Genomic DNA, 121,896 nt, shown 5'->3' with positions numbered 1-121,896 from the left:
GGGTTTGATCAAACAAAGACATCAAAGATGTGAAATACAACAAACAGAAAAATAGAATTCACATCTCAAACCCCTTGAAGAAAATGAGGGGGATGAACTGTCTCTGATCCGTCAAATCCCAACAAAAGCGACAAATTTGCCATCAAGTTGAAGACTGAACTGTCAATCTTACAAAAAATTCAGCTGTTTTTTCCCCCCTAAGACGTCCTTTTAAACTCGGGGATATGCACTTGCGTCAAAAGCGTCACACTACTTCCCTGTCATCACAAACAACAAGAACAGAAAAACACCTCAGCTCCTCATCTACAGAAGTAACTAAGCATGCAAAAAGTGTCGGGGTATCAAATACATAGTCAGAATACACATCTAGTAGTTTAGCAAAAAACAACGCCTCTCCAAATAAAAAATAAAAAAAGACAAGAAAGCAAAAAACGAGCCAAAAACAAGAAAATAGAGTCAAACAACCACCACAAGTTTGTTAGTCACATATGGCGCTTCGTGCTGTGTGTGATGTTAAATAGGTTCCTTTTTCTTGATATATCTTGTTAGTAATTTGTGTTTCTGTACGTATTTTTTGTAATACATTATATACATGCAGACAAGAGCGGGAACATCACACACTCAATCTTGATGCAAGCTGAAGCGATATGAAAATGGATGAAAAAGAAGAAAAAAAATAAACATACATATTCATATATAACCTGAAAACACAATTTATTGTAAAAAATAAAAAGAAGAAATAAAGTCTTCGCTTAGAGGTATCGCGTACACCTCAACTGAAGATTATTGTACACAGGACTGTGAGATGAAGGGAGAGGTACAAGCTAATAAGCTAACTAACTAGCAAGCTACTGAGCAGGACTAGCAATGAGAGCTGAGTGTGTGTGTGTGTGTGTGATAAGTGACAGGTGCCTGCATTGGGACAGGTATTTTTCGACCCCTGTTGCTGAAAACGAGGGGGGTTGGTGGGGTGGAGGCAAAGCATGCCCGCCGCTCCCCACGCTGTCCGCAGAATGTGATGAGTGTGTGTGTGATTCTCATCCATCCCCTTCAAGCCGCCTCATTCCATCGCCACGCTCCCCACAAACACCGTCTTTGAGCAATGTTTGTTGGTTTGTTTTTGCTTGTAGTTGAACTGAAATGAGGGGCATCGACGCTCTCTGTGAGTGCAGAGACGAGAGAGAGAGGGCAGGTGTGTTACGGGTTTAAGGGGCGGTCGGGGGGCCGCGCCGGTGTCGGGCTGGGGAGGCCTCTCTAGTTGAAGACTTTGGGGGGTCCGTCGGGACGTCTGGTCTGGACGATCTGCTGCTTTGGCCGCGCCGCCTCGTCCTCCTCCGTCTCGCTCTCGCACACGTGGACGACCACGCTGGGGGTGGACTCTGTCCCCGCGTGGAGCTCGTACTTTTCGCCTGGAAGAGAGGGAGAGGAGGGTTGGAAAGAGGGAGGAGAGGGGTGGAAGAAAAAAAAACTTTAAATTAAAGCAGCTACAAGGAACTTTCATTTTGTGTTTTTCTGGTGGCCCCCACTGGACAAAAGAGGTATGAGAACCAACGCCTTGTGTCCTGTACTTTTAATACGTTTCTCTTTTTTAAACATGACATGAAGCATGGTTAGGAGGTATTGTATAATTGATTTATTAACATCAGTGTTAACATTCATATGTAACTATTTTATTTCACTTTCAGTTATTAAATTATTATTATTTTTTACTTATCTGGCATAACGGCAAAGTTTTAGGGCTTTTAGGTAACTGAATGTTATTTTACATTTTACTTATTTGAATCTTTACCAAATTATCCTTCGTTTTTTGTGGCTTTTTACAAGCCCATTGTGGGATGTTTGAAAGGTGCTATGTAAATACAGTTTGACTGATTAATTGATTGATACGTGTGACCCCTTTTTGATCTAGTGGGAACTATCTTAGCAGGAACTAGGAAAGTAGGAAAGTATTTAGAGTACCACATTGCTAGGTTTGGTCTTTTTATGGATTTTACTGTCAAAAAAATATAAGATGACAACAACCTTAGCTTTTAAAGTGCTATTCTGAGGAACTTTAGTCACATTTAGTTATATCAAATTGATTTATACTTAGAATAACAATTTGATTGCGAACCTTTCAATCAATCCATCAAATTTCAGATTGAATTATACTACTTTTATTCTACTTTTACTCTACTCAAACGTTGAAGGCATTGCGTTTACTTAAAGCAGTGCAGTGAGACAGCTTGAGCAGCTCTGGTTGAAGTTTATTAATTATTTATTGTTACTATTTATAAAACCCTGAAGATATTTTTACCGCACAAAATAATCTATTGTTAGTGTCTCCACCGCACTGGAAATCAGGTCAGCACTCAGGTGGAAGGACGGGGCTTTAAGAGAAAACATAAAGCCTTTTCTTGCAGTAGCCATTTGTCCAGACGCCCAAACTGAGCGGACTCAGATTGAAAACATACACTTGCTAGATTGTATCACAGTTGCCATGGAGATGAGATCAGACAGCCGACAGTCAGGAGGAAATTGGTCTCGTAGCTTTTCACTGTGGTGCCAAACAGAAAGATGGACCATGAATAGAGTCCTGCTGTTACCGCAGAGAGTTGACAGAGGGAGTCAGCGCGCTGTGCTGCAGCCCTGCGCTAATCTGATTCTAGATGCCAGGATGTAAGGCGAAGAACAAAGCCATTTCCTGATCATCCAGTATGTGTTTGTGTGTGTGTGTGCGTGTGTGTTTGTGAGTATGTTGAAAGTTTAATCATGTTTTTGTTGAAAATAACAAAAGACAATAGTGCTGAAGAGAATACTGAGAAGCAATGATTTTTGAGCATAGCCACACACAAAAAACATGGTGAGACATTGTCGACACGACACACCTTTGTATGTGTGTTAGGTGACATTTTATAAAGGTTGCTGCAATCTAAAATCTGGACGACAAGGCAGACAGCGGCGACATTATCGCCGAGCAGAAAAACTGCTGCTGGGAAAGATCTTAAACGTCTCCAAATTTAACTGTGCTGAGCTGAGCTCCCTACACATATCATACAGCTGCTAAAACTGTAGGATGGGAACTGCAAAAAGATCGAATTGTGGTGAAGTGAATCTGATCTTCATTGTCGTACATGCATATGTTGTTAAAACTATAAATATATTGATACATATATTGATTATATATATAGTTTCAGGACTACTTTTCCGCAGTATCAATACACCAGGACCAGTTCCTCTAAATCTTCTGACTATGTTCAGATGTAAATTTACTTGCTGTGCTTAACACACAGCACACAAACCCTGCTACATTTATCTTTGAATAAAAAAATCATAAATGTTTTGCCCTCGATGTTGTATCAATTTTTCCCTGTGGTACCAAACATGATATAGAATATTGACATGTTTCAGGGTATTATATCAAAGTTAGAGTTCAAGTATCACCACAGTAATAATGCATACTTTCTTCGAGATGTCACTGCTGGAGCATGAAATCCTGTTGACAACCATTTCACATGGAAAGACCGATTTTAAAATCAATCCATGATGACATTCATGTATACAGGCATGTAATGGCTTTCTGGCATAACAATGCATCTTTGGTCCGCTAAATTAGACTTCATCCCTGAAAAACCTGAAAGGAAATGTCAATAATAAAACAGCGATGATTCAACAATGTCCACCTCAGTTCCTTTGTTAAATTGCTTCCTAGACTCATCACCTTCCATAACACCCCACTGAGGAGCGTGAAATGATTTCCTGTTTCTGTCTGAGCGACAGTTCAGAGATGACCGATCCAATTAGATTTTTTTCTTTTGCCTTCATTATGGACTGATTTCTCTGTGTTGTATCTGTGCATGTTTGTGCGCATGTCTGCGAATGTGTAAGTACACTACGCATGCTTGCTGAACTTGGTTACTGAATACTGACCAGGTCCCAGCTTGGCTACTGCACACAGCAGGTCGTAGTTGATGACGGGCGTAGCGTCTTCGCTCTGGCTCCAGCCCACGGGTGGCGAGGCAGGCGGCGAGATCAGAAACTGTTTGACGGGCTGGGGAGGGGCCAGGTACGCCTTGTCAATGTCCTCGTCGCCGTTCTGGATCTATCGGAGAGGAGATAAGAATTGAAAAAAGGCTGCGGTGCTCTGAAGAGCAGATCAAAGTTGTTGCTGTTGAAATCCTCTGCATGAATGATAGTGGACATAGCTGCAACCTAATTTCATGCCATACTGAATGTGCAAAGTGACAGAAGCCTGGATCTCTATACAGGGAGTAGATAGGTTGATGCAAAAGGTTTTTAACTTTGAAACAACAGTGCACAGCTCTACAAAGCTGGGTCATATTGGGATCATGATACTTAAAAGCAACAAAAGCACAAAGCTGTGCAGTCACAGCTTCAGCCTTTTAGGCCCAAACTGCAGGCTTCTACCCATAGAGAGATTTTGCTGTTTTGATAGCTGCCAATTGCCATAATTACAATACCTACACGTGGCATCTGTCTGAGTGGTAAAATCCTTAATCCTCTTACATCAAAGTACTGAGAAGGCCATGGCTGGTGATGTATTTGTGATAAAAGGGGCATCAATTATAAGTCGACTCGTGGTTTCCCAGGACACAGGAATCTGATGATTTGCAGGCCAATGACGTCCAGGCATCCGTGGGCTAAATTGTGTTCTCCGCTGAGTTTTTTTTTTTTTTCCTGTCTGAACTTGCTACATATTGAAATATATTCATTAAAAGGCTGTCGAAACAAAGCTTATGTGCATTATGAAACGGTGCTGAAGGTATCCGCTTTTCTTTTTTTGTGTTTGTACTAGAAACACACTTCGCTTTGTTTTTATTTCCCTTTCGACCCCAAAGGCAACAGACTGACACACAAATACACATCGCTACGCTGGGAGAGAGACATCAAAAATGTATGTGTTCATGTGTTCAATCATGTGACTGATGAGGTTTGACAGGAGGGTTGGAGGGTTGAGGAAGCAGTCAGGACGTTTGTTTTGTCCCTGTTGCTGCAGTGAATGATGCACTATAACATAACTTCCCATGTACATGTTGCTCTTCCTTAGATCGTCCGTGTCCCAGGCCCCCTGCCTGCCCTTTCCCAGACCCTTTAACTGACACTCACTTGGGCAAAGTAGAGTTTGAGCTTCTTGCCGTTGAACTCGGACTCGTGCAGCTCGATGCGAGCGCGGGCAGCAGCCTCTGGGGTGCTGAAGTTGATCCGGACTCTCCGGAAGCTTTTGAACATCTGGAAAGTCACCTGTTCATCGTAGATCCTAAACAATGCCTCGAACCTCTCCTGTGGAGGATAAAAACAGAAAAAAGGACACAAATGATGAGGGTGGAATCAAGACACTTGGTTAAAAATGGGGCTGGAGCTTGCGCTGCTATTTTGGGTGCGACCCAACATCTTTTAGCTCTATCCCACCTGCACCAAAAGACAATACAATACAGCATAGTTGTTGCAAAAAGGGATATGATATTTGAACCCTTTTGAAAACTGAGGATGTGCCTTCAACACACTGTTTCTCTTAGCTCTGCAACCTTTGATAAAATGTGGCAACCATTCCTGTCTTATCTTTTACGTGTATGTGTTTGCACATATGGGAGCGTATATACTGCATACTGTATGTATGTAGGCCTACACATAATACATGTACCGTATATGTATACTCCTCTAAACATAATGTAGACATCGATTCAGTAGCTGGTGCAGAATGTTCTGCTAATCATATTGCTTTGTATCTTATAAGAACATGTTGTTTTTCTGTCTTTGTTTATCCCTGAGGGTGTGGTAGCTCTGGGTGACTTCTTTGTAGCTGTGTTGCTTGTTTACAAAACAAAAACAACAAAAAACAAATGGAGCTCCAGCTAATATTCATTATTGACTAATCTTTGTATTAATGTCTTGATTAATACTTTATTCCCCAAAAGATAAACTGTGAAAAATGTCTTTTTTTCCAGCGACAGTCCATAACCCAAAGATACTCAATTTACACAGCTAGAACCAACACATCTTTGGCATAATTGCTTGATAAATGATTTGAGCAATTAGTTTGATTGTCAAAATTGTAAATAAACCTTTAAATTCCATAAGAAAATGTCATCTCTGGCCTATTTTCCATGTTTTGGTGAAAAGACGAGACATTTCAGGGTTAGCTGAGGTTTGTCCGTCTGAGCATCAGACGTGACTCTAACTGCTCTCCACCCATTTCATTTGCTATTGACTTAATAGGGAAATTAGATTTCCAACTTCCTGTCATTTCCCTGCAATCTCCTCTGATGCTGCCTGCCTCACAGTCCTCTTTTCTCACTTTCCATTTCTGTTTTTTCTCTCTATATAATGAGGATCCCTCCCATCCTTATGCACCGCAATTTGTCTTTAACTACCATATGATATATTCCCACACCTCTTTTGTTTCTTCATTCAGTGCTCTCCGTGGGCATCAAATTGGCCTCCTCAGCTGTGAACTCAATCAAACTGCTCAGTAGGAGGGCCAGAGGAAAAGAAAAAAGGCCGCCGGGAGTATTCGGTAGTGCTATTCTTTATCTCCTAGCCAGCCGTCTCCCAGCACAGGCAGAAACGTGACTCCGAAACCGAGTCTTCTTTCCAAGAATCAAGATGGTTGATGACTGAATGTACCAGTCTGATGAGAGGAGAGGCTGTCATAAACATTTCAACACTGATTTAACATACCATACTGTGGCCTGTTCCTTTTTCACCCACTCAGTACAGTCAGGGGCATCAATATCAACTGTTAAGCGCTCCTATAAAAAAAAGTCTATAATCGTGATATTGTGTGACAGCGTTTGTCTAAAAATATTTTCCTTCCTCTTTCTGGCGGTGGGAAACATGATCCTGAAATACTCCCACAACACTCGCCTTGTTCGGCTGACACAGCACCTCTCACCAGGACGGAAAGGGTGCGTGTTACCTGAAGGAACACAGGCAGCCTGTCAGCTGTGAGATCTGCCTCTGCACATTAGTGACAGCTTAGTGATGGCCGACACCAGGCATCTGTAAACTTCACTTCTGTCCTTCGGATGAATCCATAAGAAGACATGTATGGATGATTCTATTTGATAATATCTTCTCTGTGATCTTTGTGGTGATTAATCATGTGCACATAAGGAAAGGATCAGGTCCATCTTGCCCTGGGAGCCACATTGTATCTATCTGCTTTTGAATCATTTAGGTCTCCTCTCTTCCCTCCACTTCTTTCCCCCCTCGGTCTTTCTTCCTTCTATTAATGATGTACCACTTCTTTGTTTTTGGCCGATAGGTTTGCTCATTAGCAGAGACATGGATTCGGGTCGTTGTGACTTGAACTAGAGTCGACTCAAGTCACTGTTTTGATGACTTGCAACTTGACTTTACAGAAAATGAATGACTCGCGAGACATGATGACTTGTATGACTTGTCTGTGTTAATTTAATATTATCATGCTGTACATTACCTAATGACATATATGACTTTATAGTGCTTATAGGTGCACTATGTAGTTTTGGGGGAAAAAATTGAATCAACAAGATAATTTTATACTGTTTTACTCCACCAGCAGGAAGGCTTGTTTATTCAGTTATGGAAATACTGTATATCTGTATATCAAATAAATATTTATGAGTTTGTATTATTACCTTATTTATATTGTAAATGTTATCTTTCTGAGTTTTCTTTTCCAAAACTACATAGTTCACCTTTAAGTACACATTTATTTTACTACTGTAAAGGAAATAAAATGCAAAGATGGGACACTGTTTGTCCTAAGTGATCACAAAACTACTGTATCTCATTAAAGCCTATAGCATTATTTGTAAACATTTTACAATGATTAATTAAGGTATTGCTATATTGCAGTCCTTGCTGAATGCCTGTTTTCCTTCATTTAAGTACCAGGTGCTTTTTGCGATGGTTAGTATGAGAATAAGCTGTAAAACACAGGGTGTATTTTGGATCTCTGCGGATAATTCACATCATCATCCTGTCTGACACACGCAGAGTCGTTAATGACTGAGCAAGCTGTGAACCACAGTTATGCTGCAGTGTGGTGTACACTGTGGTAAAACAATTTGCATTTTAAAGAATAAGCAGATTAACGCTTTTACTCATAATCCGCCCTCACTCCCGTCTTGTTTCATTTCCACTTCTTCTCCCCATGTAAGTGCATCTGGACTTCCCCTGCTAAACGCCTCGGGGTAGCTGGCTAAACTTCAGAGCTGACTTCACCTCCAGGCTCTGTGATACCATTTTTAGTCAGGTTTCTAGTTCACCATACAAGGTGCATTCTAATGAAGCTGGAAAAAAAAGAGGTCAAGTCAGGAATGTGTGAATATCTTGACTCCTTTTATGCATTTTGAAGAGAATAACATACTAACTTAGCAATTAAAACGCTACGATCTCAAAAAAGCCAGAGGAGAGGGAAGAGTGTGACTCACCACGATAGAGAGACAGCCAAGTGTTAAGTGTGCTCATTTAAAATTGAGTCTCTCAGCCTCGCAGACAACAAAGTCAACTGCAGTTAAACAAATAGCTTCCTTCCTTTTAATTGTGTATAAACACCAGTAAACAGCCAGTCAAAATGTTGTATCTAAGAGGTTAAAGGGTCCACATTTCTCTTTTAATGAGTCTCTCAGAATTGAAATACAACATCCCTTTAATGGCCTTTTAAATTTGTCTTTTTCATCAGGGTTACTGGTGTTTTGTGCTCCTGTTGATGCCAGAGAAACCATGGCGTAATCCAAGCCCCGAGATCCCAAATTAATTTGAAAAGACCTTATTTATTCCTTTTTTAAAGGCAGAATCTTCACTGTAGCAGCTAAGCTAAAAGCGTTAGCACACATCCCATCTGAAGTGGGTTCACAAGCTTGAACACACGTCAAGGATGCAAATAATGTCTTTTCAAATCAATTTGGGATCTCAGGACTTCTGGAGACTTGGATCAAGCCAGACAAGCTGTATGTTTTAAAACAAGTCCCCATCTACTTCAGTTGTTTAGGAGAATGCTGCAACACTGTTTTGCTGTGAAGCTCCAAAAAATGCTTTAGAGATTACGAAACTTTCCTGAATTTCCATCGGCATGGGGGTGAGCAGATAATGACTGAATTTTAATTTTTGTGTGAACGGCTCCTTTAATTAATTTTTTGGCCACTTGGGGTCAGAGCGACAAGCTCTAAACACAACACTGACATACTTCCAGCTTAGAAATATGCCAAACATTTTAAGCAAACTGTCTTGTTAACATATCTAGCAGATACAGAGCAACATTATCATTAAACAGCTAGCTCAAAATGCTATAAAACTCCACAGAGTTCAGGGGTTTGTCACCACGAGTGAGACCGTTCACAAAAGCCAATGTATTTTTTTCACTGCTAATATAAAAGTTTTAATTACTGCAGCCTTAAGGATTTTAGAGAAAAAAAACAACAACAAAAAAAGCTTTGGTCTTTGCATGGGAGTTGAATCCCAGCCAAAACTATATTGTTATATGCGGGGAAAAAAAGGTCCACAGCATTTTAAGATTACCAGCTATTGCTTGTTTGCAAACTCTTCTGATAAATCATAATTACCTTGAGAATGACAACAAAGCATTTGTTTGGCTTCTCTGCAGAGCCCACTTATGCCCTTATTCAAACCGTGAATTTTCCATGAGCCTTAGCCAGCTACTATGACTCACATGTCATCAAACTCCATGTGGGATAACCGATAAGGTACTCAGTCTCACTCACACACACACACACACACACACACACACACACAAAGCAGGTACTTCCCTAAACTAAATTGATGTTTTGGCATGTGGGAAAGCTCCGAGATCATGTTCCATAATAGTGTTTGTTTTTAACCCCGCGCACCGATGCTGATACACCCACGGTTGATTGGCGTGTAACAAGTGAGCGTGCTCGATCACTAATTTATGTGGTCTCTATGAGCGGACATCCTGAGGGAATGAGAGGAGGAAGAGGAGGGGAAACGAGGAAGAGGAGAGGGGAGTTCGGTTACACAGGGCTGAAAAGTGGCCTGCTCATCTGCCATCGCAATGTTCCCCGCGATGACCCACTCCCTTTGTTCTGTGTGTGTGTGTGTGTGTGTGAGAGAGAGAGAGACAAGTGAGTAAGCATGTGTGTGATGTGCGCAATGTGTTCAGGATTCTTCACTGTGTTTCCAAAACTGGCTGCCATTTCTGTAGGAATCCACACACAGAGGGCAGGCCTGCATAGTAAAATAATGTGACAGGTAGCAACATTAGGAATCTAATCACAAGTGAAGGACGACCCTCGTCAGCAGACATAGACTGGCTTTAACAGCACAAAACACGCACACGCACGCACACAGTCTGATCCAGCACCTGCTACTACTGTATGTGCAATGAGCGAGAGCTGCAGGACAACAGCTGAGAGAGGAGAACAGCATGTTCTTATTTTTCATTCTCACCACGGCAGATGACAACATCTTTTCAGGAAGCTGAAACGAAAATATGATTTATCTCACGCACAGTAGCTAGGTAACAGAAAACAAGAAATCTATTTGGGGAGCAAATTTCTACACCTCACATCATCCTCATGATTCCTTCTCACGTTAAAGTCTTGTGTTTAACTCGCAGGCTTTGTTTATCTAACGAGAGAAATCTGATGAGTTTAGGGGCGGAGAGGTGTGAAGTCGCAGCTCTCAAATAGCCGACAACTCGGCTTGATTGAAACGGCAAGTGCCGTGTCAGTTATTGCTGACCGCATGTTTCTCCATGTCACCTTTACATAACAGCCAGGGTGAACCTCGACAGGTTAAATTCCCTTCCTTTCCTGTCCTGTCCTGGATTGTCCCCTTTGCCCTGCTGTTGCACAACTGAGCTAGCCGGGGGGCCCCTCGCAGCGAATTTGCAACACAAAATCTCACGTTAATTTTGACACATTTCAACAGAGAAATTATTCACGCTCCATATGTTTGTGTTACCAACGTCGGCGTACGCAAGTAAAACAGTAGTTACTGCGTGTAACTTTAGTTCTATGAGTATGTGTTTAGCCATTTAATGGCATATTATTGTAGCCGTAAAGCACATTATTTTCATTATGGTCGAACACTGATGACTGTAATGAGGGTATTGCAAAATCCATGTCGTAGCAACGGTGATAAAACTGGTATATGGCCCACACCTATTCCATATACACTCTAAAAGCTGTCATATTTCCTGCTGCAAGAGTAAAACTATCACCACAGTTTACAAAATGCTTCTGGTAGTAGAAACTGAGGGGAAAATTGGGTGAAAATGCAAATGAGCTGCTGCTGATGTGCCACAATTCTTCTAAAACTCCTTTCACACTGGACAAAATAGCTCACTAACATCTGGTTTGTGTCTTCAGTGGGAAAGGGCACAATCAGCATTCATTCCCAGGTCAAATGACTCTGCAGTAGTCAGGGGTGTTTATCAGCTGCGATAGGCACTGATGGAAACATGACACCTGGGTGGACACGCTAGTTTTTGCCCCTTTCCGACACGATGCTATGACGTGTGGTTTTGGTGTGAAAATGGCTGACAGTTGAGCTACAGTGCTTTAAATGCAAACTGTGTGTTTTTAATCAATTTTGTATTATTTTGCAGTATGAGCATTAACTATACTGTTGAGATATGAGGAGAAGGGAAATAAATCAACTTTTGAGACTAACGTGCCCTCAGGTGACACACTGCATGTCCTGAGGGGCAAAAGGAAAAATAGAGATCGAGAAAGAAGAATACATCAAACAAAAAGGCGGAACAAAAAGAGACAGAAAGCAACCCAGCACAATAAAAACCCAATGTGGAGAGATATAAAGCTTGCTAGTGAAATGCAGCCGCTGCGGCGGTGGCTGGAGGGCCATCCTTCAGCAGATTGCCTCTTGGGTAATGAGGCAGTTATGTTCCTGATGGTAATGGAAAGGCTGTCATCGCGGTGGCAACAGGACATGTCTGTGGGCATGACTCACATTCAGCGGCACAGGGAGGCAGTGAGCGCAAGAGTCGGCTAGTGGTCCTGACACACAATCATCTGAACAAAAGATCAGTCGGCTTAGGGATGAGGCAGAGGCTATTGGGCGATGTCGACACGGTTTCATCTGGGGCAGAGTCAGGCAGCAGAACAATAAACAGCAGTGATTGAAAGAACAGTACAGAGGCAAACAGGATCCAGGAGAGGAGATAAAGCTGAGGAATGATAAAGTGTTTATACAGTGCATCTACTTCACACGTCTCCCAGGTAATGAATCAGTCAAGGGGCAGAATCAGGTGGAACCCGGTGACAGATGAGTGTGACTTAAGTGTTTTCCCATCTTATGTAAAGGAAGGATTATGTTTCCTCAACGTGTAGGGATCAGTAACAATTAGCAGAGCTTCAGGTCCATCCTGTTCTGTTGGCACAGTAAACACAATGAGGAATAAACATGCAGGGGATCCAATCACCAAAAACGTCCTCACAAACACTAGACCCGGGATGCGTTCTCATCGAAAGCTCCAACATTCTGCCGACTTTTAGTTGTGTTGTTGTCAACTCACTGTGCAGTTTAGGGACTAAGATGAGGCTCAGGTGTCACCTGCTTTTTGAGAACGAACAAGTCACATCAACTCAAACACGTCCTTGGATGAGCAATGTGCCTGAAAATGCACTAAACACACAATGAGGGGAGAAATGAGGGATAGCTAAAATCTGGAAGGAAATCAGGCCATATTTCAAGGTAAAACAACATATTTGATAACATGTTGGCTAATGTTAATGAATATTACTTTTATTACATTGTGTGTTTCACTTCCAGGTTTAAATGTGCAAGATGTGCATTGATGTGTGTTGATATCTTGGAATTATTTCATGCCTTTCCTATCGTATTGTGTTACACTATCAAACGGTAATGTTAGCTAGGAAGTAGTAGTAGTACTCCCTTTCAGAATGAAAATTAATATACAAATATTTATATGTATGTATCTACTGTATACTACGGGTCAACAGATTATCTGCCCGACTGATTATTGGATCCGATATTTAGGAAAAATGCACTACTTCAGCTCTCATGCCGAATGCAATTGGTGAAGTAACTTTTTAGTTACCTACTTAAAGTTATCTAAAAAATGCAGTTAAGTAAAAAGTACAATATTTTCCTTGGAAATTGTAATGGGGTTGAAGTACAGAGTAGCACAAAATGGATATACTGCTGTTTTCTAACATTTGATAGACCACTAACCCTAACAATTAACAATTAACCATCAGGTCAAACTGTAACATTGGTTGGTCTGTGCAGAAATCTGCAGCCATTTAAATTCACAGACTGAGTCACAACGCTCTATTTTTACCCCGTTTCTCATTTAAGCTAGTACAGTATTCAAATCACATTGGCACTGGGGTACCAAAATCCGTGACTGTAATCCACCAGCTAGTTCAATTCTAAGTTGAATTACACCATTTGGCATTTTGGATCAAAATGAAAAGATTAACCGAGCCTAATTGGGACGTAAAGAAGGGTTATTGAGAGTGTTTTTTTTTTTTTTTCATCTGGCGAATCACTCATCTTTCTGTGACACGTGTGTGGCTTTAGTACAATCTAATCCAGACCCTCGTGCTTGAATGGGATTTGGGTGAAAACCAACAAACTAGGCCACGGAGCCTCGGGGTGAGTCAGTGCCAGTGTTACACTAAAAATAGATCATGTTGGAATAATTAAGAAAATTCATTTCTTTAAGTGTGTGGACCATCATTTTTAATTACCTTCCTCCCTAAAGGGCCAAACTGGAACCAGTCTAATGAGGTCGAACAAAGAGAGGCAGATTGTAGAGATAACAGACGGAGTTGGATGATAAATCTCATACCTGCATGCGTGTCTGTTCCAGCACATTTTTGCTTATCACGTTCCATATTTTTTCCATGACTGTTCCATCAAAACAGAGCCAACTTTCCACTGCAGTCATGTCTGAGTGCAGTTACAACTATCACTTGTGACAAGAAAAATGCGTCAGTTGAAAACACAGCAGGCCTTTCAGTTGTCAACAACGCTACCGACACTGTCGAAAACAAATCAAATACTCATCTGAAGCTGTCCTCATTTCCTTTTACAGGTTCCCAGACCGTTTTTAAACACAGAACCACATACATCTCACAAGCGCTTAATGTGAAACTCAACAGTTAGTTTCGGTTAGTTTCAATTGCTGTTGCTCATACCTTAACTTCTCTCAGTTTCACCATTTTGTCACCAAACAAATAGCCTATTCCCTATTGATTCACTGACGTCAGTGCAACAGATTTGGCACAGGTGCTACGGACATTGAATAAGGACGAAAGAGGAGGATGTCATGCTAATGCACAGGATTACCAAGGTGAGGATATTCAAACATTAGACAATAAACTCCTATATTTGTTGAGATGCCCTGAAAGGATGACCTAATGCTGCACTCTGTATTGAGCTGTAATAGTAGTATAACCTGTAGGAAAAGGGCGTTTTAAACCTTCTTTTGGGGCAAAGTCAACAAACTTTTAGCATTTTTTTAATCAGACTAGTGATTCTAGTGGCTCTGGCTCTCTCCTCATTCATTTAGATAGGGGACTAGTCTTGCGAGCCAGGAATAACAGCACAGGGGTGTTGTCAAGATGGCTGCTGAGTGGTGAAACTTGCCTATAAGGACTTTGGCTTTACTTCCTTAAAAAGCAAAAGGGCTTAATGTTGATCTTTCAGCGATGATGGTTCTTCCTGGTATGAGGGACAACATAACTCATTTAACCGTCTGTACTTTTGTGACTAGTTTTGATGTTATGACTGTTCATGGTTCCCATCTTTTTCAGATTTGCAATCAGTATCATTTTATGTCCCTGTTTCACAACTGCTTCCACTAAAAACCTTAAACAGCCACTACCGTCTTCAACCTTAATTGGAAGTATGTTCAGATCACTGCGTAGGGTTTGACCTAGACACACAAAAACAGCGAATGTCGTCTTGAATGTCAACACGAGTTACTGCCAAGTCATTTTTATTTTCACTCCAAAAATAGCAGCTTATGTACTGTATTTAGGTTGTCTGACATGTTATGGCTTCAGAAGACCTCCAGAGTTATTAAAAGAGTTTGGAGCAACAACGTTCTTATTCGGTGTTGAGTAATACAAATATGCTTTTGGCATGTCAGTGATGTTACACCACTGCTGGCTCTGCAGTTATCTTAGACGTCTGTAGCCACTAGGAACAACTGTAACCTACAGTTGCTTCTGATGACATAATGTGTTGCCACAAAAAAACAAAAAAACTCAATACCAAGCCGAAGTTGTTTGTGTGTGGTGACCCAACACTGGCAGGCAAACACAGCTTCTGTCAAAGCAGCCACCATTAGCAGCAAATCCTCAGTATTACAAAACAACAAAAACAACTCCTGATTAATAGCTTCGTGAGCATTGTGAGAGCTGCATAAACACCAGGGAGGCATGTGAATGGTGCAAGTGTTATTACAGTCGGATCAATAGCTCGAGCGGGGGAACGGTATCGACAAGGGGCCGACGCTGCGGCGCTACACTGCTGCTCCCTCGGGGACAGTGTGTCCACGGCAGGGAGATTGAAATCAGTTTACAGCATGAGGGGACACATTAATCCTATTACCACCAATCTGGTCGTTATGTTTTTTATTGAGGCAGGAGCTTTTCCTAGTCAGCAGCACTTAGGCCTCGTTTGAACACGCACACACACATTTCCCTTACATCACACACTTTTAACATGCAAGTATGTCCACACAGTCTCCCACACAGATTCACACACTTTAGAGGCGACGGTAATCCAAACATACACGACATTACATAAGGTGGCTAAGAGATGCTACAGCTATTACCTTAGGACACCGCAGCATATGGACTCATGAGCTCTTTGTTTATCTGTCGTTTTGCAGTCAGTGCATCACCTTGGTCAGCTACCAGCTCGAGTGATGATCAAGCATACTGGAGCAAAGTTAGGAGCATGACTGCACAGCTTCCAAAGTGTCATGTCATATTTCAGTATCCAGTGGTGGAAAGTATTGTGCTTTACTTGAGTATTTCCATTTTCTTTTACTTTAAACTTATACTCCTCGTTTACATGTCATAGGAAAACATGCTTTTTCCTGCACTGCATTTATTTCAAAGCTTTATCTCCTAGTTACTTTGCTGATTCAGATTACGCAAACAAAATGGCAGCCTGGCACCATGTCTATCTGCTTTCACATCTCAATCATAAACTAAATCAATAAACTTAGCGTTTGTCCATATTAGTTGAATCTGGGAAGACAAATATAGTCTTTCTTACTGTCCCAGTTTAAACCCCCAGTGTGGTATTAATGTTGGCACCACTGTTGCAAAGAACAGCATTGGTTTCCACTTTCCTCATTCATTTAGTCTCTAATGGAGACTTGAAAAAATGGTGCCAGGCTGCCAAATTCTGAATGCTTTAACTTAAAAATTATAGATTGTGGCATTGCTACTTTCATGAAGAAGAAAATGATGAACTTCTTCCACTGCTGCATATGGGATGAGTCTAGATCGACAGATATTGATCTAGTCTTTGTAATTGTCACAGTGTAACTGTACACAACTGTTACTTAATAGATATTAGATTACTTTTGTTTAAGCCAATAATTCTTTCTGCACTACTAGAGAAAGTTTTTTTGATCTCTTTTCAAAATGACATGACATTGTGAAAAATGCCCCTTACGACTGTCAAAACTTAAGAATATTCAATTTGCAATGATACAAAACTGATTAAGGTGAAAATGTTCATGCATTCAGGAGACTTAAACAAATGATTAAACTTGTAGTTGATTTATTTTCCATGGATTGACTAACTGACTTGTTTTCGGCACCATGTACGCACTTCAAAATGAAAACACTGCTGTGCATAACCTTAGTAAAGTTAACCTTTAGCTGCCATAACACTGCAGACACAATGGTCTTAAAGCCCTACTGTATTCTTTAAGGTCACTGGTTTGGTGTTGCTATTTTAGGCACTAAAACTGCTTTGTCTTCCTAGAGCTGTTTGTCTTGGACTGGAAATTCTATCGGAAATTCTGACAGCAAAATTATATTCGATGAGCAATAACAAAGGCAAATCATTATGTGTGACGCTGCTCCCCCATCTTCTTCCTTGGGCTTCTACATTCCATTGCAAGGCCTTTTTTCTTTTGTTTCTAATCTTATCACTTCATAGTCGTGTCGTCTTGACCACGCAGTAACCAGACACCCCACCCAGGAGACTGTCTTTTGTTCTACGTCACCCTAACGGACGCAGCGCTAACCTTTAGCTGACACTTGAGCCCCGGCACTTCTCTAAGGTTTCAGGCCAACGTGAGCTGCCCGTCTCCACCTGCCTAGTGCCCAGACTGGGGGAGCAGGCACACCTGAACCCACTGCTCAGGCCCAGGATCGCTCAACCTTGCCAAGCCGCAGATCTGGTTTCCTACCAGCACAGAACATGATACTGTCACCGTCTACATCCATCCTGTCTGTCCTGCCACTGCTCCTCTGCCTCTTGCCTTCACCTCAAAAGCTGGTAAGAGTGGATCACAACAGTGTTTTAAATGATGGGCCTGGATCATATCAAAATTCAGACCGGATTAATGTTTGATGAGTATGGAGTGAGAGGTCTGTCTGTGTCCTTTCTCTAAATAATCAAGACACTGCCGTGAAAATGGGTTACTAACTAAATTGCCAATGGTAAATAATAGCAGATAGTAAGATAGAAACACACTTAAAGGCACAATTTAAGCACATTTCTGCCACTTGGATCTCTCAGTCAAAACCAACCAGAAGGCGTGCTTGACCGTAGCTATCACCGGAGTTGTCTTCACCATTAAACAACCACCATTGCTGAAGAAAATATATCTGAAGTTAGAGCGGCAGGTGACAAAATGAACTGTTACCTTGAATAACATTAATGGTGCAACAGCAATCTCTACACAATACATGGATGTCATAACATCAAAATAATTATTTCTTCACATTCTGTTGCTAATTTAAATTTTTTAATGTTTCCAAGTAAAATTCATGCAGAAAACTTTGATGGGAACTTATGTTTAAATCACCCCAAGCATCTTTTTGCAGCATTTCAATCTCTAAAAAATACATTTTTACCGTTGGTGCATACTGGACAACATATCTGCCGATGTTGTGGTATGCTTTGACAGCCCAATATCAGCTAGTAATATTGGCAGGCTGTAGTTAACATTTGGGATGCACAACTAGACAAAATGTATAAAAAAGGCTGTTTTGTTTTTAGACATTTTAGTGCAGAAATGTTACGTACTATATCTTTAAACTGGGATCTCATGTAGAAAGTATGAGCAAGGTCTGTCATCGAGCTGAAATGATTAGGCAATTAATTGATTCGTCCATCCGCATAAAATGCTTTGGCAGACATTTTGTCATTTTTCAAGCAAAACTACCAAACATAACCTGAATCCACCTTCTCAATTTTGAGGATTTTTCTGCTTTTCCTTGTATTATGTGCTAGTACACCGAGTATCTTCAGTTTCCAGACTGTTGCTCAGACCAGAAAAGCTGATTAAAGATGTCACCTTGGGCTGTAGGAAATTGTGATGCCCATTCTCTGACATTTTGTAACCCAGATGATTAATCAAGAAAATATGCTGCAGATTAATTAAACATTGATATCCATTCATCTAACCTTTACCCTGTATAATTCAATGTAGCTGGAAACCTTTTTGGATAATTCCTCACTTTGTTGCTCAGCTGCTCAAAATAGCTGTCACAAACTAAAGGCAATGGCGACACGTTATGTAAGGTTTAACAAAAAAAGACAGTGGGAAAGAATGAAAAACATCACACACGTCAGCAGAATCACTCCAGTTTTGTTGACCTGCAAATAGCAGATTAGTCATCAAATCTCCCCTCCTTCCTCAAAACAAGCATAATTTCTGTGACGGCAACGCCTGGGAACAGACATATGACACAAGTGACGGATAAACAGACAGACAGGAGGACAAACGAACGTGACCCAGGTGGACGGAAACTTCTCTGAGGGTTCTCGGCGATGGAGTTGTGTTGTGTGTTTGCTGACAGAGGTGTTTGTTTCTATGCGAGTCCGCTGACTCACTGTTGTGGTTGGAGTGTGTGACTGTGTCAGTGTTACTACAGTCTTCAGTGTGTGGGAACGCGAACTGTAATTGAAAAATAGCTGTACTTTGTGGCTTGCAGTGCCGTCTCTGTTGCACAAGTGTCTCAACAATTAAGTGTGAATGTGTCATAATGTTAAAATCCTGTTTTCTTCCCAATTAAAACCCATTTCATTCAGTGACACACTGAAGCCAGACGGGCACTTATAGGAAAAAGAGCACCTTAAAGGTGCAGTATGTAGTTTTGTGGAAGAAATTTTAATCAGAAGAGAAGAGATTTTTTTCTGCAAACTGAATAAACAAACTGTTTTTGTTTCATGACTGAATACACTGGATAAACAAACTGACCTTAAAGGACGACACAATTTCATACTGTTTAACTTTGTTTATATGTGGCAGACCCTGCCACCTTTCTAGCCTCAAACTGTGTTCTGGGGACCTTATTTTCCTCTCAGAACAGCTTGTTTATTCAGTTATGGAAATTACGTAATCATTAATATTGTAAAAATTTAAATTCTGGGTTTGAATTTCTTCTCTAAAACTACATAATTCTCCCTTTAATCAAATTTAAATGTATGTATAAAAGAACAAATAAACAAGCAGCCATCAAACTGGTGAGTAAAGACAGAAATGAGATGAAGATGCCAGCGTCAAATCAAGCATGGGAGGTAACTGTAAAGGCTTGCGTCACGCTTTGTAATATATTCACAGCCTGCCAACAAGCTGTGACCTTCACCGTGTGTCCTGTGCTATCATCTGCTGATGCTGGTAGATTTTCCAGGTAATTACAGTGTTGTGGGGAACGTACACATACGACAGCGTCTGCCCACAGCTCTGCCCTCACTAGACCTTTCAACAACAATAGCCCTTCTGTTTGCTCCAAAATGGATACAAAGCACTCCGCTATGAAAGCCTACAGTACCACCAGCTCTGACATTATTACAACAACAACCTGCCCTGTCCACAAGCCTCTGTGTTCGGCTCATTAATGATGTAACCAGCAGGGATTGAGCCAAGGCGTGGGCAAGGCCATTTCAACCGTGTCAAAACAATGGCTCCAAAACACCACAGCACGGCATCTCCTCTAATTAAAAAAACCCCACCATTCACTGATTTTCTTCACCATTCAAGAACCACTGCTGTTGCCTAATCTTTCTGTGAAGTGAATATAAATAGCAGCAATCCACATATTAGTCTGCAATGAAACAGGGGTCTTATGATTTCTCATCTTCAGATTTGGAGATATTAATAAAAAAAAATCAGATCTTGTTGAATGATAATAAAAACAGGAGCTGACAGGGAGGTGAGCTCAATCAGAGGCCGCTCCCCCACGTGCCCTGCTTTAATCTGCCCTCTCCCCCGGCGCTCTCCATCGCTCTCCGTGTGTGTGTGCCAGAAACCAGGATTAGTGGTGTTCTTTGTGTCATTCGAAAGTCAGCCCTCTGTCTGCTCTTTTAATTGTGCATGGACCCCCTTTTTCATTGGGTGAGTCTCGGAGAGGTAGGCTGATAAGAGCTGCCTGACAGGGAGGTTTTCAGTGAAGACTGCGCTCTGATCAGATCGTCCTGTCTGGAGGCCGCCTGATCTCAGAGCACTAACTTGAAGTAAATCATTAAGAAATAATTGACACGTGTGATCATAATGTGTCATGATCGGGAGTATCAGTCAGCACAGTCAACGCCTCTGAGGTTTCACAGCATTCCCTGACAGCCCTATTTCTGTCACCTCGCGTCCCTGGGAAATCTTAAAGATGACGACAGCCATCCTGTAATTACAGGACAACTGCACAGTGACACATCGGTGTCTTTCACCTTAGCTGGTCTGCAGGGGTTTGAAAGTGTAATGAGAGTTGGCTCACAAGGGGAACGCAGACCACAGGGTGGGCACCGGCTGACATGCATGGCTTATGTTCAAACGTGCAATACATTCTTTAGTGGTATCAAATTGTACGTGCAATTCATGCCATCACAGACAAAAGGCCATTTCATATACACAGTATACAGTGTGTACAGTGTAAAGTTTGCGATATACATGGAGTTGCAAAAAGTGGTAATATATGGCTGAGCAAGGCGCTGTGGGGACGAGGGTGGGGTGACTGGGTTCTTAAAAAACCTGCAAATGCAAGGAATAGCTGAAATCAGCCTCCAGCCTCACCAGAGCACATCAGCAGTGAAGAGGAAGTGAAACAGTTGCAGAAAAAACACGATTGTGTGATTGAGAAAATGTCACAACTGCAACACTGGCTGCTCGGACTTGGTTTTAGCTCGTCTCAGACCTGCGTCTCTTTCTGCCTCTTTCCTGATGAGTCAAATCAGACAGGCAGACGAGCAGCCAGCAGGTGAGGGAATATATTCTGACATGGAATTTCCAAAGGGTTTAGTAGGTGAGCCAGGCTTTGGCGGACCATCTGTGTGGCCTTTTAAGCCCCAAACCTGGCACGCTGCGGTGCCAAAAGGTGGGCTCACTTTGAGCACATTTAAGTGCAACTGCTTTCCTGCTCTGTGACTGACAGGCGGCAGATTGAACACCTGCGCCTGCCCTCAAGACACGTCAATAAAATATGACTGTGGGGAGTGTTTAGGGTGGTCAATACTGAGTTTACCTAGACTCTTACATTACCTTCGATGCATTTATATGGTTGGATTATTCGCAGTATTTTAGCATTAATGTGATATTTGTCAAACTGATCCTTTTCATTGGATTGATATGGCTGTTTTTATATAACCCAGTTCACCTGCAGTGCTGCTGGGATGAGATAAAGAGAGGGAGAAGAGGGTCTGTCCGCCACTGCGTCTAAAAAACTGCCTCACTTATTTCCCTGCGTGTGCCTTTGCATGGACGATTCAATTCATCACACCCTTCCCATTCAACTTGCGCATTTGGGATCTTTTTCTTTCTTTCTTTTTTTGGGGGGGTCTTTTGACTGCGTCCAAATCTCGCCGTGTCTACGCATTTCTGCAATTCATCCAGCGTCAATCACTGTGCCGTGCGCGCGTCGCGGGACGTGCGTCTTGGCGAGCTGCGGCTCCCATTGATAAAATTCCTCGTCTGACAGAGAGAGAGAGAGAGAAAGAAAGAGAGAGAGAGGGCTGCATTCAACGTCACCAAGACATGCATGCACATCTACAGTTCAGCAGCATGCAGCCGGGTCCCGAGCTAAAACTGCTGCACAACCACACAACACAAGGGCATACTCAGGGTTTAGTTGCAGCGTGCGTTTTTTTTTTCCTTTCTTTTTTTTTTTGGTGAGAAGCGTACCTGCATTTTGTCTGATGTAAACACCTCGAGGTCTACTTCGCAGGCGATGATGGTCACCATCTCCAGTTTCATATTTATCGATGGCATTCCCCTTCGTGGTTGGGAAAAATAAAACAGAAATGGAGTAAAAAAAAAAAAAAAAAAACAGTAAGTCTTTCTCTTCCTCTCTGTCAGGTCCAGAAAACTTGAGGTTACGTCCAGCGGACTGTTCTGCTTTGGTTTCTCTTTCTCAGCTGGGAGAGTTGCTGCTGGACTCCTCACTGCACTGACGAGAGTGATGCTGCAGCAGCCAGCCCAAACTCTCTCTCTCTCTCTCTCTCCCTCCCTCCCTCCCTCTCCCCCTCCCTCCCTGGCTCCACATTGACGTCATCACCAGCCTCACGTTCGTCGTGTTTTACGCCACTACAGTGCCCGACGAACCGTGCACTGCAGAATTCAGTGCACCGGTTTATTCCGCTTTTTCTTGTGTATTTTTTCTTGGAATATGTATTTTTAATGTTCACCGAGCACCGACATGTGTCAGAGCCCTTTTTTGAAACACTCCTGTCAGCCAAACTGTACATGGGTACACCAGCACCAGAGTCACCCTGACTCACCCCCTGCATTCTGACGGAGAGCTCAGTTATTTACATTTGATGCCTTTGGACGATGATTGCATATTCAGTACAATGAATACAAACAATGACGTCTCATTCTTGTCTCATTAAAACCCTTCAGTAACAGTCCTGATCATGTTTCATGCTGTTCAGGCTGTTTCAGAGGTGTGGAGGCTGTTAATACAAAGTAATAATAAAACATACCTTATATAATGCATCCTAATACAATAAGTATCAGTTTAAAGAATCACCATTAAGTTAAATCAACATCCATGTGCTGTAATCATATGAAACACATAAGATTACAAGGTCGTATTTACTGGATTGCATTAAACAAGTGCACAGCTGCAACTACGGATTGTTTTTTTCTGCATTACTTTGCCAATAAGGTTTTTTTTTCTCTTAGTCAATGCATTTTTAATGCTATGAAATGTCAGAAATTAGTGAAAAATCCAAGATTTCTGTCAATCAAACAGTTCAACACACAAATATATTCAGTTTTCGATGATATGAAACAAAGAGGGCAGCAAATCTTCATTTTCAAAAGATTATCAAAAACCTTATCAGTTCGTTGATTAATCGTATCAGTCCTTTTAAGCTTTCGTCTCATCTTTGCGTTTGTTGGTGTGATGTTTTATCCCTTAGAGGAGTAGTCAAATGAAACACTAATGAGAGGAAATCACTTTTGGATTAAACTGCTCTCAACTTAAAGGATAAGTTCACCAGAAATATAAAAAATTAAGTCGTTATTCACTCACCCCAAGTATGTGGACTCGGGGTGAGTGAATAACTCTTTGGGCTGGAAAGAATCCAAATAACATTTCTGGAGCTTCACTGCAAAACAGCGCTGCATCATTCTCATAAACAACTTATGTAGATGAACAGAAATATTTTAAGGACTATGAAGACTATGACATTTTCTGCATCTTGTGGCAGAGGGGTTGCAAGTAGATGCTAGGATCCACTGCATTACGCTGTAAAGGTCTTCTTGATTCAATGCTATAATTTGCTGATAATTTCCTTGTGATCAAAGTCATATATGAGCTATGATTTGAAAAGCTGCTTTACCATAACATATCGTTTCATACAAATCATGAGCTCAAGCAACTGCCTCACTGACAGACAACTACAGCACTTCCTGTCAAGCCATAATTGCATAACCATGCCTGTCAGCTGCATGCTCCGGACTTAGTGCTGCCTTCAGTTGACGTGGTTTACGGCTTCATGGGCTTCGGAATAACAGACAAACGACGCGGTTATATGACGGCTTCTCTGAAGAGGTTGTCTCCCTACATGCTGTCAGCTGATACAGGAAATTAATGGATATCTAATTTGAGTCTGCCTTGTTGATCCTGGATAGACTCAGATACGAAAACTTTCAAAGATGTTCTTAGTGAGCTGAACTGTACTTTTAGTGCTGACTTGTTGATTGAAGATTAACTGTACCGTGGCTCTTTATCACCCACAACAAAGCAGCTGATGGAGCTGACAGCGCTGCCACAGCTCTTAATTATGATGATACAGTGCGAGTTTCCACTTCAGCTGAGGCCCAATCATTTAAAAAATTCCCACAGACATTAGGCCATTGCGTAATATCCTAACAAACCATGTCTTCTTTCCATCACTCAGATCATCTCCCCTTCTCTCTCTCAGTTTCTCTCTCTCTCGCCGTTTCATAACAATAATTGCCCAGCCGGCTGAGACAGCTAAGTCCCCCATAAGCCATTAATATTAAGGCTCTCGGCGGTAAAGGCTATTTATGTCTCTGTGTGTCAGGCATTGTCCATGCTGTGCAGACGGGGAACATGAGTGAGATATGTGAGGATGACTGTGACATTCCTCCACCAGACAGCATCAGTCAGTCAGTCTGGAACAATCCGACTCTAAATGCCAAAAACGACATGTTTCAGACACTGTAACATGTTGGCCTGAGCCTGAATACCATCGTCAGCTGCTTCATCTGCTGCGAGTGAATCTTTTTTTATTGTTTCAAGTCACGGTAGTGAGAGCAGGCGGTATGGAAGATGTTACTTGACAGGCCCCCGATATATTTTCAAAATCACCCCCACAGCTCATTAATCACAAGCTCAGAAGTGATAAAGCAGCGCGCCTGTGTCGCCTTTTCTTTTAAATCCACTCTGTTTTCTGGAATCTAATGTAGTCGAAGCTCGCCAACTGTTGTGATCATTTATTTATGCCTTGTTGGAAAATTCTCTTTTCACTTGCCCCTGTTTACAAAGCCTTGGGTCAACAGAAGATGGAAGAGATTCACTGTCTGGCTGAAGAGAATTTCTGCTTCACTGATGCTCAGTCCTCGAAGCCATCCTGCCTGTGGTAAGCCTCACATTTAGTCCGGACTAGTTTAATCTGGTCTAACAGGATCTAGTCCAGCCTATTCCACTCAAGTGTTGCTGCTGGATTCACAACCAGGAATACTTGATCCGCAGGGGGACTTCAGTTGGGATCTGTGGGACACGTGAAAAGATTGTCGAGTAGCTCAGCTAATCAGAAAAGAAGTAATCCAGGATTTAATAAAACATATATCCATATAATTTGTTTAGGAGGGAAACAAACATAAATAGATTACAAAATGGTATGGTGCTTTTTCAGCAGCTGTGAAATGCTGACTGCTCAATTTACACCTCTGTCTGAGTCAGTTCTAACACCTGAGCGCCATGTGCTGTGGTTAAAGGTGCATAAAAGCTAATTAGCAAATGAGCAGTCAAAATAGTTAGCTAACAGTAATGGACAAATTATTTAAACATCAGGGTTCTGCTACTTCAAGTGCTGTAAAAGCAGTGGATGGTTGCTTAAAGTTAATGAATAGAAAAAGATATAATAGGAAAAAAATAATGGCTAAATGGTTCAGTACTTAATAAACACATGGTTAAAAATGGCTAACCCTAACCCTCTCATTAATAACACCACTTTCACTAACGTTAGTTAGAAGACCTAATTTACCTGTTGGGCCACAGACTAGGAAAATGACAGCTTGCATTTACCCAAAGCTAGAGATTCAGAGATGCCGCTCTTGGGTAGATATCAAAGACACTAGTATAGCAACACAGTTCATGAAATAAGCACAGCAGATTTACTTTGTTTCATTGTGTATCTTTAAACTTTACAGTTAAGGCTGAAAACAAGTTTGCACATTTGTCCACAATGCATATCAGCCGCCAGTTGTCTCCCAGGAAGTAAGTGTTGTTGTTAGCACAACGTCACGGTGATTTGGTCTATAAATGACTGCAGCAAAAATAATGGATAAATGGAAATAGTTAAAAGAGGTGAGTAATCGGTTGAAAGTGCTTGCCAAAAGTAATGGATAAACAATTAAAACAACCAGCTTCTGCCAAATACAAGTGCTTGAGGTACAAGTGCAAACTGACATAAACAGTGAAAATGTAATAACATTATCCCCTTTTATACATAAGTAATAGCGTAAACAACTTTAAAATCAATCAAATGAGCATAATGGGTGGTAGCAATGCTTGAGATCATCAAAAAAAGATGGTTGGGGACCACCTTTAGTGCTAGCCACTGACATACAGACGTAAACATTAATGTTTTCGGTTATCTAAGCACTGTCGCGATGCGCTCCTCTGATCCCTTTTGTTGCTGCTGATAAGTCGGATGGATCGTTGCGGATGATGAAGCACTTTTCTTCCTCTCTGGCCTCATTCTGCAGCCCTCCTCCTCCTCATTCTCAATTCTCTTCTTCTCATTCACAATTCCCTCTGTTAGATCTCAGCCCCAAACAAGACTCCATGGAGGAAAATATAACACACTCTTTATCCATTTCAAACAAGGCGAGCGACTGCTCATTTCTTTCAAAATGCAGATGATTATGAACGCTCGAATGCTGCCACCTTGTATGACTTGTTAATAACAGCACTCGTTTCACTTTGATATCAACTATTAGTTTAAATAGGAATGTGTCACTTTTTTAAATGGTTGATATCTAGCAACCAGCACCTCCAAAGCTTTATGTAGATCTTTTAATCTAACGCTCTGCAAAATAGTGAATTAATGCATTCCACAAATCTGTAATCCAACAGCAGAAATCTAGGTTTTGCAGGGGCATGATGCACTTCATAAAAGATGAGAAGAGGAGGAGGCAGCGAGGCAGCAGAGATGCTCAAAGGGTGAGACGCTGTGCCTCGGACTCACTGACGAGCACAATTTGTATTCTGAAGTGGAGCTCTGCAGAGGAGCAGGAGGGAGGAAATCAGGGCAGTGGATCATCACGGTGGGCTCATGTACGCATGCTCACAATACACACATGTATGTTGATGCACGCCCGCACACGCCGAACACATAAATGACAGATATACGCGGCATGCAAATATAGAGTGTAGTGTATTTGTGCTGCATCACCTGTGAAGTCAAACTGAGCACACACACATTAGTAAACATTTATTCACTAGAAGAATTCACCAAAAAAGAATTCACCAAAAATAGAAATGAAAATATGACAAGTATGACAACAGTTCTCGCAGACGTATGAGTGATATCAGCTCTCTCTCTGTGTGTGTGTGTGTGTGTGTGTGTGTGTGTGTGTGTGTGTGTGTGTGTGTGTGTGTGTGTGTGTGTGTGTGTGTGACTGCAGAAGAATGGAAGGAATGAAAACAGCTCGGCCACTGCAGGCATGCAGATAGGCTGCGGCTGCACTATCCTCATGATCTTCACACACACACACACACACACACACACACACACACACACACACACACATACTCACATGCTTCGTCCCTTCACTGCCAACCTCTTGTTTCACCAGGCTACCTCGCTTGGCCCAGCCTAACCAAACCCTGGTGCCAGCGCCAATGCAGCTGCTGTAATCTAGGCCAAGCTATTTATAAAGCAAGCAGCCAAGTACAAGTGCAGGGAGCCAGGGGGAGACAGAGGGATGGGAGGATAAAAGAGTGTCTACAGGGCAGAGAGACACATCCAGAAAGTGTAGGTGAGAAAGAGCGGGGGAGAAGAGAGGAGCGCAGGGAGTCGGGATGGCGTAGAGGGAATAAAAGTAGTGAGAGGGTGAATGAAAATAGAAAGAGGGGCCTCGTCTGGTGCAGAGGAAGGCATGAATATCTGAGGATGAGCTGACACCAGCCATCAACTGTAAATGACACAAGTAGCCTCCATCAACACTCCTTCAAAGCCTGAGATTTGTTTTATCTGGTGGTTTGAATTCTGCAGACAGTCTGACAGGATGAGGGCGGGATTGTAGCTGCCGTAGCGCTCGGTGATTTGGATGTGAAAAATGTTGACGGAGAAGTTTTACACGACTTCTGGCAATCAAGCTTTAATTAATAGTGATAGACAACTCCCAGAGGCCAAATCTGACTGCAACTCTCTCCTCCTAATTAACAAAAATGAGCCTGTCATCATGGGAAATTTGTAGATGCAACTGTATGAGTGGAATGTCCAATATTCCTGTATTTGGAAAAACAAAATGTTTGAACAGTTATTTTAACTGTGTCTGTTGTCTGTGCTCTTCCAATCAGGATTTAGCAACATTTTAATCAAAATCTGATGACAGCTGTTTGTTTGTCTTGCCGGTCCTCTGTCTGTCAAATCTAATCAAAGCACACCGTCACAGTGCTGACAAAGCAGTTGAGCTGATTGGTATGAGTTTTCCTCCACATTTGAATATGAATGAATGAGTTTAGGGTTATAGAAAGTTTTCTAACTTTACATCAGGGTTAACATACTTAAGTTCCGAAGACTCGGTCAATCTGTTATCAAGTTGTCGTGAACTGAAGGAAATAGGGACAAACCAGTCAATAACATAAGTCAGCACATTGCTAATACTATGGTTCATTATCCCCTTATATCTACATGAGGGGATGATGTGCCATAGTACAGGTGATTATACATCAATATTACATTTATCCAGATGTTTATATATATTATATATATATTTCTATAAAATTTGTTGTTGACAGTCACAAAGAAACTGTATGAGGATCAGTCAAATCTCCTCAGTCATCTACAATCAGTTTAATAGGATCAGTATCAAACTGATACTAATCCACTATTAAACCAATTAATTGATTAAATTATTAAATTAAAATCATTGATGGTTTCTCAGGTTATCATAAATGAAACAACTTTATTTTTTGGTCTGTTGATCAGACGAAACATGTTTTACCTGATAAAAACTCAACTAGTGGTGGGCATTTTTCATTATTTTCTGATATTTTATGGACTAAATCATTAATGAATTAATCCTAAAAATATTCAGCAGTTTAATTAATAATGAAAACAGCTGGAGCAAGGCCTATCCGGTGTATTAGACCGGCCTGGTGTCCTGACCCCACTCCAAGCAAAGAAAAATGTAATTTTAAAGAAAATAATGACCAGAAAGACAATGGAGAAAGTCAGATGGCCATTACACAGTTGTTGAATATAATGTTTTTGAAGAGTGTGGTGGGAAACATTTTGCAGGGTATAAAAAGAATACTTTTCAATAACATGAAAATGCAAATTAGTAAATAAATAACATTATGTACAGAGGACATTTGCTAACAGCATCACAAGCACTGTCTGACCACGGGAGCTGACAGCATAGTACTATATGTATGTATTTGGTCCACAGCCTACATCTGGTGGGCCACCAGCAGCTGTTCACTGTTTTAACCCAGTCCAGGAGCTTAGGAGCTGGAGAGATGAGCTGCTGGATAGCTGTATGAGCGGCACACAGACAGAGCGACACGTGCCGATGGTTCCACTGATTGCTTCGCTTTGAAATCAGGTCAAATCTGAGGATGGGTTAGGCGGACTCTCCGACCCGCATACAGACATCGCCGCTGCTTGAATACCAGACAAAACAAAGAGGGAAAAAAAAGAAAAAGAAAACAGGCAGGGAATGACCCAAGGCGGTCTCAGAGCTTCGAAGACAACACAGCGCTCTGAGAAGAGGGTGCCATTTTCTGTAGAAGGCAAACAAAGAGGAAGAAAGAAATGTATCATCTTCACCAGAGGATAGGAACAGCTCTCTATTCTTTCACTTCAAACAGATCTAATTTAAAGCTACAGGATCCTCATGGCAACTGAGATGAGAGCAAGTGGTGATATGGTGCGATAAGATTGCAAACTTTATAAAGGATGAAGCTGGCTCATACAAAAACTAAATGAAATGCTTCATAAAGCCAAATAACATATACACCAATACCAATATACCTGTGATAGGCGAATATCGACCGACAATATCAGCCAGCGAATATATTGGACAGGCTCTAGTTTTAAATATTGCATCGAGTGAATGGAGTTAAGAGAGAAGCAGAGAGTGTGAGAAGCACCCAGAGACAGATTTTAAAAAATGAAAGGAAAGAAAATCAGTAATTCAAAGATGTAAACAGGAACAAACGACGACCAAAGCAAACCAAATTGAATCAGGAAGAGTCACATACCCAATTTTGTTTGCTTTTGCTAGCAAAGTAACGGCAGTGAAAAACAAGTGCAAAGAGAAAAATCAACAGACTGTCAATAGTCCTTTTCTCTAAATGACAACAGGCAGGAATTGATTGGGATGCCAGTCTCCCCTCTGCTCTCCTCATAAATACCTCCGAGAAGCAGCATCGCAGGAGAGCAGACTCACAACAATAAGACATCAATACAGTTCTGTAAATAAAAAGGAAAAGTAATAAGGGCTGGAGCTAGTACTGGACAGTGAAGTATACAAGTAATACTTTTAGATTAATACGACACAGACCGACTGACTCTCTGTAAAGAGAAAAACATTCCCTTTTTAAAATAAAGTACAAATTGAATATGGGCGACAGACCGATCCAAAAATAACCTGGTACATAAATCCTTGTACTATCCTCACAGTCTGATAAACTAAACTTCCTGTTTCCTGTGGTTGTATTTCAGCTCCTTAATTTTACACATTCAGTAAAAGCAATCATCTGCAGAACATCTTTCTATTTCATGGACTCATCATTGGCGTCCGTTTATACTTGGCGTCAGTCACATAAGAGATCATGTTTTGTTGTCCTGTGAGCTGCTATTCTTGAAAGCGCCCACTGGACGTTTCTTTTTTTAGACTGATTGAACCAGAAAATAATCTTGATTTAAATAGAATCACAGGAGCATGTCTTAGAACAAATGACACAGTGGCTTACAGCGCATCCTAAATCCTACAGTTTCATAATCAGCCCCTGCGTGGTGGGCGAGGGCGAGGCGAGATGAGCCGTCTCTTTTATCAAAGCAACCGTACACAAAACTATCATAATTACATATCAAAGAGGAAAAATGAATTTCCCCGAAGCTGAAATGCTGGAGACGTGGGAGTAGTGCTGAATGAGTATCAATATAGGAAAAAAAAACGATTTAATCATGATGAAGAAATGAGGAAGTTGTCTTTAAATAGATGTCTGAGGTTTAGAAGGGACAATATGACATCATCGACTTATGCAACCTGATTTGATTAGCTGTGTGAAGTGATCTTTCAACATTAAGAGGTAATAACATCACATTAATGTCACTAGGAGATCATTTTAATATTATAGTGTAATGTCTTTTGAGTACAAATACAGAAAACCCAGTGATCAGCATCCTTTAGAATACAAATAAGAGCAATATTAGAAAGTCTGTATTTTTCCTAACTAACCTGGAGTTTTTCCTTATCGAAATCATGGGACTAAGGGGAGTATGTACAGATTGTAAAATCGATTGAGGGATTGTGATCTGTGACTTGAAAACAACACTATAAGATGTCAGAAAATAGCCCCCCACTATATCTAGGAGCCCAAAATGAAGATCTCTGCTTAAAAAAGGGTGTGGATAGCCACTATTCAAAACTATTTGGCATCTCAGGTCTCCAGAAGACTTGGATTACACCAGACACACTGTATGGAGCTGTTTTATGGGTTTTTTGGTCGTCCCCTATCTACTTTAGTTGTTCAGTAGAATGCTACACCACTGCTCTGCTGTGAAGCTCCAGAAATGTTTTGCAGACTTCGAAACTTAACCCAACTTTCCATCAGCAGGAGGGCGCTACTCATAATTAGTGAATTTTCATTTTTGGGTGAACTATCGATTTAAATTAGCTGAATCCATACTATTGAATGTATTTAGATGTGACTGCCAGCGTTGGTGCATGTCCAGCCTTTCTGAAAACAGTTTGTGGGAACGTCTGTTCTTCTTTTTACCATGTGGGAGATAGTGTAGGTGTCAGACATTTCTGTCAGGTATAAGAGGTTAAATAATTAAATTTAAAAATGAATCCTTACACATATGACATGAACACGACACTAAAAAGAAGACACAGGCACACAGGTGTTCTGGCTGATTACAATGCCACTCAGGTTGAGGGTGGGTGAATTATGAATTACATGAGGGCTCTCAACTCCTCGTACTAATGAGAATAGACCTTTTACACAACAGATATTCTGTCTGACAGAGAGAAAAAGGTTGAGTTAATGCTAGCTTTCCCATAATGCAATGGTCTGGATTTTATAAATGATTAATCATAAGTGACCAAAATCTCAATTTACAGCTTACTATAGATTCAAGACGCAGCCTCTGACGTGTCATGGCAAGAAACGCTCGGTGTTACTAATAAAATGAACGATGGCTCTGTGTTTATTCAATCAAACAATCAACTATGTCAAGTGTTTTCCTGTGTTCTCCCTTTCCCTGTGCTCCCAGTGCCCTCTGTCTGTCTCCTTCTCTTTGCCATATGTTGTCAGTGTGTGTGTGTGTGTGTTTGCGTGGACTCCCGGCTCTGATTATTGAATACACCTGTCTGCAATCAGCTCCTACAGCAGTATTATCTCCAGCTCTCACCTCATCAAGGCCAAATCTTCTTGTGAGTTAGAGTTTTTATCCTTTTGTTTAACGCCTGTTTCTTTGTGCTATCAGGATCACCCACTCATCTACCAACCTGCGTACAACCTCCCAACCATCACGCCATCCCCCTACGCCATCACCGCCAGCCACAACTCCCCTCATCCTGCCCAACCCGCTGCCTCTGCACCTTATTCCCCTACCATCACTCCTCTCATCCTGTCCCTGGTTCCAAAAAAACAAACTCCTTTCTTCATCAAGGTCACCTAGAGTCTCTGTCCTGCATTTGGATCCTATCTTCGTTATAACATGCATTTTGTTGCTTTAATCATACTGAAGCTAGTAGTGATGCTGTAGTAAACTTTAATTTCATATTTTCACAGCTGCCAAGTTCTGGAAAAGACAAAAAAGTCAGGATTTTTATGATATCAGAATTTTAAATTTTGATACAATACTAGCAGGCTTTGGGAGAAACAGAATACATGTTACAGAAAAAGAGATGTAACTATATTACAGATACATTCAGTAAAAAAGCAAATTACTAACAGGATTACAGCTTTAAAATACAAATATAATACAATAGTCTTTAACCATCGTAACTATCTGTAACTCGATACCTCCTTGGTCCTTTGCACAAACAATTTTTTTCCCCCCTTTTTTAAATTAACAATCCGCACAAAGTGGTAGTATAGAAAAAGTCACTTACCAACACATTTGGAATATTGTTAATATTTGTAGACCCTTAATAGCTTAAATTGGCCTATCAAATGCAAATATTGTAGTGTTTTAAAAAATATCACAGTATCGATACTTTTGACAACCTTACAGCACAGTGCCTTTTCATTTGCATTCAGCCACAATGAGCCATGTCATATATATGTGTGGATGAGTCTTCATTGTTACAGTGTTGTTGGTACATGAGGTATTTTGTCAAGGTGCCACACAGTGCTGTCCATTCAAGATGGCAAAAGTGGCATGCTGCCAGGCTGTTTTACATACCGAATAGCAATGAAGTAGGAACTAGGTCTGACTGGCACTAATCGGCACGCTGCTAGTTCGGTTTGGAGTTGAGGTGCGTTTTGTTCCATCCTGACAGGTAAAACAGAAGAGTGAGGAAGATGGCAATCACGCGCAATCTGCACAAACCCATACAGTCCTGAGAGGAGACCTAATCAGTCAGTATAATTACAATCACCTGTATGGGTGTGCAGATTTGCCCTTTATAACTTATCCACTCCCTTTTTAACTTATCTGCACAGAGACCTTTAATTGTTGAAACTGGTAAGTAAACACAGAAAGAACTGTTAAAGATGATGCAGATATTTATTCTGTCTTTTATCTGGTTTTTATCTGCAGCTTAAGTAAATGCTCAGATTTAACTGCAAAACCAAGTAGCTCAACGTGCTCATCAAAATCCAAGAAGCAGTGTCATTAAACAGAGAAAAATGGGAAACTGTCATTGCAAAAGAAGACACTGTCATCTTGTCAAATGTGAAAAAATTACTCACACTCTGAGTGCCGCAGCAGCTCAGTTCAACCGAACTGTGCTCCCATTGTTGTCTGCTTCTCTGAAATTGCTTTTTGCTCTCCTCTGTTTGATAAATAAAGGCAAAACGAGCGCGGCAGGCCGGTGAGACAACCCCGGTCAGTGTACCAGAATAATATCCAGGCCGCAGCAGGAGCAGGGGCCGGCGGCGCTCACTCACTCTGCACTGCATCATGTCTGACCTTCAGCCTGCCAAGCACCCGCTCCCTCACGTTCACCCCCCGGGACCGACACCCAAAAATAGATTGCAGTCTGACACATGCAAACATATCACTACCACGCGCATGCATGCACGCACGCTGTATGTACATGCATTTTGTGTGCACGTAGCACACACACACACACACTGACACTCACTTTACATCTCACTTTTCACATCCTCTATCACACTATCTTTAGTCCCTGATGTGTTTCATTGCTCCACTCTGCTCTGGGTTTGTCGTACTTTATCGCCCGATATGAGTCACACTATCAAACACATTAGACTGAAGAGGGACATCTGTGTCGAGCAACGCAGCTCAACTTTTCACATACTTACAGTGGTATATCGCCGCCACACTGCTAATGCATTGCTAACAGGAGCAGTTTGGAAAATGTCTGCAAGGCTTCTGCAGCAAAGATGTCAGACAAGTTATCCAGAGACGACAGCAATAGTTTTGGTTTGATGTGCTTCTATACACTGGGCGTCTTCGAGGTTTCTGCCACCACCACCAACACAATTGAGGTATTTCAATTATGTTGCTCCAAGCACTTTCCAGAAAATGATCCTTGTTACTCTGGATAATCCATGGATAACCCTATGGGCTGTTTTTCTCCCACCAAATAACAAGTCCCACTGAAAAAGTCCCTGTGAAGTATGTTGACAAGAGTGCACGATACATTATCTACAGTGACAGAGATGCAGTTTCTGGAACAAAACAGAGGGTCTATGTGGGTTCGTCACAATGAACAACCCTCAGCTTTAAGCTGACATAATTCATTTAGTATCATCCTACAGTATGACAATACAGAGCAGCAACTTAAAGATATTTTGCTTGTCTTTCTATTGCCTGTCAGATGAAAATGTTTTGCCTGGTGTTGTATTAAGCTTGCAGCTGGTGCTTGCTTGATTGCACTGGTTATAGGTTGAGGAGAGCTCAGTCTGACAGCAGCAGGAGCAGTGATGAAAGCTTTGCTCTGTGCTGATTAGGCCTGATATACACTGGGCACTATGAGGGACGACTTATAATGGCTTCTCTGACCTTCCTCTTGACAACCACTTTGCCTCCTTACTTTGCCCACTCACACTTCTGTGCCTAACTCCCTCTTTCCTCGCACACACTTGTTTTCTGTGGGTGCTACAGATAATGAATCATGTCAAAATTAGGAGCCACGCTGGCTGCGGCTGTGCTCACTCTATGCAGTGCTGGTAATCGTATTCTGAATGTAGCAGATCATGCCTCAGGCCACCATGAGAAGCAGGCTAGGGAAGATAATCAGAGGCATAGGCGACTCAGCATTTTCAAAGTGAAATCTGAAATGACTCGGTAAGGATTCAGTGCATTTTCACACACTCCTATCAAGTACATTTATTGTCAGAAAATTACTTTTAATACTTATTATTAATAATATTTTAGCACACTATCTTTATTATTGCTCATTTATGATGTTTGGGTACTTTTTGCCACACTGCTGTTGATTGGGCTCTATGAGAGATCACTGAGTGTAGTGACACAGCCCTGTTTTAATCATGAGAGTTAATTAATTTTAATGAGTAAATGAATAATAAAGCCATTCATTTCAGCAGAGACTTGGGCTGATCTGACCAGACCCCAGCTGAACTTCCTGAAGAAACTCGAAGCACTTTTAAGGCGTCTCCCCATTTTTACCTAAAAGCTGGTCAGGGAAACAAAATACTGCAGATAAAAGAAGAAAGTGTGCCACTAGGTTTTACTTTCTTTTCACTAATGCAGAAGAAAGGAAAAAGGCTTTTACAGCTTGCTAAGAGCTTCTTATAAATATGAGGGCACATGTATCTATCTCTCTCTCTCTGTCTGTCTCTCCTCCCTCCTTTCCTCTCTAAAAGTGCACAGTGTGATTACAGAAACAGCCCAACCTCCTGCATGCAGGCCTTTGAGAACAGAAACAGAAGGTAATGTCGGTGTTGGGAGGGAGCCAAGAGCCCAAAGACACAAAAATGTAGGTTGCCATGTCCCTGTTCTTCACTGGGAGGATGCAGACACTGAGTTTAGAGATGTCAAGTTTTGAGCAGTTAGCGAAATTCTCAAAATTGAGCAATTCAAAAATACGTTAAAGACTCTGTGAGTGCATGTGTGTGTGGGGAGAATCAAACAGCACTGCTACAAGCCAAAAACAACCTCATAAAGTCCTTGTTCGTGCTTTGAAAAATATCACAAGCAACCTGTTTTTTTGTTTCATACCTCATCCCTTCCTGTCCTCGTTTTTGAAAGTTTAAACAAATGTCAAAAAGTTCTATTTTTAGTGAAGCTCATTTAATTGAGCCATATGGAGAACAATCTATTGACACGCTCTGACTGAAGGGGTGCGTGGGTGGCATTTCCACTTAAAAGCAGGAGTGTGAATCGTAATGAAGTGGGGAGGCAAAATAGGAAGAGAAAAAAAAAAACGAAAGGAGGGGAAGGGGGCCGACTCCACTGCTGGGAGCAATGGGTGTACAAACAGCAACCGCACAAAGCAGGAGTGATTCGTTTAAAGGGATTTTGTGTATGCGCCACATTTAGCCTCTCTGCTTTGCATTTACATACACAGAGAGGATAAATAAAGACAGCTTAGGAGGGAGACAGAAGGGGAATATTAAAAGAACAGCAGAAGGAGAAGAAAGTTAACCAGCTAGTGATCAGAAACAGGAGAGAAAAATGTTATGAAGATGGGTCAGATAGCTTTTAGAGAGAGATGAATGGATAGACGAGACAGAGGACGGTGCCAGCTGGGAGGATGGAAGGATGGTAGGACAGCGTAATTGGATTAGAGGGGGCAGAAAATTAAAAGTATTTTCTTTATATCCTCCTCCAGAAAACAGGATCCAGCTATTACAAAGTATTCCTGCTCTGAGGAGCTATAACAGAGAGACTCTACTCATCCAAGAGAGCCTTAAAGTTATAATAAGGTTGGAAAATTATTCTAAAAGCATTTTTGGTTTTATTTGTAGAAAATCTCATAATATCCCAACAGCAATCAATAAATCAAATGCTTTGCCTGTGCAGTCAGACCACTTTGTCTTCCATAAGGCTAGGCAGATACATTGGTAAGGCTATAAGATAGCTAGTGGTACAGAAAAGAAGAAGAAACTGCAGCCAAAATGTCTTAATAACATGCTAGCTTGACAGCAGTGAATACTAACTATAGCCATGTTGCATAATTATGTTAATCAGTGTTTGATGTATGTATATGTACAGCACTAGGCCAACAATGTACTGTATGATTGCTTCATTGATTGATTTCTTTTATTTTCGTGTCATCCACACAAACTGCACATCCCTCATGAGTCACGACATCAAAAGTACATTTATTTGGCAGCTTCGTCATCTTAAACAAAATATTCTGCCTTTTCTCACAAGCTTGGCAAACAAAATCTGCTTCAAGAAAAGGTTTTCGTTATCTTCCAGCCAAAAGAAATCAACATAAATGGAGGACATTTCAGTGAAAAACAACCTCCCTTACATCCCTGTAGACAGGACAGCAAAACAAAAACATTAACCTTGTTCTCAAGCTCGTCTCCCTCGCACAACAAACAAAGTCTGCCCTCTTCTGGATTGGCATTAAAACTGCCAGTCTCAAGGGCTGATGGTTATGTTCCTGACCGTAACTATGAACATACTATATGTATATGTGTATGTGGGCTTTTGTCTAAGGCCTGTTGCCACTTCTGTAAAACAGATGTGGGCATGAATGACATATTGCATAATGATAGAATGAGTATGAAGATGACATGCTGAGTATGGCTCGCGTTTCTGCGCAAGTCATTTTGTAATCCACTGCCCTGCATTCATGTTCCCTGGCAAATAAATAACAGCATCCGGATGTGTATAGGTGTGTGTGTGAGTGTGTGTGTGTGAGCAATCAGCAGTGCAGCTCAAGACCACGAACAGACTTCGACAGACAGGAGCAAAAGCTGTGGATGACATCATGCACTTGTTACTCGTTGCTGGGCTTTGAATTTCAGATGCACTGACACATCCAGCAGGATGACTCAAACGCACACACACTGATGCACCAACAACACACAAGCACCCACACACACACAGCACCAAAATTTGACACAGAAAGTGAGTTTGCCTCATCTCACCCTGTGTACGTCCTCTTCAAACGCGGCTTCATGGACGCTGCATGCAAAAAGCGCCGTGGGGAGGTCACTCAGATCCATCATCTCCTCCGCCATGCCCTCCTGATCAGTCTCCCCAAACACCATGTCCTCTTCCTCCTCCTCGTCCTCCTCAGGGTCGCTGCTGTAGGCCTCCGAGCCATTGCTCCACGCCTTGGAGCCCCCTCGCAGCATGTTGAAGCTTTTCAGGAGGCAGCTGACAGTCCTCAGGGACCACAGAGGCTGGGGACTGGGGAGAGGGGAGGTTAAGAGACCGGAAGTTGGGACATAAGGTGAATATAGTGGCTGGATGTTTGTGAAGAAAGAAGGAGGTGATGGTGAGGCACTGGTGCGTGAAGGTTACAGGGTTGCACTGAAGTTTAAGTGATGAGACAACACAGGTTCTGGGATAGAAAGAACATGAAGGAAGGAGTGACAGTTAAAGATCAGGAGAAGAGAGAAACAATCTGTAGGTCCGTATTAATGATTCAAATATTCTCTTTTGTCGCAATTCTTCATAATATCTATATCATATTTTATCTGGGCATCACTGTTGACTGAGAAAATGTACCACCTGCTCGCAGACCAAAGTGTTTGCAACAGTATTCTCAAAGTTGGTTGGCGGTGAAGGTACTGCAGGTCGGCCGTGAGAGGTCATTTACAATAAATAATTCAAAAAAAGCTTTAAAAAAAAGCTTTTGAACTGATAAAACATGGTAGTTAAATAACATTTTATTCTTTATTTACCTGAGCCATTTTAAAGTTGTGTTGAAGTCTGTTTCACATGGATATGTGTGTCATCTACTGACCTTAACCTGCACCATTTGGATGCGTTGCAGGAAACACAATTCTAAACAGGGCAACATTATTTGACAGGGGAACAGACTCACAACATCACAACGTATCTCGACAGCGAGTTGTACCTGCATGTGTTTGCAAAGACATGCAAGTTTCTAAACTGTTACATGTATGTGGATGGATTATTAATTTGCCCGTTTGATAAATGTTCTGTTTGTGAAATAAAAAACATTTAGGGAAGGACTTCATCTTGGTCTCGTGTGTTGATCAGAGTTGTGATTAAAAGTTTGACAGGGCCCCACTCACTTACTCTCACTTTAAAAAGCATTTGTGCAACAGACCTATAGATTATGTAATTGATATCTCTTATAGGGCTGCATGTAATGATTATTTTCATTTTGGGATTCATCTGCCAATTATTTTATTGATTTATCAACTGTTTGCATTAAATGTCAGAAAATAGTGAAACATGTCCAAGGTTAATCACTAGTTTTGTCCAACCTACAGTCCAAAACACAAAGATATTCAATTCTCTGTCACGGACACTTAAGAAAATCAATTAATATTCACGTTTAAGAGGCTGAAAGCAGTGACTTTTATTTTGATCATAACAATTTTCAAGTCGGAAAAGGAAGCAACAAGTGGGAAACATTGATCATAAAAAAAACAAAAAGGTCTCTTACTGTGAAATAAACAACTTAGTACTGAGGACAGGGCGCCATCTAGCGTCATTTAACCGGAATGAGTCTGTCATCTATCTTTTAATCAAAATACCAGCTGAAAATCAACCTGATCTCAAGTATCAAGGTGAAACATGGTTTACTATTTATTACAGAGCAAAAACTGTGTCTTGCACTTTAACCTCTGAGGAGTGACGTGCAAACAGAGCACGCGAAGGCAATGACATCAATGACATCACATGTCCACAGTATAAATAAATGACCGTGGAGGCTTGTGTGACATCAATATTTGCCTCGCGTGTCCTCGAAGGAAACCCCTGGAAATTACGTAATGGGCTCGTGCAAAAATCGCTGCACGAGCGTTTGTCACAAAAGTAACACGTTTTCTCCAAAGTTGTTTGTTTTCCAGAGTCAAATTAATGTTTTTAAGCTCAAACGAGGAGGGAATTTAAACGGAAGTCGGCACTGAGTCGTGGTTGCACACGCACCGGTGAAGTTACTGTGTTTATTTCCCTTTCTAATCGGTTTAAACGCGAGAATTGTTGCGTGCACTCACCTCACAGCTGTCAGTGGAAGAGGCCGAAACACGCCATCTCAAGTGGACTAAACGCAGGAAGCGAAAATGAGTTTATTCAGTCACACTGCTGTGATATTTTGGAGGCTGTCGGTGTTTGTTATTACTGGATTATGAGACACTATTTGCTGCAGCCTACTCCGGCGTCAGGACCAGCAGGTGAGACCAATGAAATACCGGCGCAGGCTCGCACCGACCAATCAGGCTGCAGCAAGGGGGCGGATGCTGCGATTCAAGATTGGTGGCGACCCAGCAGCGAAGTGGCGCACAGCGGGCCCGTGCTTTAATTTGACAAGGACGTCCCAGAGAGACACATCTGACAAGCTGCGGACCAATCAGCTGTCTCATCCGCTGTGCGAGGACGATGAGGTGCTCACTTCTTTAATAGGATTTTTGATAGTTTCAGATGCAGTGCAGTTCTCTGGATCCACCTGTTGCGCACACAAACAAAGGCACTTCATTTTTAAGGTGGTTTAAAGTGATTTTCAAACTGCACGAAGCAACAGGCTTTCAAACAAAAAACCCATGTCAGTTAATTAGGTTGCATAGTGGATTTAAAACAAACACTGATAAATTAAAGTGTTGTTTTATGGCCACAGAATGAAGTAAACAGCCTCTGTAGACATCTTAGGCCAGGGGTCAACCTTTACTATCAAAAGAGCCACTTTTGCATGCAAAATAAATAAATAAATGAATACATTTTAATAAAATCTCTGTGGCTACTCTGCAGTAGCCTAGGCTTTTCATCTTCATGCAAATTTCTGCCGGGTTTGACCAACAAAATACACAAAGCTTGACTCCAAGTATACCAAAACTAGGTGACATTAACTTTATATGACACCAGATTGCATCAAATTTACAATGGAAGAAGTACGACTTTTACAGCATCAGTGACCTCTTTTTAAAAGCTGCTCTGGTTTCATTAGAGGCCTGTTTTAATGTCGACACACATTAAATGGTTTATATAATGATGCTAGTAAACCACAGGCCATACAACCTAAATAACCAAGCACTAAAAACTGTGGGAAGACTGCTTTATTAACACTGTAGAAATACACTGCCACATATGTAGAGGAGGAGTGGATCCAAGTTATGTAGCCATTGATTCATAATGAAGTATTTAATCATAGCACGCTTCGTAGACATGTTGCTTATTGCTGCATTATATCTGACGTTTACATGTAAAAAAAAAAAAACATTGTACTACGAATACTACAAAGTGTACGTCAGCAACATTAACTGCATACTTTTAGTTTCATTTCATGGTTTGTTTGACATCAGAAACTTCAAGGCATCATGTTAAAGAGGCAATCAAAATGAATAGTACTTGAATTGTTTTAGCTAAAAACAAAATGTAGACTTTCTACAATAGAGTACCCTTCTACACTTACAGTACAGATTTACCTAGTTGTACAGCTTATCAGTAATTTAAAGATCGGAACGTGATTCACTCTTCATGTATATAAGTCAAAGTGGTGTCACGTTCTTTTTAATAGTTTCAGATTTTTATTCCAGTTGGTTTTGTGCCACCTTACGGTTACTTATCCAGTGTACGGCTACTTTATAAGGCACACTAAAAGCACAGTTGAAAATTAATAAATACAATAAATTAGAAAAAATTGCACCCATTGTTTGGTCACGTCAGGAAAAGCAGTAATACGATGACATTCCAAGAATAAGAGGCAGAAAATGGAGTGCAATCTGCTCATATAAGACAGACTTGTAAAGTTAAAATGTTCATTGGCGAGTCCTCTGAAAAAGTCTGCAGCTACACGATACAACATTGTTGGTAAGAACCTGGGTTTGAGGAGAAACAGATCACTGTGTGTTCCCAAATGAGAGCAAAAATTGTATAACTGTCATGGAAGTGAGTCCTTACATCTCAAAGCAAACAAAGAGTGCAGGCAGTAAGCTTCAAGGCACAACACCGTCTCTGCTGCCATATTTCCGCGGCTGTAAATCCACAACAACGTGCAGCAGCAGCAGCTTCAGGTTTCCTCCCTTCATTTTCGGAATGAATACGGCTGACATCTTCTCAAAAAAAAGAAATGCTTTTCAAGGTTTTGGTTTGGAGATTTCAGAAAGGAATGCATGTGAGGAGGAGTGTAAGGCAGAGTGAAAGAACAGCTACAGTACAACACCCCTACTGGGCTGGAGTTTGGTCTCGTGAATATGTGAAAAAAACGGAATGTGCCCATCTTTGCCTTTCAATGTCTTTCAAAATGCGAGGGGGAAAAAAGTAGAAATGCTTGTTTTTTAGTCTTGCTTGAGGTCAGATGCTTCAGAGGATCTCAAGCTGACTGGTGGTTGTTCCAGGTTGACTGGTATACCAGCAGGAGCCACTCCATCGTTGTTGACCAGAGCTCCATAAGAGAAGGAGCCATTGAAGTCTACCAAGCCTTTGTCATGAATAGTTGGGACACCTGATGATGGAAAGGACAGGCAAGATACAGTAAGGTTTAAGTAAGCACTGTGAGTTAAAATGAGAATGCAAACGTTTTTTTAGCTATTAGCTCTGTTAGCTGTAAGCTCCACTAGCTGTTAGCTCTATTAGCCAAACACACCACTGGACTCTGCTGCCTACTGGTGGCTAAAAGCTAACAGCTAACTAGCGCTCTTCCTGCAGATTTCAAAAGCTAACTTTACTCAAAACTTTGAAGATGATTAGTGTTGTCTGACATTGTTTCATAGATGCTGAATGGTATTAGTCTTGAAAATCTTGCCCTGTGTAGCTGTAAATCTCGACAGATATCATTTTCACTTTTTACATAAAGTTTATACAAACCATTGGTCATATCCATAGTGACACACGGCTCAAAGGTCTTGGTCCTTTTCCTGTTTTTGGTGATGAGAAAGACCCCCAGGAAACAGAATGCAGATCTGTACAAAGCACAAAACAATCTGCCTTTATTCAAAATAAATACAGTTTAACTGCTGTTTACAATATTTCAAATGTCTGATTGACTATGTTTATTAGTTTTTGGCTATAGCAGGACAAAGAAAGTGTTAAGCCTCACAGCAGACACTGTGGTTGCAAAGGGTGCAGGTGTTAATAAGAACATAAATGATGGCTAATAAAAATAAATATTATATAAATATTTCACTAATATTACCATTTACATGCAGCTGTGCAAACACAGCATCCCTCTTTCATTCGTTTAACCAACTTCTTGAAAAAGGCCGCCTTTGCAATTTCTGCACATATCCAAAAACCTGCTGCTATCCAAGTCTTTTATAATGTTTAAAAGGTGTGTTTCTCCTTCTAACCAGAAATGTGATCTTTTCTGTTGGTTAGACAATGCGCAGACATGACTGTAAACTATAAAGAGGTCGTGTGCATGCTCCTAAAATGTCAAAATTTATTTGTGAGAGAGGCATATAATGATCGATCACTCACCCCAACAAAAACATGCAGATGTGAAGGATGTCTTCATTCTTAAACTCTAAGTAAAACACAGCTCCTAGAAAAGAAAAACAGAAAAGAAGAAAACTTCAGGCTCCAGGACTGACACTCTTTCCACTGCACCAGTAAATCCAGGTCAGATTCAAGACTACCTGCAGGCAAAGACTCTTATAACTCACCAGCTCCTATGGCAAAGACAGTGGAGAGGATGTAGTTGACGCTGGCAATCAGAGAGCAGTCGTACAGCTTACAAGCTTGGGAGAGAAATCTAAGACGACAATAACACACACAAAAACTTAACTTTGTTCGTCTGTAAAGACAAAACATAAATAGCAAGCGAATACATGTATCTTTGACGTCACTAACAGCCAACCACAGCCAACCACAGCCACCACGCTAATCACACTGCTCTCTGTTTTCAGTAAATCATCTTTGATGTTCCTGTCACTCACCTGGCCTGGAAGACTGCTGAAGCCACCATGCACACGAACATGACGCTGAAGATCGGGTAGTTGAGCTGCATGGTGCCCTCGATGGTGAGAACCAACATGCCTGACACTGCCTTGACTGTTATGACTGTGACAGAGCCTGTGCACCAAAGTCAAAAGCACAGTTAGATACAGTACAAACAGCTCAGGTGCCTTCCGGACATTCACAAACAATATATTCTAATAAAGTGTGCTAATAGCTTGACTTTATAGACAGCTGGAAAATGACTGGCTTTAATGCCGGACACTCACCCAGTAGAGCGACCAGCAGCAGAATAATAACGAGGTAGTTAGCACGACGCTGTTTGTAGAAGTATAGAAGCAGGCAGAACGTGATGATCTCCAGGAGCTGTCGATTTAGGTAACAGCAACAATAAACACCAAATTAGCATCAAATCAACTAAACAGAAAGCACTACAGTCATTACCAGACTCAATAAAAGCACAATTAATTTCGAACAGAGACACATTTATGCTGATTAACAGCACAGGTCAAGAAGGCAGGGTCATTTGCTGTGTTTAATTCAAGTTTGGTAAATGTACTTAGTTACATTCCATCACTGATTTAAGGATGTTCTTATTACGCTGATGCATGTTCAAGTTAATTTATTGATAAGTTTGGTTTTTATTAGTAATTTGATGCTACAAAAAGCTGGAGTGACCTCATGATTGACAGCTGAGCCCTGCTAGCGATTGAACTGGTGGCTGATTAGGCAGGACTTCGATACAGCGGCTGATCATTACTACACAGATTTTTGTCGTCAATCTTTATACATGCCATTGATTTAGACTGAGAGATTTTTTTTTTTCCAGCTGCAGCTTCTGGTGTTGTAAAGAAAATGTGCCACTGAGTGTCTCAGTCTGTGTTGACAAGGGTTTTCTTGTAACCACTCTTCCTGTTTGTCCAATGTTTGGGTATTTACCGTATGTATTTAAGGTTTTAGATACTTTTACCTCTTACCACATTACATAATGATGCAATGTTCGTGACTGATGCATCAGCAATTCAGGGTGTGACTATTTAACCTCTGTAAGATGTCTTTAAATGTTATAAATATGATGAATCCCAGACATCAATTATGAATGACGCATTCAAATAATTGCTATTCCATCTAATATGACTAATTTTCCATATTCATTCATCATGGTTTACGTTGTTGAGTAGCCTGAATGTCTGGTGTGTCAGTTACAACCTGTGATTATGTAAGGCGAAAAGCAATACGTGTGAGAAACGCAGGAAAGGCGGACTTGCAAAGAGGAAATAGACCTATATTTTCTTATAAACACATCAAGCTACAGCCACAAACATGACAACTGAGTTTTTTGATACATCAAACAGTCTCAGGCAGCAAAAATAGAACATGAGAGTCACCAAACCTGTACTGCAGGACTGCCGTAGGGGTTGTATTTGCAAACCATAAATTATGAGTGCATGGACGTGTAAAAAGTCTTCAGGATATACACATGTTCTATATTTAATAAGCTATATCATACATATACAAATTTATATCTGTTTAGTGAGTGTGTTGTGGAAATTAACACAGTAGGTTAAAAAGCAGAAACTGAACTGAATCAATGTTGCTTTGAGACTCGTGATTCTGAACTTCTCTGTGAATGAAAATATCTTACCAGATACAAGAGAACAGGCCATCCGACCATGTGCTTCACAATGTTCTCTGCTTTGAGTTTTTCATGAGAGTTTGGTCCGAACGATACAAAGAGGTATGTTCCTCCTATGGTTAGGATACAGCCCAGGAAGGACAGCCCATATCGCTCTGAAATAACAACATAATATCATAAAAATGATATGCAATCAGTTCCAGTGAAATAAGAAAAGTGTTAGACTACATAGACACATTTTTTTAAGTCATTATACTGTAGCAGCTGAGCAGGAGGAATGTAGTTTGCCAAGTGCCTTTACGCTGATTATACATTTGCATTCAATGCAGCAAATGCCATGTTATTTGCATAATAACAAGAAGAGTGCCATCTTCAGTTCGACACGTAGGCAGAACTTACTTGCAAAGTCCTTTGGCTTCGATTTCTCACGCAGGAAAATAAGGCCCAAAATTGAGCTTGCTGGAAACAACAAAGAGGCATAACACAAGAAGTTAATACAACTTTTCCTTTTTTTCTTTTGAGTAATACATTTAGACGTTCATTGGCAATTGACCTTGTTTTCATAATACAGAATATTTATCTCTGAACACCTTCTACTAAAGTATGAGTGAACGTGGAACAATACTCACCGAGTACAGACACAGCATTCAGAGGTGCTACGAGAGAAAGGGGGGCGAAGGCATAAGAGACAAAGTTGGCTCCCTCGCCGAGGCAGGTGAGGACAAAACCGCACCACCAGGTCTTAGTGCGGTAGAAGGCACGCGGGTCCTTGGTTCCTGCTAACGTCACGTGGCTGAATTTCTGCGAGTGAGAGGCGTGCAGGTAAAACACGGTAACTTGGGTAAACACAGCGTCTACTCAGAGTATACTCAGCTTAGGCAAAACAAATTTAGAAAGCCAGTTTAAACAAAGCAAACAAGATATTGGAAATTACGAGTGCAAACAGGATGGGCGATAGGGGCAAAAACAAAGACAGCGTTGTATCATGATGACGTGATAACTGTTAATTATTTCATCCATGTAAGTTTCTATTGGAGGCTGATAATAATACAGTGATGACAGCTCAGCCTAGCTCTCCACAAAATCAAGACTGCTGTTCTGACCCCACCACAGTGTTGTCACGATACAGGGATCTCTAACTTTGATACAATACCCTGAAAAATATTGATATAGAGTATCAGCTGAGTAAAAGTAAAGGGTTATTCTGAGCCTGATGTTAGGGCACTGACATGAGAAGACACAATACAGAGAAATTAGAGAACATATTTCATATAGAAAACACAACAACGTTCATTCTTAACTAAGGTACATTTGAGGAAGTGTTTGTGGATGTCACAGCTGAATACTGTACCTGAACACTTAAGGAGATGCTGACAAGCACATTTCCAAATATAGCAAGTAAAGTGCCAATGAGATTATCCTAAAGAAGACAAACAGACAAGACATATTTATTTATTGGATTCAGTTATTATAAATAAAACGATACAATATAAGTAAATCTTATCTTTAGCTTTCTACTGAGTGACAAGGATGTGTTCAGTTCTCTGTTCCTACTCGCACAGTGACACAATCGGACATTTGGTTTTCTTTGTTTACTATCGGCATTCATCTGACAGCACTGACAGCATTCATACTCTTAATATGAGCTCAGAAACGTGAAACGACACAGAATAACGATACATAAACCACCCTAATGAGTGTTTCATTCCTACTCCGAGAAAAGAAAAGGCAGAAAGTAAAGTATTAACAGACTATTAAAAAGTAAAGTCAAGTGTCTCACCGTGTAGGAGCCTCCGTCGGCTCTGCTGGTATCCATACTGTCCGCCTTCAGAGGCAGTTTGTTAATTATCAGGACTACTCACACGTTCACATGTTATATATTTCATCTCGTCGCTTTCAGATTATACGTTTAGCACTCATAATTCGTGTGTTTATCTGACACTACGTCGAGGAAGACACCATCTTTGGGACGAGGAGCGCCTCACTTCCGAGTTCCTCCACCGACCTGCTTTCATGCGGCGACTTGACGCACGACGTAATCAGTCACGTGACCGCGGACAGGAAGTACTTTTCCTTTTACACAGTTGATATTAAAGATGACATAACAAATAGGCAAATATGTTTATAATGTTTTTCTCCAATATTACTGAATCCGCGAATTAACATTAATGCGATTTTTAAAATGTATTATTTGCTGTATTTGAGCCTGCAGTACCACTTGGTGGCACCAGGTTGTGCTATTGAGCTAGGATTCAGCCAAAAGCATTTAGCCTATGACAAAGATGTCGATCAGTTTAATTAGAAAATGAAATAAAATGAATGGAAGTCCATTTTCATCAGTTAAACAAAAAAGACAACTTAAGCCTTGATTTAAAAACAATTCTTTATTATTATGAGATTAAAAAACAAGTTGAAAAAGAGTTAAAAAGGCAAAATTATGAGATGAAAAGGCAAGATATTGAGTTTAAAAGTCACAATCATGAGATAAAATGTCACAATTATGAGATAAAATGTCACAATTGAGATAAAATTTCAAAATTGTGAGCTAAAATGTCACAATTGTGAGATAAATTGTCACAATGATGAGATAAAATGTCACAATTGTGAGATAAATTGTCACAATGATGAGATAAAATGTCACAATGATGAGATAAAATGTCACAATTGTGAGATAGATTGTCACAATGATGAGATAAAATGTCACAATTGTGAGATAAAATGTCACAATGATGAGATAAAATGTCACAATGATGAGATAAAATGTCACAATTGTAAGATAAAATGTCACAATGATGAGATAAAATGTCACAATGATGAGATAAAATGTCACAATTGTGAGATAGATTGTCACAATGATGAGATAAAATGTCAAAATGATGAGATAAACTGTCACAATTATGAGATAAAATGTCAAAATGATGAGATAAACTGTCACAATTATGAGATAAAATGTCACAATGATGAGATAAATTGTCGCAATGATGAGATAAAATGTCACAATTGTGAGATAAATTGTCACAATGATGAGATAAATTGTCGCAATGATGAGATAAAATGTCACAATTGTGAGATAAATTGTCACAATGATGAGATAAAATGTCACAATGATGAGATAAAATGTCACAATTGTGAGATAAATTGTCACAATGATGAGATAAAATGTCACAATTGTGAGATGAATTGTCACAATGATGAGATAAAATGTCACAATTGTAAGATAAATTGTCACAATGATGAGATAAAATGTCACAATGATGAGATAAAATGTCACAATGATGAGATAAAATGTCACAATTGTGAGATAAATTTCACAATGATGAGATAAAATGTCACAATGATGAGATAAAATGTCACAATTGTGAGATAAATTGTCACAATGATGAGATAAAATGTCACAATTATGAGATAAATTGTCACAATGATGAGATAAAATGTCACAATGATGAGATAAAATGTCAAAATGATGAGATAAACTGTCACAATTATGAGATAAAATGTCACAATGATGAGATAAATTGTCGCAATGATGAGATAAAATGTCACAATTGTGAGATAAATTGTCACAATGATGAGATAAATTGTCGCAATGATGAGATAAAATGTCACAATTGTGAGATAAATTGTCACAATGATGAGATAAAATGTCACAATGATGAGATAAAATGTCACAATTGTGAGATAAATTGTCACAATGATGAGATAAAATGTCACAATGATGAGATAAAATGTCACAATTGTGAGATAAATTGTCACAATGATGAGATAAAATGTCACAATGATGAGATAAAATGTCACAATTGTGAGATAAATTTCACAATGATGAGATAAAATGTCACAATGATGAGATAAAATGTCACAATTGTGAGATAAATTGTCACAATGATGAGATAAAATGTCAAAATGATGAGATAAAATGTCACAATGATGAGATAAAATGTCAAAATGATGATATAAACTGTCACAATTATGAGATAAATTGTCACAATGATGAGATAAAATGTCACAATGATGAGACCATCTCATCAATAAAATGTCAATTGTGAGATAAAATGTCACAATGATGAGATAAATTGTCACAATGATGAGAAAATGTCACAATGATGAGATAAAATGTCACAATGATGAGATAAAATGTCACAATGATGAGATAAAATGTCAAAATTGTGAGATAAATTGTCACATTGATGAGATAAAATCTCAAAATTGTGAGTTAAATTTCACAATGATGAGATAAAATCTCAAAATTATGAGTTAAATTTCACAATTATGAGATAAATTGTCACAATGATGAGATAAAATGTCACAATTGTGAGTTAAATTTCACAATTATGAGTTAAATTGTCACAATGATGAGATAAAATGTCACAATTGTCAGATAAAATGTCACAATGATGAGATAAAATGTCACAATGATGAGATAAAATGTCACAATTGTGAGATAAATTGTCACAATGATGAGATAAACTGTCACAATGATGAGATAAAATGTCACAATGATGAGATAAAATATCAAAATTATGAGTTAAATTGTCACAATTATGAGATAAATTGTCACAATGATGAGATAAATTGTCGCAATGATGAGATAAAATGTCACAATTGTGAGATAAATTGTCGCAATGATGAGATAAAATGTCACAATTGTGAGATAAATTGTCACAATGATGAGATAAATTGTCGCAATGATGAGATAAAATGTCACAATTGTGAGATAAATTGTCACAATGATGAGATAAAATGTCACAATGATGAGATAAAATGTCACAATTGTGAGATAAATTGTCACAATGATGAGATAAAATGTCACAATGATGAGATAAAATGTCACAATTGTGAGATAAATTGTCACAATGATGAGATAAAATGTCACAATGATGAGATAAAATGTCACAATTGTGAGATAAATTGTCACAATGATGAGATAAAATGTCACAATGATGAGATAAAATGTCACAATTGTGAGATAAATTGTCACAATGATGAGATAAAATGTCACAATGATGAGATAAAATGTCACAATTGTGAGATAAATTTCACAATGATGAGATAAAATGTCACAATGATGAGATAAAATGTCACAATTGTGAGATAAATTGTCACAATGATGAGATAAAATGTCAAAATGATGAGATAAAATGTCACAATGATGAGATAAAATGTCAAAATGATGATATAAACTGTCACAATTATGAGATAAATTGTCACAATGATGAGATAAAATGTCACAATGATGAGACCATCTCATCAATAAAATGTCAATTGTGAGATAAAATGTCACAATGATGAGATAAATTGTCACAATGATGAGAAAATGTCACAATGATGAGATAAAATGTCACAATGATGAGATAAAATGTCAAAATTGTGAGATAAATTGTCACATTGATGAGATAAAATCTCAAAATTGTGAGTTAAATTTCACAATGATGAGATAAAATCTCAAAATTATGAGTTAAATTTCACAATTATGAGATAAATTGTCACAATGATGAGATAAAATGTCACAATTGTGAGTTAAATTTCACAATTATGAGTTAAATTGTCACAATGATGAGATAAAATGTCACAATTGTCAGATAAAATGTCACAATGATGAGATAAAATGTCACAATGATGAGATAAAATGTCACAATTGTGAGATAAATTGTCACAATGATGAGATAAACTGTCACAATGATGAGATAAAATGTCACAATGATGAGATAAAATATCAAAATTATGAGTTAAATTGTCACAATTATGAGATAAATTGTCACAATGATGAGATAAATTGTCGCAATGATGAGATAAAATGTCACAATTGTGAGATAAATTGTCGCAATGATGAGATAAAATGTCACAATTGTGAGATAAATTGTCACAATGATGAGATAAATTGTCGCAATGATGAGATAAAATGTCACAATTGTGAGATAAATTGTCACAATGATGAGATAAAATGTCACAATGATGAGATAAAATGTCACAATTGTGAGATAAATTGTCACAATGATGAGATAAAATGTCACAATGATGAGATAAAATGTCACAATTGTGAGATAAATTGTCACAATGATGAGATAAAATGTCACAATGATGAGATAAAATGTCACAATTGTGAGATAAATTTCACAATGATGAGATAAAATGTCACAATGATGAGATAAAATGTCACAATTGTGAGATAAATTGTCACAATGATGAGATAAAATGTCAAAATGATGAGATAAAATGTCACAATGATGAGATAAAATGTCAAAATGATGATATAAACTGTCACAATTATGAGATAAATTGTCACAATGATGAGATAAAATGTCACAATGATGAGACCATCTCATCAATAAAATGTCAATTGTGAGATAAAATGTCACAATGATGAGATAAATTGTCACAATGATGAGAAAATGTCACAATGATGAGATAAAATGTCACAATGATGAGATAAAATGTCAAAATTGTGAGATAAATTGTCACATTGATGAGATAAAATCTCAAAATTGTGAGTTAAATTTCACAATGATGAGATAAAATCTCAAAATTATGAGTTAAATTTCACAATTATGAGATAAATTGTCACAATGATGAGATAAAATGTCACAATTGTGAGTTAAATTTCACAATTATGAGTTAAATTGTCACAATGATGAGATAAAATGTCACAATTGTCAGATAAAATGTCACAATGATGAGATAAAATGTCACAATGATGAGATAAAATGTCACAATTGTGAGATAAATTGTCACAATGATGAGATAAACTGTCACAATGATGAGATAAAATGTCACAATGATGAGATAAAATATCAAAATTATGAGTTAAATTGTCACAATTATGAGATAAATTGTCACAATGATGAGATAAAATGTCACAATGATGAGATAAAATGTCAAAATTGTGAGATAAATTGTCACAATGATGAGATAAAATGTCACAATTATGAGATAAAATGTCACAATTATGAGATAAAATGTCAAAATTGTGAGATAAAACTTCAAAATCATGAGATGAATGTTGACTTTTTATCTCATAATTTCAACTTTTAAATCTCATAATTATGACTTACCAAATTTAAAATGAATTTCAATTCTTATTATGAGTATTGCCCTGGTGACATTAGCCAGACATCTAGGACATGTCAAAGCCCAGTTATTATTTTTTTTAACTCATTCATCATATCCATCACAAACAGACTACATAAATAAATGAGGTGACACAAAGGTTATTTCTTTATATAATACATTAATCTGAATGTGGGCTGCCCCTCCTGATCCAGAAGGAATGAGTGATAATGACTATCTGACATGACATCATATTGTAATCCTGAATAACACTAATGGTATGTTTTCTCTTCTCTTTGTGTCATTGCAGCAGTGAAAGGAGGGACACGGTACAGGTGTGTCAGTAACAGTGTTTCTATAACTGGAGCTGCACAACAAAACAAAGGCATGTCAATGAAGGGTGTTAGCTTGCTGTTTGAAAAGACAGCAGAGTTTTTTAACATTTCCATCACGGGTAAAATCATAAATCATATGAGGAACTGATGAGTCATTGATTCCACATGTGGAATTGGCAAGAAATATGGCAAAGTGCAGTAGCTGTGGTGACAGTGCAGTAGCTGTGGTGACACGAGTGAGCTGCGGTTTAATGTAATATTTAAATAGGAAGGTAAGCTCAATAATAAATGGTAAATTTATAGTTAATTAAACTTGAGTTAACTGTTATCTCACGATAAACAAACAATGAAATGCTTTATTAAAAAAAATGTATTAAGTAATTGTTAAGGTTGATAAACATCTGTTGTAACTTTACGGCCATCCAAATAATGTTTATTTATGAACTACACCATATTTATAACCATTTTAAACATTATTGTATTGTAAACATTAACTGCAACTTAACAGTACTTTACAACTTTACAATAAATGATTGCTAAATAGATGGTTTTTAAAGCATTTCATGGTTTGTTAATGGTGAAATACTTATTAACTAAAGTTTAATAAACTATAAATTGACCATTTAATAATGATAGTTATTACAAGTTGTTGCAAAATAGGAAATACTGAACTTAAACTAAAGTTTACTCTACTCCAGTCTCAGGTGTTAACACAAACTCTCGATTTGAGTTTGCTCTTCACATTTCGTTTGCTAACCAGCAGAGGGAGTGAAACACCACAGCTGGGAGGACACCATCAGCCTGTCCCATTGTGCCCTAATGGAAGCCGAGACATTCAAAGTCCCCGCTGTCATTTGATGTTTCATTGGTATTTAATTCCACTCTTTGCCTGCAATGATCTGACACTGTAAATACCTGAATGCATGCTTCATATGAAAGTTATATAAGAAAGTGGTTATTTTTGGCACTGCCTTTTTTCTGACTGGCGTGTTGCAAGAACTGTGAAGTGATGATTTCTGCTGCGAATGCTCAGATCGAATTTTTCATCATAGCACACATTTGAATACGTTTTTATTGGAAATGGATGTATTCACCCTCTTCTTCAGAGTCCAAAAAGCTAGTCAGATTGCCATGACATCCAGTGAAAACAGTCTTCCTGACATCTAAAAGAGTTATCAGGAAAATCTTGTGCATCTTCTTTAAGTGGATTGCATGCATGCACTATAAATGGTACAAAATCATTTGTAAATGCATTACAGAGGCTGGTTTAATCCAATAGCAGCATATCTGTAGATGAAGGCATGGGATGTTTATCTGTACAGCATATTTCAATAACAAGGCAATACAAAATGCAGTAGACTGTCTGTGCTTTGACAGTCAGGGACCTGGTGTGTCATTAAACCATCATCTCCCTCCAAACTACAAAGCCTCTCTCCTTCCCAGCCTGTCACAGTCTGATGTCCTTCACGACTTATTGGAATGAGACGCGGCATTATGGCTCGTAGGTATCTGTCACTAAGACACTGATTTACAGCTCAGTGGCTTTTGGTTTGGGGGGTAGGATAAATAGAGACAGTGAACAGGTGCTTCTTCCTCAGGGTGTCAACAGGTATGTGGAGGTATGCAGATAAATGTCTTTTTTCCAATGCATGGCCTCATATGTAGTATGAACCATTATTCAAGGTGAATGCACCTAGCAATTACTGTCATTATCAAAGTGTCAAGAATACAGAAAACAAAAGAATGTGTAGTGTTTAGGTTTTTCTGTAAAGTCTTCCTCTTGGACTTCTTATGCAGTTTAGTTTGAAGTGAATTCATTTTGATTACTTTACTTGTGATTTAGTTGGTTTTGTGAACTACTACACACATTAGATTGTGACTGTGATGATAAATTAAATTTAAAAAATGACAGAACAATTCCCAGTGAATTGATGCAATTTGTTCCAACAATCCAACACGTAAAGCATCATCAGCACAGACTGATAATGTCACTTCAGTATCATTTTTAATGTTAATTATCAATAAAAAACAGCTTATTATGAATTTAATCTAATACATGCGATGATTTGTGCTTATACACATCAAAATCTATTTAAAAACCTCTTTCATGTCTTTTTAATACAATTGACAAACAAACATCTTCATAACAACACCACGAAATTAAATTTAATATGATTTTATGTCATTAAATATGCAAATGCTCAACAAAGCATCTATTCTGAGTAATTATCATAGCCTCACACTGTTACTATAACACAATTACAGCTTCTCTGTCAAGGCCTGTGATAGTATTAGTTGAATATTTATATATTTCTTAGGTTTCAGGAGTTGTCATCGTCTTGAGATCCTGGTGGTTAAGTAAGTAAAGGTGTGGCCCTTCCTGAGGACATCCGGTCATCCTGCATAGTGGACAGACCTGTTCAGTGCTATCTGTGTGTGTGTGTGTGTGTGTGTGTGTGTGTGTGTGTGTGTGTGTGTGTGTTTGTGCTTGTAAGTGAAAGATACAGCTTTGAATCCCCAAATGAATGTATTATCAGGCTGATGTGCAACAAACACTTATTCTGATTATCAATTAATCTGCTAATTCTGATTTATTTATTACTTTGATCCGTAGTGAAATATGCCTTTTATAATTTCTCAGAGCCCAGCCGACATCTTGAGTCTGCAGTATATACAGTACATATATGTAAATATTTTTATTATTTACTTGTACTTGTACTTGTGATACTAAACTACATTTGATACTTAAGTATGCTAAATATCAGATACTTTGAGACTTTTACTCAAGTACTATTCTACTTAAATCATATTTTGACACAATATGTTCAAGTATGACTTTTGGGTACTTTATACAACACTGCTGTCAGAATAGCAACTGATTACTTTTTCTGTTAATTAAGTTATTGAGCAACTAATTGTTCCAGCCTCACCAATGACATTTTTATGTATTATCAATTAATCTAGCCTACCTAAAAATTAAGCCTAAAAATGGGCTTTAACATTTCCCAGGAGCCCATAATGACAGTCAGAATCCCACACAGTTTAGGCATTAAGAGTAACTATAAATAGCCAATCTTCTGGCTGATGGTCTTGATTACCTATCATATAGAGACATCAGTATTGAGCCGAGACTGTTTTCGTAACCAGCTCAAAGTTTCTTGTTGTATGTTAAGTTTTCTGTTGATAGACTAATCATTCAATCATCTAAGCTCCGAGGACAGAGGTCAAAGACTTGATCTGATGATCTGTCCAAGGTCTGGTAGGTGGTTACAGAGAATGAATTGATAAATGGATGTTTTGATTGCGTTGAACTTCTTAACCTCTGGTGCCAAGTTGAAGTGCCTGTTGTATCCACTAATTAACAAGAGACAAGGAGCTTTCTCAGACAACGCATCCTATTGTCTAATTTTTTCCCACCTTAAACTCCTTTTGTTGACCCACAAAATACACCGTTTCAACACCCTGATACATTTTCTAATTACTTTCTGTTAACCATCAACAAAATATCTGTGGTTCCCTTCTCTCCTGTCAGTTACTTGTGATGCGTGGGCGCCGTCCACCATCTCTAGAGGAATGCAAACGTTAAGCATGGCAGTGTGTATTTAATAACTGCCAGGCCTGTTTTAAAAACCAAACAGACCAGCATCCATTTGTAATGACTGAGGAATGCTTGTACGTTAGATCGGAGCAGGGAATGAAGGGGATGTATTCATCGGCATATGGCACCATGCAACAGGAAGTCATTGCAGCCGTGAGGTGATACTCCATCTTGTGAAGGAATGTTAACACGTTACGAAGCTGTGGTTGAAGAGCAGGCTTTTCCTAAATCCACTGCAAGTCCAGGCTTGTCGGGAACATTTCTAGCAATGACTCCAAAGCGACAATGACAACACTAGAAATAAATGCTGAGGTGAAAATATTGAGCACAGCTTGTGGCTGTGGGTGTTAAAAAAAAAAATCAACTTACCATTGTTCTTTTTGGGCATCCCTCCAGAGCGCTGGTTTCGGTGACATTGTGTGCACTTTTTCATCAGCTGAACAGGATTAAGAAATTTATGTGACAAAAGACATACTCAGAATCCGCTTTAGTCATAATAATCAGACGGATGCCTTTCATTTATTTGTATTCATTCCTACTCCTGTTTGATGTAGTGAGTGTCTGGAGTCTCATTTATTTTTTTACATTTCACCAGAGGACTCAAATCTTTTATGTCCGAGATATTATTCATGTCAGTGAAAGCTTGATGAGCATCTAAAACACAATTGCCAATGTCAAATTCAGAGCCGGCGCATGCTTTAATTTCCCCTTATGCTACATATACCTCATTTAATACTGTATATGTATACGCAACAATATAATTTCTCTATATGTATATTTCCCATGTGTGTTAATTAAACTTGAATTAATAGTTATTGTACTGTTAACCAAACCATTTATTATGTAAGTGTAAAGGTTGAGCATGAGCTTTATAATGGCCCTCCAAATATTGTTTTCAGATGAACTTAACAGTATTTATCTACCATTTACAAAGTATTATAAACAGTCAAATAATCAGTTGCAACTTTGCGATAAACAATTGCTCAATAAATGGTTTCTGAAGCGATCAAATAACAATTAACTAAAGTTTAATTAACTGTAAATTTACCATTTGTTAATGTTTTTTATCATTAAATGTTGCCTTTTATAAATTCATGTTATTACTGATATGACACATATTTGGAATTAGTGCCATCTTATTTGTCTTAAAATATAAATACATATTTAACAATGAACTGATATATTCTTTACATATTGACAAATATACCAATAATGGCAGTTTTTCCACAACTTGTTAAGAATATGACATTTTACACAAAACTAGTAATAAATGCAAAATATATTTTACTTAATAGATTTTTCGCTACATATCTGTACATATCAAAATATGAATTAATTATGTTTTGTAATATATTCCTGAAGCAAAATGACAATATATTGTCAAGTGGACTCCTTCCATAAAATGTATTTTTAATATATTACATTCAGGCTAGAATACATGTAACAGGATTACGTAATCAGGATACAAAAAAAGGTAACTGTATTCCAGTAAAGTTACAGAACAAAGATGTAATTAGATTACAGATACACAAGAGGATTACTAACAGGATTACAGTTTTAAAATACAGAATGATGTATGCACTGTAACTATGCACATGTGCACACGACAATACTTCATGAGTCTCACACATCATCACTCTGGTCTTGAGTGAAAGAGAATGCATGTTATTAAGATTAAATAAAAGTCATCTTATTGAAAGTTAACAGAAAGTACTCAAGTTACATTCAGTTAACGGGTAATTAGTAACTGTATCAGAGTACTTTTTTAAAGTTACCCTCCCAAACCTGATTTCATTATATTTTTCAGTAAACGTGAATATTTGCTTGTTCCATATGAGTTATTCTCGCCATTAAAGAGATTCTTATAATAATCCTGTTTTGTACCATTCTACAGCTTATTACAGGAGAGCAATCAATTTCCAGCTTCGTTAAAATTCACAGCAATCGTTAGAGAATTAGCCCAACCTCTTTCAAAAGTACAGACGCATTCCTGAGGGAAGAACACGCCGAACCACCAGACTACTGAGATAATAATCAAAACAGCAAAACTGTGTCCATCTAACCTCCAGGTGGCCCTGTGCATACCCGGCTCATTCAGAGCTTTGTAGTCCTGTGTGCCATACCTGGCTATTAAGTGTGAGAGGAGAATTACAGTCTGCTAATCTCTGTAATTATGGATTTCTTATGCGTGAACACAGATGAGAGGCTTTTAAAGGCTGTAAGTAACATTTTGGCCTCAAGTCCATTGAAGACTATAGACAGGTGGAGTGGAATACAAATTTAGATCATATGGGTCTAAATTGTGGTCACGAGGCTTTATAGTATCTTTAAAATCATGTGAAATCATGAAAATGTCATCACTGATCAATTTAGGTAACAATTAAAATTATATTTGTTTTATTTCAAATATTACATTATTGTCACTTCTTTCAATATTAAATATGATTTCACCTTCATCATTTCTGTCTGTCTTTGTCCTTATTACTCTGTTAAACCAATCTTAGTTAAATTTGTTATTTGGGATGAAAATAGATACATAAAACTGACTGACGAGCTTAATATTCACATCGTAAATCACTAATCATCTGACACTACAAAACTTTCAGTTGTATGAAGTGGTATGCACTCCCTTCATTCAACATTATTTAAGTATTTCTGACAAAGTTAGGATTTACGACATACTTATATCATGACACATGATTGTGACTCAGGGCTTTGGTACACGATTTAAAACATCATGGTACTGACAGCCTCATACCAGAGTCATCGTGTGTCAGGATACAATGACAAATGATTGAGCAACACTTTAACTGACATTTTGCTCTAGATTCTGTTTTTTGTGTTCAGTACACAATGTTCCATGTTACACAATGAAAAAAAATGTTACACGACTACTATTTTTATTCACGTGGTTTCAGTGTGAATTTTCAAAACCCTGGATGCCAAACTCCGATACAGCGACATGAGGACTGAGATGTTGTGAGAGCCCACATTCAACACTTCCCATGGTTTGTGGCCTGTACTTTTTCTCACCCGCAGTTATGAGAGGAGTAAGGTAACACTTTGTCTCAACTATTGACCCCGACGCACTGTATACGTTACACATCTCAGAGTGTCGCAGTTAGTTGGGTGTGTATAAAATGAGGTGGTGATTTCCTTTTATTTCCACTTTGGTTCTCAACCGTACAGCGTACACACTGTTGAAATGTGAAATGATCTGGAAGCTCATGGAGGCAAATAGGAAAATGAATCCAGCGATCAATTTTCTAAATCTAATCTAAATTGATAATCTAAATCTCCTGTGTTTATGATGTAAGAACAGGTGATAAAATGTTTTGCTAGGATAATCTAGGTTTTTTTTCACTTGCCTCTCAGAGCTTCAGTAGGATTCCAGGTTCCCTTATTGGCTGACTTCATGCACAAAGTGCTCAGAAAAAATAATAATAAGGGATCCTGTAAAGGTCAATTTAAAGAGAATTTTATCTCACAAAAAACATAGATTATTATTAGATTAATAACATTTTCTTGTCATTATTTTTTGTTTTTGCGAGAGACATCTACCGGGCCAAATAAAACCTTGTGGCGAGCCAACTGTGACCTCACTTTGGCGAGACTGTTCTAGTCTGTTTGTCTAGCCTGTTTTGCATTATTAGATAACTGAAATAGAGAAGCAACATTAAAATGCTACTTGTATATTAATGCATCAGCCATAATAATCCAGTTATATGATAATATAGCAAGCTGAAAGGGGTCATTCTGCAGGTTTTTCACTGAAATCAGAATGTTTTCAAAGTCATTGCTACTTTTACTTAAAGCTACAACAAGGAACTTCCCTTTTTGTGTTGATTCTGGTGTCCTCTGTGGAAAAAAGATGACGATGGTGAAACAAAGTAACTTTGGTTTTGGTGCCATTCTTTCCTCAAGCAGTGACACCCATCAAGTCATCCTCAGCACTCGGCCATGAATAATATTTTTGATTTTATGACTTATCCAACCTGTTTATGTCAGAATCTGACCTGGTGACAAGCTTTCTGAATAAACATATTTATACAGCAATAGTAGTTTGCTTATATAGGCCACACTGAGGCATCAGTATTAATAACCAGTTAAAAGTTCCTTGTAAAGGATCTAAATACCTCTTCTACCAGGAAGCGAGTCGTGCACCGTGTGTGTCACAGGTTTCTATAACTGTCTTTGTATCTTTACTAATAAGTGAATACAGTGCAAGTGCATGAGGAGTGTTCAGAGTTGGACAGTGTGCAGTGTGCAGGATTTTATTTGACTTTTGGGGTTGTGTGTGCAGACAGCACCTGCATGCTTCCTGGCACTGCAGCTTGACCTGAGACACAAGCGATTATGCGCTAACTTTATCTTGTCTGCCACATCCCTTCCCAGTTTTTTTTGTGAGTTAGTGTCTGTTTAAGTGTGTGTGTGTGTGTGTGTGTGTGTGTGTGTGTGTGTGTGTGTGTGTGTGTGTGTGTGTGCGTGTGTGTGTGTGTGTGTGTGTGTGTGTGTGTGTGTGTGTGTGTGTGTGTGTGTGACAGCTCTTGTCTGAAACCTGAGGAGAGACAGCAGAGAGCACAGCGAACAAAAGCCTGTGTTTAATTTTCTTTTTTTTTTCCCTCTGTTGTCTTTGGTAGTTCCTTCATATTTTCAGCACCCTGCAATCACAGCATCTTGTTAGCTTTGGATTCAGGTTAAACTTGTTGCAGGAGACGACAACTCCCTCCCTCCCTCCCTCCCTCCCTCCTCTTTCCTCACATCTTCTCCAGTCTTCCATTCACACTTCTGCCTTGATTTGCGTTCTCTTTTAAACGGGTGACAAGACACATTTGTCTTGAAGGCATGACTGTCTCTCCCTGCCTCCTCTATTCTTTCTGTCATTCCCTTTCTCCCTCTCCTCCCCCCTGTTGCACTGGCAGGTGAATTTCCTTTCAGGAGAGACTAAAGTCAGACAATAGCAGGTGCACGTGTGACGGATGTGACTCAAAAAGTCTGTTAGATGGACTGATATAACTATTGATGGAAGTCTGATTAAAACTGTATTACATTTAAGATCCTTATTCCTGCACACAATGTTCCTTTGTATGTGTTGTTGATGAATGACCTTTACACCAAAGCAGCCAAAACATTAAGTAGTGTGAGGCTGTTAAAGTTTTAATTCAGTGTTCAGATAAGATGGGACGTTCACACAACTTTCTTTCTGCATCTAAACTTTGCATTAATTAATCTTCCCAAGCTGGATTCAAGGTATTCAGAAAATGTTGTTTATGTGGCAATTTCATATGCAAATATTGCCTCAAATGTTAAGTAAACACAACTAGTCAATGTAGAAGATGTGGAAGATGTCAGTTGCTGCTGCAAATAACTTCAGTTTATTTGTGACCTAAAATTGTTTTTGGCAGATCTTAATTTCTGAGACTATTTCGACCTTCGTTCACTCATTTTGTTTCTGTACTATTTGACCCATTATAACGGTCATTTCCTTCTTTGAAAACATGACACCTACCAGGAAGTAATTGATCTGGTTTGCAGAAATAATTGCACAACAATTTCAGCGGATGAAAAACATAAATGTAAAACTTAAATATGATTAGATCACAATTTTACTCCTCCGAGACCGAAATACCCAAGACTCAGTCAAAACAGATGGACGGCAGTTAAAGAGGCAGCCTCCTCAGACTTTTGCATTTTGTTACAATCCATATGCATTTCTTCTTTAATTCTACTGAGTAAACTGTGAAAATCACAAACCTGAAACAAAATGGACCCCATTCAGGTCACTACAGCATCAACACAATTAGGGCTGCCACGAACGATTGTTTCATTGCTGATTAATCTTTTGATTGTTTCTCAGTTAATTGATTATTGGTTTGGTTTTGTAAATGTCAAATGTTAAATCTGAACAGTGTTGATTCAGTTTACTGTCACAGAGGAGTAAATAAACCAGAAAACATTCACATCTAAGAAGTGGAAAACTGGATTTTGACATTTTGAACTAAAAATGAACTAAAACAGATTTTTTTGATTATTAAAATAGTTTCGATTTCGCGATTCATATACTATAATCAATTACCTGTGGTAGCTCTAAAAACAATACTGGTTTAACTTTACCCCAGTACCCATGGGCAGAAATCCACCCATGACAATGGATTGTTTTGACTTGGTGTTAGTGTCATTTTTTATATCACTCGTTTTATTGGCTCAAACTAAATTATGCTTTGTTTAAAACAACTTTTTAAAACTCACATCCTATTTGTCAATGATTGTTGATAATATGTTTAATTTTGCAGTTTTTAATCTCCTATGCACATCCTTTTGTACAACTAACAATACATTTGGGACAGTCTAAAGGTAAAGAGCTTGAGCTTATTGCTTCTGAATCAACGTAACCATATTTTAACAGTACCGCAGGAGATTAGATACCATCACTGGGTCAAAACAACCAATTGGTACTGGCTAAAGTTAACCAATTCCCAGTGCTATATAGCGTGTTGATTTTATGTGTGCAAGGACTCAATGACACAAATTAAATCTTAACTCCTCTATTAAATGTTTTGCAGCAGCAGCTATTTGAGTTAGGGACTTTTGTAGAAATTTAGGAATAAATAAATACATTTAAAGGAATAAATTGAAAAGAGTCAGAAGAAACAATTTTGAAAAATACATTTCTTTGATAAATCTCCACATCGGCCTTATTGTGAAAGGATTTCACTATGTAAACTAAATCTTAAAAAAGAAAAAAACATTCAGAAGGATTATTTAAAAAGACTAGCAGAAGAAGAAACAAGAGAAGATGTGAACTTTTGACCTTTACAGGAGATTTCTGGAGTGATTCCCCTCAGGATTAAACAACAGACAAGCAGATAGTTTATTACAGTGAAAAACTGAGTAATATGTCTCTATGGTGACAGACTTGTGGACTAAGCCTAGAGGTCACAGGGATTGTGCATCGATAAGTACGTCAGTCTTCCTTGTTCCTGGGCCTGAGATGGGGCGCGCCCTGCTGTGGCCCTTGAGCAGGGCACGTTGTGATTGTTCCAGGCGATTGAGGAGAAAAGGAGTGCGTGGTTCCTCTAAACCTCAGACGAGCCGAGACATGTAGACTGAAACTGGGCGCGAGGGGAAGAAAGGAAAAGGGAGGGAGAGAGAGAGAAATAGATTATGGTGAGGTATCGCAGGTGAACATGGAAAATTTTTTCTACCCTCTAATCAGAGTTGGCTGGTTGAAAGTCTATAAACTTTTTTTTTTTCTTTTTTGAGATTAAAAACAATATATAGAAGAAAAACCATTAAAGCAATGTTGATATTTAGACCCATATATTTAGTTATTGCTGTAAATATTAACAGATTGTGAAATAATCTCAAGAAAAAATCCCAAAACTTGACATAAAAAGATGAAGATTCAGGATGGAAGAAGAGACTGATGACGGAAAAGAGGGACTGTGTTTACAGGGACGGCATGCCTGCAAAAAAAAAATAGTTTCTGTCTGAGGTTTTCATCACTGAACCCGAGGTGAGGTGGTCTGAACATGTTCCCTGCTTTATTTGGGATGATGAAGCAACACTCCCTGGAAAGCTCTCCTCCTCCACTATCCCACGGGAATATCACCACTCATCCATAGAAAAAGAGGGACAGAGAGGGATGATGGGTGGATGAGAAAAGAAGGGAGGAGGAGGAGATGTGAAGAGAGAGAGAGAGATGTTTATCGTTAGAGAAAGGAGAGGATGTGCAGAGAAGTGATCGAACCGTTCCCACAGACACATTCTCACTGCTGCCCTCATCTTCTTCAGTTTCCACTTGACTCTGACCCGCAAGTGAACATCCATGCCTGTATACACACTGATACTGCAATGTAACACACACACCCAAAAAAAATCATGCACCCACATTTGACTCACACAAACAACTGAAACACCAGGGAACATTGTGCCTTTTTATTGCCACATTGTCCCTTTCTGCTGAAGAGAAAGAGCAGACTGTTGCATTGTTGTCTCTCTGTGGAGAATATGAGCTGCACTGTATCTCCTGTGAACCTACACCGCCTGCGCGTTGTGTTACCGCCTGCAGGAAATTTTCACCAAAATATCAGTCTCAGCTTTTCTCCAGGGTGTTTGAGGGCCTACGGCTACAGGGACAGAGTGAGCTCACCCCGCAGATATTCATAGAAAATGCTTTTGCCGCGATATTTGACGCTTGACTCTTTCTCGTTGCCAAATTATTTTCCGTCACACTTTAATGTTGCACGGGCTGGCACGGATACAGCTGAGGAATACTGTGGATATTTTTTGAGAGATTTTTTAGTTGGATCCCTTTTTTTGATTTGTCCAACTGTTTATTTTAATTGTTGTAGCCCATTAACTATGATATATCCTGACCATTCTTCAAGGCCTATATTTTCTTTGTGCCCTTAAAGGTGCAATATGTGAGAATTTTTGTTTAAAGGAATCAAAAAGTGAGTTTTGACATCATGTCAAAGTTAGCATGTTAACCCGGCCTGTCCTGTCTTGTAAAAGACTCCAAGCTCGTTATATTAAATCTGGACAAAGTGTTGGAGGCCGAGCCCCAATCACTGCTATGAAAGCTGCTCAGTGGCGTTGTGAAGCCAAAAGAGCTCGACAACCCGGGTTTGACAATACCCAGATCTTCCGAGTTGTGTGGCCTATAGAGGTGTTTATATTGCAGTCTGTCAGATTTGTGTCAGCACGATAGCATCACAACTCTGCAAGATGCTTTCACAAACTTTCATAGGGGTGTAGTTGAGATCAAAATGAAGACAGAGTTCCAAGATAGGTGTGGTGAAGTCTCATGTAATAAACTAGTAATGACTATTGAGTGGTCATGGGTTGGAATGTCAACATGTTAGCGGGCGAAGCGGCTGATGTGATTCTAGCACAAGATTTTCGCTAGTTAGGAATGTTTTGACACTTGTGGAAATACACTTCTTGCAGAGAGTTAGATAAGGTCAACACCAGTAAATCTGAGGCTACAGCCATCAGCCAGTTAGCTTAGCTTAGCATTAAGACTGCCTCAAAAAGCTCACTTTAGATTTGCTATCTCTCTTGCCAATCAAGATGTTTCAGTTATACACTGTACACACTGTTCAGACACTTTGCAGAGCCAGGCTAGCTGTTTCCCATTGTTTCAAGTCTTAATGCTAAGCTAACTGGCTGCAGCCTCATATTTAGCCTACAGTCATGGGAGGGGCATCAATTTTCTCATCCAACTCTCGACAACAATGTGGTTGAGCACATTTTCCAAACTCTCTGATTAATCTTTCAATGGACTATAACTTGCAAAACCTTTGTATAGCCTTTTTATTAAAAGACCAATGAGCTGCCCTAAATGTTGTACACACCAGCACTACTAGAGAGACAGCAGGTGTTTGACTATACATGCATTCTGGGAGTGTCAGAGGGCAATTAGCCACAATTCTTTCCAATTGTTATTTGCTGCAGATAGGAGAGTCCTCCTCCTCGTTATATGAAGTGAAGATGCACCCACCTTTAGCCTGAGGGGTCCAGAATGAAACCTAATATGTAGATAGGCCCAATACCTGCCCTCCACATGGGTGGGACCACAACCAGTGGCCTAACACCATAAAGTGTCTCTGTATGTGTTGGTGTGTCACCTTTTAATCTTGATAATATAACTTTACCACATGCTAAACCTCGCTTTCTCTTTGTAGTTTGTAGTTCCGTTCATATTTGTGCAGTGTGTTTGAGTTTTTAGCTCCAAACCCTGACGATGGCCGTCGGATCTCTCGTGTCAGCCTGCAGCAGTCTTCATTAAACATGTGAACGCTCTCACACAACTCTAAGATTTCCATGTACCTGTTATCCAATTTCAAATATCAAATGCTGCCAGTTGCGATAACTAAATCGATATTCTATAACAGGTAATGTTTCTTTAATTTTCGACACTCCTTGGGTTTCTTGGCATCGCTTCATTAATTCGTCTGGCAGTAGATATGGCAGATGATGCAGAGATGTGGCTCATCTGACAGATGAGATTATCACCTGTCTAAATCTACCACTTCATGTTTATATGTAAGAGAGCATAATGGAAGATGTACGTGTTTGTTTGTGTGTGTGCATATGCCTACAGCATTCATCTGTCATTCCACATTCTTTACCGGCTCTTTCACTTGTGTTCCTACCAATCCTCCAAAAACAAAAGCGGAGTCTGAGAAATGAAATGAAAGAGGTGTGACTCTTAACAAACACGACAGAGACTGAACACCAACAGACTTCTTAAACACGAGGTTCTTCTCAGTGTGCGTGGAACGGACCTAACTTACAGTAGAATAAACACCAGGAATTGATGAAAACTCTGTTGAACTTCACAGAGTCCTTGACGAGAATTCAAATAATTTCTCCGAAGCTAATCTGTTTTGAAGCTAACATTGCACACATATTTCAGGCTGAAGATCAAGGGTAGTGCAAACTGAATGCTTTTGCACATGTGGGAAAGGAGAAGCTTAGCTTATTTTGGAGAAGTGAACAACTTTTTTATTAAGCTGAGGTAATTAAAATTGTATCCAAATTTTAGGATGAGGAAATGTTTTTATATTCATCTAGTTACAGGCAAACAACCGATAATTTAAACACTTTAAACACTACTTAATTTTATCTTGGACTCATACAGTAATAATAATCCTTTTAGGGTTACACGAGGCATGCATTTGTGTTTTATGATGTTTTATGACCAAATAGCAGGAACTCAGTTCCTTTTTTGTTGCCTGTAAAATCCCCTCGTAGCTACTTTGTCAACACGTACGCCCCCGAGCAGAGCTCCAAGAAATGCATGTATTGAGCAATGCAACTATCGTGTTCTCCTCTGCAGCTTCTCTTTGCCCCAGGCAACGTGGTGTCCTAATCTCTAATAGCCAACATGCAAATGTCAAAGTGCTGAAACTTGAAGAGATCCTGTCAGCTCCCCATTTTCTCTCCTCTCAATCTCTGCCAGCATTACCGTCAATCCGCTGCTTTTTCATATATTTCCCGCCACCTCCTCACCCTTCAATTTCCCCTTTTCTCTCCATGTTCTTACACCCAAATCCCCCTTCTCTCCTCCTCCCTGGCCCTGATCCCTTACTCGGGGCAATGTGGAGTTTCTGGGAGTGGCTGCTGCCTGGTGGGGGGGGATATTAAAAAGGAGTGAGGCTGAGGAAGAGGTGGTGGTGGTGGGGTTAGAGAGTCTTTCCAGACTCTTGGAGCCTCTCCAAGTCCAGGCCAAACAAAGTGACAGCAGGATTCTGCTAAAGAGGTCTCACCATTCACCGAAGTATCACAGCTCTGAGGAGGTCAGAGCACCTGGCAGAGGTCAACGAATCGTGCAAACACACATACTGATAAACTAATTGCACACTGTGTCCTGAAAACAGTGACATAACATAACTACACGCATTACATACATTTGTAATTAAACTGAATATTTAGCAGAACATAGTGGGTAAGGGTGGGACATTAGTGGAAAAAGGGAAATGTGTCGCAGCCTTCCGGTAACAGGTGCAATACTTGCTGGTTTCCCAATGTGAGGAGCAGATAGAGAGCAACACGCCCCGGGCTCCTTATATCTCTGTCAACCCTTTGCACACATTCCTCCATGTCAAACCAGGCATTAGAGTAGATTAAGAGATACAGGAAGAGAAAGAGATAGAGAGATATGTATAATATGTGGGAGTTGGTGAGAAAGATCAGACGCAGAACTAAAGAACGGCCTTCCTTTTTCATTGGTTTCTTCACCTCGCGTGACTTAATCACCGCGGCTCAAGAGTTTTAATCTGCGTGGTCTTTACGTTCAGGGTGATGAAAATGCTCTTAAGCAGTAAGAGCGGGGTTTGGTGGTTCAGTCGTAAGGGAAAGCAGCAGCAAGAAAAGAAGGTGAAAGGAGGAGCAAGTGGGAGACAGGAAAAAGAGAAAGAGGGACATAGTGGGAGGAGAAAGGTGATGAGAGAGCCCCTTTCTCAGCGGCAGTCTTGCGGAGAGCCAGAACTGATATCTGTTTGTATGCCACCATGCATGGCTGCATGCTCACACGCACACACACACAAAACAGGCACACATTCAACAGACCAAAGCACAAGGACACTTCAGGTCTTGGTTTCTTACTCCGTGGGTGAGTTTCAAGGCATGAAAGGAAGTCGTTTGAACATCTTGTGACATCCATCCATCTTCCAATCGTTCCCACCCTGAAGGATTGAGCCACAGGTCTCTATGGGGGCCATTCACACTTTTACACAACATGATAGTTAAACACAGAAAAGAGTGTTAGGATAAGTTTGACAGGACCTTAGACAGGCAAGTGTTAAGTTTTGTGCAAAGGTAGATTCTCTTTTCTTAGTGTGATTGTACGTTTACATTAAAAAATTTAGAAAAACTACAGACACCCAACAGAGACCAGACTTCTGCTGTTGTTAGCTCACCTTTCTAATATTCCTGCGCACGCATACTTAGACTCTGTATCTTGGATTAGTGAAAACACACTAAAAATGTTAGACAATTTCATTTTGGGAATTGTTGTATGTTATTATTTATTGTAGCTGTGGGTTTGTGTTTTGCAAGCTGTATTATTATAAGTTCATAACTTTCAGATCATGTTCTTACAAGTTTCCTGTAAACAAGCATGTATGTTGGTACCAATTAAAAGGAAAATTCATTGAAACCCAAATAATTATTAATTTATTGTTAATTTAATTATTTTATTGATATATTGTGGGGGGTTTTTTGTTGTTTTTTTTTTTTTTGGTTTGATGTTTTGCATGTTCAGTCGACTTGCTGCACTCCAGCATTAATGTTATCTATGTTAAACTAGTAATTGAAAATGGACTGATTGAACACTGTCTGATTTCCCTAAAATTAGAAGAAGTTTCTTTTTAGGGTCATTGCATAACTCGACATATATTTAGAACTTGCTGCCAATATTAACAGTAAAATATCAAGCAAATATTGCTTATAGTGCAATGGGCAATACATGTAGTTTGAGTTTTGTTACAGTATGCGTTGCTTTGTTTATACGTTATTTTGTTATTGTCAGCACTGTGGAGGCAGCTATATGTGCACAGCATTTGAGTCTGAGACAGATTTCTCTATGGTTACATAAAAGCACTGGTGCCCTTTTTAATTTTTTCACCCCTGCCCCTCAAACATCCTGAGTCCGCCACTGCAAAACAGTATATCTTATCATATCGCGTTATACCTGCATGTTTTATAGGAGTTACATTTTTAATTTATGAAAATTTCCCTCACTGAAGCATTGATCACACACTTCCAGTGTGTTTCAAAGGCTGTTCTTGTTTAGATGTGTGCATCAGGGCCTTATGGGATTTCCCTGTAGTTGAAGTGCAAAGAGAGAGAAACAGGGAGTGGGAATAAAAGAGTTTGACACTGTGATGTGTTAATTTCGCAGCACTAATGAGGGACAGATAGAGAAAATATAAGAAAGACAAAGTGCCAGGGAGAGAAAGAAAGTGCAGATGAGAGAAAGAGTGTTCACACCCTGAACGAGCTGATGAAAGTGATCCATCCATCCTCTGTTCACCTCTGCCTCTTTTACAACTATTGGTTCTAGTGGTTTATGTCTGCATGAGATGTTTGGTAAAACATAAATGTACAACATATGGTAAGTTTTTAGTCTAGCCACATTTGTAGTAGAGGGTGAAGTAATCTAGGATAGAGCTTCTTTAATTAATTTTAATTAACGTGCAAAGTATATTGAAGGTGTGCCGTACACAGAAAAGTCTTCCTTCTTTCTCTTACTCTTTTGACTCGATGCCAACTCGCCCTTGGGCCTCTGTGTATGTGTGTGTGTGTGTGTGTGTGTGTGTGTGTTATTGTACAAGGGTGTGTGTGAGTGTGTGGGCAAGCTGCACAGCACGCACCCTTGTGTGTTACCACGCCAGATTCCCTCAGGTGTCAGCCGCAAGAGGTGCTCACACACACACGTATGAAGAGATACACAGCCACATGTAATTATACACAAGCACATCACTCTGTGTGCGTTTGTGTGAGTGTGTTTGTGTGAGTGTACACCTGTGTGTGGGTGGAAGATGATATCCCTGACTGACACGAAGACCTTACAAGCCTCACTGCTTTTCGGTTCCTGGCAGCACGAGTTGTGAGTTTGGGCTTTATTTGTCAGGAAGTGTGTGTGTGTGTGTGTGTGCGCGTGTGTGTTTTACCGTGAAGTCAATGTGAAACTGAACATTTCATCCTATAGTGTAGTCTACACTCGTAAAAACTGTCTGTGCTCCACCTTCCCAGGGTTTATATTCTAAATTAAATTCCACTTCTACATGCAAAGTCATAAATGCATCACTGAATTGCCTGTTAATCAGGCCAATAAAAATAGTTCAAATGGCAGAAACAGTTACATAATTTAGTTTGCCATGGGAAGAGCAAATTTATTTTATTTTCATGTTAATATTAAGAAATTGCAATGGTGAAAGGAAATTAAGTACAAATACTCATGTAGTTCAGTTCAGTTCAGAACTGAACTGAACTGAACTGAACTGTACTCATGTAATGTATTTGGATAAATCTTTTTTGGATAAATCTACTTTTTTTTGTTTAACAGCTATTGTTATCTCCTGCTGTCTTTTTATACCAAACATCATTTCTATCAAATCTGATTTATTGTTGTGGATCAAAATATCCAACATTATATAAAGTGGTTAAAATGTGCTCCAACTGGATCAATTGCTATTTTTATTTAAAGTTTACCGTTAAATTTACACAGTTTCAGTTTCACACAGGTTCAGTTAGGCCGGGAAATTATTTGTATCAAAAAATAACGTGTAAATACTTTCAAACAATTATTTATTACTTAAAAATATATTTGTTTTTGCTCTTTTCTGGTTTTTTTTGTGTGTGTTATAAAAAGTACCTAAAAGTCATACTTGAGCAAAAGTATTGATACTGTGTTAAAATATCACTTTGGCAAAAGTGAAAGTCAGCCATACAAATAATACTTGACTAAAAGTCTTAAAGTATCTGATATCAAACATACTTAATTATCAGAAGTACAAATAAAAGTAAATTATACATATATTTAAATGTGTGTATAAACTGTATGCTTTAAATCAACCAATTATCAGCCTTTTTCATCTGATTGTGATAAAATAAATTAATTTAAAAATGCTCTGTGGCTCCAGTGCAGCATGCATCCTGCAGAGTAACTAGTAACTAAAGTTATAAAATAAATAAAGTGAAGTAAAAAGTACAATATTTGCCTCCAAAATAGTGATTAATAGTAACTGAGTGGAAGTATAAAGTAGCAGAAAATGGAAACACTCAAGTAAAGTACCAAACTTTAAAATTGTACTTGAGTAAATGTACTTAGTTACATTCCATCACTGGTATTAAATAGTTTATATTGGAATTAGAGAGTAAATTCTGTGTGTGTACGTTTTGCTGCATAATTGTGTGAATTCAAATGTCTTCACTAAAAAGCAAAACTTACAAAACATTTTAATTTCATTCTAAATCTAAGAAATACCTTCATATTATTTCTCGTTTTCCTGTTTATATCCTAAATATACTCAACTTGTTCCACTTTAATTTAAAACATTCATTCTTACATACAAGATTCCTTTAAGCCCGCCTCCCTTCAGGAGTTTTGACCACAACACTAAAGCCCCCATACATACATGTATAATTCCCCAGAAAATAAAGAAACCAAAACCTGTGTATGACATGAAGGTAGAGGTGGAAAATGATACTGGAAAACTATTAACATCTTAAAGCCCAGTTCCAGGTCATTACTAAACCTTTCACACCTATGGCTCTCCAATCTCGCCCTTTTATCCGGCACCATAATGAGATTCGAAACCCTCCTGCCTCGGATTGTCTTGCAAAGTGTGCACACACTCATACACATGCGAGCCAGTTTCTCTCCAGCCAGGGAAGAGTTAATGATTCTACACCTGTCCTATCAGACACCTGTCTCAGTCCTCTCAGCCAATCAGAGAAGAGAGGGAATCTTGGCTGCAATGAAATAAATCTGGGCCCCGTTCAAGAGAGGATCACAACACTTGACTCATCTGTGTGTCACTGCTCTCCTCTGCTACACTGACACACACACACACAGAGAAGGAAACACGTACAAACAGGAGAAGAAGCTAACATTAAAGGAACTATTCCTGCTGACTTGGATTGGAGACATGACCAAAGAGACTGAGTAAGTTTATGAGTTGTTTTTTATATTATTTGGGCTTTGTATATGTGGATTTTTTCTCCAAAGTGTGCTTTTGTCCACAAGACACACACATTTTGGTTTGGATTTTGTGTAATTCGGTAAGAAGTTGTTGTTAGATTCCAGTCTTTGGGACAGAAACCTCCCTTTTTCCTACTTGCAATGAGACCCCCATGTGAAATCTCCCTGTTTTAAGAAAGGGGTGTTTTGCAGAGGAAATTGATATGGATAGTTTTAACACACACACACACATTTGGGTCTATGGGTCTGTTTCGGCTTGTGTTGTCACTAACCTAGGGGCCACAGAGCACAAAAGGAGCCCGGGAAATAAGAATCTCCTCTCGAGGTGTTGGACAGAGACAGAGGGCAAAGACAGCATGTAATGCATTGAATTACATAATGGCGAAACCCTAGACACGAGCCCCCCCTTTGTGTTTGTGTAAAAACGTCTGCACTCGGCTGGTTTTAGGGGGGAATTGGAGGGTAACTAATGGGTGGTGTTTGCTGAGGCTGCTGCGTATGACAGGCAGAGACAGGTGCATCTCAGAGCAGGTGTATGAGTTTTGTTTGAGTTTCTTTAAAGTAGCTAAATATCAAGTAAACAGGCTGTAATCTGGCGTCAAAATAAAAGTTCAAATGTACAGAGCTACATGCTCAAAAACAGCATTTTATAGCTCTCCAGGCGCTGTGTGAGAATAACCCAATATTCTCTCATTAATCCCTGCGAGAAATCACTTCATTTCGCCGTTAGCTTTGGTTCTGCTGTGGTTGTGAACACATGTGATCTTTCTCCTCCTGTCAGCACATTTAATGAGATGTTTAACCACAGTAAACTGCTGCTATTTGTTCATTAGCTACCACAGACAAACTCCAAAGGGGGCTTATCCTGGTAGGCGGGATATTTACAGTCACTGCGAGTCTCTCCAAACAAATCCAATCCTCAGAATCCCAGGCTTTATTTCTTTTTCACAAGTGATACGGAAACTATTGACTGACTGGTTGTGGGTTTTCTTGTAATCTCTTTCGAGATCTGTGCAAATAAGAGGGTTTATCCAGCATTGAAGATGCACGGGAAGTTGTGGGGGGTGTATTAGTGGGTGGCCCTTGGCTTTTTAAACCTTTTTTGACACCGCTGCTTCTGAGGGATATTAGTCAGCTCTGTGGTTTTGCAATCGAAACCCTTCATGCTCAGGGGCAAGTATGTGCAGTGTCCTGAGGCTCGGGTACAGCTGTTACACTCACACTGTCAAACCCGGTGCGTCAAAAATGCAAGTTTACATTTAGTTCACTTTTGGTCCACGGCACACTTTTCTTTTGTGTACATTTTCATTGTATCTAATCAGTCACTGTCAACTCTTTGCTCCCTTCTGTAGGACTCTGGGACTGGTCTTTCAGAGCGAGAACTTCAACTATAACCGTTACACTAACCACATCATGGACCCCTGGTCCTACCTGGAGAGCAGCGTACCTGAGCAGAACCACTCCAAACCCAGACTCCACCCAGGAGACGACCTGGCAGCCATAACCATGCTTTATGAGCAGTGCAAGGTAGATAATCAGCAATAAACAAGACACAAGGATTTATTCTAACTTTCTCAATCTGATGACGATTTTACAATTTGTTTTATTTTTATTTTTGCAGAACCAGAAAGAGCAGAAGACTTCTGCATGCAACCGCGCTGGAAACATGTGCAAAACAGAGAGGTAAGCAAAATCCTCAAAAAAGTGTCAAAACTAAATTCCCATTTGTACGAACAATTTTGAGAGCTTGCATGATTAAGACGTTAAATACTGTGACATGATAAAATGTCTCAGAGAGAGTGTGAACACAAAAAGAGAAAGGCAGGGGTCATAAACAGGTGAGTGGGTAATCCTCAAGTCAAACATAGTCAGAGGGATTTATTGTCTACTCCTCCAGACCTTCCATCCATCTATCCTCTCTCCATCATCATCTCTGCCTCACTTAAAGAGTTTCCCAACAGGCAGAGAGACGGTTGTTTTTTTTTTCTCCCTCTGTCCTCACTGCTGGGTGAGAAATGGCCATTGTTGGGGCGCAGTTTGTCCCCTCAAACATTTTCAACAGAGAAACTCAAACACAGAGAAGAAAAAAAGCTGGATTAAGGGACAAATAGTTCCCACCCACACTCGAACCGTGTCTTTCTGCGGGTTCACCTTGCAGTAGCTGTGTGTGCTTAGACACAAGAAGGGCTTTTGCTTCGTGTTTGCACAGGCCGTCTGCAGGCTTCTGTAAGACACAATACAGTTAGTCACTTAAAGCCTGTTTGTTTCCTGGATCTCTTTGTACCGAGTCATGCTGACCTGAAAGAAGTAGCTTTCCTGTTGTAATTAATCAGCTACTTCCTCTTTTCTCCTCAACCCTCCAGGACACCAACCAGCACCAATGAGTTTGCGTCACTGGAGACGTCCGCCAGCGTCATGAAGATCCTCTCTGAGAATGTTCCCTTGAGCCATTCCCAAGAGGTTTTGGGATCCAAGCATAACACCTCCCTGCCAATCTCTGTCCCCACCACCTCCGACACCTACGCCACCCTTACAAGCGTCGTAGCTGACACTTATGACAAGCAGGAGCTCAACATCATCTTTGACTCCCTGCTCCAGAAGTGGCCAGAACCCGGCGCTTTCCCTGATCACAACACGGAGGTTAGTGTACTTGAAAGCTGAGCCCTGGTTCCTCTTCTATTTTACATCTCCATCCTTTACATCTTCCTTTATTGACAAATGTCCATTTGCGTTTTTCTTTCAGACTCTTCCCTACAGCGACCCCTTCCCCGAGGACCACTCCAGCCCGGTCTACTCCGGCTCCTACGCCAGCTCCCCACCAGAGAGACTCAGGAACGAGTTCCAGTTTTCCCTGGGAGCTCCCCTGGCTTCTCCTTACAAGTCCAATGAGCTGCCCATGGTCTACCTGAACAAGGGCCAGTTTTACCCCATCACTCTCCATGGACTGGACAACAACGCCTGCCTCAGTGCCACCAAAGTCAAGGTGAGTCATGAGAGACATCATCAGGAAAGCACGAAAGTTCTTGTTTTGTTTTTGTTGTGTGTTGGTTACATAAAAATATGATGACTATTGTTTCAAACTCCATCCTTCCCTTCAGGCTTTTTTCACGGCTTCATGAATACATAAATTCCTTGCGTGCCACCAAGCCAACCCTTCCCAAATATCTGTCCCTCCCTTATAGCCAGCTCCTTGGTGACTAATTCCTTGCTGACACCCCGCATACTGTGCCGCTACCATTAAAATGACAGTGTCCTGCCCTGTATAACTTATTCCTACTGTGGTTTAATGAGGCCAGAGTGCAGCTCAGCTCCGTTTGTCTCATCTGACACAAGCAGGGTGGGGAAAAAAAAAAAGAAAAAAGAGGAGAGGACAAGGAGGGTGTGTGGTTTTAAAACATATGTGACAACCCTTTTCTTTGTCAAGTAAATCAGGGGAAGAATACACACAAACACACACCCGCTCACTGCAAATAACTGGTGACAATGTGAGGAGAAAGGGTGGATTTGGAGTGATAAATGAAACCCGATGGTTCTCTTGAAGCATAGGGAACATTCAGCCTGACAAACGTCCCTAAATCTTTTCTCTCACCTTTCTTCTCCGCTCCAGACCGTAGTGATGGCTGTGTTTGAGAATGACAAGAGCCCAGAAATGCAGCTCCGCTTCTGGAATCACTGGCATGCGCGCCAGCCAACTGTCAAGCAGAGGGTCATTGACATCGGTATGTTCTTCATAAATGAAAATACACACGCAAGGTTCCTGTGTACCTGCACCCAACACCGACGGCATAACAGTGAAGGATTTTATTTCATTCAAAAAAAGATTAAAAATGTTCTTTCCTTCCTTTCATAGCTGACTACAAAGAAGTGTTCAGCGGCATCAGTGACATTGAAGAAGTGGCCTTCAACGCTCTCTCCTTTGTGTGGAACCCCAGCGAAGAGGCCAAGGTAAACACACGTTATTATAAAACAAGAATCATATTTTTTTTTTATGTAACGATGTCTCTGTAAGGCCAGTTCTCTGAAGAGGGAAGAAAGGGAGGACAACAGGTGGAAGATTTAGAAGAAAAAAGAGGAGAGGTAGAGAATGGAGGTGAAGAGGGAGAAGGAGTGGCTGAGGAGGGAGGGGGAGGAATCCCAGAAATGTGTTTGGCCCCGAGGCTCCTGTCACCACAGCAGGCGAGAGAGCGGCGGCGGCTTATTCGAGCCGCTCTGTGGCCCGAAGGCGCCGAGGTGGGGCCGCCAAACCTGCTGCAGGTGGAGCGAAGCAGGAAGAAGGGAGATTGTGATAAGAAAATGTGAGGATAGAGAAGTTAAAACAGAAGGAAGACAGACTCTCTTTTTCACAGCTTTTAGGGTTAAACATGCAATCATGGTGTGAATGCCTCCAACTTCTCCCTTTGTTTTCAATGGCATCTCTCAGACCCCATAATATCTCTTCACATGTACAAACGCATGATGCCTGCATGATTAATTTAAAATCCCTGCTCCTGTTCCTCTACAGGTGTACATTGGCATCAACTCCCTGAGCACGGACTTCTCCTCTCAGAAGGGAGTGAAAGGCCTGCCTCTCAACATCCAGATCGACACTTATGACTTCAGCTCGGGAACCAACCAGCTCATACACAGAGCTGCATGCCAGGTCAAGATTTTCTGTGATAAGGTATGTTTCACCTCATTCCCACACAGAAACAAAAAAAATCTGATATTTGTGTTTGAATCATGACTGTAACCCTGCGATCTTGTGTCCTCAGGGTGCAGAGAGGAAGATGCGTGATGAGGAGAGGAAGAGAAGCAAAAGGAGGGGAAAGAATGATGCTGGCAGTAAGTGTTACCTTAAAGATTTCATCCTCTGTTCAGCATTACAGCCTCCAAAGACTATGTGTAAAGTGTATTCTGACATTCCTGCTTTTGTTTTCAGCCAACAAGTCCTTAGTGAGCAGCTCCATGGGCAGCGACAGCACCTTCTTCCAAACCCTGGATGACCACGCCACCCAGCCAGTTCTCTTCATCCCAGAAACACACCTCTCCAGCTTACAGCGCATTGTAAGCCCCTCTTTTTAATTATATTTTGTTCCTCGCCTCTTGTGTTGAGTGAATCATCTTCCCGACCCCTGAGTCCCTGCAGGCACGAGACAGGCAGGGAAAAAAAACTGTGGGAAAGTATGTAGTGGGATGGGGGGAGGATATAGTGTCAGCGAAGTTGAGGCGAAAGATCAGATGAGCTAATTTTGAGTCGAAACCAGGCACAGGTACAAGCCGCTGCGGATTAAGCTATGGGGGATCACGCACACACACACACACACACACACATACACACCTGGTCCAACAGATGCGCCACCCTCATCTTCTCCTTTACTCGCACACACTTGCAAAAACAGTGAGGTGAGAGTGCTGTTCAGACAGGCAAGTTTTCCCACACCGCCGAGTCTAGACTGACGTGTGAGAGGAAAAGCTTCCACAACTTCCATGACTTCTCACAGTAAAAGAAACTGATATTGTAGAATGACTAAATGATGCAAGGCCTCACAGCCTGCTCAGAAAACATCTGTGATTGGCCGGCACGATAAAGCCTATCAGCGTCTCGCCATCAGCATCCACGCTGACGTGGTTTTTGTTAGAGGTTATGGGAAATGCAGTCTCAGAGTGATGATAACATTCATTCTTGAAGGTATTGCGCAGACAGGCAATGGTGGGAAGAGGGGCATCGAGCAATGGAGTGGTGTGTAATCCGATTCTCTGTTTCTCTCTCTGTCTCTCCAGGTCACTCCCATGGACGAGAACGACAGGTAAGCGTAGATAATAAACACAACATTGAAATCCATCACAATTGTTTTTCTCTAAATAATCACATAGAGGCTGCTTTATACTAATGTGAATTTGTGTTTTGTTTTCTAAGGAGTTGTATGAAGAGATCGTATCAAGACAGAGACCAAAACAGCTCTCCGCCCAGCAAGCAAGCCCGCAAAGAAGACCCACAAAGAGGTACAACCCAACCCTAACCCTTTCAATAAAACGTCTAATGATCCAATGAGTTTTTTTAACTTTTATGCCTAATGTTTTATTCTTTTCTCGCCTTCCAATAGTTCTGCTGTACGTGAGGACTAGCGCTGAAGAAGTGTTTGACGCACTCATGCTCAGCACGCCGACTCTGTCAGGCCTACGAGATGCTGTAAGTAACACACTCTCTACGACTATCTGACCTGATTTCTGATGTGGAATCTCACACGTATCCGCGCTCACATAGCGTTAACTTTACTGTACCTTATCTCTCAAGCATATCACCTTTCTTTCATCACGCTAACCGTCATCTCATACTCCTCTCCTCCCTCAGGTTTCAGAAAAGTATGGCATGCAAAAAGACACCATCGGGAAAATCTACAAAAAATGCAAGAGAGGGTAAGTATCTTTTTGTTCCTCTGGTATTCCCTAATGTACTGCTATTAGACAACCAGCTTAGTTGGATTAAAAGAGTTCATCTGACGCATGAAATGCGCATAAATTCAGGGCTTAGCTCGTGTTGTTTTAATCTTTAAGGAAATTCATGTCGACAGACTGGGTAGGTAGGTTTATTTGGCTCTGTCTGCTGGAATGTGTTAATTGCAGCTCCTCCAAAAGAAAGACAGGTGACTGAGCGAGGATGAAAAGATTTCAAAAGTCCTGCAGATGCGTCATGCACCTATTGTTGTACGTTCTATTTTCTCATAATCGCATCACAACATCGGGAAGTTTTTCCGTAGTGGAAAAGATATCTGGTTTGATAAAGTGGAAGGCTAACTGGGTGAAGGTTGTCCAGCAAGTTTGGCATCTTTGTTTGAACCATCGCAGGTTATGTTTCTATCAGCAAAACATTAGGTCAGGCCAGATGAGTTCGTAAGAAGTACCCTGCCTTTTGCGTTTCATTTCCTCAAAGACATGAGGGAAAAAAAGGTTATACTTGAGTTTGTAAAGTCCTTTCTTGATGATACACAAAGATCACGTCATGCATCGACTGTATCTTACAGTCAAATTTATTATAATCTGAGTCGCTTTCAGAGGAGATATGATGGCAGACATTATTAAGACCTCTTTACAGAGACTCACAATCACCTTTGGGTGATTTTTTTTTTTTATTTTTTATTTTTTTTTTTTTTGCTGCTTGCCTGCAGCCATCACCTGAGGGGGAGCAGCTAAGCTAACAGGTTGGGTTACATTCTCCCCGCTGTTCCCTCCCTCCTCTTTTGGCTCTTGTCTTCAATCAGCCCTGTCCCTGCAGGCAGAATGCATGAACGTGGTGGTTAGTTCAGTCATTAAAAGCCTTAAAGACTTAAAGGTTAGTGTTGGTGTCAGGGAAGAAGAGGAGGAGAGTGACCTGATTTACTACCCCTCCTGATGCAAGAGATACGCTGTTTTTTTTCCACCAAGAAGCAGATGACACGTTGTGTTTGAACCCACATAAGAAATCTCATGACCTGTCGCTTATGTCACACACGAGTGAAAAAGCAGAACACGTTTAAGAGCCAATTTGTGCATCCTAGTTTTGAAGATTAATCAGTTATTTTTATTCAAAAATAACATCTTATTTGGCCCAGTTTCAGTTCTGATCACCGGGGTAACCTTTTGCTTTCGCCCTTCTGTTTTCTGCAGGATTTTCGTCAACATGGACGACAACATCATCGAACACTACACCAACCAGTCAGCCTTCCTCATTGAGATGTCCGAGGTCGCCGCCGGTCAGTTCCAGGTCACTCTCGTTGAAGTATGAGGGCCAGCTTCCACTTGAAGGATGTAAGAAATTACAACTGCCAGTTTTAACCATCTCTCGAAGCACTGCCCAATCACTGATAATATAAGCTGTGGACTGCCGACACCAGTAAGAGAACCGGACTGAAGAGACCTTCGAAAAAGTCAAACCGTTTCTCTGTTTTGTTTTTTTTTTGTTTTTTTTTTTGTAAATACCACTCACCCCTGTTCTTATGATTTTTTTATTTGAATTTAATATTAAGAGCAATTATGAACAGCCTGTGTGTACATATATATAATGTAAATAGATTTTAATATGACAGTGTTTTATGAACTAGCCAGGTGCGTGTTGCGACCCATTTTTCACGAATTGCTATGTATTTCAATTGTATTTTTACAGAGCTCTGTACATGATGTGTGTGCAGTTTATTTTCAGCATTTTCAGAGGTTGCTATTCTCGCTGCTTTCAATGTACTCATCATTTCTCCCATGAGACTCGTTGGTGCGTTTATTCACCCACAACCTACTAATTTTCATTGCCATAAGTATCTTCTTTTAGGTTCCTTTTCAGTTTCATGACTAAAATGGCCCAACGCTGGGTTCAATTCACAACCAAAAAAGTCAGACATTTCCACCCGTAAAACCACACAAGAGTTAGTATTGGCCGTCATTTAGCCCAAAGCTGTGGACATTTCCTGACTGTATGTAACCCCCTAAAGCCATAGTATGCGTGTGTATGTGTGTGTGTGAAAAGTTGTAGGATTCTTTTCCCTTTTATCAATACGCATCATTTCAAAGCAAACATGTATCCCTGTAATATTTCATTATTATACCATGGCAATTCTGGTTGTATTAGCATATCTTGCCTCTTTTGTAACAAAAAATAAAGAAAATGCATAATAGGTTTTGTCTCTGTTTTTTTTTCTTTCATTTCCGCGCCTACAGATTGAAAAGAGAGCCATTGACAGCTCTGCCAGTAATTATCACTGGGTGTTGCAATTAGTCCTTGAGATGAAGTGCATATTGGAAAAAATGAAAATACAATTTGCTCTCTGTGCAGCTCAAGCAGAAGTATGAATCCCATCTGCATGAGAGAGCTTTGGACTCATTTTCTGTATTTTTGGTATGTATGGATGAATGTGTGTGTGTGTGTGTGTGTGTGTGTTAAAGGCAAAGATGGACAGTGTTTAGATGCTTTAATTAAATTAAAAAATGAAAAAGCATAATAGGTCTCTAAGTAAAAGCAAGAATCATGAGCAAAATGTACTTAAAGTAACTGTTATATTTGATGTTTTTGGATTATTTTACCATTGCATTCATGTTAAATTTGATTTATACTGCTGCAGATGTTTAAGGTTGAGCTCGTTTTAACTACTTTATATACTGTTGGGTAGTTTAAGCTACAGCAATGCATCATATTGTATGAGATCATCATATGTCAGTAGCCTCGCTGTCCTGTGAGAGCCACATATCTCGTAAAGGTCAACTTTATGCGCAACGTTATGTTATGCAACGTTTACCTTAAAATAGCAGCTTCGAAATCATTTTGATGATGCAGTGTCTTGTAACAGGGTGGACGGTGTCTCTGTCACAGCCACTCCGCAGCCCTATTGCTTGTTTCTGCACTATGTAACTTCAGCGAGAGGGTAGGATCACAGCATTACATGTTTACTTCAACACACAGCTTCTGACCTGGGATTCGTATTCACAACAGTGGAGTTGCACTCAGGAACTGTGGGGGGCGCCAAATCGCACAAAATGCCAATTTCTACATAATGTTGCTTTAAGAAGTAGGCACATTTTTTTTAACACATAAAGGGACACTTAATCAGTTATAATTTAAAAAAAATCACAATCAGCACATTTAATGATGGTTATCACTGGACAGAAAGGGAATGAAAAACGCTAACCACAGCTGTCAGACAAATGCAGTGAAGTAAAAAGTACAATATTTGTCCCTGAGAAGTAGTACAAGTACCTCAAATATCTACTTAAGTGCAGTACTTGAGTAAATGTACTAAGTTACATTCCATCACCGGTTAAAGAAAAAAACAAATCACAGTTTTTCTCTTTGTGCTCTCAAATGGGAAGCACACACGTATTGGCATATACAGAAAAGCTCACTGCCTTCCCCTATTTGGTGACACTGACAGAGAAAAGCAGGGAGGCACTCTGTCCTCGATATAACACAGACATCCTTCAGCAAGTCAAAGAGATAGGCACACACACAGAGAGGAGGCACCGAGGCAGGCAGACAAAAGAGAAGGGGACAGACACAAGGACAAACTAAGACGTGGAAAATTAAGAGGCAGAGACAGGTGAGGAGCCACTGCAGCGAGGACAGATGTGAAGGATAAGTGAGCAGGAATAATGAAGAGGTGGTTGCACCATCTGCTGCCAGAGAGCGTGAAACATGTTGTCGCCATTCAGATGAGAGCAGGGAGGCAGCCAGCGATCTGCAGTGAGATACCCACCACCCCTCCTGAATGGTAAGTGACTGTGTGTGTGTGACTGTGCATGTGTGAAGGAGTGTTTTTTTCCATATTAATAACCTACAGTATGTTCATCATTTTTCAATTCATGATCAGCCTCTTCCACGTTGTGCCTCTCTGCAGATGTCCCTCCTCTTGGCATCTCTACATCAAAACAAAACAAGCATTTGGAGATTACTGCATTTCAATCATCGCAGTAGCGGCCAGTGATCAAACAACATGACAGGTGCATGTTTGGCTATGATTATTGCCCAACAGGAACAGGTAATACCTGTGTCCAACAACATATGCTACCAAAACACCTTCAGTCTTTCTTTCTCTTTCCATGTCAACAAAGTCAAAACATTCTGGTTGCAGCAGGAAACATTGTCATATTTCTGATGCTGGCATATAATCTAAGTCTCCGGTGACACTTGACAACTGGTATGCATTTATGAAAACACATTCCATTTGCTTGGATCTCAGATTTCTAGTACATTTAATCCTTTAAACTATAGCCTAGTCTGGTATATTGCATTCTTATACATTCTGGTATTTTCCAGTAAATCTTTCTGACCATTCTTAGACTGATAGCTGCTGGATTGTATTTGATCCTTTCAAAATTATATTTCCAATCCCCCTCATAAAGGCGATTACTCCGTCCTCTCAAAGTAAATGTCACCAACCCTCCGGTGACATTTCCAGAGGTGACACATCTTACCTTTAATGAGGTACAATTAGTACAAAAATACATTTAATAATAGAGTGCATAGACAATGCAACAATATTTAGGCATGTGTGTAGCAACAGCAGGCAGTAACCACTTCCTTTATCATGCATTTAAATAGATTTAAAGTTTAAGCTTGGCCTGCAGATCATTACAGGACCAAGGACAATGATAGAAAGAGCCTCTGATCTGACAGATGGCACTTCGAATTGAAGCCATTTGTGTCACCTGACTGTTTTGCTATGAGAAAAACTAAGAGGTTATTTTAGAAATTTGCCTAAAATAATCTTGTAGATTAAGCTGCTTCTGTTGCCAAAATAGATTTGTTAATTGTACGTCTTTCCAATACATGACAATTATGTTTTAAGTTCAAAAAGGGTCAGATTGTTTCTTGTATTCAGATCCCAGTGGCCAAATAGTGTCCAATGTTCAACATGTTTTGATTATTTATTTATTTGATAAGAACAGAACAATGAAGTGCTATTATACAAAAATCCAAGATGAAGAAGAAGCCACCTCTCTATGGCCACATTTTTGGGGTTAGAAGAGAAATTACATTAGTAAGGCCATTTCTTTTTTTTTCAAAATAAAAGTTGAGTTTAGAAAAAAGAAATTGTACTGAGAAGTGTGTACATGATTGTAGTCACCAACATCTGTAATACCAAGGACTAAGAAAATGGAGCAAGGTGGCTTTTCCACATTAAGGAAGTCATCACATCATCACCAGTTGTGTGCGTGTTTGTTTGACAGAGATGTAGCCAACACTGACTGTGGCCACTTGTGTTTGTGTGCATGAGTCACACACGTCTTCAAGTTGTCTTGCCTCCGTCCCAGAGGGCACTCTTCCTCTCCTCCTCCGGGTGCTGAGACGCTGTTGATGCACTCGCTCTGCATTCAGACACTGCTGGCCTGACATAATTACTACCTCGACTCAATTCTTCCAAGGTCGCAGCCAGCCATCAATCGTCAGATGAAAACAGTAGCCAAAACAAGCACACACACGCACGTACGCACACACACACACACACACACACACACACACAAACAAAAGGACGCAGATGAACTCGGGTGTGCCAAGACAATCAGGACTTGTATAAAGAGGAGTCTAACTAGGTCTTGTGATAAAAGCCACACACACACACACACAAACACAAACACACACCCTGACACACTGAGGCTGGCCAAGTTATCGTATCCTAGCAACAGAGAGAGGCATCGACCATCAGCCAGTCCTTTCCTGTCCAGCGCTGGAGCAGTGGAGCCAGACCCTCCTTCTGCTTTCTCCGGCTGCTGGAGCTTTTGTCTCCCCTTCACACCTCTGTTGTCTCTCATTATCTTTACCCCCATCTCTCTCTCTCTCTCTCCATCACCTCCACCTGACGTGCACCACCGCTGCTGCACTCTAACTGAAGCTATCTCTTCCACTGAGACAGTCATGAAGCGTCTGCAGGTAGAAGAGAGAAGAGGTTCAATGAGGAGGTAATGGATTAACTTGTGTTTATTGAGGCGTTGAACTTTCATTGTTCTGATCATTGCACTGACTTTCTTTGCCTTTGCTGACAACTGAATTATCGTATCGTTCTGCCTTTTCAGAATAGATCCACTCTGCTCTGAGAGGTCCCACTACACCGGCATATGATAAAAACAAGCAGCATCCCTGCCTGGAGGAGGAGCAGCAGCAGCCACTGTTGTCTTTCTTTTGGAAAATACTCTCATTGAGGACAGGTACTGTGCAGCTGGTATGTTTTACTTTAGCGGAAAACTAAATAGTTCTATGTCTTGAGAGCTGAGAAAGAATCAGGTTTTGCACCACTTAAAATGCACACTCCAGCCTCCATGGTGATGGGGATCGTCTTTGCCCCCTTGGGATTGGTCCTGCTCTTCACCGCCGCCATCACCCCTCAGTGGAGAGAGGGACGGGCCCGTCTGGGCGTGGCAGGGCCGGGGTCACTCCTTCGGTCTGGAACGAAAGGTCAGGGGTCAGTGGAGGCTCTGCTCCTGCTGCGCTCGGATGGACTCTGGGAGAGCTGCCTGCAGGTGGAGCACTCAGAGCTGAAGCAGTGCTGGCCCGTGGCAGGTCCGTACCAAAGAGACCCGAGGGTTCGCCTGGCACAAGGTTTGATTCTGACCTCTTTGTTCCTGTGTGGCACCGGCATTGTTCTGGCGTGTATCGGGGTCCGCTGTTGGACAGATATACCTCTGAGAGGTGTGACAGCTACAGGTGGACTCCTGGTGGTGATGTCCGGGCTGCTGAGCCTGACTGCACTTAGCGTGTACACCCACAATCTTGGAAGACTGGGGATGGCAGACCCAAGTCAAGGGATCAACAACAGCAAGTTCCCCCACCTCAGCCTGCATCCGGCTGGCTCCCTCTACTTTGGATGGTTGGGTTCGTGTTTACAGGTGCTGGGAGGCGGCGCCCTACTGTTTAGCTTCAAACGACCAAGATGCCCCACCTGCCCCTCCTGCCCAGATCTCCCTGCCTGCCCTGCGTGTAGTTCATGTCCAGAGATAACCAACAAGCCAGACACGGGTGTTTATGAAGTCAGCTGTTAGAATGTGAAACACTTAAAGGAACAGCTCACCCAAAAATTAATATTTAGTCATTATTTACTTACTACGATGCTGATGGAGAGTTGGGTGAAGTTTCTTGCTGCACAAAACATTTTTGGAGCTTTGCAGCAAAACAGCGGTGAAGCATTCTCCTAAACAACTGAAGAAGATGGGGTCTTGTTATAAAAAGTAAAAAAAAAACTACAGAAAAAAAACTACAGAAAAAAAACGTAAAATGTAATAAGACGAGTCCATGGAAGCCAGGAGATCCCAAATTGATTTGAAAAGACGTTATTTACACCCTTAACACTTGGTCAAGGTCTTGCACCCACATCAGACAGTGTGTGGGCTTACCTTTTTTAGCTCAGCTGCTATAGATTTCTGCATAAAAAAAGGGTGTAAATATCATCTTTTCTAATCAATTTGGGATCTAAAGGCTTCTGAGACTGTAAGGAGTCATTTCATTTTTTTTTTAGTTTTTTTGCTTTTTATAGGGGCAATATGTCAGAGGTTGATTTGAAAACGTTCAAAAAATGTACTTAAATTATGAATGTGAATAAATAGCAGTTTTGAGTAGATAATGACTTTCAATTTTGGGTGAACTGTTCCTTTAAAGACAGACATGCACTTCTTAAAAGTCACCTCCAGCTCATCGGCCAATCAATCTGCCAACCAATGAAATGAGTCAAATCCTAAATGAATGTGAACCACAGGACATTGCCACAAGCTGATAAATGGACTTTAACGTCAGGTTTGAGCATGATGGATGTAATTTCCTCTTGACACAGACCGAAACGTAATGCCGGGGGTGTAGAACGCACAGTGATGAATCATCAGAGTTAATAGATTGTTAGAGATGCATTAAGACCATCGTGGTTGAAAAGAGCTCAAGTTCCCGCTGCCTTTAACTGCAACATGTAGTGAAACATGACTCTGTCTGTGCTGCCTTTCACGTTGTAGCCATGCCTTTGTACTGTTAGCAAGAAACGTTTTTCTTTTGTGTGTCCGAACAAAACTGTGAAATGTAAAATACTTGTGATAAACGTTAGGGATTTAAATGTGGTTGGTCAAGCTTGTTTTAGATTGTGTAAAATTTGGATTTCACCTGTATTTTCTAAGTTTACTCTCAGTCACCGTAAGCAATGAACAATTGAAGAGGTCAGTTTACTTTTGACATAAATAATCTGACAGTTTCTGAGCTTGTCAGAGTAAATCTTTGTATCATACCTTCACTGAAGAGCCTTCATCTAATGAATGTGATAATCGTGACCTGATAACAGGAACAATGAGGAGGAAACGGGTGTCTGAGAAGGAGGATGTACAACAGGGTGTTGTTTGTTCTTTGTTCTTTGTAAATTACTTCTTGGCGTTGACTTGTTATAGTGTGTTTGTATTTTGTGGTGCATTCTGCATTGAATAAAACATGTCAACTATTCACAGTGTGCTGTGTCCTCGCTCTACTGTTTTAAATGAAGGATTTCAAAAACTATTGTAAACACCTTTTTTACAGATACAAATGAAAATTATTCTATATGATTCATCCTACACTGTACGTCTTTGCTCTTTACACACACCGAGGCTGTTTAAACAGGTTGTTCAAATGCTGCGACAGTAATTCAAATTCATTGTCTCCACACAAAGCTGAGAGGAAGAGGGATCATCTCAGCCAACGCACAGCAGACAAGGTCACTGCTGATAAACTGAGTGAACTTGCGGGAAGAGCCCGGTTACGTGAGCAGATCACGATCTGATGAGAGAACGAACAATTCAGTTCTTTCAAATAGCACTAAACGCCGTCATTCGGCGAGTGACGAACAGTAAGTGACATCTAGAAAGAGACCAGGTGCTCAGTGCAGTGAACCTGGCACAAGTCTGAGTCACTAATGAGCCATTGTTGAGGAAAGGAAAGTTTGGAAAATGTTTTTACTCATACAATTCAGTGAATTTGCCAGTTAACCCCAAAATCTAAAAAAAAGTTGGGACACTGGTTTTTCTCACATCATTTTCACAATGAATGTACATTTACAAATAACGAAAAATGTTTAGTTTGAACATTAAATATAATGTTTTTGTCTAAAAGTTTTACGCAGCATTCCAACTTTTTTGGAAAACGGGGTTATACTGCATAAACAAACACACAAATAAAAAACATTGTGGATAAAATATCAGCTTGTCGCCCATTCAGTCACTCCGACCTTGCTCTCAGTAGGAACTTCACGACACGTTTCAGCGATCATCACGCTCCCTTTTTATTAAACCGATGAATAATACATTGAAAAGGAGCAGGGCTGACATCACAGCACTTGAGGAGTCATCTCTTGTCTTGCTGCATCCATGGCAGACTTGGGCAATAAGGAACACTGAACCAGACCTGTCACACAGCTCTATTGTACAAACAAGTCCATGTGCTGGATGTGGTGAAGCACAGTGTTCTCCACAGGGGCCAGAAGGCTAAAAAAAACATCAACAACAGTGTTTCGGACGCAAATTATGTGCAAAATATCTCACATGTATACCTTTATTAAGGTAATGTCAATTAACAAATACATACAGTATTTATAGTGAAACTGTATTTACAAATCATATTACAAGAGGGATGACTTATATTACACTGAATTCTAAGAAAAGTTCTACTTTTGATCATCAGAAGAACAAGACGGCCTCAGAATCCTCATAAATACACACTGAACTCAGGTTGACACTTGGCAAATTGTTCTTTTCTCTGTTGTAAACTCGTCACATTATCATAATGTCACTGGGTTTAAATTTGCAAGTCAGGTCTGCACCGATGCATTTCACTCGATTAAAGTGCTGATTTAATGGCAATTTTAGCTAATCCTTTCAAACGAACGTCTCTCACACTGTTGCCACTCCGCAGTGATGTGACTCTTCCGGGTGTGGTCTTAAATGTAGAAGTAGCTCTCAGACACTTCTCCGCTCTCCACCATTTCACTCAGCTGTTTATTTATCGACTCCTGCAGCGATCCCAGAGACAGTTCTAACACCGGACTCGACTCCGTGCTCAGAGAACCCTGTGGGATCTCCAGGAGAACATCAGATGGTTCCGCGTCCACCAACTGCTCCCCGTCGCTGAGGCTCAGTCTGTATGCGCCCTCTGTCTCTGCGGTGGCTGTTTCCTTAGCGACAGTTTCCGTGGCAACCTCCTCAGTGGGCGTGTCCTGCGCTGACGCCTCGTCCAGTCCTTCTTTGGAGGCCTTGACCGCAGCCGCTCTGTCGATCTCTTGAACCAGCTCCTCGTGGTGCTCCTTCCACTGACGGTACTTTGAAGCTGTCAGATCAGAGTCCTCTAGCATCTTGTTGATCTGCAGCAGCTCCGCCTCTTTGGCCTGGAGAGGAAAAAGGCGTTTTAGTAACCATGCAGACGCACTCAAATATGACTCTGACTGCCTGAGAACAACAACCCTTCTGTAAAAAGTTAGTGTATCTTATTTATCCTTTATTTAACCAGAGTAGTCCCATTGAGATTCAGTGTCCGGTGAATCTCAAGGCCTGGTCAAGATGGACAGCAGTAATAAAGTAAAAAGGTCTGGGGACAGATAACATCTAAAAAACATACCAAACACAAAAAACAGACTCAAAACATTCAGGGATTGGGGGCTAAAAGAATCAAACAAAGGCTCTAACGTTGTAAGAACGTCTAAAGTAATCTTAAAAATGTCAAGAGAGGGTAAAGATTTCAAGTTAAGCATGCCTTACAGCTCATTCCAAGCTTTAGGGGCGAGGAAGGAAAGGGCAGATTTAACCAGCTCTGTTCAGGTGGTTGGGATATGTACTGTGCATTGACGCAACATTACTGAAAGCGTACATGTTTTTCTCCTTAAACACAGTGAAGTCCATTTAACCATTATATATAAATTACATTGAACTGAACAGAGGTGTGATAAACACCTGTATCTTTTCATCCATAAACCCCTAATTGGATATTCACCACCCTTTACAACACTCAAGTGGGTTTGTTCTAACCTTGGAAAATCTGCCTTTCGCTTTCGTGCACCAAACACATGAAATTATCTACATAACATTGTCAAGATTGACAGAACAATGATCTCAAAACACTTCACCTCAGTGTGCAGATGTTTTTCACAGGGTGTTGTCCTTTTGATTTAACTTCTTATGGACTGATTTTGTTTGTGGCCCATACTAAATTAACTGTATTTGTCTATTAACTACAAAATTAGACTGAACGTGGTTGACCAGTTCCAGTATATCATCATATGGCTTGTGTTTGGACTGATCCATGTGCTGGATGACTCCTCTGCTCACCTTCAGAGTGCTTTGCAGGGCCCGCAGCGTGTGTATTTTCTCGTTGATGACGGGGTTCTTGTTGCGTCGGATGAATGACTTCCTGAAGTGGTCGTGCGTAAACGGCTGCTCATGGCCTATCAAAGAAACTCCTCCTTCCTTTATGTTGTTCAGCATCGTGCTCATCTCGTCTTCTGGCCCTCCTTATCATGGGGACGATGGAACAGACAGGGAGGCAACGTAAGAACAAGAAAGAGCAGTGGGGTTTGATTGACAACATCTAACACATGAGGCTGGTGACAGTTGATTGCGCAACATATCCACAGGGTTGAGGCAAGGAAATAACATGTCATGATGGAGATGACTTTTCCTCTCACACATTATTAAAACATCTATCAGACAGACTCAGATTAAAGAAATTATTCATTGAGAGAGAAAACAGGAAAGCAGCAAAAGAAACAAGAGCAGAGAGTTGAGACAGTTACTCGAGACATACCTGTTCCTTTGCTGCCCCCTGTTGAAGGACTCGATAACGGCACCCTGGGTGTCTTCCCCCTGGGGCGAGGCAGAGTGTGGGACTGCACTTTCTGAGGCACAGAACGACACACACAATTGTCAGAATTGTGTTCCAAACGGCGCATGTGTCCGTGTTAATGAATATAAACTTCAAACTGTGCTGACCTTGTATCGTCTGCGGGGCGAAGGTGATCTCTCGCTTTCTGATTCAGTCTCACTGTAACATTCTGTTCACCAGAAAAACACAAGTGGTTAAAACAGTTGGCATGCAGACAAAACTGTGCAGCACATTTGCATTTTCTGATCATTTTTAACTGACCAACATGACTTAATCAAAGTAAATGTATGACTTTCGCTAATTTAATTTCAACATTACATAAATGTTAAAAACATAAAGGAACACTACAATCCTGTTCATTATTGTGTGACACCTCATCATGCATTAAATAGACTGATTTTATGATCCTGCTTTGAACTAAGTTCATCTTTTTTAACATCACTATTTTTATTTATTTCTACTGGTTTCTTGCTTTTATGTTAAGATCGTTACAGTATTTTGATTATCTGTATTATTTTATGTCATGTGTTTCTGATTACATTTTCTCCCATAAAGCACTTTGAGCTGCACATTATATATGAAACGTGCTGTATAAATTGAAGATTTCGGATTCAAGTTTAATTTAATTGTCATTATGCAACACGAGACTGTATTGTGAAATTTATGTTGTAATTCAAGTCATAAAAATAACCTATTTATGGTGAAGGGTTGAGGATGAGTTCAAGTTAAAGTTTCTTCTTCTTCTTCTTCTTGTTCTTCTTCTTCTTCTTCTTCTTCTTCTTCTTCTTCTTCTTCTTATTATTATTATTATTATTATTATTGTTAACATTATGATTATTATTAGTATGAAACCCAAAACTGCAAGTCAAGTAAAACAGATTATATAAGCACCAAAGATAATGCAAGACATTTTGGATGAGTGAAACAACTAAACACATATTCTACTGTTTGTTTGCTCTTTTTAGTACATATTTAAGTCAACAATATAATGTCTCCTCACCTTCTTCATTATCTGGGCCTTGCTGGAACTTCTTATGCCTCTGTATGGCTGGGATCAGACAGTTAATCCACCTGGAGACAAAAATATAACAAGTTGCTGTATGTCAACACGAATAAGGCCAATACAATTTCTGGAGCCTGAAAAGTCAACTGTAGGGGGCAGCGCAGATCAACACCTGCCAGAGTCTAATTTATCTAACACCTCTTATGTGCTCAAAAAAATGAATGAATGAATGAAGACAGTATATTTTGTACTGATGCACTTAGTCTATGAGCTCTATTAAACCACCTTAGCTTGTCAATTCAGGTTCTGGAGAAAACAGAGAAAGAAAGAGAAGATAAGCAGCCTGACCAAGGCTTTAGTCTGTAATCAATCCGACTCACTTGCTCATGTCACTGACATTGTCAGCAGCGAAGAAGAAGTTCTGAAACCGCTGGTGACGCATTTGAAACACGCTTGTGGGGAGAGAGAGAGAAAGAGAGGGAGACAAAAACATGACTCTCTGGCTACCAGAAACTAATTACAGAGAAATTAAAACACATAAATCATGTACACATGCAAAATAACTCCTTTGTCAGTAGAGATGAGTTTCCATGAATTCACAAGACACAGCATCTGCTTTCTCATTAACAGTTAATCTAAAAAATAGACAAAAACTTGTTTTCACAGTTTCCTGCATCACGTACAGCAATGTCGCATAAAGCCAGATCATCTGACAGATCATCTACTGTGCACACAGACAATAAACCTTCTGTTTCATACTAGACCGAAATACTTTTTTATCTCTTTGTTAGTATCCGCATAATACCAAACCTCACATATTCCTTGACAAAATGTTAAAAAGCCGGTTCATATGATCCATCATGGAGCTCATACTTACTATTTTCGCTTGTGCTCTCCAGCGCTCTCTATGTTGTAGCTGGCGATATTGACGAAACCCTCTGCCTTCTCATCCTGCAGAAAAAAACAAATACGCAAGAGCAAAATGAATATATGAATATTATTTACTCTGACTCAAACCAAAGTTATAATACAGCAAAATACTAAAACATCAGTGTTTAAATCATCTTTGAGACTATATTACATAATTTGTTCTGGTTCTGGAGAGGCTAAACATTCCCCTAGTTTTACCTGTTGGCTGGTGTACCAATAAAGGGCAGGCCCCTTGAGGACGAACCAGAAGCGCTGCCACTTCTGGGTGAGGAAGACACTGCTCTCCTTCCTCTTCTTCCACAGCCAGCCGTCGCAATCGGGGCGAACCAGCTCACGGCAGGACACACGACGCCGACTCAGAGCCGTCGACATTCCTGGGACGACGGAAAACAAAGTTCAACAAACACTGGGATAGGGAGATTCTTTTGCACCTTTGGACATTGGCCTTACTTATTCCTGGCCATCTAAACATCTTCAATGGATAAACAATTGTGCATTTTCCTCTATTTTTCATTCTAGCATGGTACAAAACTTGGGATATTTGCCTCAACAACAGCTTTACAGTGGAGTATTTTCTTGACATTCATATGGTATTACAGCATAAACTTTTACCTTTTGTTGAGGTCTTATCTCTGTCTTTATTCCCCTAAGGAGAGAAGAAAAACAATATATTCAATGTTTAAAATGCTGGGTTCAAAGTGTCTAAAATGTCTGGTAGAAAATGTTTTCTTGCATGTATTTCTTTTTTGCTCTCACCATGTGACCCACCATTTCAGGGCAGGAACTTATGCTAGCTGTTTCCTGGTTGACTCTCTGAGGTGAAGAACTTCTGAATGAATCGAATATTAAGGGAGACGGACTTCTGGGCGACGGCGACCGGTCTTGTCTCAGTCCAGGGGAGAGCCTCGAACTCTCAAAACTTTCAAAATCCCCTGAGGAACACACATGTATGTGATCATCCTGCATAAACCATCCATGGATTTGTGAATTTGGGTCAGCCGTCAAAGATCTACGTTTAATAATCTTTTAGACAATCATCTTATCTAGGCGACATGTCTCATAGGTTTGCATGGTAGTATATGCTTATTTTCAAGTTAATAATTTTATTTTGGGTTACTACTAGAATAGGTTTACATGCGTTAATGCTCAAAAACACATCAGCACACTACCCAGTGATGCAGCTCTGTTTTAGCTCCTGTCTCTTCAAGGCCCCCCCTCCTGAATACCCAGTCTGCTACTGATTGGTCAGCTCACACAAGCTCGAGCCAGCACCGCTGACAACAACAGAGCAGGTGTCCTAAATCAGTTTTACGTCAGGCATAAATTGTGCAAATGTGTGGCGTTTCAGGAGCAGTGTTTTCCGTGGGAAAGAGGAGCTTCTGTTTGTACAGACCTTGACCTTTCTTAACTTTCAGGATCTTGTATATAAAACACTAAACGTCAGGAAAAAAGCATAATAGGTCTACTTTAATAAAGTGATTAAAGAAGAGAATCATGCACATAATCTGAGGCTTAAACACTGAAAGCTTTTTTACTACAGGATGATTCATACAGACTCACTTGTACCATCTACACTGCTTACAGAAAGATCTCAGGGCAAAAAATCTCTTACATTATTTAGCATTTTAACATATTTCTTGATATATTCAAAGGGCTTTAGTGGTAGTTATTCTTTTATATCTCCTTAACAAAAAACACCTGTCTCTGCAAAACCCTCTCTGCTTTTAAACAACTGAACCAAGACTCTCTCTTTCAAAAAAACCCAGCATACAGTTCTGAAGACTTTTTAAGGGAAGAAAACATCTTGCCAAAGGCCCAGAGTTCCCTTTTCTTACCTGAAGCTGACAGCGGTGACAGCCCCCCCTGTTGGTTCTGATATGACGTGAGTGTCAGACTCCCCTCCGGGTCCTTGTCAGAGGGCAACTCTGATTCCTCCTGTCCCATAGGCTGCTGCTGTACCTCTGGCCCGTGAACGGCTCTCCTAGAATGAAAAAAAAAACCAAACACCAATCAAAACAACACATTTATGCTGCATTCAGGTGCTTCGGAAAGATTTAGCTGCAAACAAAAACTGGCAAAAAGGGTCCCCGGCCAAGACTACAATGCTATGTGACGATGTCTTTGAATAAAAGATGAACTGCTATAAAGTTGAACACCGTAAACAACCTGTATTGTCTTTTTAAGAGGTGAAACATGACTCTAAATGGCAGTCGTCTAAAGTTTCTACTTGTTTTTCTCCCTTAAGACTGGAGTTGTAGTGACTCAGGATGTGACAGGATTATTTACAACCTTAATGCACCATCCCCGCCCACTCCCTTCCATTTGTCTGAGTATGCCTGCTCTCCATCAGCTCTCACTTTATCCTCTCCATCACTCTTCTCCCTCCCTTCTCCGATTTTTTTTTTCTTCTCCCTTGTTTGTGTCTTTCTTCATCTCTCTCAATCTCCCTCATCAATCCGTCTTCCTCCTCATCCCCTCCTGCTCTCTCATTTCCAGTCAGCCGTGGGTTGTGGGTGCGCATATTGGAATTTGTGGCATTTGCTGAGTGACCTCATAGAAAACCTACCAGGTCCGGGCAGATTAACCAGGTCAAGGGGGTTCGTGGGAGGTTCAGCTCTATTGAGTAAATCCTTGGTCGCTTAGTGAGGCAAACTTACGTCCAACCTGCTCTGAGGGGAGTTATGGAGTGAAGTTCCCACGGACCAGACCGTTCTTTTATTGGGTCATACAGGAAATTAAAACATTTACTTTTCATATTCAAGACAGAATATATTTTAGATTAGAGACCGAGGTTTGGCGCATAATAGTTAATTCACCCAATTAAATACCTGACAAATCAGGAAGAAAATCATCACATTGATGCAAAAACCATGTTAACATCCACTATTACACACAATAATGTAATACACATCAGACATAAGGCTGATTCATGCTCTCACCTGAAAGACAGGGACCTGACAGAAGCTGCTACCCTTTCAAATATGGAGTGCCTCGGATTCTCTTCCTCTTCCTCTTCCTCTTCCTCCTCTGACCTCTCTTCTTTCTCCTCTTCCTCCTTCTGAAGCAGCAGAAACACAAGCATGTGAGTGTGCACGCTAAACTGTGTGTGTGTTTAGGGGTTAGCGGAGGGGTAAAGAGGCGGATGTCATGTGGATTGAACTGGCAGCGCTCTCCTCAGGTCTCCTCTGTGGCTTCATAAATGAGAAAACAACACAGGCACACACACACACACACACACACACACACACACACACACCGGACACACACACACACATACACACACATACACACACACACACACACACACACAGTAACACAGTCTATGAAACTCTTCCTCAAAGTGGGGCATCCAGTGAGGCCAATAAAGCAACAGCTGATTCACATCTGCTTATGTATTTTGTCTCACCCTGCGGCGGTGATGGGATCTGAGATGGTAATGGTCACAAGGGGGTGTGAAATGCAGTGTGCGTGCTCGTCTGCAGTGTGTAATTAGGTGTGTAGCTCAAAGACAAACAACAGTCGGCATAGTGACTACTGACAGAGTGTTAGTGTTTATGGAAACGGATCCCGAGTGATGGGAAACGGGAATCGAAGAGGGGATTCTCGTGAAGAGGGAAGGTTCAGGTTCCCCTGACATAAACTGCGTTAACAGTACACACTGTGATTATCCTAGACTAAAATTAGCCGGTTGAAAATTAAAATTACAAGTGTGCAACAGTAACAACGTGGGCTTAGGGTTTCTCCTAATGACTTCACAAAGACAACTGATGAATTAGGTTTTCGAGCCCACAAGCTTCTGAGGGAAATTATGGGAAAAGAACAAGGAGAGCGTAATTCCTGAGAAATGTCAAAATCCCTGTGCGGGCCCATCATGAGTAATATACTGGTATGTGATGATATGCTTAATTTTCCCAATGTTCGGTCAAGCTGGGGTTGTTTGAGGAGATACTGTGTGTGACACATCGATGAGAACGCAAATAAATTTAATGTTCATTAAATATCAATATATTATAAATCTTTAAGGTAGGCCTAACAGTGAAATTCAGCTATTCTTTTGACTTTAATGTGGTCGTTAAAGTCAAAACTAACCACATGTTTTACAAAATGTAGTTTGGAATACACTTTTTTCTCAGGACATAAGCGTATTGAGTGTCCAAAATGGGAAGTGGCTATTCACCTTTTTCATAGCTGCATCTATTTTCATGGAAATCAAGCCTTTTGTTTTTAAAGACACCTCATCAAGTGTTAGTCAGAGGGAAATGAACGACTATCATTATAATCATCATCCTCTGGGAACCAAGTGTTTCCAACCAAAATCCTTGGGTAGTACAAGTGATCACTCGACTGGGAACCGGATGAATCTGCAAGCTTTTATTTGCTCTGGCAGATACGTTTGGCCCGTTCCCATGCAGACAGATTTCCCTCTCTCCTGGATTGTGTGGTTAATCAAAACCTTTTATCTGATATGGGGCAGGTCTGATACAGTCTATGGTTTGTTATGACAGTCTGTGAGCCAGCGTGGTTTGAGCATGAGCAGTAGGGTTTTGCTGAAAGAAGGAGGCTAGCTGTAAGTGAGCTTTAACTTATTTCACCTTAGCAGTCAACCAGAAATCTGTCTCTGAACACCTTTAAGGCAAGAAATAAGCAAACAGTATATTCAAACTTTTCATTTAGCAACTTTGAGAAGCTGACTGAGTTGATGGAGTGATAAGGTAAGTGGAGGAAGACATGAATGAACCCTGACCTGTGTGGAGGAGAGCTGGAGCGGGTGTCTGCGTCGCACCGATGCAGGAATCTTCTTCAGGACCAGAGTCACTCCGCTGGGATTCTCCCGCAGCTTCTTCACAAGGTTCGCTCTGCTCCAGCCCACCTTATGTAGCACAACAGACGATTATTCCAGGTCGAAGGTGACTGTCTCACTTTCCAGGAACAGTAAATGTACAGAGGCCTTCCTCAGTTACTTTGGTGCTTCGACAATTCACAGCTCATACTGATATGAAGCCTCAGACTGAGAGGACAACATGTGTACACATATTGTTAACACTCACCACTATCTGGTCGTTGACTTGAATCACTTCATCCCCAGCCAAGATCTTCACATAGACATCAGACGAAGGCTGCAAAAGGAGAGACAAAAAAAACAAAGCTAATAAGAACTAGTAATAAATAAAACCCAGCGGAGAATTGTGTAATTGTGGAAAAGTGTAACTTTTTTTGGTATTGTTCTGTACGTTTTAGGGACAAATGACACATCACAGTAATAACTGAGGCTGATTTTATAGTTGTATGGGTGCTTTCTCAGTCCACAGATCATGCACACAGGCTGTACACTGTGTGTGTGTGTGTGTGTGTGTGTGTGTGTGTGTCCGTGGCCAGTGGTCACGTCTCTTATTAGCAGCCAGTCTCAGTGATGTAGCTGCCGTAGCAGGGGAGTCGAGGGTACTTTGTTGTTGACATCATGGAAAAATAACAACTCCATCTTTCTGTCCCACAGGAGAGCAGGAGAGCTGCCCTCGCACTCATTTTACAAGCCCTCCTTACTTAGGCTGATAAACACTCCTCCCTCCATCCATCCATCCCTCTATTACTCCTGAGTTTAGTTCACAAGCCCCTTGATCCAGCTGATCTTTTCTCAGATCTTATCTCTGCTGTTGCCATGGGACGATTTTACTTTCACAGAGAGGCCAAAAGGATTAAATGAAAACAAATTAAGATATACGAAGGCAATTCACCACTTTTCATTTAATAAATCCTGTGCGCTAAATTTCCCTGTGGTTCCATACATTCCAGTAATCAGCTATTACCAGATTATTCAGACGTAACTAGTCTGATATGGCCTGTAAAAAAAAGGGAAAAAGTCTACTAATGCAGAGTTTACCTCCAATTTACAGATAAATATAAAATAAGTCAGTTATCAGTATATGATGTGTCATATACTGATAAACAATACATCCAGTATGCGGTCTGCAGCCTCGGGTAGATATTAATAAATACAAAGTGTTTACACTTCAAGGGGTCAGATTGGTTTCAATTTCAAGCCAACAACTAAAAATAAAGTGTCAACCAAAAGTACTTCCAAGGGGATTTCTGCCTGGTCCGGAGCTCATGCTTCCATCATAAATTAATCCAAATTAAAATGTTATACTTCATCTGTACAGAGCTGAATTCATAGTAGAAAAAGGCATCATTGTATGATTCTCCTGCCACCAAAAACATCCACTAAATGATTTTTTTTGTCACGAGTAGAAAAAAACATTTAGAATTCTCCTTCTTTATTTTGGTGCCTCACAACCAAAGAAATACTCCCACTGGCTTCTAGATGAGACAACCAGACTGAACAAGTGCAACATCTGCGTTTAGCAGATCAAACCTTCTAATAGGAGAAGTGTAAACGGGACCCGAGCCACAGAGTCGCAGCTTGTTACCTGTTACACTCTGACATGAGGCACTTTGGGTGTCTCTTCATGGGGCTCTAGCAGAAAGACAAACTGTAATTGAAGTCAACCTTTCGCTCTGGAGTTGGAGAGGAGCAGAGGCGTGAGTCACGCTGCTCTACAGAGGATTGGTTAAGAGTGCTGAGATGGCAGCTGTGGTTAACTCTGTGTGGCTGAGTCAACAGTGAAAGCAAGAAAATAAATGAGTCTGACCTCAGCTGCAGTTCCGGTCACGTAGTGGTTACTGGAGCCGGTGGACGATATCTCGATCCCCTAAGAGAGGGAGAGAATCAGAAAGATGTTACATTTCAGGAGGATAAACATTCAACTGTGCAACACGCTGCTTCAAAATGATTCATCATGATGGACTCATAAACATTGCTCTATCTTCTTACTGTCATCACTGAGATATTGATGTCTGTCTCTAAATGTATTGATGGTTCAGCCTGTAATTACCCATCAGCCCGCCTTGATTGATTATTTTAAGTCGTAATGGGCATGGGGGAGAGCCAACTAATCACACCACAGAAATCAATACGTGCCACATGACAACAGAAACATGAATGGATTTAAACTTTGAACTGAATAGAGCAAAGGCTAAAAGAACTCCCATCGCTCAGAAACAGAGCATATAATTATCGTTCCCTGAATCATGAAGTTAGACAGAGGTGGGAAGTAGTAAGCGAAAATACTAGAACAGATTTTTCAGGTATCTGAGACAACTTTTTACTTTCACTTCCCACACTTGAACACAAATACCTTGCTTTCTACTCCTTATATTTAAAACAGGCTTGTTAGTTTAGTTTTAATGCATCTGAGGGAAATTAAAAGCAGCGACTCTTCTTAAAATCTTCGGAAAATCGGTGGAGTGTGGGCCTATTCATCATCTTCGCTAAACATCTAGTTACTTCTGTCTTTAGACCAAACCAAAAGCTTTTATGCTATCGCGAAAACATTAAAAACAATCACTTCCTGTGCTTTAAACAAAGACAGATGCCAGCAATGGATCGGGGCACTGGCAGAGTCACTATTTTGTTAGTTCCAGTGGTACAAATCAACAATGCACAAAGCTTAAAATGATTTCATACTTCTCCTTTGTGACTGGAATTCATTTAAATTTGAAGGAAATGAAACAGGAAAGAGCTAGCTTTATTTTTACATTCAGTTATTTTATAAATTGAGCAGGTGTGCGTCGGGTTTTTGTACATTCATTGTGTGTGTATTAAAATCCATCCTGCCTCTCACTTCCCTTTCTTTCTGCTTCTAGTTCCCATTACTTGTAATCACTTAGAAGGCAGACCTCGTAATCGCTGATGCGCTCCGATCAATTTCTCACATTTGTAAAAATGATCCTGTCCCACTGCAGAAACATTGCCAAGAATTACCCACATCAGTTCAGATAAAGCCCGCTCCCTTTAAGCCACCCACAACAGTTGACACAAACACAAACAAGAAAATGCTAGTCTACAGCATCAGAGGTGATGAAGTGGAGCTAGAATAATGTGCAAATTAGCTTTTACGACGACATACCGGAGATTATTAGAAGGGCCAATAGAGCGAGTGAGCGAGCACAAGGAAATGGGTCTGCCATTATCATCTAACATGAGAGATTTTAACCTAATGGTCTGAGTACACAAAGGGGAAGGAAATTGAAAAAATTGCTCAAAATTGCTCCATAGAAATTAAAGGACAATAGATGATGCAGATTACAGGCCGAAGGAGAGCTATAATTGTTGTACCCAATGTACGGACCGAAGGCTAAGGCTTTAAGAGAAGAGAAAGGGCCGGAACAGAAAATTGTTTATGAACAACTAGACGAGGCAGGAGGTTTAGGAGTGAATGAGAAAGAATAGTCCTCAAAGAACCTTGAGTCAGATGAAAGAAGACACGAGTGGAACCAAATGATGGAAAAACTCCAGGCAAGAATGAAGGCAGGAAATGAGTGCTGAAAATGACAGAGAGAGAGAGAGGAAGAGTGAGACGCAGAAAAAGATTGTTAAGAACAGGTGAAGCGATAAAATGGTTAGAGGATTTTTTAAAATTATGAATGGATTATAACAAAAGAACGATTCAAAAAGAGCTTGAATAAGATGAATAAACAGAGCTGATGGAAAACCTCTGACTTAAGTTCATTTTTCATACATAGCAAAGCATTTTAAATGTCTTATATTTGGCAAATTTACTGTACTTTACTGTAAAAGGCATCTACATTTGAAAATAACAAAAGGCGACAGCTTTTAAGAGCAAGAAGGCTTTACCAGCTGATCACCAGGTGCGACAGGCACCAGGTCCACGCTCTCGAGCTGAGCAGTGTGGGTAAGTAGTGACTCGGGGCTGGAGTTCAGGATCTCATCACACACTGCCACCAACTGACGGCACTGGAGGGTGAAACAAAACACCATGTACCCTCAATAAAATCTCACACAATCCTTAATAGAATAAAAGAGGAAACAACTGCGAGCAAAGTAGGTATAAATCTAGAAACACATGGCACACTCACCACAGAGATGATGTCCTTCTCCTTATCATAGACAGTGATTTCCTGTTGGGTAAGTGGAATGACATGACACGAGTTACATCTAAACAAAGCAGAGTGCCAAAATGACACCGCAGCAGCCTATAATGATCATATTGATTTGTGAAAATGGGACAATCTGACTCAAAACTCATGTCCCATTTCCTCTTCACAGTATGAGTCAGGAAGTGAAAGGCAAACTGTATCCAGAGGCGAGAGCGACCTCACTCCAGACCTGTACTGGCTCTACTGGCTTTTATCATAGCGGTTCTCTCGTATGTATAGAAAAAAAGACAAAATATAACACATATTACATCAAATTTGCAGTCAAGGAAGTGGGAAATCCCATTAGTGGTGTGTGATGTCTGCCTAATCCATTGGTTTACACTAATCCCTGCGAGCACACATGCGTATTATGTAATGTACAGGCGCAGGAAGTGGTCACAGTTACAGTACAAGAATCAGTGGGACTAAACTGCTTAATCTGCGGTTGGGATTGTCAATGATCCTATACAGGCATTAGTATGAGGGGGAGGCTTTGAATGAAGGGGGTTAAAAGAGAAGAGGGTAAAATGTCTTTACGCCATATTCACTGACAAGACGTATGCCACATACTGTACCATTACTACCTAAGCTAATTCGCAATTTCTTACAGTGTGCTGATAGTTACATAAAGGACTGTAAAGGGAAACTAATCCCTCTGAATGTGAACACGGTTGGATTTCTGTGCTAATTAAAGGCTGTGACACAAGGCCGCAGGGGAGGGGTACGACTGGGGGAGGTTTCTGTCGTGATCGCTGGTCAGGTCAACCTGTCTGCTTGGTGTTTGTTTGTTGTGTCACTGTTCACCTCAAGCGTTTTGAGTGTGGATTCTTGAGAGCGGCAGGAGCTGCGACCATAACAAACCACTAAAGGGTGTGTATAAATACCCAAAGATGTTCAGATGTTTATCTTGATCCCTACTCGAGCAAAGTAGCCTCGTCATGGCACATGTATGCAAGAGTGATTAATGTGAAGTAGTTAGGGCTTCAATCATCATCAACAGGAAAAAAAACAAACACTTTGAATTAAGGACAGCTATTTAAACCAGAACCTAAACAAGCAACTTAAAAATAGTTTCTGAAGGGCCGACGCTGTAACCTTCCAGCCAGAGCCAGCTGCTAAAGTTACCAACAACATATTATTAGTGCAAACAGACGCAGGTGAGTGCATCTGAAAATAGATTTAGGGTTACTTTTAGCCACAGAGAGGAGTCTGAGCCACATGATGATACCACAGGAAACTTAAGGCAACAATAAGAAAACAAGAGTCTAAAGCCATGCTGGCAGCTCTGTGAGGCCGATGAGTCACAGTGATACTTGAGCTAAATGGCCACAATGACTGTCTGATGTTTAGCAGATATAATGTTCATCTCAGTTGAGTGTGTTAGCATGCAAACATTCGCTAATTAGCACTAAATGCAAAGCACAGTTGAGGCATTGTGGGCATAAACAAAGCAGCCTATTGGACAAATTAAAAATGGGACCAAAGTTATTACAAGCTCACCCCCTCTCACTAGGATTACATCTATCTCTGTCATACAGAGTCCTTTCCCCGTCCATTGTTTTGGGGAATAATTAATAGTTAAATAATTCATTGTCAATTACTCACTGTGTGCATTTTTTATATAATTTACAGTGTGTATTCTTCTCCTTTTGCACTGGTCCTTTAATGGCCTTTCTTTGCCCTTTTGACTTTGAGAGAAACACACAAGAATCCCAGTGTACCTGTACAGTCCTGTCCCTATGCAAGTGGCAATAAATCTAAATCTAATCTAACAATTTATCCTGAGGGGAGCGTAAATGGCTGTACAATAGCCATCTCAGAATATACCATGGTTTCACAGTATATATGGTATTACACAAATAACATATTTATTATCAGTCATAATTACCCTTAATGGAGTGAAAAAAGCAAGGTTTTTTGGTTGACGAAACCCTTATAATTATAATTTCACAAATTATTATGTCATGACAGACATGAAACTTGATGCAAACTTGAAATACATTTTTTTAATAATGTAAATATAATAGAATTCTATACGCTAGTTTTGCACATGTACACTATAATCATCCATTTTGCATACCACGGTATACCTTAAAAACTGCTACAACCCTACTCACAACTGCAAATGTGAACCTTTAACGTAAGTAAACCCAAGTTGTCAATCATTCTGATAGTAGAAATATTTGGCCAGTGTGGTGGACCGAACAGTCATCCAGCTGAGCGACCTTGCCAACAGAGGCATGCCATGGCAAGCTTGGCTAAACATGTGCTGAAGCTGAGGTTTGAATCATTTTCCTTCATACATCATCACTTCTACCTTTGCTTCACTAGTAACACCTCTTCGTGCAGCTCACCACTGCGTCATATTAATAAGAAATAACATTCAAAACCATTTGAGGTCAAGTCAATGGAGGCTTCACCACAACAGCGCAACCTGTTCTAACATACTTCTTTCTCACACTACAAGAAGAGGAAACAAGACATTGTTGTGAGCGAGGGGGGTGACAGGTAGGCTACACTTCTGCCTTGAAACTGATGTAACATCAGGAGGGTGTGGTGGCAAAACAGAAGCACAGTTCTTGCTGGTTCCTCAGTGAGGATGACTTCTAGACATAAAGACTATCCGTGTGTAATATACAATCAGAACTTCATGCAGACAAAATCACTGTCTGTCTGTCTGTCTGCTTAAATGAATTATTCAGCAAAAGTCAAAAGTCCCCAACAGCCTCCAAGCATGTGCCCGCTCCACTTGGCATGCCTCTCCATTGATCTCTCTCTCAATAAGATATCAACTTAAGTGCTGCAACACAAGATTTATAGACTGTCATATCAAACAGTACGGTTACTGTAGAGATGAACCACTTTCAGTTCTCTATTAACTTAAGTAGAACATGAAGCTCAAAGGCAGCTCCGGTCTTTCAGTGACCCACATAAGACTGTAGGTGTGGCACCTAAATAGGACACTCATAACTACAGATTCCTTCAAGAAAAAATAATAACTTCATTATATGGACCTTTTGGGGGCAGCACCGTACCCAAACAAGAGCATAAATGTTCAAGCCAAACTGACATTCAGGATTGACCTTAAATTCCACCTCATTGTAGCTACAGTAGTTACATATTAGCTACAGTTGTCCTGTAGACAATAAATGGTGGACAATAGGATATTATTCACATGGCGGCCATTTTCCTCTGAAAATTCAGGGTGGGTCCAGGTCCATAAACGCAGCGTAAATCGTTAATAATAATTTCTCTACTTCCTCATTGTTCAGCAACTGAAAAGACATTGAATAGTACAAATCTGGAGGGAAATTGGGTAATAATTCAAGGTAAAACACCATATTTGATAACCCATTAGCAGCTAATGTAATTAGCATTTTACCACTTCCTAGCCAACATTACTGCTTGGTAGTGTTACACAATACACAGGAAAGGCGTAAAAAAATTTTTTAATTATCAACACACATCATGGACACATTAATTTAAGTCTGGAAGTGAAATGCATGGCATGTAATCAAACAGCAATGTTAGCTAAGGCCCGATGCCCCTCAAGATTTTCACCATCCATCATCTTTCCAGTTGCTGATCAATTGGGAAGTGTTTAAATGATAACAATTTGTCTGAGTCCCTCCATTTATATGACTTGCGCCCTGGAACGCAGCAGCATAACGTTATCCCAGCATTCAAGCTTCCCCCCTTGAACGTGGTTTACTCTATTCCATGCAGAATGAAGAAAAACAAGAAGACAAAAGGGAAAAAAAGAGACAGATACTCTTTCAGAATTGTCATAAAAGGCGAAAAGAATGAATTTTTTTGCCTTCTCCTGCCCTGTAAATTTACATCGGCTTCACTCAGTAAGGAGAAAGGTCATGTCTTGTGCTGTGTTGTGTTGTGCAGCATGGTGTGTGGCTCGGTCAGGTGGTGAGCTAACTTTTGCAGCAGCGCTCTGTGCCTGAAAGCTGTTCTCTCAATAGTCGTCTTGGAAACAAAGACGAGCCATTATGCGGGCGCAACATTCATAGAAGAAGAAAAAAAAAGCAGCGGACAACAAGAATGAACACAGGCATGCATGGACACACATATACAAAAAGGCGGAAACTGTCACACAGATATGCAGTGGCACATGAATGAACCTGCGCAGGCGAACACAGAGTGTTTATTACACACAATTAAACAGATGTCTGCCTTTTACTTTCTTATCATCATCGTCTGCAACTTTTTATAGGATATATCACAGACTTATGGCTGAAAAGTCTTGTTGAATCGAGTACCATCATTTTCTGTCTGCCTCTGCGTGTTTGTTAACATACTAACACCTGATATTTTCTATTTGCCACCAGGTCAGCGACTTGCTATAAAAAGACTGGGAGATATCTCCGTGTTAGATCTGTTTCGCACCTGTTCCTCACCTTTCCATCCAAATTTTGCCTTTTACAACTCGTCTCTGCAATGGATTTCATTTGTGCTCACTTTTCCAGCACCATAAATAATAGGTTATGACATCCAAGCCTCTTATTTCCTCCATCCTGAGCTTTAAATAAGTCCTCCAAAGGCAGAGACTTTGTCAAGTATCAACAGAGCAGTTTTTAGTATGTTGTTCTCTCTTTTTATATCTTTCCGGTCAAACAAACGCATTACATAACCAAAATGCCACCTTTTAAACAAAGAAACACTCAGTTGTCTCAATAGCTCCCGGCTGTTCAAATATTCATGTGGTATTAATATTCAAACATTTATCATTAAAATTGCTGAAACTATATTTTCAAGCGATGGTTCATGTGCCAAGAATGTTTCAAAAGTCAGATTTTGCAACAAAAATGCCCTCCTTCTCTTATTTTTGAAATCACATTACTCACATACCTTAATATAATGCTCAGAAATTCATCCTTGCTCTCATAGCAAAGCTCACAGTTCACAAAGCCCTCTTTTTTTCCTCTATCTCTTCTGATGGACTCAGATGGCTCGCTGCTTGGCTGGTTCGAAGCAGACTGAGCGAAACGGAGACTTGGCAACATTAAGTGTGGGATCCCAACAACACCAGCTGACTACTGACCTTGATCACCCTCAGGGAGCAAGGAGAAACACACAAACACTCAAACGCACGCTAGCCAACAGGAAATAAGAGTCCTTTCTTTGGTATGAAGGATGTGGTGGCGCTTCTGTGAATGCAGTTCTCCAGAAAAGGATGTCACGATGAAGCCACGGCTTCATGACAGCATGTCAGACAAGTTATACTCGGGATGACGCAAGCATCGATTGGCCAGGAGCACATTTTAAGAAGCCATGATAATGCTAGTCTGTATGAGTGTGACGGTAAATGCTACATTACTGATGTGCTGTGGTGCAGGGGCATACGCATGAGAGGATGTTATGTGACTCAGTTGTACAGTACAAGCTACACGTGTGTGTGTGAATTCAAACCGTGTGTCTGAAGGTTTATAATGCTATGATGACAGTTGAAGTGACAGATGGAGCCTGAACCCATGTGTATGAGAATTCTCATTTTCTCCTGTCTGTGAAACAGGTGTGAGGGCTTCTCAGCTGTCCACAACTGACCTTTAGCTCACCTGCAAAGGCACCAACCAAAACAGGTATTGTGCAGGTTTTATAGATACAAAATTAACCTATCCAATTCCTATGTTATTATGTGAAATGTTTGTGGCATTTAAGACCTCACACATTTGAATTAAAGACTACTGAATTACTTTTTTAAGGCCTAAAATTCATAAAATTGAATTCAAGATACTTTAAGACTTTATAAGGGCCTGTCACTGTGCAGTAAGTTACTATGTGGTCATTTTAAAGCATTATTATGTGGAAATTGGCATGTTGTGCCATTTGGCGCCCCCCACAGTTTCTGAGTGCAACACCAGTGTCGTAAATACAAATCCAAGGTCTGCAAGAATTTGTCAGACGTAACATAGGTGCTAACTACAAACAAAATTAATTACGTCATAACAATGTTGTGTGTTTAAAACTTGAAGTAAACATGTATGTAACGCTGCGATCCTACCCTCTCACTGAAGTTACATAGCACTGATACAAGTGATAGGGGGACGAGTGGCTGAGACAGAGACACCATTCACTCTATTACTCTATTAAGATATTGTACCATCAGAAAGATTTTTTAGCATAATGTTGCTTAAACTGGCAAGTAAGTCCATAAAAAAACTAATTGACATGACTGTGAACTGGACAAAATGCTCTCGGTGCATAAAAACTTCTTCACTGACAATGATTCCTACCTTGAAAACACCTGCGAGCACAAACACACAAGTGCGCACAAAGTTCAACAACAGGAATTGAGCAAACAATGGCCAGACATTACCAAACGATGATCAACCTCTGAGAGGGACCAGCAACAAAAGCTGTGAAGGTTTTAACTGCTAATCAGTGCCATGCCTCTGTATGTACAGAGCCGACAATGAATGAAAACAACAGGCCCAAATCTGAATCACTGCGCGGCGGCAGACAACATCCTTTCAGAGTCAACAAGCTCAGTAACACTCTGAAATCTACACTTACTTCCTTCCCCTCTGGTCCATTAGAATAATGTTACTGTCACTGTACACCAACGTAGGGACCGAAACTCTCATTTCTCGCTTGAAAGCCCTGTAGCTCAAACTGTTGTACACCTGCTAAATCTGGTTCGGACCATGGTTATTATAGGACTAACATTACTAACATTATTATCAACCCTAACACTAAATCAAAATCTACAAAGAATGTTTTTTTAAAACTTTGAATTACAGCCAACAAACAAAAAACAGTTTCAGTGATGTGTATAAGATTTATTTTGAGCAACCAACCAAGGTGCAAAAGCAGCAAATCACCTTTAGAGGAGAATTATCCAAGCAAAGAGGCAAGGTCTCTACCTGTCGTGCTGGGCAGGCGTCCAGAGCCGGCTATAGAGGGCTAAATATAAACTCCTCTCGTCCTCTTTCACCCACAGAGTCTCTCCACCACTGACTGCCTCCTTACCTCTATCTAATTATGTCTTATGCTGCTGCTATCTCTGTAGCTCTATCTTCCTGGTCTCTTCTTCACTTCTGTCAGGCTTTCTATCTGAAACGTCACCACAACGTCCCTTTCAGAGTCAATAGTCTCACTCTGCCTGTTGCTCTCTCCTGTTCATTCAGCGCCATGCACTCCCCCAGGAGCCAAAAGTCATTAAACAGTCGCAGTGCAATCTCTTTCTCACAGACTCCTCCTCCTCTCTCTGCCTTCCCCTTTGCCTCCCTCCCTCCCTCCCCCAGGCACTACGACATATCCAGGCCTGTCCCTTCTACTACCTGTAAACACTTTTCACCCACTTTACATTCGTCCAGTTATAAATATTCCTCCAGTTCCTTTTTTTTCAGACTATAATACTACCACACAAACAAATTCCAGACCTCATTTCTGGCAGTGCTTTCAGCGTAAGCTACTTCAAGGTACAGCCGCCTCCAAATATGCCAGGAATGTAAAGATAAAGAATACATTACTCAAGCTTAGCCGAGGAACAGGGTGTTCATGTACGTGGGGCACTGATTTCCCCTGCTGCATTTTAGGTTGTTTTTAAAAAAGGAAAAGCTAGCCACACAACAGGTTGTAGTTCCTCTCTGGAAATTTAGCGTGCGTGACTGTACCACTAGAAATGTGTTTTACACACGTGTGGTTCCTCTTAAGGTAAAACATGCACACATGTTTATGAACATGTGTGCACTAAAGTGGACTGAACTACTATCAGTTTGCATTAAAGGAGACATATTATGCTCATTTTCAGGTTAATAATTTTGCTGTGGGTAACTACTAGAATGTGTTCACATTCCTTAGTGTTCAAAACATATCACACATCAGTTTTCTCTGTCTGAACGCTCTGTTTTAGCTCCTGTCTCTTTAAGGCTGCCCCTCCCAAATATCTAGTCTCCTGTGATTGGTCAGCTCACACACGTCTGACCCAGCACCGCTAACAACAACAGAGCAGCTAAGTGTGAGAGTGCTAAATCAATTCTTTATATAATGCAAATATGTGACATGGTGACGTAGTGTGATGTCACAAAATCACAGAATTAAAGGCGGGACTACTGACGAGGCATTTCAGGAGACTTTGACCTGCTTAACTTACAATATCTTTTACATGCACAAGAACCTATATGATACACTGAAGGAAAGGGGAAAAAAAGAAAAAGCATAAAAGGTCCCCTTTAAAAAAAATAGCAAAAATTTGATGGACAGATTATAAATCACACACGAGTTTTCTGCATTTAACTGCTTAAAGCCACAAATAGACCGACCTTGTGGACAATGTCTCCCAGCTCTCTGCAGTAGTCAAAAATGTTCTTGGCGGTGGTAAATCCACTGAGCTGGAAAAACTGATACCTGGAAAGACAGGGATTACATTTCAAATAAGTCTGGATAGAGACTTCAGCTTACTGCAAGCAAGCAGCACAGTTATTTAATTGCACACTGGTAATTGAAAGGAACGAAGAGAAAAATGAAAGAGATTAAACAGAGAGGGGAACAGGTATCAGCTTTCTTAATAAGGGCCAACATGTAAACAGCAACCTCTAAATGACAGCCATCCTTTTTACATAAAGCCTACAGTACCAAAATCTGTAGCCACAACTATTTTTATAAGACAGGGCAGAGAACATTTTCCGAGTAAAAAATAACTGCAGAATAAAATAGAACTTTGAGTGCTGTATATATAACGGTTAGATAACTCCCTCTAAACAAACCTGTTGAGCAAAGAGAAGAGTCCTTTGGCAGAGGTGATGAGCTCCACCACAACCTGCAGAACACCAGCAGGCAGCTTGGTGGTGCTGCCTCCATCGTAGCTGTTGAGGCGCCAGCGGCCCTGGATGCCCATCTGGAGGGTGTGGGAAACGGCGCGCAGCTTCTCTGTCAGGCCACGTAGGTTCTCTCCACCTATGCCATATGTCTGGAGAGCACACACACACACACACCAACACACACTGGTGAAAAGTCTATTCCACTCCCGAATTACTCTTATGCTCTTATACATAATCAGTCTTTGATGTTTAATTCATTCCTTCCCCGCTTCCTCATTATGCTCCTCAACACTTGGGCCTTGCCTTTAAGATGTATTTTGATTTACTGTGATATCATATCTTTGGTACTTTTGATATTATCAAATGCAGATATAGCATAGTTTTAAATATGTAGCAAAAAAGTACTGATACTTCTGACAACTGTAATCTTCATATCACATCATACATAATATACATTAAACAGCAAATATACCACATTATAAACTGTACATTCACCATATCATGTCATCAGAATGTTGATTTGTTTAGCTCAGTACCCAAAAACAGTGAGAAAAAGTCATTTTCAGAACATTTTTTTTAGAAATGAAAAACTGTAATAGCAATGATGCTGTACTTATTTCCTCTCCTGTTAGCTACACCCAAGTGCCACTTTCTATATCGTACTGTATTGTATCGTATTGTACTGTACCGTACCATACCGTACCGTACCGTATCGTATCGTATCGTATCGTATCGTATCGTATCGTATCGTATCGTATCGTATCGTACGGCAGTCCAGCAATAAATCCTATAAATAATAATCCGAGAAATCATCAAGAATATGTCTTTGTGTCTTTGATAGTCTTTGTGGTGACTGTTTTAGCGATGTGTTAATTCAACTTAATGATCATTCTGGAGCAGAGCTGCATGCATCAGTTAGACAATCAAAACTAAATTTATCTCCTACTATTTTGATAATCAATTCGTGTGATGATGAAAATAATTGTTAGTTGCAGCCCTATTTTGGCAGCTGCCATTTTGCTGTGCTACAGTAAGAGGTGGTTTTAATATTTTGTCCACCACATTCATTTTTACTGATGAAGAGAAACGCCTCTCAGTGTAACACAATACAAATTAACCAAAACTACCACATCAAACAGCAGCGGGGGACAATTATTCCTCCCATATGAAGACAGAGCTCCTCTCTCATACGCCTGTCATCACAGCTTCCTGCCTAGCTATATGAGACGTGACTCCTCACAACCACTGCAGAAGGAGCAGGTTATTGTTGTGGCCCACTCGTCGGTGGTCAAGAGGTCCGGTCCTGTCGGGCTTTGTTTTTATTCTCCAACCAGCCGGAACAATTTGCGTCAACAAGTGGCCATGAATTTTTCATGGTCTTGTCCACACTGTAGTTGTTAATTATGTAACCGTGTACTTGAATGTGTTTGGTCTGCTCCATGTGAGCGTCTGATGGTTGCTTTTTATGAATGAGCTCAGTGTTAGCGCTTCACGGAGCATCAAGACAGAGAGGGGAGAGAGGCAGACACACACAGACACACAAACACACTGTACTCAAGGTAAAAATCAACAATGTATATCTGTGTATGGATTCTTATCTTGTCTTCCTTTCACACAAGGGTTCTTATGTGAAGCTTTTACTACAGGGAGACTTTATTCACACACTCAGCCATACGTGCTTGGATTAAACCCCTTAATGACTATTTCAATCAGTATTACGTTCATTTCAACAAGTAGACGACAAGCGGTTTAAGCAGGCTGAGCTTTCAGCCTTATGTTCACAGACTGTTACACCACCAGAGCTGGAACCTGGCCTGGTACCTTCCTACTCAATTAGTCCTTCCAATTAAACAAAGGCCGTTCTGGAGACACAAAAACACCCCCACACACACCAACGCGGCTATTTAAGTGTCCCAAAACTCCCTCTCAGAATCGGACTCGAAGGGAAATTAATTAGGCAGGAGGGAAAACAAGGGATAAAGCATCAAAGGGGAGGCAGAAGTCTGTTTTATTTAGCCGACTACAAACTTTCCCAGAATTTGCATGTAAAGTATCAGGCGCACGCTTTTGTATTCTAAATCTGCTTTGGTTGCAGTTGAAGTATGACTAGCCCTTTGATGTTAGCTAGAAAAATAAAGCAACTTTTTTACTGTGATATGCTTGACTACAGGGGGTTATGATATAAAAGTGGAGGGCAAAGTGAGGCAATGCACTCAAACTTGCTGCATGTTGCCGAAGGCTCTGAGTGCTCTTGAGTGAAACAGGACTTGTATGGCAATAAGAGCAGTTGTGTATTCTGGCTGGATTTGTCAAACTGCTGCTGGTTCCACTGTACAAACAAGGGCAGGCTCTAAAAACAGTGTGATGGTGGAATAAATGCAACTCCGTGCTCTCATATCAGAACATTACACAACGCCACAGCAAGACAAGAAGATGACTGCTCAGTAAATATGCAGAGCTCCACAGCACACAGCCTCTTGGATACACAGAGCACTGCTATGGACACATACTGTACACAAAAACACGTGATCCAGCCTCCTCCCTCACCAGAGAGCAGAGTTTCTCCACAGCCTCCAGTATGAGCTCCTGGTGTCCAATCTTATGCACGCCCAACTTTTCCAAGTCCTGTGAGGTCAACTGGAGCAGATCCAGACCCGATAAACGCCACTCCGACACCTGGTACTGATGGAGGGGGGCATCCAGACCTGGCAGCAAGATACAAAAAGCACATATACTTAGGATTTAACCACATGTAGTGCACAGGTATAAAAAAAAAGGAAAGCCCACATAGTCGGAGAGTCACAGGCATGTACAGGCAGAGACATGCAGAGGAAGCATGGACTTAGAGAAAAAGAGGAGCAGCAGGGCTGCAGGCATGAAAAAAAAAAAACGAACAAAGCTACAGTGCATGTTGGGAGGTGAGGTGTGAAAAAAGTAAACATGTGTCTGTGAAACAATTGACTTCTATCATTTACTCGCAAAATAATGAATCAACTATATGATGATGATATACATACTTTAAATATTTTTGAAGTAAAGACGAAGTGACCAAAACCACCTCCAAATAAAAGCATAATCAAATTTTACTGAGTGCATTTACTCAAGTAGTATACTTAAGTACAATTTTGAGGTGTTTGTGCTTGAGTATTTAGATTTTTTCTGCTCCTATATACTTCCATCCCACTACAATTTGGAGTACTTTTGCTCCACTACATTTATCTGAAAACTTGAGTGACTAGTTACGAGTAGTCAGTGCCAAAGTAGTGCATTTTGAAATAAGAATATTTTGGCAGCAATCAGATTAAAAAAAATTAAAAAAAGACAAACAAAACAGATAATGGGTCAACCCCACACAAATCAAATGAATTAAGCAATAATTACTTGTACTTTGGATACTTACATTCATTTATTGCCAAAAAATTACTTTTGTTACTTAAGTACACTTAATATCACATACTTTAAGACTTTTACTCGAGTACTGTTTGTGAGGTTGACTTTCACTTGACTCAAGTCATATCTTTACACCAGTAGCAGACTTAGGATGTCTGAGGTGATGGGGTGAATACACTGTCGTAAATGTTTTATCACATGGAATGGCAGGTATTCAAATAATTAACTTGAGCAAAAGAACCAATACTACAATATATAAATACACCTTGTTAAGAACAAATCCTGGATTAAACATTTTACTTCATTAAAAGTAAAGTCAGTTATATATTATTACATCACTGGATCATTACTCAGCACTTATTACTAAGTATGTTGTGCTTCACTGTTGTAGTTGGCCCATGTGGAACTAATCTTGGCTATTTCATACAGTGTTTGATACTTTAATCTGTGACAGTGCTTCATACTGTATACACTGATTGTGTTTTGTAGTAAAATCCTAACCTGCATATAATTATATCTGTGGAATAATGGATATGAATAAGATATGAAGTACATTATTTCACTCTGAAATGTAAATTAATACTCAAACACAAGTACTTCAAAACTGTACTTAAGTTAGCTCAATGTACCTAGTTACTCTCTAGCACTTGTAATAGCTCACCTGTGCTGTAGGCCAATAGGTCGAAGTACTACATTTTCCCTATAAAACAACATAAGAGTGCTTTAATCCATGCACTTTCTGCATATGACTCGTATAAATCAATCGGGCCGGTGAACGCAACATGTCCTAGAAACAGAAAGCAGACATGTACACTTCACTGTTTGATTTTACAGCTGTTGACACTGATCCGAACAAGACTGTTGTGGCTCCTCTTGCTCAGCACAGAGGCCACTTCCTCATTCCACCTCCACCTTTTACGTCCAAGGGGATTTAGGTGGCGCTTTCTATTTCTGACCTGTCCGTCCGAGCCAAAGTACCTGTGAGGCGATCAAGGGGCACGAGAAAAGCAGGAAAGCGCAATATGTTCCTCCTCACCTTGGAGCCACTCGCTCACTCTCTCCTCGCTCCACGACGTGATAGGCTCCATGCTCGGAGTCCTGGTGCAGTCGCTGCTTCACTTCCAAGCCGTGCTGGCCGACTTCTATCTCTCCGGGCTGCTGGAAGAAGAAGGAAAAGTTGATCCTGATTTGGAGTCGGACGATGACGAGTGGCACTCCTTCCCACAGGTACAGGTAAGGAGAGTCCCCCTGCTGTCAGCCAATAGCGCGGAGCTGTCAGGCTCGAGCCGGAGCGAAGACCCCTCCCTCCTACACCCCCACCTTTACCCCCACCCCCTTCTTACCTGGAGGAATAGTGTGTGTGTGTGTGTGTGTGTGTGTGTGTGTGTGTGTGTGTGTGTGTGTGTGTGTGTGTGTGTGTGTGAGTGAAAGGTGCTGCAGCTTTAATGCTTCATAACTTCCCACATAGTCTCATGCGCAATCACGTCATACGCGCGGAGAAGGCGCGGGGCCTGTGGTATTACACAGCAACATGTGGAAGACAGGGGTGGACACAATAACAGAAACATCTGTACAGTATAATCCAATACACTGATAATGCTACCTCTGTGACAGTGTAGACAGAAAGGTCCAGGTTAACACTGAGCGTTGCATTTAATTTAATAATTAAAGAGAAAGATCTTCATTGGCTGACTTTTTTTATTCCTAAACAAGTTAAATAAACAAACTTCTTTGTTTTTATTTATTTATTTATTTTATGACTGAATAAACAAACTGACCTTAAAGGACAACACAATTTCATTCTGTTTTCCTTTTTTTTATGTGGCGGACCCTGCCACCTTTCTAGCTTCAAACAGTGTTCTGTGGACCTTATTTTCCTCTGAGAACAGCTTGTTTATTCATTCATAGAAAAAAAATATATTCCTGTGTTTGTATTGCTACCTCATTATAACTGTAAATATTAAAATGTTGTGTTTGAATTTCTTCTCCAAACATACACAGCGCCCCTTTAAACTTAATAAACTGTCACAAGACTTGAAGGGAGGGATAACTTGTTCTCGTGTACACACCAGCAAACCTAATCCTCTTTTCCAAGTCCACTGGTTACAGGCTGCTCTCTGAGGAATTCTCCGGAAATGTTGCCTATTTTATCCCTTTGAACCGTGATGACTTCTGAGCTGTGGTATTTGAAGAGAAAAAGGGCACCATAACTTTATTAATATTTTATTAATGTCCAATGTTTCTACTGAATGAGAGCATGTCTGCTTGCTGAATTATTTACGGTGTCAATAATTACATCAGAATGCTGCTGGAGGAGTTTCTTCATGAATAATTGATCGGCACACAACAGATACAGTTTTTGACCAAAGAGAGGACACAAGGATGCTATTAATGTACAACACAGTGTTATTTACAGTGAGGTATATAGCCTGTCATGGAATTTAAAGCCCCAGACAGCTTAACTCTTGTGATTTATTCTCCATAAGCACTGCAGAATCAGTCAGGCTTTAAGGTTCAAAGTTCCTTTAATGTTGAATGATTACCTCCATCAGATTCAGTCATTTTATACTGTGAGTCATAACAACACACTCTTTTTACTCAATCAAAATGCTGCTTCTCAACATCTTTGAAGCCGCACCATTAAGTGTAGCACCTTGAAGGATTCTGGGAATGAATCTACGCTGTGAGCCTCACCAGCAGGAGAATCATTGTCAGTGTCACAATTCCCAGCAAATCTGCAGTTGAGTGTTTTCCCCCGAGACATAAAGGCCAACGCCTGATGAAAAGTCCATGGTCATGAAAGAGCTGCCCTGTGATATCTGGCACCCCCTGCTGTTATTCTCTTTGAACCGAGAGAAAGGGACAGCAGAGGGAGGGAGAAGTGGAGTTTATGTGTCAGCAAGCAAAATGGCACAGTGTCCCCCGTCGAATTCATGCTTTATGCCAGTATTTTCAAATATTTAGAGGAAATCTGTCGGGATGCATGCAGAAATCTAGTCCTGTGATTTGGCTATGTGGACGAATGGTTCATGTGAGGCAGCCTCCAAGTTTATAATTGCTTAAAAGGTCTCTCTGTAGTTCTGGAGAAGAAATTCAAACTCAGAATTTTAATATTTACAATATTGATTAAGTAATAATAGGAGCATGACCATGTAGGCATTTATGAATGTTTTAGCTTGCAGAAGCTTATAAAGCTTTCTGTGTCTACGTGGTGCCATCTCTTGTGTTTTATTGTCCACGATTTTAAGCATTTGGTTTTATCGTTGATTGTGAGGCTTGTGACCAGGAAGTAATGCAGTAAGATGTGAGAATATCATGGCATGCATGTAGAGCTGGGCTGTGTTAGCTTTTAAATTGTCTAGCAGTGCTGATTTTAACCTGGAACGTAATGTTTTACTCTGCCGTGCAATTTTTTTAGTCACCCAGATCTGCAATTTGATTTGATTCAGCGTGTTTAATGTGTTTATGGCTGTTTGTGGTATATTTTATTTATTCAGTATGTGCAAAGTGATTGAGTGTACATGCGCAGTTTATTCAGTGTGTGCAATATACCTGTATACCTATATTTATATTTATATGTTTAATAGCATTTCTTCATTAAAGTGTGAGCTGTGAGGTAATTACATTCTGCTGTGCACTTGTCTGAATGGCAGTCAAGTGAGCCTTGAATCTTCTTCAGACTGCAGTAGTGGAAAATTTCTTGATCATTATGAACACTGGCTGAATCACTGTTGATGTTTGGTTGAGTCAAGATGTTCTCTGCTCAGAGTAAGAGGAAAATAACTGTGCTTAAATGTCAGGCCACTTGTCTGACAAATCAAAGCTGATCTTGGATAACAGAAAACCAATGGATTGCAAATTTCCTGCCCATTCTTGCTTGAAGTCTCCATGACTACCTTGTGCGCTGCAGCGGTGATAGCAGCAATAATTGTTGAGCTCACACTGCCCTTTTCCCTCTATTTTTTTTACTAGCCTGAACAACAACGCAGTCTGCTCAGGTGCTTATAGACTTTGAATGTGCCACTACTTCGCAACGGCTTGATCCGTCTCTCAGTGAAACTCACCGACACAATCATGTGTAACTGTTAGAATGCTTATGCTCAACTTGCTCGGCCCGCCTTTTTGCCCAGCCCAAATACCAGAGACACAAGTCCAAGTCTCAACATGCTTTATTGGCCTGACAGTCATGAGATTATGGAGTCAGCAGACTGTGTTATGCAGCTGTTGCTGCGAAACAAAGTGTTGACGACAAAAGGGAACAAGATTGTGTTTAACAACCAACAAAGAAAAAATGTGTCAAATCAAAGCCTCTCTCCTTTGGTCTTCCCTCGCTCTCTTTATTTCTATTACCGATCAATACTCCCCTCCAAGTCCATCTGCAACCATGCCCACAGTCATTTCTGTGACAAATGATGACTCCACTAATGTTTGAAATGCTTTTTGTTCATCAGAGGGAATCTTGAATCCTTGCAATGCTATCTCCTCCTGCCACTCTCAGTCTGCAAGAGATTGGATAATTACCCTTGCTCCTCTACTGAGCAGCTAATTAATTTGTTTCATGCTGCAGACGCTGTTGATCCTTGGACTGCAGAAGTGTGCTCATTGAGCTCAGCTAAACAGGAATTATCATCAAAGGTCCCCAAGTACTCTTGTTGAAACCTGACGCACCCAGTATTAAATTTAGCACTGAAATGAAGAGCCATGAATATAGTATGTATGTAACTGAAAATACGTGTCTATTGGGCAATGCGTGCTGTGTTTATCTGCGCTTAAGATGGAGTAGCGTGTTGTTTTTATGCTTGGATGCTCTTGTCTTTAAGTGGAGTCAATTCCTGGTGCCTGTGTTGCATCAACAAATTAATCCCTTGGATTAACTGGACGCTTTGCTTAACACATAAACTCTATTTTAATCTGCTTTAGATGCAGTTCAGGTTTACTCATCCTTATAACAGTGGGTTGGAAAGGGAGAGTAAACAAGATATATATACCAGCACTTGTTATTAAGGATTCTTTGCTATATGTAAGGTCATTCCAACATGCACAAACATAAGGGTGAAATGTGTTGCTTCCAGGAACATTAGAAATGAGGTGCCATACATCATCTGATTCAGGAGAACCTGACGTTTCAGTCTAGGTCATATAAAGTGCCAATTTTGCATTGGATTTGTCTGAAAATGGATGAATTTTAGAAAACGCCTGTCAAAATGTAGTGTTTTTTAAACGTGAACTTAGACAGAACCTCAGGAAGTTTAGGTTTTTTAATGTAAAAGTCGTACTTGTTTTAGACTTCCATATGAATTTACCCACAATGCAACTAAGCCACTGAGTGACATCACTGGAAACAATTTATCAGATTACATGCAACTTCCTCTGAAGCAACAAAATGCTTTATACTACTTTTTTCACATATGCAGTTGCACTCCTCAAGACCTGTAAACACACTTTAATGTGTAAAATTGGTGGAGTAACCCTTTAAGGAAATCCTACTATCACTCTTATATATCGCATTTAAGAAGCAGACCCAAACAGTGGAATAAAATCAAAAGCACAAATAAAAGAAAATACAGACAATTAAAGAGATTAGATTGAAAAAATATACACACATATGGAAATGTGACTGAATAAATCTCAAGAAAAGGAACAACACAATCAGGGCAAAGCAGCGGTAATAAATTACCAAATGAATTTCGAGTTGCCGTTTCAGAACCGGCTGCCACTTCACAATTGGAGTGTGCATGTATTTGCATCTTAACAGCACTGTTTACCACCGAGTGTGTGTGTTTAGAGAGGAGGGAACTACATACTGTGTGATTCATTGTTTCTCTTTCTCCTGTGTCCTCGACATCACTCTCCCTCTCCTCCTCCTCCTCTCACCTCTGTGCTTTCAAACTCAATCTGAAAATGAAGTTAAACAACGGTGTCGTCTTTGCATCACTTCATCTCATTCGCCGCCTGTCGCTCTGGGAGCAAATCTACCTTGTTACAGCCAGTGTTTTCGACTCCACGGCAAACACACTACACTCCTGCGCCAGCTGCGCCAACAAGTCAGGGTTGGGCCTTGCTCTGTCGCACATGCATGGCAAGTGGGACTGAGTCACATTACCCATGATGCTCTCGTCTAGCTCAAGGTGGGGGTAGGGTATCCCTGGAGTGTCACTGGACGGGAGACACCTCTGAGTCATCGCTGTCACCTGTGACGTCACTGGAGCATCATGCATAGAAGAGATCCCCTGCAGTCAGACAGCAACAGCATCAACATGTCAGTCAATATCAACGGATATTATGATAGTAAATCTTACAATGTATTGATTTCTGGAAAGGATCTCTGCTCAATCGAGCTTTTCCTCCTATTCTCAGGCCTCTAGACATGACTTGACTATCTCTTCTGGATCATCTTCTATCAAATCCTCCCTATAAATTGTCTTTATTACACCTTTTCTTTCATCACAGGATCGATCCGAACAAATAGAATCCATCATATCATGCAGGAGGAGCTTTAAACTGTGAGAAATCTTCAGCATCAGGGCGGCAGTTGTCCGGTACATAAAGGAAAAGGGGGAAAAAAGAGAGATGAAAGAGGACGAGAGATGAAAAGGAAAGAAAAATTTGAGCGACGGCCTGTCGCACGGCTCCACTAAACGCCAATCCTGCATCATGAGGTGCTGTGAGCGTTCCCATAGCAGCTGCTTATCCATCATGAAGACGAATCGATGGGTTAATGTGAGCTATGCGATGGCGATGACTTTGAATATTACATACAATGAGAGCGTGATGGATAACCATCGTACCACCCTTTGGGGGTGCTGGAGTAGATTTGGAAAATAAATGAGCTGTACATCCAGCTTAATTAAGTGAGAGTGTTCTCCTCTCTCCTTCCCTGGTGTGTGAAGGAAAGGGTGCCAACAAGCAGGCATTAATGTACATCTGTTGTGTCCATTTGCACAGCTTGAAAATGATGTAAGCATGTCCCATGCACAGACATGCTGGCAAATCATCAACAAGAAGAGAAACTAATGCATGAATAGGATTAAAGCTGCAGTAAACCTTCCGCTTGGAAACAAAGATGTGTCAAGATACATGAATAAGAAATGTTTCTGTCTCCAGTTCAGATCCGTTTGTGTAGCCTGTCACAAAGCTCAGCATGTTGAATGCAGGTTGGGGCCT

General features: G+C 40.3%; 5 protein-coding genes across 6 annotated transcripts; 2 read left to right on the top strand and 3 right to left on the bottom strand.

Moving 5' to 3' along the window:
- Positions 1 to 1,054: 1,054 nt before the first annotated feature.
- On the bottom strand, positions 1,055 to 40,733 carry rcan3 (regulator of calcineurin 3). 2 transcript variants are annotated; one of them, XM_073484125.1, is made up of 5 exons: positions 40,617 to 40,733; positions 38,568 to 38,832; positions 5,107 to 5,280; positions 3,910 to 4,081; positions 1,055 to 1,409 (listed from the first exon to the last, which is right to left on the bottom strand). In XM_073484125.1, exons 2-5 carry the CDS (start codon positions 38,775 to 38,777, stop codon positions 1,255 to 1,257), a joined length of 711 nt encoding a protein of 236 aa, XP_073340226.1. In that variant the 5' UTR covers positions 38,778 to 38,832; positions 40,617 to 40,733; the 3' UTR covers positions 1,055 to 1,254. The 2 variants fall into 2 exon arrangements, with proteins under 2 accessions (XP_073340226.1, XP_073340227.1); XM_073484126.1 differs by lacking the exons at positions 38,568 to 38,832; positions 40,617 to 40,733 and adding an exon at positions 22,328 to 22,414.
- A 924-nt stretch (positions 40,734 to 41,657) lies between these two features.
- On the bottom strand, positions 41,658 to 48,163 carry nipal3 (NIPA like domain containing 3). The gene is made up of 11 exons (XM_073482703.1): positions 47,925 to 48,163; positions 47,496 to 47,564; positions 46,774 to 46,945; positions 46,544 to 46,603; positions 46,154 to 46,299; positions 44,778 to 44,874; positions 44,490 to 44,625; positions 44,217 to 44,305; positions 44,032 to 44,095; positions 43,420 to 43,514; positions 41,658 to 43,057 (listed from the first exon to the last, which is right to left on the bottom strand). The coding sequence occupies exons 1-11, from the start codon at positions 47,958 to 47,960 to the stop codon at positions 42,891 to 42,893; spliced, it is 1,131 nt and encodes a 376-aa protein (XP_073338804.1). The 5' UTR covers positions 47,961 to 48,163; the 3' UTR covers positions 41,658 to 42,890.
- Positions 48,164 to 73,167: 25,004 nt separating this feature from the next.
- Positions 73,168 to 81,955, top strand: grhl3 (grainyhead-like transcription factor 3). The gene is made up of 15 exons (XM_073484105.1): positions 73,168 to 73,298; positions 74,687 to 74,861; positions 74,956 to 75,017; positions 75,698 to 75,974; positions 76,078 to 76,317; positions 76,942 to 77,053; positions 77,185 to 77,279; positions 77,836 to 77,994; positions 78,086 to 78,155; positions 78,253 to 78,377; positions 79,095 to 79,120; positions 79,231 to 79,316; positions 79,418 to 79,503; positions 79,666 to 79,730; positions 80,958 to 81,955. Exons 1-15 carry the CDS (start codon positions 73,282 to 73,284, stop codon positions 81,073 to 81,075), a joined length of 1,713 nt encoding a protein of 570 aa, XP_073340206.1. The 5' UTR covers positions 73,168 to 73,281; the 3' UTR covers positions 81,076 to 81,955.
- A 4,114-nt stretch (positions 81,956 to 86,069) lies between these two features.
- cldn23l (claudin 23-like) lies at positions 86,070 to 86,807 on the top strand. The gene has a single exon (XM_073482823.1). The coding sequence runs from the start codon at positions 86,070 to 86,072 to the stop codon at positions 86,805 to 86,807; it is 738 nt and encodes a 245-aa protein (XP_073338924.1).
- A 2,501-nt stretch (positions 86,808 to 89,308) lies between these two features.
- Positions 89,309 to 115,867, bottom strand: cnksr1 (connector enhancer of kinase suppressor of Ras 1). The gene is made up of 21 exons (XM_073482729.1): positions 115,769 to 115,867; positions 113,890 to 114,047; positions 111,289 to 111,491; positions 110,845 to 110,929; positions 102,509 to 102,550; positions 102,267 to 102,386; positions 100,222 to 100,281; positions 98,623 to 98,691; positions 98,319 to 98,444; positions 96,514 to 96,632; positions 95,410 to 95,555; positions 94,331 to 94,506; positions 94,187 to 94,220; positions 93,773 to 93,948; positions 93,522 to 93,595; positions 93,025 to 93,096; positions 92,642 to 92,712; positions 91,749 to 91,810; positions 91,564 to 91,654; positions 91,089 to 91,270; positions 89,309 to 90,151 (listed from the first exon to the last, which is right to left on the bottom strand). Exons 1-21 carry the CDS (start codon positions 115,818 to 115,820, stop codon positions 89,708 to 89,710), a joined length of 2,562 nt encoding a protein of 853 aa, XP_073338830.1. The 5' UTR covers positions 115,821 to 115,867; the 3' UTR covers positions 89,309 to 89,707.
- Positions 115,868 to 121,896: the final 6,029 nt, after the last annotated feature.

This window comes from Pagrus major, chromosome 16 (genome assembly GCF_040436345.1).
Source record: "Pagrus major chromosome 16, Pma_NU_1.0".
NCBI classification, from domain to species: domain Eukaryota; kingdom Metazoa; phylum Chordata; class Actinopteri; order Spariformes; family Sparidae; genus Pagrus; species Pagrus major.
The sequence above is the reverse complement of the archived record's forward strand: the minus strand, read 5'-3'. Positions and strand labels throughout refer to the sequence as shown.

Excerpts from the sequence above, each read along its gene's own strand:
- rcan3 (XM_073484125.1), bottom strand. The coding sequence starts at position 38,777 with ATGCTGCGAGGGGGCTCCAAGGCGTGGAGCAATGGCTCGGAGGCCTAC. Across the intron at positions 5,281-38,567 it reads TTGAAGAGGACGTACACAGG|GAGAGGTTCGAGGCATTGTT; the intron begins GTGAGATGAGGC and ends TATCCTCCACAG. Across the intron at positions 4,082-5,106 it reads TCAAACTCTACTTTGCCCAA|ATCCAGAACGGCGACGAGGA; the intron begins GTGAGTGTCAGT and ends CCTCTCCGATAG.
- nipal3 (XM_073482703.1), bottom strand. The coding sequence starts at position 47,960 with ATGGATACCAGCAGAGCCGACGGAGGCTCCTACACG. Across the intron at positions 44,306-44,489 it reads TCAGCAGTCTTCCAGGCCAG|ATTTCTCTCCCAAGCTTGTA; the intron begins GTGAGTGACAGG and ends TTGTCGTCTTAG. Across the intron at positions 44,096-44,216 it reads TGTCTTTGCCATAGGAGCTG|GAGCTGTGTTTTACTTAGAG; the intron begins GTGAGTTATAAG and ends TTTCTTTTCTAG.
- grhl3 (XM_073484105.1), top strand. Across the intron at positions 78,156-78,252 it reads GGGAAAGAATGATGCTGGCA|CCAACAAGTCCTTAGTGAGC; the intron begins GTAAGTGTTACC and ends TTTTGTTTTCAG. Across the intron at positions 78,378-79,094 it reads TCTCCAGCTTACAGCGCATT|GTCACTCCCATGGACGAGAA; the intron begins GTAAGCCCCTCT and ends CTGTCTCTCCAG.
- cldn23l (XM_073482823.1), top strand. The coding sequence starts at position 86,070 with ATGCACACTCCAGCCTCCATGGTGATGGGGATCGTCTTTGCCCCCTTG.
- cnksr1 (XM_073482729.1), bottom strand. The coding sequence starts at position 115,820 with ATGGAGCCTATCACGTCGTGGAGCGAGGAGAGAGTGAGCGAGTGGCTC. Across the intron at positions 110,930-111,288 it reads CTCTTCTCTTTGCTCAACAG|GTATCAGTTTTTCCAGCTCA; the intron begins GTTTGTTTAGAG and ends CTGTCTTTCCAG. Across the intron at positions 102,387-102,508 it reads AGAAGGACATCATCTCTGTG|TGCCGTCAGTTGGTGGCAGT; the intron begins GTGAGTGTGCCA and ends TTCACCCTCCAG.